This window comes from Erpetoichthys calabaricus, chromosome 1, assembly GCF_900747795.2.
Source record: "Erpetoichthys calabaricus chromosome 1, fErpCal1.3, whole genome shotgun sequence".
Taxonomy (NCBI): domain Eukaryota; kingdom Metazoa; phylum Chordata; class Cladistia; order Polypteriformes; family Polypteridae; genus Erpetoichthys; species Erpetoichthys calabaricus.
In genome coordinates, this window is record NC_041394.2 from 117,740,185 (window position 1) to 117,884,363 (window position 144,179).

Below are 144,179 nucleotides of genomic sequence, written 5' to 3' on the forward strand. Positions count from 1 at the left end.
TGGAAACGGCACTTGCCATTTCTGGGCATGGAAACCACTCGGTAAGTGACAGTTCTTTGATCGATGGTGATCACCTCGATAGACATGTTATTGGGGTTACGGTTGGAACGATAAAGGAAATGGGTACCTGAACTAAGTCTAAAATACCTACACAATAACTATAATCGTAATAAACGAACAATAAAACAGCGGAGAAGCCGTGGATTAAATAAAAAGGCTGCAGTTATCAGCAGGGACACGTGAATACCGTGGCGAAGCAAGGAAGGGAATGAAGAGACCGGAGCGACGGACAGCCTTATATAGGCAGGCAGCCAACTACGTGGGAGGCGTGGGGATGGGGGACCCAACACCGCCTCACACGGCAACCGAGCTGCAGGCTATGGACATACTGTATATATGTACGTAAGTAGGATTCAGTTAGCGTTGGGAACCCGCGTACCAAATTTCTTGAAGATGGGCCCATAAGTAACAAAGACCGTTGGAGAGTTCAATATGGCAGCCGACAGTGGCATCATACCACAGAAATAAGTACGTACATCGGTTTCGGTTAGCGCAGGGAAGCCGCCTACCAAATTTCATGAAGATGGGGCCTTAAATAAGAAAGTTTAACATGGCGGACGTTGTTGACTGTTATGACCGTTACGCATAGAATTTCGAAATGAAACCTGCTTAACGTTTGTAAGTAAGCTGTAAGAAATGAGCCTGCCAAATTTCAGCCTTCTACCTACACGGGAAGTTGGAGAATTAGTGATGAGTGAGTCAGTGAGGGCTTTGCCTTTTATTAGTATAGTTTGTATGTGTCTATGAATTTATTTTACAATCATTATGGTTTTAAAATAAACAACACATTGCCATGAAATAAAGCTGTTTCAATATTTGAATCAGAAACATCTCAGTTGCCAAACATGGTGGCTCACTGCTGCCTTACAGGTCCAGGAATCTGTCACATCTGCATATTATGCTGCAGAGAGAGAGAGAGAGAGAGAAGGGGAGGGGAGGGGAGGGGAGGGGAGGGGTGGGATGAGAAAGTGACCAAAAGACACTGTTAGCATAGAGAGTAGCTTCATTCAGAAATGGCAAGCACAGAAACTGTTTACTTAAGGAAAAAAGTGAATCTCCTAGGAGCTGTGTGCCTTATTGTAGGCACGGTGGTGGGAAGTGGGATTTTCATTGCTCCAAAAGGTGTCTTGAAAAACTCAGGCAATGTGGGCCTGTCTCTTGTCGTCTGGTTTGCCACAGGAGTTTTCTCCACATTTGGTAAGTAAAGTAACTTTCTGGTATAGAAGGCTGGGTTAAATTTCAGGTAGATGCCACATTAAGTAGGGTTGAAATTATTATTATATTTTTAGCACGTTTTGTTTGTTTATAAAAAGGATATTATACTAATTATTCACCTTTATCACACTGACATTTCAAGTCCAGATTTTGTCATCTTTCTGGAATCAGACAAATTTATTAGTCTTTATGGAAACATATAAAACCTAACATTCTCAGACCCATTTAATCCAATTCATGGTTGTGGGGAGCTTGTGTATATACCAGGAGCATCAAGAAACCACCCTGAAATGGCAGTAATCCACTTCAGGGCTTAGTAACACATCTGTATAGGCTCCACCTATACAAGTCTGCATGTCTTCAGGATGTTTGAGGAAAACTGGTCTACCTAGTTCGCTTCCCGGGTCCTCCCTGCATAGAGTTTGCATGTTCTCCCCATGTCTGGATGGGTTTCCTCCAGGTGCTCCGGTTTCCTCCCACAGTCCAAAGACAGGCAGGTTAGGTGGATTGGCGATTCTAATTTGTCCCTAGTGTGTGCTTGGTGTGTGGGTGAGTGTGTGTGTGTGTGTGTGTCCTGCGGTGGGTTGGCGCCCTGCCCGGGCTTGGTTCTTGCCTTGCACCCTGTGTTGGCTGGGATTGGCTCCAGCAGACCCCCATGACCCTGTGTTTGGATTCAACGGGTTGGAGAATGGATGGATGGATAGGTCTATCTAGAGGGAAAACATTGTTGAAAAACAGCAGATCTTTTAAACTCCTCCATACCAACAGCAACCTGGCAAGTAATTTGAAACCAAGGAGCATTACTTTATAAATTAAAAGAAGTAAGTTAGTTCTGTAATCCTGGACTGAATTAAACAAATTTGATAAACCTGAACCATTAGCCACTTTCACTTGTATAACCTGGAACATTAACAAACTCTCTAATTTTGGCTTATTCCTAAACCACTTGTTGCAAAATTAGAATCTCCAGGCGACTGTTGCTGAAATATGGCTGGGGCACCAGTCCAATTTGTATTGCTCCAACATGGAAATTAGGATAGCCAGGAGGGCTTTTAAGTATAAAACAAAAACTCAACAATCAAATGTCTTCTCATGTATAATAAATAGCACAGAAAAATGAACAGGGAAAGCAATCAATGAATAAATAAATTAAATGAATAAACAAATGAAATGTTACTGGCAAGCAACATAGCTATTTAGAAATTGTCTTAGTATTTACAGCCATAAAAATAACAATAGTAACATTTGACCATAATGACCTTAAAAACATATAAAATAAAAAGTACAATATAGTATGTGTGACATCACCACACCATTATATACAAAAGCAGTAATGGTGATATATTAATTTTTACACATTAACTCCACAAAGCAATACAGCAGCATATAGAATTATATTCATGACCAATGTCATAGTACACAACTGTTGGTAACAGGCAGGACAGTCTTAACCTATGGGCACAATGCGCACTGGCCGAGGTACCCAGGGGTATAGGAGCCCATGATGTTTCTGATGCCTATGTATGTTTCTGTTTTGTTGTCAAAACAGGGGCTCCAGCGCACTACTTTGCAAGGGGGCCTATGATGCTGTTAAGATGGCCCTGATAATGTGTGCACACTGTGACTGATGTTAACTTGCTGTGATTTTCTTAAAATTCCATACTTAAAAACAACAACTGAAAATTGTAGGAAAAGTCATGTAGTGTGACACCAGCATGAGACTCTTCTCTTGAAAATTACTTCTGTGTTCTGAGATGGTTAGTTTTTAATTTTAAACTTTGTAAAACCAATTCCTGTGTCTGGTCCTTCATGCTTGTCTCTTGAGTGTAAATCATCAATAATCATTTCTTTAGTTTGTAAAAATTATTTTATGATTTGTTGTAGATCATGCAAAAGAAACCTTTCTGAAAATTAAATAGTTTAAAATGCTATAGCTGTTGCTGTGAACTTATAATTTAAGAAGACAAACAGAATTGGCTGTTATTAATTTATCCAAATTGCTTACACAGTTCTAAATCACATAGGTACATTTTTCTGTTAAATGCTGTCAAAAATGTAATAACATTATACTATAAATAATGTGCTTTAACATATGATGCAAAGAAAAATTACCTATAAGAGGAAACAATTCAGTTAGTCAAGATCACAACTTATAGCTAATGTGTTCCAAAACCTTATTCAAATATTTTAACAGGGTTGAGTCCCTACCTGATGCCTTATGTTGGTGGTCCTTGCTTCAAACTCATGATTCATTAGTTTATTTGAGATTTTTGAATATTGTTCACTTTTATTTATATTTATGTCTCTTATTGCCTTCTAGGAGCACTCTGCTATGCTGAGTTAGGTACAAGCATTAAGAAGTCTGGCGGCCATTACATTTATCTATTAGAAACCTTGGGACCCTTGCCAGCATTTCTTCGGCTCTGGGCAGAATTTATCATGATCCGGTAAGTTTCTATGTTTGCCTGTGGCTTTACACAGTCCTGTGAGTAATTCATACAAAGAGAATACTGTATTCCATCTTACTGATTATGCTTTGGGAAATTCCAATTTCTAGATGAACTGATGGACTGACATCACTGTCAAAGTCAAATTCACAGATCTGTTTCAGTATGACAATATCTATATAGACATGCACTTGTAGCCACCACAGTACCATAAAGGGGGTGACTGAATAACAGCTGTTGATTACACTTACTAAATACAGAGTAATTTAATTACAGGAGTACACGATCATTATGCTGAGGCAACACAGAAGTTTTTCAAAGCTGAAAAAAGGAAACTTCTTGAATGACCAAAACCAGTCACCTGATTTAAATCCAATTGAGCATGTCTTCCATAGAAGAGAAGAGAAGGGAAAACTTAAGGGGACAAGCCCCTGAAACAAGCAGGAGCTGATGATGGCTGCATTAGAGGCTTGGTAAAGAACCACAAGAGAAGATACTCGACACCTGGTGATGTTTGAGAATCACAGTCATTCAAGCAGTCATTGTGCGCAAGGGATTTGCAACAACGTACTAAATATGACTGCATTAACAAACCTGCCATTGCTATGTCCCAAACATTATGGTGCCCTGAAAAGGAGGGACCATGTAGGAAAAGTGTTGTCATTTCTACACTGTGAGACTGAAACATATGCAAATACCCTTAAATGAAAGTGTACAATATGCAATTTAATCATGTATGAATGGTTTGATTTATAATTTTAAACTGTAGAGCAGTGGTGAAAATCAAGAAAAAAGGTGTCTTTGTCCCAAACATTATGGAGGGCACTGTGTGTTATCCCATGGCCATACAGGTAGTGTTTAAATTGTACCACATATCTTGTGTGAAGGGTTGGGACAAATGTGGCAGTGAGAATAGTGTAACTGTGCCATATAGCCCAGAGAAAAAAAGCAATCTCTATGATTCTAAAGCAACTTATTTCTGTGATGTTTCCGGTTGGCTCCACACTGCCAGTTGATTTTAGGAACCTCTACCTCGTGCTGGCTCTCCCTTGTATTCCTCCGAGACCAAGGCACCTCAACCACACACTGCAGAAACTGATGAAGCAATTGAGACAGACCACACCCTCATGTGCAGGTGCTTCTCGCCCCAATTATCACACCAACCTCTCACAGCTGTGCAAGCACGCACACCCACAGAGATCGAGTCGGCTGATCAATTATCTATTTAAAATTTGGCAACCTTTTCCTGAGTGATGTTTATTCCATGCACGTAGAGATTATATTACTTCACATTAAAAATGCACACATTTCTCATGACATAGAAAAAATAGGTAATGTGTAAGACACATCGCAGGATGGAGAACAAATTAAATGAGATGATGGTGTCCGCTTAGGTAAAAGTGTCTCATTCTGAAGTGAAATTTGGAAAAACATGGAATTTTGTATGCATTTTTTCTTTGAGCATCAGAAAATTAAGGCTGTTGGTATTTTGCTAGCGTAGTGTGACTGAATTTAACAAATTATTTTTCACTTGCTTTAAACAAACCTCTTTTGGTGACCAGTTTCGTTATTTTTATAAACAACTTCAGCATTTTTTAAAAGGAATTCCTTTCATCTGAGTATATACTGAGATATCCCACAAAGGCAAAACACAGGACTTTCATTTGTGCCACGACTTTTGCTCCAGGATAAGAATCTTACCTCATTCAAAACACAACTGAAAAAACAAATACCAGCTAGGCCACTGTAACAGCTACAAGATGTTTGAGCTTCTCCACCTTTCTTTAAAATTGTTTTCCATATACTGAGAAAGTATACAACATCTGAAAGCAACATTAGTGGCTAAAACCAACCAAGAACATCAAGCAAAACTTTCAAGCCTATATAAAAATACAAAATAGCAGATCTGAAGTGTAATGCTTTACAGAGATAACTATACAGGCTCTTCTTCATTGGAGTTGTACTAAATGAAATTCTATTGCTCAGTGTTCAGTCAGTATTGTTATATCGCTGGCTTACTGTCTATCTTTCAGCAAATGGAGGATGTTACATTATTTTTAATATTTCAACAACTTTTGAGTGAGCCTAATAATAATCTGAATTTTAAAAACAAATTACTCTGTGGCCCTGTGCCAGCTATGTTATTAAACATGGAAGCATTTTTAATACACAAGATGCTCTTGACCTAGTTTGCTGTTTAGTTTAACTCTCATATATGATGCATTTTGCCAGTTTTTTTGACCATGAGTTTGCTTGTTCCTAAAAAAGATCTTCTTAGTCTTCCTCTGAAAATATTTGTAGGCTTCTCACTTTGTGCTTAACAAAAGCTAGGATCATGATTGATTCTGAGATGAAATGCGTGTTTTTAGACATAAAAGCATCACTGAAGTAATTGAAAATTAACATAGAACAAATGAGTAAACTGCCTGATACTGTACTTTCTGCCAGCTAGTCATGGAGTTTAACTCTCTATACAGCAAAAGGTAGAAAATTTGACTACAGCTAGGGCATGAAATTTTAATGAACCTTATATTTGTCCATTTAAACGTTTCTCTGGACCATCATCTATATTGAGAGGTTTATCAAATATTAATATTTGACCAATAACCAAGAAGATACAGCACTGTGCATTCAGTTGATTTCACTACTGGTTTGTATGCTTAAGTCTTGTTGTAGCTCTATATGTTAATAACCATCCCAGGATATTTGTTTTACATGACATTCTTAAGGAATTTCCTAAGTGTTTGATTGTCCAACTAACAGAATTTCTGCTAAAAGCCAGATAATACAATTTAACCAAGGAAATATTTCTATTTATCATAACATTCAAGACACTAGCTGTAGATTCGGGGTGGGAAAACTTTACAGTGGCATCTTTATTTCATATCAGTTTAAATAAGGAACTTAAGAATGAATTAGCAAGCTTCATTTGAGAGTGATCATTAGATTTAGTAATTAATTTAACCTTAAAATTGAGGTGTAGGTTTGAAGACTGCAACCTTGAATGCAGATCCATTATGGTACTGACTGTAAAGACAGCCTCCGCCTTTAAATGCTCTGTTGATCCTATGGAGCTGGGTAAAACTTTCTAGAACAAGCAGAGTCAAATTTATAAAACAAACTTTTCCTGTTCTGTGTTTTAATTATATATATATATTGCCAGTTATAACAGGTCATTTCATTTTGATGCATTAGTTGACTCTGATTCTGCAGAGAATTTTATGAGTTCATCTTAGCAGAATATTTGCACCTCCAGGAGATTCCTCTAAAAATGTAATTAAATCAATTATGTGCAGACAATAGTGCTATTCGGAAATAGTTAGTGACAGTTTCTATACCTCTGTTTACACTTTAGTTCCGGTGTCTATATTTGGAAGAAATTTCCTTTAAAAGTTTAAATTCACCTTCTGTCAAATCCATGTTAGGCTACCCTCAACTCCTCTTCTAATTTTGCTTTAGTTTCTTTGGGATCTTCATGTTTCCAGAATTGTCATTTTTTTATTTCTTCTCTTGTATGTTACTATAAACTCAAAGTTTTACCTACAAAATATTGTTTTTTCATTGATATTGTAATAATCAAACCCTGTTTGATTCCAAATTCTCCTTCTTAATGAATTAGGCATTTCTACCAACTGCAGGGTCGCCTGCCCAATAGTATTCATAGGATGCATTACATGCTTTTTCCAGGTCACATTTCACTTTACAACTCTTGGATGCCAATGTTCATCCAGTGCATTTACAAGGCCTATTGCCCTTTCATCTTTACTGTCAAGACAGTGTGCATCATCACTGCCAGTGCTTCCTTTCTCCTCTCTCTTAGAGACTTCCACCTCTTGTTTACTAGACTACTCAACACTATGGAGGTCACACACCAAACATACACCCATAAAAAACACCATAAAGCAATCAATGAGAAATCAGAAAAATATAAAAATAAACATTAATATAATAAAGTACAAAAATCTTCTTCCACATTATAGTTTCTCCTTAATGTTAAAGAATGAAATATCATTCACATGGAACGCATGCATAAAACAGAATAAGTGGCAAGATATACATGCCCAGATCCCTTTTCTGTACCCTATACTACTGTTGGGACTAGGCACTCTGAAATTAGTAATAATTAACTGATCATTTTGTGTGTTGACAGCAAGACATGTTGTGGGTGGTCTGTTAACTTACCAATCCTTGTTGGCAAACATCCTCAGTCTTCATAGCGGCAGTTATCTTTCTGGAAAACAGTCCAAGTAAAAGCCATGAAAAAACATGAATCAACAACAAAAAAATCAATTAACTTTGATTAACTTACACTACAGGTGGAGGAGTAAACATACAAATATGTCAAGTAAGGCTTAAACGAATTGAAAGAAAATTAAACAAATTAAGCTTTTTAATATATCACTAGTAAAGCATTGAGGACACACTAACACAGGAAACAGGGCAAGTTTCTCCTCTGTTGCAGGCTTTTCAGCTGGTTCAGGTTGCTTGGTTCACTGAAATGTTTCAAAGTCTGGATGCCTCAATGATTTCCAGTAAGATGGTCAATGACTGAACAACAGCAGCAGCAGCAGCAGGCTCTCCTATCTTCTTATTCAAATAGTATTTACAGAACGAACCCGATAAATTATACAATTTGACATACTCCCCTTCCAAATATTTGTGATAGTTGGTACATTTATACATAAATATATAAGGGATTTTAGACTGAACCAAAACAGATATCTAGCTACACATTTGAGATCATAATATAGAAAAGTGCCCCAGATCTGCATGCTCATGAAAATAATGCTCCTCATAGCGTACTTTTGAATCTTTGTGTTTATACACAGCTACACCCACTTGTACTCTTTTTAGAATAAAAACACTTCTTCCCTTTATGTTAGTCATGTTAATATTGTACTCATTTTGAAAGCTTGGCTTTCGGTGTTGCTTTTTTAATAGTAGGGTATAACAATTTGCATTAGTTTCACATTAGGCATCTTGTTGAAATGCAGCAGTGAATAATTTGAAAATCTTATGGCTGCTTTTTAATGGCTTAATGGCTTTACGCATTGCCCATATGGAGCCAAATATTTTGAAAATAAACAGGGCAAATTATTAAATCTTATGTATTTATTTTTCTGAGGGTATATACCGAGTAACTTGGCAGAAATGTCAGAACATTGTTGGCGTTGTCACTGGAAGAGCAACCAGAAAAACACACTCAATAACTGTATGGGAAACAACATTTTTAATATAGTGCCTTGCTCTGGTAAAAATAAAAAGTGCCCAAGTGATGACCAAAAAATCATAGTCCAATGGCAGTGTGGCCCAGAAGAAACTATTCAGTGTGCTCTAGTTCTCAAGTTCAGTCCTGGAAGCCCCCTATGGCTGCAGGTTTTTGTTCCAACCAGTTTTGCAATTAGAAAGTCATTTTGTACCCCTAATTGTTCAATTTGCTGTCCTTTTTATTTCATCTTTTATTTTGCGCTCGTGTTAGGTTTGCTTTTATAAGAACATAAGAAATTTGACAAATGAGAAGAGACCATTCAGTCTTTCAAGCTTGTTTGTTTAGCTAATGGCTAAGCTGTCCCAATATCTCATCCATATACTTCTTAAACGTTTTCAAGGTTTCAGCTTAAAATACATAGCTCAGCAGTTTGTTCCAGATTCCCACAACTCTTTACGTAAAGAAGTGCTTTCTGGCACCAATCTTAAATGTGCTTCCCCTTAATTTCCACTGGTGTCCTCAAGTAAAAAGATTTACTGTTAAGTTGAAAGAATTCTACTGGATCTTCTTTATCAATGCCTTTGAGAATTTTGAAAACCTGGATTAGGTCCTCATGTAGTCTCCTCTGCTTGAGACTAAACAGGTTTACTTCTCTGGGTCTGTCAGAGAGCAAAATGTTCTTAAATCCTGGGATGCACCTGGTTTGCACTCTTTGTTGTATCTGAGTACTGACAATTAATGACAAGCATAGCAGACTCCAGTGTAAGTGACACTGACTGCAAAAGGGCAGCTATTTTAGTGTTACCCACTTGTGTGCTTCTTAGTACATAATGACATGAATAGCTAGAAATTTGAAAAGTACGAAATTCTAAAGAGCAAAAGAGAATTCTTATACATCTATTTTCACACTTGATTCAGTACAAGCTAAGAATAACCAGTTTATAATTTCTAGATTGATACAAAAAACAGAAATAAACTGGAAGTACCAGTTTGTTTAATTGATGTTGGAGTCTAATGAGATGAAGCAATTAGTAGGGATTAAAACCTGCAGCCACTGGTGGCCTTCAGAACTGAATGTGAATACCACTGCTCTAGAGTCTGGACAAACCAGAACTTGACAGCAACTGGGCAGAAAGCCAGCACTGGTACCCCACAGCAATAGTTCTTTATAAACTCTAGAGTGTGTAGTGTGTTAAAATCCCAGGAGGCCAGCTCTTTCTGAGATGTTGGAACTGCCCCAAATAGCTTCATACCACGATCAAAATCACTTAGATTACACATTTTTCTTTTTTGAGGAAAGACAACGTATCTTGACCATGGCAGCATGCTGTACATAATGAGTTGCAGAAATATTTTGTAGGAGCAGGCTATTTGCATGAACAAACAGGTGTCACCAATAATGTGACCAGTGAGTGTTGTGAAAGGTAAAAACTCATTTATTTTAAAGTATTATATTTTGGTTTAATTATTAAAAGTATTTGAAAAAGAATGTGTATTTCATTTTAGCTTTTTTTTTTTCAGTTTTCATTATTTCAGTTTTCATTATTGCAGGTTTGGTCCCTGCATTGTGCCCACTGATGTCAAAATAGTCGTCAGGCCCACAATCCTGAACTGGATTAACTGGGCTTGTTAAGAGATTAACTGACATTATTGATTTTACAAGACATTGAACTATTAGTGATATAAAATATGCTCATGGATCTACAAATGTTGATGATAGTTTCATACAGTGTCTTGGTACAGTTTTTTTTTTTGTGTGTGGAAAGATCAGTTTGAGGGGCTGTCCTAATCACAAATGGAACCTTCAGGTTACTGAGTCTTTTATATGTTAATTATATATAAATGTACCTTTTGATGTTGCTGAAGAACAAATGTAATTTATTTCCTCACATCTAGTCATATAGTAAAATGCAATGTCGTAAGTATATTTGAAATTTACTTCTAACATTAGTATTAAATAAAATTATTTTCATCATTTCATAAACGAAAGAACTGGTCATTTTTGGATTTCATACATTTTTTGTTTAAGTTGGAACTAAATAATGATGTTAGCCACTAGTGACAACAATACTTCTTCTTTAACTACAAATGCACTTCATAGTTGTACAGTGTGCATAGAACCTTGGTGAACTTTTAAATTGTTAACCACATACTATTGTTTTGATGTTAAAATGCTGTGGCAAGCGGCTGGGGGTGGTACCCAGTCGGGATGCCTGGGAGGACCAGAGGAGGGCTTGCACTTCCTCCAGACCACAAGGGGGCGACCACCCTGGTTGCTTTGGGGACCACGGGAACTGAGCTTGGAAGCTCAACCCTATAGGGGCCCGTGGTCACTGCCAGGGGGTGCCCCAATGCCTGGAGAGCCCTGGTCCTCAGCACTTCTGCCACACCCAGAAGTGCTGGGGGGAAGACGACCAGGGACACCTGGAGTGCTTCTGGGTGCGCAGCCGGTACTTCTGCCACACTGGGGAGTGCCGGTGGAAGATTATTGGGAGGCACCTGGATCACATCCAGGTGATTATAAAAGGGGCCGCCTCCCTCCATTCGATGGCTGGAGTCGGGAGGAAGAAGGACAAAGTCTTGGTGGAGAGGAATGGAGGTGGACCTGACAGGGCATTGAGGAAGAAGACCTGGACTTTGGGGTGAAGTGGGTTGTGCATGTTCACTTTATTGTAAATATTATCTGTAAATAAACGTGTTGTGGTGCTTTAACGATGTCTGCCTGTTTCCCACAATGCTATTTCAAAGTACTTATGCATTTTTGAGAATAGTTACATATCATCTCAAACAAACTGAAGAGAAAAGGAATTAAGAGAATATGTAGAAGAGAAGCAACAATGCCTCCTTCCTTAACATTTAATAATTTACTGTTTTGTGAACAATCTAGACCTGCTGTCTCATCTGTGGTGGCTTTGGCATTTGGCCAGTACATTGCTGAACCTTTCTTCAGCCCCTGTCCAGCACCAGAAGTACTTGTTAAAATGCTCAGCATAATGGGATTCTGTAAGTAGCCATTTGACTTACTAATCTCTTTTCATGCCATCTTTAATTCAAATGTGAATTACATACAGTAGCTTTGAAAGTTGTCCAACATACGTCACAAACATTCAGAAATGGCATCATAGTTTACTGTTTGAGCAAAACCATCATCTTTGTATAATTCACTATAAGTAAAACTAGAATCTATTTCTGTGTGTTTTTGAAGAACTGTCACTACTAATATAACAATACATTGCCTTTTTCTTCACAAGAATGAACACAGTTTATGTTCTGACAGTCTGTAGTCAGATCACCCTCCAGCCCGCTGTTGCAAGGCCTGCACTTTGTCACTAGCTACTGTTCACTGCAGATTATTGAACTCAGTGATGACCAGGCAACTAATGGTGGACAAGTTATATCTTGAGATTAAAAAGGGCTTGATTAACTGGTAAACAGGCATCAATATTTCTTTAAAGACAAAATATTTATTTATACATTTTGGTTATTTTCAGGATTCCAGGCCACAGCCTAGGTTAGTCCATTCATAAATCTTGTCTTAGTTATGAAAGAATCTGAAAACATACTGAACAAGAGAAAAGAGGCGAGGAACTAGTTGTGTCCAGATTTATTAACTGATTGGAAGTCATAAACAAGATGATCATCTGTAACTGAAATATTAAAACACTATTAAATGCACATTGACTGACTATAACTGCCTTCTGAGTCTGACATATTTTAGTCAGTGGAAGCCATTTACAGTTGAGCATTTGGGCAGAACACACCTTCATTTCCGAGAAGTACAGAAGGACACATTAGGCTTCCAGTACAGAACTGGAACGTTTGTAGCCTTCCCGTGTTAAGAGAATTTAATGACTGCATTTGTGACAAGGGCATAAGATATACGGTAGCGCATTAGCTAGGCTATTTATGTTGTCTGGCTTTTTTAGGTCATCTTCATCAGATCTGTTAGTAAGCATTCAGTTCACGGAATCACTGTTTTAAGTTACAATAAAAATCTGTTGATATGATTTTTTTCATTATGTTTCTTTACCCCCCATTTCTCTTTCATTTTTTATATATTTATTAAACTAGCTTTCTTTTCCTTCTCTTATGCCAAGCCTTTGTCGTTGCTGTAAACTGCTGGAGTGTGAACTGGACCTCACGATTACAAATACTGCTGACAACCATCAAGATGGGGGCCTTGGTTTTAATTATTGTGCCAGGAGTGATCAAGCTTTCTTCAGGTAACAGAAATGTTTTGTTTGTTGTTTTTAGCTAACATCATCAATAGTAGTTGTACAACAAGTATGCATTGATCGTTCATGCCAAGACGATGTGCTAACACCAGAAGCTCATTTGAACTTGTGGCGTGCAGAAGCTTTGAACAAGAGTTCCACTTGCTGTTAATGCTGCTATGTACTAAGAAAGAGAGAATGAGAATAGCTAGGGGTATTGTGTAGGTTTTTATTGAGAGTTATCGCACCTTGCTCTATCGAGGCAGACTGATCCTGGTCAGAGACCTTTTTGCTTTGCACTTGTGTATTACCTGAATGCTTAACAGCACTATAAAATGCTAATTATAAATAATGACAATCTTTTAAGCACAAGGTAGAGAAGAGTAAAGGGTATAGCATGTGAACAGCAAAAAAAATAAAACTATGCTCCTAGAACTGGCCTAACCTTTGTGACAGGCGGTTGGCGTCCTTACCCAGCCGGGACGCCCCTGCACAATATATTCAGGGGGAGCAGCCATGGACATTGCAATACCTTCCCCTGGATGCTAGATGGGCGCTTCCCTGGGGTGGAGCAGTGCCTCGGGTTCCTGCAGGGCATCCTGGGAATTGGAGTTGGGTGCAGCCCTGTTGGGTCCCTCAGGCACCGCCAGGGGGCGCTGTGTTTGGGACGCCGGAGCCCGTATGGGCAACATGTTCATCACACCTGGAAGTGCAGCTGGGAGTCAGGGATCAAGCACCTGGAGCACTTCTGGGTGAACAATAAAAGGAGCCAGCAACCACCACTTAGTGGCCAGAGTCGGGTGGGAGGAGGACAAAGCTTGGTGAGGAGTGGTGGAGGACGAAGAAGAGAGTGTGCTGTTTATATTAAGTGCTTGTGGGACTGTGTTGTGACTGGGGGGTTCACGGGGAAGACATGCACTCCAGCTGAAGAAAAATAAAAGTTTATTTAATTTTACACGTGCCTCTTGTGTCCAGTCTGTGGCGGGTCGGGCGCTATATAGCACTATTCTTACACCTTATATATGTTCTTGTTCAAATATATCAGATTTAATGGATTTCCAGTTTTGTGCACCTTACAAACCCTGAGAAATAAACTTATTTATCAGTTGTAATATACAGTACATAATTTCTTACACACATTTATGAACCCAATTAGATAGATAGATAGATAGATAGATAGATAGATAGATAGATAGATAGATAGATAGATAGATAGATAGATAGATAGATAGATAGATAGATAGATAGATAGATAGATAGATCTTTATTGTCATTGTCACTTTTACAAAAGAACAACGAAATTGAAGGTGCAGTCGACTCGGTGTGAGGCATAAGAGTTAAAAAGACAAGAAGAGAGAAAATAATAACAAACCGAATAGTAATAAAAGTACTTTACAAAATATACAAATTGCACTGGTTAAATGTACAAATTGCACTGGTTGACTTAAGGTCTATATTGCACATCGGGAGAATGATATGGAGCAGTTTTATTCTGAGTTCAGGGCCATGATTGCTTTTGGATAAAAACTGTTTTTAAGGCAGTATATCTTGGTTTTCATTGCTCTGTATCTCTTGCCTGATGGGAAAAGCTGGAAGACGCAATGACCGGGATGTGATGAATCCTGTGAAATGTGTATTGCTTTTTTGCAGCATCGGGATGTGTAGATTTGTTCCAGAGTGGGGAGGGTGCAACCAATTGTTCTCTCCGCTGTCCTGACGACCCTGTGGAGCGCTTTCCTTCCTGAGGAAGTGCAGCTGCCGTACCACACACACAGTCCGTACGTAAGCACACTCTCGATGGAACAGTGATAAATGGCAAGGAGCAGATTTTTGGGGAGATGGTTCTTTCTGAGGATTCTCAGAAAATACAGTCTTTGCTGCGCCTTCTTCAGCAGCTTCTTGGTGCTGGCACTCCAGGGCAGGTCATCCTCCAGCTACTGTAAATGCGCAGAAACCTGAACACCGGGACCCTCTCCACACAGGCCCCACCAATGATGAGTGGCTGGATGTCAGTTTTGCTTTTCTAAGGTTTTTACCTCCAGACAATAAACTGGCTTGTACTGTGGTATAGTGGCTTAGGGACAGGATTTTGAGACACAAAGGTTGATGTCTCTGACTGACTTCCTTTGTGTCACTTCAGTCTTAAGAATTATACAAACAGACATTTCCTGACCTTGTAATTGGTGTGGGATATAGAGAGAAAGGTTAGGAGCACGCGCTGATACAGCACATTGCCGCACCCACCACATGACAAACCAACTGAGGTTCCCAGATTAGGACCTGTGTGCAGCCATGCAACAGGTGACACCTCAGCACCACACTAGTTCAGATGGAGTGTGAGATTTTTTATGGTGGCTGGAGTTCCAATTCTGCCACCAACCCCCAAGTTTTTCCCTGCATTTTGGAGGGCCTACATGCAGGGCTGGATGCAGATTAACGTCATACCCAGAATGGAGCAATTGCAGGTTAAGGGCCTTGCTCAGGGTCCCAACAGAGCAAAGTCCCTTTTGGCATTCACAGCATTGCCAGTACAGATCCCTAGCCTCAGAGCCAGCACTCCGCCCATATGGGATATAGGTATCAATTAAATATGCAATAATAATACATTCCAAAAAGGAGCAACCATTTATCAGTTTTTCTCCAGTTGACTCTAATAGTATGTTCAAATGGTAATCCTTTTAAGATTTAAAGAGGATATTTAAAATATCCCGTAAGTCCTTTATCGAAGTGTTCAAATAGGTAATGTCACAAATTTGTACTGAATGATTTCTATCCATCCATTATCCAACCAGCTATATCCTAACTACAGGGTCACGGGGTCTGCTGGAGCCAATCCCAGCCAACACAGGGTGCAAGGCAGGAAACAAACCCCGGGCAGGGTGCCAGCCCACCTCAGACAGAATGATTAAATTTCAGAAAAGCTTAAGAAATTGTATTTTGTGCACAGCAACCTCAGGAGGTTTTCAGTGCACAACACAGTCCACATGTGCAGATTGCTGAAGAGGAATGGCTTGCTATTGTTGCTGATGTAAAGCAAGAAGCATAATAGGTTGTTAATGTTAAAGTATTATTCACAGTCATGTAATAATTATGATTTTATATACAATATTAGTAAATTTTAAGGTGTTTTAAGTATTATATTAGCAATCCATGTAAAAGGCTTGCTATCAACTACATAATATCTCTGAGGTCCATGATACTATCTCCTTTGCTGACTAGGAGAAACCTTTATGTTCTTTTGTGTCACTGACTGGTTTACTCTGATGCCCTGTTACTGACTTACCCAAGAACAATTGAAAATTTGCAGAGTGCTGCCAGAAGAATCCTTAAATGTAAAAGAATGGACCAGCACTTAAATATGCATAGTTTAGTATTGAATTTACAATTCTTTTATCAATTTGTAAACATCAGCATGGTCTTGCTTCACTTTATCTCAGCGATATGATTATTGGATGTGTTCCAACCAGATCACTCAAGGCATCCAACATCAATTTCCTGGTTATTTACTGGATACTTCCCTGAAGAGTGAGGACATAGCCTTTCACAAATTTGCTGAAAACCAGAAAACTAGCAATACACTTAGCTCATTTAAAACAAAGTTAAAGCTTATATATACTCAACAAAGAGGCCCCTTAAATTTACTTCTTAATCCTTCACACATTAGGTGTACCACTTGAAGCCATTCATGAGCTTGCAGACAATGGTGTGGTTTGGCTAGCTGCAGAAATGATGGTTGATGTTCTATTCAAGTCTATCTGCCCTTGACAAGAAAAGTATAGTAAGCGGTTCAATTTCCAAAATGGTTTCTGCTTGATTTTGGGAGATCTTTTGCTGGCATAAGCTGTTTATTGAATGTTGGCAGGTGGCTCTCTTCGTATCAACCACACAAGAATGAATCTCTGGAGGTAAATTATGTTTTAGAGAGGAAATTCAGTGACAGTGTAAAACTTGATTTTGTGGTTTTCAGGAACCATGCTGGCTTGATTTTATAGAGATACTCACACTTGTTCACATTTTGTATCACAGAGGGTGTAATCTTTGGAAACTTACTATTTTAGCATTGTAGAATACACCTTTCAAGCAAGGTGCAGAACTGAGGTCCTCCTAGTACAAATGTATTGCTTAATTAAAACCAAATTTGTTCCCTGGCTCTTTAGTGTCAATTTCTCTGCCTTTCTTTTGCCTCACCACATTCAAAATTCACAGCAGATTATTCTGCTTTACAGAGATGTGTGCTTTAGTTAATCATATGGCTGCAGCAGCTCAGCCTCCACTTGCAAAAGGTGATTTACTGCATATATGCAACAACCTTCTAGTAAACAACTAGAATGTTTCCTCATATTTGTATTTTTATCTTTGCAGGGCAAACTGAAAATTTCCACAAAGCCTTTGACACCAGTTCCCTGACACTGGACAAGTTACCTTTGGCTGTTTATGCAGGACTCTATGCCTACGCAGGATGGTTAGTCCCCTTCTGTTTCTGTCTCTTGCTTATTTCTATTTAGCAAATCTGGAATGTGTAGGTTGCAGGTTTAATATAAGAATCTTTAGGATCTCTTGTGAAAAGAAAAATCCTTCCCAAATGATTTTTTCTTCATTCAGTATAAAGTTATCAGCAGGGTTTCATGTAATTCAGGTATATTTTTTACTTTTGCATCAAAGGAAAGCAATTCTTGATAATAAAGAGAGCAATGAATGCCATCATTCCGCTAATGGCACCTTTTCACTCACTTTCCACTGCTCACACCATCACTAGATTTACAATGTAAAATATAATTGAACATGAGTAAAGACATGTGAGTGGAAAGAACATTTTGAAAAAATTAAGGAATATAGGCACTAGGAAATGTTGATAAGTTAACTGGTAATACCAACTGAATAAAGTTTAGAAGTGTGAAATTATGTGAAATTAGGGCTGCAAAATGAAAATTTGAATGGATAATAAGTTAATCGTGGATAAGAACATTGTCTGTGAAATAGAATGGCAGACATCACTGATGAGACAAAAACAACAACAACCTCAAATAAAAGTCGGAAGCGGGTAAGGAAAAAGAATTGAAAATACCGGAGTCCCTTCCTTACCACCAGTTAAGGGAGACATGCCAGAAAACTATCAGAAGTGTCAAGGTGACAAGAGTTTCAACACAACACAATGAGAATTCAGTTAGAATGAATTATGAGGTCAATAATAAGAAGACATTTAATGAAGAAGAAGTATAAGTTACAAAGTCTTAGAGGTATAAATGATACAGTGGTGTTCAAAAAAGAATATACAGTGGAACCTCGGTTTGCGAACATAATTCGTTCCGAAAACGTGCTCGCAATGCAAAGCACTCATATATCAAAGTGAATTTCCCCATTAGAAATAATGGAAACTCAGATGATTCATTCCACAACCCAAAACTATTCATATAAAAATGATTAATACAAAATATAAAGTAAAAATACATAAAACAAATTAACCTGCACTTTACCTTTGAAAAGAATCATGGCAGGTGTGAGTTTCTAAACTCTTGTGGGATTCCACCCAACGGGACAACACGCGGAAGAGCATCCCAAAGCAATCGCAGTTTCCCAGCACTGTAGTAGTTCGCCGTAAAAGCGAATCCAAAAAGATCGCGGACATGCTATAAGCGCCTACCGTCAATGGGTGATACAAGGAACAAGGAGCCATATAAATGCACAGGGCACAGTACTACTTGGCCACGACCCTGCCTGACTGCTGCATCTGTGTATAGGAAAGTGGCAGATCCCGCTACAATAAATAACCGCACTGTTGCTGTTTCAAGCTGAATAAAGCTGGTGGTGCAAGACGGGGACACGCACGTCACAGCACACACACACACACACACACACACACACACACACACACACAGTCACAATGCTGTAGTAAACAGTATAAGCTCGTACGGATGTTGACTATATGAGTGAAGCACGCCGACTCAGACGGAGAATAAGAGACGATTGCCCACAATCCCGCAGTGAGAGAGAGAGAGAGAGAGAGAGAGAGAGAGAAGAACCATCAGCTCAGTTGTGATTACATGACGCTCAGCAGACAAAGCATATACATACTACTTGTATTGCAAGACATCGCTCATTTATCAAGTCAAAATTTATTAAAAATTTTAGCTCGTCTTGCAAAACACTTGTAAACCAAGTTACTCGCAAACCGAGGTTCCACTGTATCATGTTACCAGATACCTAGCAGCATATTCAGTCCAAGAAATATAACCTTTGTTGTTTTCTTGTGATTGGAGTGACCTACTGAATGAATTGTTCTAATTATATGTTTTCCTATGTTCTTATTATAAGTGACGAATGTAGCCAAGCAGTATGTAAATGATCCAAGAATCAACATGTACAGTATCTTGCTCTCTTTAATCAACATTGACTGCAATGGCGCACGTACGGAAACAATCCACCAGGGGTGACATTGGAAACGGTGTGTTGACGGTAATGAGAAAATCTTAACAAGGACATTTTCAAAGTTCAAGACTCATGTTATTCCTTTGCACCCTTGCTCTACAATCATTCATGTATACATGTATAGGGTTATGCAGTAAATTTCATAAGGGTGCAGGGTTGTGGTTGACATGCCCCACTGTGTCTGGTCACGCTTGCACCTTAGTTCTGAATTTAATCTTGTACCTTACTATTGTAATGTAATACATTTTTCAAAATTAACAGAATTCTGCATTATTTCAACAGGTTTTATTTGAATTTTGTTACTGAAGAAGTCATCAATCCCAAAAGGTACTGAGACATTACCACATATATACAAACCTGATCTAAGGGGGAGATTGTAGTGAGAATATAAGCAGTAGAATATTGTTAACAAGTCGAGGTCCAAGGTAAAATAAATCATTTTGTCAAACAGGAGCAAGCACCTTAAAATTCATGGTAACTTAATTAGTAATAAATAGCAATGCAAAATGTGATTGAATTAGTCCTAACATGCATGCTCCTATTAAATCATGTGCTAGTCACACAATCACCCAATTTGCTTGGGAAGACTCACTGTTTTAGTTGGAACTGCATAACTGTTTTATGCAACATCTTTTATTGTGAACAACTGTTTACAGTTACTCAGAATTGTGAGTATAATTGTAATTTAGAGAAGTGAAGCTTTATGAATTCAAGGTGAACTCCTTTGTTGCATTGGTATGAGTGCCTGTATAACGTCATGTTGTTGCTGCTATTTTGTTTGAATAGACTCATGAACAACAGAGTAGCCAGCCCTTCAGGTATAAGCATATTAACTATGTAATTCTAATGTAACCAAATTCAGAATCAACTTTTTTAATACTGTGGTGTTAATGTTAAAAACTGGAGTTCCAAGTAAGCAAATTCAAGTTCACAACTACAAGGTAAGTACAGTTGCATTTTCTGGCATGTTGCAGTTTACTTTCTGAATCAGTCAGTCATTCTCCAACCCACTATATCCTAAGTACAGTGTCACTGGGGTCTGCTGGAGCCAATCCCAGCCAGCACAGGGCACAAGGCAGGAACAAACCCCGGGCAGGACGCCAGCCCACCGCAGGGCACACACACACTCACACACCAAGCACACATTAGAGACAATTTAGGATGGCCAATGCACCTAACCTGCATGTCTTTGGACTGTGGGAGGAAAATGGGAGCACCCGGAGAAAACCCACGCAGACACAAGGAGAACATGCAAACTCCACACAGGGAGGACCCGGGAAGCGAACCCAGGTCTCCTTACTGCAAGGCCTTTCTCAATCAACATTTTCAAAATTTTTCCCACACTGCATTTTCAGAACGGCCCTTTGCTGATGAGAATGTCACTGCCCTCTTGATAAAGCTAGGGCTACATTTGGATTCACAGTTTACGTGTATTTTGGCTCTGTTAATAATTCATAAATCCCTTATAGCTGGGACACAGCAGAAAAGGTGAGCTTGGTAAGTTGACACCTTACCAACAAGAGCTCCAAAAAAGGATTTTTTTTTCAGAGTGAGTAAAACAATAAAAAGGAAAAAATTGAAAAGTCCAAAGGATTACCTTAGACCAGGGGTGGGCAAACCTTTTGGCTCAGGGGCCACATTGACTTTTAAAATTTGACAGATGGGCCGGGCCAGCACTAGATGCATACATATCAAACATAAACATAAAAAAGGTATTACAGTGTTAATATTTACATTCACTTTTAGTGGGAACAGTGTTGTTGATCACCCTTTTTTGCCAGTGCATCGAAGTCTGGTGTTAGTTTTGTTGTGGCAATTCTCAGAACAGATCTGAGGTGTTCATCGCTCAGCTGGGATCTGTGGGGTGCTTTGTTGGTGTTCATCACACTAAAAGTCTGTTCACACACATACGTAGAGCCAAACAACACCAGCATCCTCTGTGCCATCTTCTGGATGTTTGGAAATTTGGCTGCGCTTAATGAAGCATAAAACTCATCCAGTTTAAGAGAGTTGAACTTCTCCTTTAAGACAGTGTCACATTGGAGATCAATCAGTTCCAACTGCAACTCCTGTGGCGCCGTTTCAGGGTCCTGTGTGAAGGGACATGAAACCAGCTGAAGTGACTTGTAAATTTTTCCAAAATCAGAGAACCGACAGCAGAATTCTCCATGCAGTTTCGTCCAGTGATTTCCTGTATTTTTTCACAAGTCGAGGGGCCTCTTTCAGCGTAGCCAGTGTGGGGAAATGAGCGAATGAGTTGTTTGACATTTGCTTTGAGAATAAAGCTAGCTTGGTTTTGAAGGCTCTGACGTTTGTGTACATTTCATGCACAAACTGGTCTTTCCCTTGTAGCTTCATGTTCAGATCATTCATGTGTGTCAGTATGTCCACAGCAAAAGCTAAATCACAAAGCCAATCTGTGTCACTCAGCTCAGGAAAATTGTCAGCTTTCTCAAGTAGCTCCAAAAATGAGATAATCTCCTGTTTGAGCTCCCGCACTCGTCGACACACTTTCCCCAAAATTAACCAGCGGACATTGGAGTGGTAAAGCAAGTCCTGGTGATCAGCTTCAATTTCTTCAAGAAACTTAATAAACTGACGATGCTGAAGTCCCCTCACTCGAATAAAGTTAACAAGTTTTACAACTGGCTTCACTACGTAGTCAAGCTGCAATATGGATTTACACAGTGCTTCCTGGTGGATTAGGCAGTGTAAGAAAATGACCTCCTGCTCAGGATTGTCCTCCTTCACCCTCTCCTGGAGTCTTTTGAGCAACCCAACGTTTTTTCCAGTCAGATTTGGCAATCCATCTGTGGTAATGTTGGCGAGTGTACTCCAAGGTAGCTTGTGCCTATTTATGACCCCCGACACGCTGTCATACAAGTCCTCTCCCCGCGTTTTCCTCTTTAGGGATTCCATGGCCAAAAACTCCTCCGTTATCTCAAAATTGTCATTAATCCCTCTGATAAAAATTTAAAGCTGAGCATTGTCCTTTATGTCATTACTTTCGTCCAGTGCCAAGGAATATAATATAAATGACTCAGCTTTTTTGTTTAACTTGCTAGCTAAGTCTTCTTCAATTAGCTCACCACGGTGAGTCACTGTCCTGCGTGATAAGCTAATTTTTTCAAATTTGTTCTTGCTCTCAGGACACAAGATACCTGCTGTCTCTACCATGCACTCTTTGAGAAACTCCCCTTCGGAGAAAGGCTTGCTGGTCTTTGCTAATTTGAATGCCAGCACATAACTTGCCTTCGTGCTTGATTCTTGGATGGCAGTTTGTCAGATAAAGGTGTTTTGCTGAGCCTGCAAACTAGCTGCTAGTAGCTGTCCGTTCTTGCGTTGACTGGTTGTTAGCATAATTAGCATGCTTGGTGGAAAAGTGACGGCTGATGTTGTATTCCTTCAAAACCGCAACGATTTCTTGGCAAATAAGACATACAGCCTTTGGCCGGACTTCAGTGAAAAAGTATTTAGTTGTCCATTCCTGATTAAACACTTGGCACTCACTGTCGACTTTTCTTTTCTTTGGCCCACTCATTGTTGCAGATGGGTTCAGAGCAGTAGCAGAGTAATAACAGAGAGTAACCAGGGCTCTGCAAAATCAAGTCAATGTATCACTGCGCCTAAAGCGCCACCTGGTGGAACACCAGGCATTACAGGACAAGGTCAAATGAATGCAGTCATAATTATGAAATGATTTGATTTGGGCAATTTTGTACCAATCTTTGGCGGGTCGGATTAAAAAGACCAACGGACCGGACGTGGCCCGCGGGCCGCAGTTTGCCCACCCCTGCCTTAGACACTACAAAAATCAAACTAAAAGAATTTCCAATCTAACAATCATTTAGCCCTTAATAAGCAGATAGGGAAAAAAATGCAGAAATTAACTGCATTTAAAAAAGAAAAAGGTATTATTCCTTAGCACACTAAAATCAAGAATAAACTATGAAAGGCTTAATGACTGTAACTCTGTTACTTTTTAGAGCAACAAACACCAATTCCCTTCTTCATCTCTCGGTCCCCAAAAATGAGGTTAGAGCAGACTCTTATACCCCACAAACTAACACTTGACCAATAAAATCTAGACAAATATTCCACTTCACTTCACAAGGTGACTTATTTCTTTCTCAAATATACAGGGTGAGTTAAACTTATGTTAACATTTGAATGGCAGAAACAATTTATTCACAAAACATAACATGATTTACAGGACTGTCTCAACCTGTTCACCATCATGTTCAACACATGTACCATATGTGGCACATAAATTGTCCACAAAAATTGTATGTAAGCATATACGCGTACATACCAGTAGCATTAGTGTTAACACAATTTTGACTCATCCTGTATAATGATAATAATACATAAGACAATCAAATCTTAAAATAATTGATGCCTAATACTTCATTCCACTCTATATTGCAAAATCAAGTGTGAGCTAAAGGCTCCCCTCCCAATTTCACGGTGACTTTTCCTAAGTCATTTTTCATTGGCATTGAGCATGGATTGTAATGAGTATCTTCCTCTGCTGCAATTATTTAAAGGATGACCCTTGCCCACAAACATACTCAATGACTGTGAAAAAATAATGAACTGAGTAAACCACGCTCAGCTGATCGAGGGGTGAATGTAATCTTAATCATTATAGTAATAGAATTGTACATACAGTATCATTTAGCATGGGTAAAGGAAAATGTTTTCTTAGTTAACACAGCATGAAACTAAACGTAGGCCTGCATATATACTCTGCTATCCACACTTAAGCTAAATCTGAAGTTAACAATAAATAAGTAAATTAATCCAGCTTTACAAAATGTGGTGTGTTTCGCCACACCACTTCTTATTTTGTTCCTTTCTATTTTCCATCAGCAATTTTAACCTCTTTAAATTCTTCTCAGTATATAAAAACCCTGATTAATTAAATGTAATGTTATTAATGTTCATTCCACTTATAACACCAGTGTGTGTGCTTTGCACTAATTGAAGACAGAACACATTACAGTGCCCACAGATCATAATTGCTCCTTTCTTGTGCCTCATCGCTACCAAGACAGATCTGTGTACTGGAGTATGAAATTGCTTTGATGCATGGAAAAATTATCTTTATCATTAACTTAAGACCTGAAAAAAGGCACAGGTTCAATATTTAAGGTTTCCATGCAGTTAAGTCGTTGAGTTTGCTTGTTATTGTTGGTTTTCTCTCATTTGTCTCAATAATTTTCACAGTCATTTTTTATAAATGATAAATAATAAGCATTTCTTGATTTTCTTTCTTTTAGAAACATCCCTCTTTCGATTATATTGTCCATGGTAACAGTGACGATTGCTTATCTGCTGATGAACATTTCATACTACACAGTGATGACTTCTCAAGATGTTTTGGAATCAAATGCTGTGGCAGTGGTTTGTGAATTTAATTTTTAATATACAGTTAGGTCCATAAATATTTGGACAGAGACAACTTTTTTCTAATTTTGGTTCTGTACATTACCACAATGAATTTTAAATGAAACAACTGATACAGTTGAAGTGCAGACTTTCAGCTTTAATTCAGTGGGGTGAACAAAACGATTGCATAAAAATGTGAGGCAACTAAAGCATTTTTTTAACACAATCCCTTCATTTCAGGGGCTCAAAAGTAATTGGACAAATTAAATAACTGGAAATAAAATGTTCATTTCTAATACTTGGTTGAAAACCCTTTGCTGGCAATGACAGCCTGAAGTCTTGAACTCATGGACATCACCAGATGCTGGGTTTCCTCCTTTTTAATGCTCTGCCAGGTCTTTACTGCAGCGGCTTTCAGTTGCTGTTTGTTTGTGGGCCTTTCTGTCCAAAGTTTAGTCTTCAACAAGTGAAATGCATGCTCAATTGGGTTAAGATCAGGTGACTGACTTCGCCATTCAAGAATTTTCCACTTCATTGCTTTAATAAACTCCTGGGTTGCTTTGGCTGTATGTTTGGGTCATTGTCCATCTGTATCCTGAAACGCCGCCCAATCAATTTGACTGCAATTAGCAGGATTTGAGCAGACAGTATGTCTCTGAACACCTCAGAATTCATTCTGCTGCTTCTGTCCTGTGTCACATCGTCAATAAACACTAGTGTCCCAGTGCCACTGGCAGCCATGCACGCCCAAACCACCATGTTTTACAGATGATGTGGTATGCTTTAGATAATGAGCTGTTCCACGCCTTCTCCATACTTTTTTCTTGCCATCATTCTGGTAGAGGTTGATCTTGGTTTCATCTGACAAAGAATGTTTTTCCAGAACTGTGCTGGCTTTTTTAGATGTTCTTTAGCAAAGTCCAATCTAGCCTTTCTATTCTTGAGGCTTATGAGTGGCTTGCACCTTGCAGTGCACCCTCTGTATTTACTTTCATGCAGTCTTCTCTTTATGGTAGACTTGGATATCGATACGCCTACCCCCTGGAGAGTGTTGTTCACTTGGTTGGCTGTTGTGAAGGGGTTTCTCTTCACCATGGAAATGATTCTGCGATCATCTACCACTGTTGTCTTCTGTGGATGTCCAGGTCTTTTTGCGTTGCTGATTTCACCAGTGCTTGCTTTCTTTCTCAGGATGTACCAAACTGTAGAAGCCACTCGTAATAGTTGCAGCAATTTTCGAATGGGGTTTTTTCTGTTTTCGCAGCTTAAGGATGGCTTCTTTCACCTGCATGGAGAACTCCTTTGACCGTATGTTGTCTGTTTACAGCAAAATCTTTCACATGCAAGCACCACAACCTCAAATCAACTCCATGCCTTTTATCTGCTTAATTGATAATGACATAACGACGGACTTGCCCCCACCTGCCCATGAAATAGCCTTTGAGTCAATTGTCCAATTACTTTTGAGCCCCTGAAATTAAGGGATTGTGTTAAAAAAATGCTTTAGTTGCCTCACATTTTTATGCAATCGTTTTGTTCACCCCACTGAATTAAAACTGAAAGTCTGCACTTCCACTGCATCTGAGTTGTTTCACTTAAAATTCATTGTGGTAATGTACAGAACCAAAATTAGAAAAAGTTGTCTCTGTCCAAATATTTATGGACCTAACTGTATATGAATGGGTAGATAATTTTGAATATGTTTAAAAGATTTGAATGGTGGCACAGTGATTAACACCTCTGCATCACACTAGGAGACATGATTTGAATCCTAGTATGTAATATGCGGTTTTTTTCTTCTTGTGTCTGTTTAGGTATTTTTTGTGGCTCTATCACATTCCAGATTAACTGATCAGTCTAAATCAGCATAGCGTGACTGACAGTTCATATGTGTATGAGGGTGCTCTGTGAAGCACTAGTACCTGTCAGTTCTGCTGGAATGAGCTCTGTGTTTTTCCATAACTCTGAATTTTAATGAGGCAGGCTCAGTAAATGAATGGAGGAATACAGTTATAGAATATCTTTACCAAATGACTACAGGAAATTTCCCAAAGATAAAAATTGGAATGAAAATAATTCACATGAATTGATGTTATTTTTTTAAATAAATTCCTTATACTCAATTATCACTAGCTGTAGCGAAGTCTTTTCCTGATAAAGAAGCCCAATATTTTACACTTTGTTACTGACACTGTTGAGCTTGCATTGCTCCACTAACGTGTTAATTTCCACACTACTCTGATGTACCTTTGTTACAAGAACTTTATGAATTTTCTGAAGTAAAAATGTGAAAAGCAGATGGTAGCCACATGTTCAGGCCAAATGTTGCTTACTAAACTTTTGGTCTGTTATCTGCCTGCAGTTCATCACTCAGGCCTAATTATTTTCAGATTCCGATGCCAACAGTGAAAAAGTCTGATGACCTCATGCCTGCTTTCCAAAAGTTTGATTGTTTAATGCTAACTCATCTACTGTAGATATCTTTATCCTGTTTGAAAGATCTTCATGCTGGATGTTTATGCTCAAATGTCCTACACTAAAAAAAAACAAATGTACCATAATTAGCACTAAGCATATATCAGATTTGATCCTTAGACATAAAAACAATGGAGAAAACTTGCAAAAAGAAATATACAACTTGTTAAAACTTTGCTGACTTTGTTTTAAGATGTCATCAGGACCTTTAATGAAAAGATTACTCCAACCAGACTAGGCACAGATGTTTGACCAAAATATATTTTTGTGAATTACGAGGGATGTTCAAAAGTTTCCGCACTTTTATTTTAACTCTATTTATTAAGAATTTCAAAAACAAATTACATCACTTTTCTACATAGTCACCTTCGTTTGCGATGCAGTTTTCCCAGCGTCATACCAACTTTTTAATGACCAATTACTACTCCTCCCACCTTCAACAATTCCAATGAAAATATGAAAGTGCTGAAACTTTTTGAACGTCCCTCGTAATTACATTGCTTTAAGAAGATCATGGGTGCTTTCCAGAATCATTGGGTTAAACTTTCTTTCTAGATTTGTTTTTGTCAAATATTATGGAGTAGAATTTGGGAAGAATTGATGTGGGTCATTAAATAAATGTTGCATAAGCAGACCAATACGTGGGAATGAGTTTTCTCTATCAGAAATGTATAAACAGTTTACCATGGGTAATAAATTAAAGTTTCCTATTGTGAAAAGACTGAACGTTTGCTACTTAATGTTAAATTGTTTCGATAATAGAGAATGTGCTATGTTAGAGCAAATATTTTACGATTTACTTCTCAAAAGGATCAGCTAAAATCTTTAAAATCTTCCAATACTCTAAGAAAGTGAAACAATAATAATAATTAAGTTTAATATAAATTAAAACTTTCCAAAACAGATAATCTAATAAATTAAAGTATTTATTAGATTAGAGCCTAAAACCTTGACAAAATGTATGATCCTACCTTGTTTTATAGCAGTATAATGACAGCCATATTAACTTTTGAATTTAGGATGACCAGATGAGGTTGCCTCTTTGATCATGCCAAAATAGGGTTACTGATAAAAGCTTTTAAAAGAAGACAATTAACTCTGATGGAGTCCCCATCCAAACCTGGAGTCTTTCATGCAGACATGGAATTCAAGGTCTCTTTGAGCTCAGCTAATGTGATAGGGCTAGCCAACTGTGCTGTCTTTGTCTTTTATGTAAACCGCATGTTTTGTGTCATCTTTCTGACTGGGTGTCATCTTTTAACTTTTGTTTAAAAGGAGATGGAATGACTGAGGGAGTGCAGACAAATGTCAAATCATATGCAATAAGTCAAAACCCAAATTAAAGTGTTTATCACAAATCTAACACACTAGGCATCTGCCTTGGCAAGTATTATATAAACCTAAAATTCAGGACAGTGGTTAAAATAGGAATCAGTTCATCACTTTTAGAAGTATATCTAACTTGTGCCTCTCTCTTTCAGTTTTACTCTTTCAGACCAGATTCTTGCTATGGTACTCTGTATCTAGGACATGGTGTGATCATTTCTTGACTATTTTAGAGCTTTTCATTGGTTTTATTCTTTCCTTTTTGTTTTGACTTAAGTAGTGTTGTTACATTTAATTATGTTTATTTACTGTAGTTTTGAGCATACACTTTATTAGTTTTTTTATATAGCAAAAGGATGGACTATGCATTACTGGTAATAGAGCTGGTGGGTGTCACTAGATGGATAGATACTTTACTAATCCCAAGGGGAAATTCACATTCAGTACATATTAATTGTACAATCAATTTCATCACAATCAGTCACTATCAGTATTTCAGTACTATTACTATTCCATTTTTGCAAATAGGTTGTTTTCCTCTTAATTCTTAACAGTATCTCCTAAGATATTTAATCATTTTCTCAGTTTTTGACTAATTGATTTCTTTATTTTAAATAATAATTTTAATACAAGGATAAGTGTCCTGTGGAATCTCTTTGTCTGTCCAGTTGTTATGTCTCTGTCAATCCAACAGATGGCATATCACAAACATTTGCTTTATTATATAAACATTCCAACAGATGCCGCCATAGCAAACATTAACACTGCTTTTGCGAACCCCAAATACCAAATAGCATACAACAGAATCATTGTTACCTACAATTATTTTGGGATACCCCATCTTTTGGAATGCCAAATGAAATGCATTTTATTACATGCTGCATTCAATAGATAGATAGATAGATAGATAGATAATGTTTACCCCCCCCCCTCAACCCCAATCGGGTGACTGCAAATATTAGTACACTGGACCTCTATGCTGATAATTTAGATTTCAACCTGTCGCATATTGTGTAGCACAGCTATTACGGTACTATACAATAGTTATATACCTATTGTAACTTAAACATATATATATTTACTGAAACAAATAATTGCAGTGAAAATATTCATATTTTTCTGCTCATTCCTTTACCAGATTGGTAATTAAACTGTGATTTAGAATTTAGGTCTTATTAAAAAAAAAAAAAGTGGACAATCTGACTTGTTTCAGTAGTGAAGGCATAAGGAAGATATGTAATTACTTTTAACAGTGACCATGTTAGAACCCACACAGTCCTATTTAAAAAAAAAAGCTATTGCAATATGTAAAAGGAAGAACTTATTCCTGGATGTTTTCGTCTTGACCTGGAGAGTAGAAATAGAATAAAAAGGTCCTTTATATATGGAAAAAAGATTGACTTAGGAGCTGAGAAATCATTAACTAAGATGGCACCATGATCAAAAAAATAAATTACATTAGAAAAAATTCCAAAGCAATATTTATTACCCCAGCTAAATAGCAGTGAAGAGATGGCCATCTACAGTATTTATACCTTGTTTAATGCTTTCCATTATATTGCAGGAATATAAATTTAAATAGATGTTAAAATCTGCCGGTGGGTTGGCACCCTGCCTGGGATAGGTTCCCTGCCCTTGTGCCCTGTGTTGGCTGGGATTGGCTCCAGCAGACCCCCGTGACCCTATGTTCGGATTCAGCAGGTTGGAAATGGATGGATGGATGGATAGATGTTAAAATTTTCCTCTTCACCTTTAATTCCTAGATATCTGAATTCTTCTGAGACGATCAGCAAAAAAATGGTTTATTTAGCTCACTGGGAAGCATATGCTCTTGTTTAAACTAATTTTAACAAAGAGATACTGTGAAATTTCATCCAATATATTCAGTACAAGGAGCAATGAAGAACCTAGGCCCTTGGTGAAGAGCTTACCTTGTCATTTTTAGGTTTGTAGGGGTCATCGTTGTCATAGTGTTACAGAGTACAGTGAAAAATTTTTACTTGTATGTGCTGATCAACATGCAATACAACCACACTCTCCCAGCGTCATGAGTACTGAATTATAACTAACTTACTGTACATCGACACTTCTGTCTTCCTCACCAGAAAAATCACAGAACATATTTGTCACTTAATAGAATATGAAAATATGTCTATTATTGTCATTGGTTAATTTATTAATTAAAGGGAAATGATGGTGCAATACTTATTAAAAGTGTTCTAATTTAAAATAGTCAATATTTGTAGTACTTATATGAAGACAGACTCCTTGGGCTAAAATATAGTCATTTCCAACCAATTACGTGCATTAGGTATACAGTATATCCAAATTTGTATGTTGCAGAGAAGAATTACAGTATCTCAACTGCACAGATTAACTTGACAGAACAATATTAAGAGGTCTTAGCTATGCCTTATGGAAAATACCCATGATATTTGGAAAATCAACTGCATGGTAGTTTGAATCCTGTTTGGTCACACACCTAAACATTGTGTAATCTGTTGTTTTTGAAGGTTTAGGTCATACAACAAAAAAAAATGAAGTCAGTAAAGTTTTAAAAAGGTTTCATTGCCTTTTTCCAGGTTCTGCATTATGCTGCCTGGATCAAAACCCATAGCATGTCAGTTACCTTCCTCACAGAGTTACAGCATAGGTTGCTTTTAGACCCACATCTGAGCATCCATAGTCTACTAAGAAGAAAATCTCAGAAGCTGGCAAGAAGACATATAAAGTTACAGCTAAGTGTCCTGGAAGGTAAGCAGGGATGTGAATGTTTGAACCTAGCAACTGTGTATTGGGATAGATGGAAAGACAGAAGAATTGAACATATTAACAACAAGGGAATTGCAGGCAGTTACAACATGGAGGATGCAACATAGCTTGTTAGGGGAAACAGGAAAGAAAGAAATCATCAGATTGTCAAGATGGAAAGACTGTAATGGTGCTAAAGTCCGTAGTATATAATTATAAATCATGGACGCATGGGTGTTTGCTTAGAGGAGTGGCACCAGAGATAACTTCCTCAAGAATTTTCCACATTGCTGGTAATTAATGATAGTTCAGTCATGTTTGACATTTGCTCTTCTGAAAATTCAGACAATAATTTTCTCTTAATCCCATCACTTTATTTCATGATTAACTACCTGGCCCATAATGTTTTTCAGATTAACACCCACTAATTTTTTTACAGATGAGCTAATTTCATTAATGGTCTCCTCCTTTTACTCTGTATCACTCACTTTTTCAAGAAGTGTCTTATCATAATTAGTAATTACACTTACACTTTTCAAATTCTTATAGCATACCTGATATTGTATGTAATAATGTTATATGAGTTATACAGTGAGTATATATATTCTTTTTCAGACTTTTGCTGACAGGGCACTCCAAGGTTTCTCCTCTATCATTCCCATCCTTGTCGCTATGTCCTGTTTGGGAGCTCTGATGGGAGGCTACTTTGCTGGTCCCAGGTAAAACAAATTCTAGTTTTCAAAGTATATTTTTTTGCTAGATGATGGAGTAATAAAATGAGTGGGCACGTTTCAGGAAACAAATTAGTAATTCACATTTATGCTTATTGCTTATTTAAGCAATAACATAGAAACCTATCTGCTTGTTAAAACAGTGGTAGCTGCTTGAAGGGGTATTTGCAAAATAAAGCTGTGAAATGTTACATTTAAGGGGTTCTTTGACTTTTAGTCAAAGGCGTATGATTTCTAGTTCCCTCAATATGATTAAATAGGTTATATAAATGTCAAATGGATTTTATACAGCAGTGTTATGTAGAGTTCTTTAAAATTACCCTCAGAGGCAACAAAACTGCCCTTTACAAATGAAATTATGGAAAAGCAAAATTTTAGACAGCTACAAATTAAAGTGAAAGAGCAGAAGAATAGCTTCCTGTTAGTGTGTGTGCTTGAGTGGACCCTGCAATGGAGCTATCACAATTTCATCCTAGGCTGAAGTATGTTTTCTTTTTATCTGAATTTTTACCTACTTATGCTTTTGTTTTCTCTACATATATTTGTTTAGGTTCTATGTTATTTATTTCTTTTTGTTGTGTACTTTGTGCACTATATATTGAATCGAGGGGGGCAGAGCCACCTGACACTGCAGCTGAGGACTGCATCCGGCACTTTTTAAGGACCTGCTATCTCTTGGCTTACTAGCTTTCTACTAAGTGCCTGTTTTTGGACTCTTTACTTTGGAGTTTGGAGTTTGTGTCTATTTTTTAGGCACCTCTCAGTATTTTGACTCTTCTGTTAATAAAAAATGTAAATATAAAATAATATTGGGCCAGAGGCTTCATTTGTTTCTGCCTTCCTTTCTAACTTTGTTTTTTTTATATTAAAGCCTTTTGGCTCTTCTTGTTAAGTCTATGTAGGTAGCTAGCCTATTTCTTGAGTTAGGGGGAAAGTCTCATTTTGTGGTAAGGCCTCACTGAAACTTGCAGCTTCAATACTTTACCATTTTAGCCTAGATAGCCTGGGTCTTGAATTGGGGGAACCAAGTAGAAGTTTAATGGTAAGAGAACCCTATATCTGTGGTTGCATCTGATGTGGCCAGGACTGGTGTAGTCTCCTGTGATTGTGAATTACAAAAAGCAGATCTGAGAATAGTTTGACATCATTTAAAAAGTTCCTGGAGATATTTGGGCAACTTAACTATGAGGTATTGACACAGGCTTGAGTAACTCAGTGGTTGCCTCTTGTTTATCAAACTTCTTATGTTCTGAACAATATGAACTGCTTCTGATAAGAGTAGTCTATGCTAAAATAAATGCTTACATCAATGATGTTTCTGTTCTTTTGGTAAATACTGTATTTGATTCCAAGGTTTGCAGGAACTGTAGTTAAAATTATATGTCCTACAGTATTTTAATTTATACATATAAGCTGTAAGAATGTCGGCATATTTTGATCTTGGTGTCTGTTCCGAGTTAAAGGAAGGAGTTCTGGAAAATAAATGGGGTGAAACCATTCACAAATGTATATGGCAGAAGGAAACAGTGAATATACTGTTCATAATTTGAGGAAGGTGTGGCTTTTACAAACAATATAATTTAAATAATAGAACAAATCATACATTCATTAAAATATCTACGTGTTAGTATTATATATTTGTAGAAGATGATAGCCCTTAATGCTTTAATGCATTCTAACCACCCCACGATTATAATTTGAGGTGTGATTATTTATTATTCAAAACTTCACAAGCTCATAATGGTTTCTTCTGAGCCATGTGGGTCTTTTTTGTTTCAAAAATCTTTCAAACATTTTTATTTCCACTCTTCACTCATTTGAATTTGCAGGATGCTGTTTTCTGGCTCCAGGGAAGAACAGTGGCCCGTTCTCTTCGCCATGATTCACATTCGAAGCACACTCCTCTGCCCGGCACTGCTTCTAATGGTAACTCTAACAAAGTTATGATAATTTTTCCAGCAGACTTACATATAAGGATGATTTCATTTGTAGTTTCTGTTTGTGCATTGTCTTATGTTATATGATGATGTTGTGATGTAGTATTAATGATCTCAATCACTTCCACACAGTACCCCATGGTGGTCTTCATGATTTTGGCTGGTGAACTCTTTGGACTTGTAAATTTTTACAGCTTTTCTCGATGGTTGTTTATTGGCCTGACTACTATGGGCCTCATGGTTCATCGATATCGAAATCCCAATCTTCCACGTCCTTTTAAGGTACTTTCTTTTATTATTCACTCCGTATTATTTCCTCTCTCATCAAATATTTAACAAACAGAGAACATGTCAAGTCGGATACTCTTTTTTATCTTGGGTCCAGTTCTTTCAGTAATCAGGTCAATGCACTGACTAAACACTTGTGATGGTATGATTAGTAGTTAATGGGGGAAGAGATGTATTTTAACATTTTAAAAAATAAATTACACATGTTATTGAATGAATAGTTATTAATTTGCATTTTTTCATTTATTTTCCAAAAGACTGAATATTACAAATCCTCAATGTTAAGATAAAGTTTTTAAATATAACCTTGGAAGCATTTCTTTATTGTGGAGTAAAAATGTGTTGCATACAAAAATGTTCAGTTTTTAACAAGAAGAAAAGCTCTGTGCAGTGAAAGACTTAGAAGCACATCTTGCCACTCTGGTGGAAGGGGGATGTTACTTTAACAACACCCACCCTTCGTGCAAAGGATATGACAACAAAAGATATTTAACTTGACTGGTAAATATTTACACTTTTAGTAATATTTATAATCATCTGAAGGGGGCCAAAGTAATGAAACAGTCCTGACTCATTTGGCTGGCAAAGTCATCCTGTACCAGCTCAAAGAAGTGAGAGGATCTTTACCAGTGTTTCCCGCAAATAGAAAGTTTAATGGCAGGCCCGCCACTCCAAAAATGTCCACCACGGCAGCTAGTGCTACAACTGCCCTGGTCGCAAGGCAGATTAGTTGAGAAGAGTAACCTTAGATGTATGACTGTGCAGTTTTCATTTTCAAACAGAATCCTGCTGAAACTTTATTTCATTGTTTCATCTAACTTTCCTCTAATGACAACCATTCATCAGGATGTATTTTTTGTAAATTGTGCATGTTCAAGTAGGAGGACAAAAGACACTGTTACTTATTACTACAGCATTTTATTATCATTCAGCATGCTGCTGTGATGCCCTGGGTGCCCGCAGTCTTTTGGCATCTCCTGTCTCCCAGGATATTAATAGTTTTGAACCAAGATGGACTAGTACAATGAGGACCACAACAAATCATGGTTACAAAAAAGTGCTCAGTGCATTTTATGCCAAGAAAGTAAAAATGAAAAGTTCAGTTTTGCAGTTCCAATAAATATCTTTCAATAAATAGATCTTAAAAAACAGTGACATTGAGAATAAATAAATTTAAGAAATGTAAAATCTCTGGCAGCTATTATTCCTTCTTCACTAGCAAACTTCCTGTCCCATCTATGCCTGTTCAACAATAGGTCAACAGTTTCAAGACGCCAAGAGTACTGGTATTTTCAGCGCCCTTGTCCTCTGACAGTTTCTCGGAGCCTGTTGTACTCACTGCTGCCTCTGTCAGTGTCAACAATGACCCTGGAACCCTTGATCTCCCCCTGTTCTTGATGGCACTCCTCACTTGCTTTGACATGAAGACTTTCATCCAACTGGCACGCTCACACTTTGGTTTTCCTGCTGGCTTTTGAAAACGTTCAGTGCATTTACATCCACACACATAATCTAGTTAAGATGAATAACCTGGTTAACGCAGAAACCTTTACACAGGCAAGTAATCTTCTGGAGTTCTAAGTGAAACCTAAAATAAGCATGATGCCTGTAATTTTGTAATTTATAAATATGTTTAGTCAAGTTGATGGCTTAGTTATAAGTTTCTTTTGCCAGAATGCACGCAGCAAACTCTTTTCAGCTTGGCTGTGCAATTGAGCCCTGCAAAGGACCTGGTACACATGCTTCTTGCCTTATACCCAGTGCTGCTGGAATAGTAATAACGCAGGTATTTTGACTTCAGTAAAATCGACACTGAGTTTGGTTACTCATTACTTTAAAAAGTAATATACATAACGCATGTTACTTTTCACTTGTTACCCTACTACTCTCAAGTTTGTGTTGCGGAGTTTAGCTCTGTATATTCAGCTCATCAAAACAAATTTAGCAATTTCTGAAATACTGAGACAGATTATTTCATATAAGACAATGAATAATGCAATCGCCTGAACATTTTGCCTCTGGAAATGCATTTTTTAGACACTTCACAGACTACAAAATCCTTAATGGTAACACCAACTAAGGATTTATACGACCACATAATTGGATTATTCACGGTCAAATCTACTTCTATTATTCAAGATTCTCTAAGGCCAATGACCCAATGTCTCTGTTTGAAGTAAGGGTTTTCAAGGCATTTCTGAATAATTGGGTTATCAAAGCGCATGTAAATGATTTCTTTTCATTTCATTTTCTTTTTCTTGTTCTCTCCCTGAACTCCTTTATGCGGCAGTGTAGGCCCATGACTGCTGACACTGGGAACTGTTAATTCCACCATTAACCACTGCTTGCCAGCTTGCCCTTAAGACCTCACCTCACCTACACTACCAATCCAAGTCGCCACAGTCCTTCTATAAACTGCACCTGCAATTTTGCTACAGCATCGTGATGCACAGTGTCACAGGCACAAATGTTTTGGACTCATTAAAATAACAGTTAAAAAGTAAAACTTGGGGTTTCAAACATTGTCATGTGGATGTGGAATATGGAGCTGCATGTAGCATTATGACTACAATTTTAATGTGCTTTGTACCAGATAAAATTAAGGTAGTCATGCAATATGCCTCAGTAATTTAAGATTTGATTTCTAAGATGGGTAAACATCAGCAAAAAATACTTTTAGTGTGTGATAATTTGAAGTTGCAATTTAGCATTTCCCATGATACAGAAAAATGTGTCAGTGTATACATATTAATTAAATGTATATAATCTGTTTTTTTAATTTGTTCATTTGTATTGGACATACTTAAGTTGTTCTTTCATCTTTATTGATTCAGAAATGTATGTTTTAACTTATTTATCAATGTCCGGGCTGTCTTAACATATGGGCTGTGACAGATGGCCAGGACCATTACCCAGCCAGGAAGCTAGCTGGGTGGAAGGGTTGAGGGATAAAAAATGTTTGGGACATTATGACCCCCGAGATGCTAGAGGGCAGCCTCCCTGGGTTACCACAGAATACGCAGCTTATATCAGGACTTGTAGTTTGGGCCAGGGGGTGCTGCAGGGTCCTTGGAGGAACCTCTTCCACCACATCTGGAAGTGCAGCCAAAAGAAGAGAAAGAGAAACACCTGGAACACTTCTGGGTGCACTATAAAAGGAGCTGCCTCACCACCAATCAGGGAGACAGAATCGGGTGGTGGAGGACAAAGCTTGTGAGGAAGAGTGGAGGCAAAGAATAGAGAGACAGAGAGAGAGAGAGAGAAAGGACTGTGTTTATTTGTATTTGGTGCTTTGTACTGTGCTGTGTAGTGGGAAGCAAAAGAAAAGCACTTCCTCAATGAAGAATAAAAAAACATGCTGTGTTGAACTTGTGTCACAGCCTGTCTGTGTCAGGGTGCTGTATGCCCCCTGGTGGACCACAGGGCACAATTGGCACTGGCCAGGGGCCCCAGGAGCACAGGGGTCCATGATATTACTGTTGCCTGTGTATGTTTCTGTTTTGCTATGAAAACAGGGGGCCCAGTGCACTACTGTGCATGGCGGCCTATGATGCTGTTAAGACGGCCCTCATGAATGTCATTATTTTTTTATTATTAATGTTATTAAAAAACAATTAGGAAAGTTCAGTCTTTGTGTTTAAGAAAATGGTCATATGATGAAAACAATGAAGATTTTCAAGAGAAAAAAGACTTCTGTGGGAAACACTGATCTTTATTTTCTGGCTTGATGCAAGCTGCACATACAACCGACAGCAGTTGTCCTTGGGTTAACTCCAGACTGCTGCCAGTAGGTCCCGTAAGTCAATTATAGTTTCGTTAACTAACATTAAGAAAGATGCTTATAAGAAATGTGTATGGAAGACAAGTTGTTTTGGAAAGCAGTTCCTAATTGAGTATTGGTTCAGTCACATGGCCTATCAGACATAACTTTATTGATGTCAGAGCATATTCGAGTACAGCCAAGGGTGCAAAATGTCTTTTCAGCTGATCAGTCCTGACTAAGCAGTTCAATCTTTCAAAGAGACATTTTGTAGTAGTAGGGTGATGTACCGTGTTAACCATAGTGGATGCAATAAGAAGTCAAGCAAAATGACACCTTTTATTGGCTAACTATACAGATAACAATATACAAGCTTTTGAGGCAGTTCAAGCCCCTTCTTCAGGCAACTTTGCTACAGGAAAAATTAGAACATTCTCTACAGAGAAATTACTTTTGTATCCTTATGTATAAACACACACAAAAGACATATACTGAAGCAACAATGTCAGTCTTGGTTTGAATTTTTAACACTCATTATAGATTGTTGTAGCTACTAGTAAGCAAGGCAGGATCAAGCATGGGTCAGACACGTGCCAAAAGAAATCTCTCAGTCCAAAAAGGTTCCTTTTAAAAAGGTTTAGTGAAATATTGATCAGTCTTGAGGACTCAAACAGCATTTCTGTAATATATAAAACATTTTAAAGTCCCCTCCCTTTCAATGATCCCATAGTACAGTAGGAAAAGGATCTCTCATTCAACATCTCCGAAAAGGAATGAAAGGTAGCAATGCACAGAATTCACTCGAACTATGCGCAAAGCATATAATTATTCAACTTAAATTATATATTGAGCACATCTCTCTAATTTAATATAATCTAAAATGTTTCCCAGGCAAGATCCAACCTGCGAACGCTGCAATCAAGTTCCAGCCTCACTGGGTCATATGTTTTGTACTTGCACCAAATTATCATCATCAAGATTTTTAAATGCCTTTCAGACAGCTTTGGTGTCACAATCCCTTCTAATCCACTAACAGCTGTGTCTGGTGACTCCCAGATGGGCTTAAAGTGGAGAAAGACAAACAAACTGTGATCGCCTTTACTACACTATTAGCACATAGTCTTATCTTGGTGAGGAAAATTGGGCAGGCTTTGTTTAAAAAAGTTTCTAATTTGAAGATAGTGAAAGAAATGTGTTGCTGGAAAGTTAAATTTGGAGTGTAATTGTTTGTAGGATGCAAAGACATTGTCTATGTACAGATCTCTAAGTGATTTAATCCCTAATGTTTAACTCACCTCTTTTAAGTCAGTGGATAACTGATGTTATATACTATCTAAAATTGGGAAAAAATCAAATTTTCAGGATCTGTGCAGAACTTTTTTCAAAACCTGGCAGGATCTGATACATTTTAGAATAAGCATTTAAATTGAGGAAGTGGATTCTCTACCCTCATTTTCTATTCTATCTATTTTTATTTATTTACATATTTTTACTATTATTAAAGTGCTACTCTGCTGACGTTGCTCTCTTTCTCATGGGTGGGGGTCGATTTGTTTCAAACCAGTTTTGTTAAACCTAAGTTGCATGTATGGAATGTTTTTTTGATTTTAATAAAATGAAATATAAAAAGGAAAAAAAAATGTAAAAAAATAAAAAGGTTTAGTGAAAATTCAAGCAAACAGTCCACAAAAGAAGAGAGAAAAGTCGTGACACACGTAGAATAAAAGGCAAAAAAAAAAGGAAAAATGTTTCTTCTTGTTAAACTTCAATTGTTTCTATACTTAAGGATGAATTATTTCACTATGCTTTATTTCACATTCAGTATGTTCTAAACGTACGGCTCTGCACATACAACTGAGTACGTTAAGGCACGGTTTGATGTTTTACCTACGGAAAGGCAGGTCACTAACTGAGACTAATCTGTGGTCAGAGGGACAAGAAACAGTTAGAATATACCAATTCAATTCAGTTTGTGGGGGTTATAAGAACCTCCCATAGATTATGCACTAACATATAGGCAAACACTTAATATAACTTAGATAACTAGCAAATGGCTCTTACAATGGTAATTAAACATTCACAAAAATGAATCCTGTAGGAGTGTTAAAATTAAGAGGTCAACTTGCCAATTTATGGTGTCCTGTGTCTCATGGCCTCACCAGGTTTCATGATGCTATTTAATGACTGCTTAGGCATATTCATTAAACATATAAATATCAATCCAGTAGCTTTTTGAATTTGCTTATTTAAAATAATTAAATAATAAGTAAAAGTCAAGAGCTAAACCTATAGAGACTACAGAGTGTAGGTCCATAAATGAATTAATAAATTATTTTTAATTGTGAGGCAGTACAGTGGCACAGTGGTAGTGCTGCTGCCTTGCAATAAGGAGACCTGGATTTGCTTCCCAGGTGCTCCCTGCGTGGAGTTTGCATGTTCTCCCCGTGTCTGTGTGGGTTTCCTCCGAGTACTCCGGTTTCCTCCCACAGTCCAAAGACATGCATATTAGGTGCATTGGTGATCCGAAATTGTCCCTAGTGTGTGCTTGGTGTGTGTGTATGTGCGTGCCCTGCGGTGGGCTGGCACCCTGCCCGAGGTTTGTTTCCTGCATTGCGCCCTGTGTTGGCTGGGATTGGCTCCAGCAGACCCCCGTGACCCTGTAGTTAGGATATAGCGGGTTGGGTAATGGATGGATGGATGGATTTTAATTGTGTAAATCTGAATTTGGGCACCTCTGTCTGCTGTACAGAATGTCATACTATCACAGAAGCTGAGACTGTAGCTTCTTTCTTCTCTCTGGGTTATTGAATTTGAGTGCTTTCAGAAACTTGTTTTTTACCAGTTAGCACTATGGATGGGCAAGGAAACAGATTTCTAAGTTTATCAAAGATTTTATAATTTTGAAACTCAATTCGGTCTTGTAATCAAGTAGGATTTCAATTTTTATACAGTGGTAGAATGGACTTAACATTCCCAAATCTGCTTAATCGAATTCAGACATCATCAGGCTGGAAAGCAGGAACAAACTGTATAAAGAATGCCAGCCCAGTGCAGGACATACACAGCAACACTCACACAGGGCTAGTGTGGAATGAGCTATTAACCTCTTATGGAATCTTATGAGACATTTGAGACATTTGCTACAGTTTAAATGTTAGTTATTGTTCCTTTTTTATTTATAGGTCAATGGGGTCATTATTGTCATGTGTTCAAAGCACAGTAACCTGCATGGGCTTATCAATATGCAGTATGTAGCCACTTTCCAGCACCATGATTAGTGAGTACAATTACTTCACTTTGAAACTTTGGTTTTACTTTGGACCTTAGATATCATTAAAATGCAAATACACATCCATCCATTCATTAACTAAAGCTACATGAACAAATTACTTGACTGCAGAAAGACAGAGCCTAGCCCAGTGTGAAATAATCAGCCTTGACACACACAAAAAGGTTTGGGGCAGCCACCCATATATTTGAGATATAGCTGCAAAAAGAGAAAATAGGTTGCACAGTTGTGTACAGATTGAGTCCAAAACAGAACTGATTAACAGAGGAAAGATTGCAATTGTTTTAAGGTTGGTCAGGGGAAGTGAGGTCACCGGACCCGGAATTGGAAGTGATGTTGTCAGACCCAGGCAGAATTTTAAGTGTTTGATCTGCAGGAATAACAGAGAAAGGATTATTGTACTCTGCCTCCCCCCTAGCCTGGCGTGGAATTCCCTTCTTTTGAGCCCTTTAGCTGTCTCCCATGCGTACGTGTGTGACACCAGAAACATCAAATGAAAGGCATTTATTAACACTAGATGAAAAATCAGTTCATCGCTGCTTTCAGATATCCACCTTCAACTCCATTTACACTGACATCATGGTACCCAGCTGTGTAAACAGTCTCCTAGATATTGGGAAATTAATAAATATTAATATTTACTGACAGCAGTCAGTCTTATAGTTATTTGCATAGTAATGTGTCCACTTTTGCTGTTTAATTCTAAAGCTGCTGCCAATTTTTTTGATGAGTATGAAATATCTAAGCTTAAAATTCACCAAGTTTGCAACATTAACTACACTCCAAAGGTCATTTACATTAATGCAAATAGAGCCTCAGACTGACGTGCGTAGTAATTCATTGCCAAATCAGCCTTCAGGGAGCATAAAAATAATTAACATCCTTGTGTTGATTTGTTATTTTATATGGTTTTATATTTACATCAGGGGGGCGGTGCAGTGATAGCACTGCTGCCTCGCAGTTAGGAGACGTGGGTTCGCTTCCCGGGTCCTCCCTGCGTGGAGTTTGCATGTTCTCCCCGTGTCTGCGTGGGTTTCCTCCGGGCACTCCGGTTTCCTCCCACAGTCCAAAGACATGCAGGTTAGGTGGATTAGCGATTCTAAATTGGCCCTAGTGTGTGCTTGGTGTGTGGGTGTGTGTCCTGCGGTGGGTTGGCACCCTGCCCGGGATTGGTTCCTGCCTTGTGCCCTGTGTTGGCTGGGATTGGCTCCAGCAGACCCCCGTGACCCTGTGTTCGGATTCAGCGGGTTGGAAAATGGATGGATGGATGGATTTACATCCAGTCACACATCTGTGCTGCAATTCTCCTAGAAGGAAAACAAAAAACAAAGAAAGCCTGCCTCCACCCAAATCATTTTTTCATTTTCTTTATAATAATTATTAAAATTATTGTTAATGGCTATTACTAAATATCTGTTAAACATACAAAAAGTAACTGAAACCAATTTTCAAACAGGGCTGATTGAAACAATTAGGTTATTCAAAACTAAAGCAACAACATCAAAAAAACTTTGTAGCAATAGAAGAAAATGCATAACTAGAGAATTTACTCTAACTTAAAATAAACAGCTGGCTTAACTAATAAATATAAAAATGGCAAAATCTTGGAATAAATCCAGGGAAAAACAAGATTTAAAAATGGGAGAAAGAAATACAGTCCCAAACTAACAAAAAAGTCTAAAAGGGAACTTCACAACAAGGAAACATCCATATTTTTATGTTAGGTTTTGGGTTTAGTAACAGTAGTACAAAAAGAGGGTAGGATCAGTGCAAGGTGTCATTATCTAATGTTATATATCCTCATATGGCCTGAACTTTTGTCAGCAGACCACAATAAAAAGGCAAGGCTATAAAGCTGGCTACAGGATGCTCTTCCATTGTGTTTCCATTGATTTGGCAGAAGGAATCCTCAGTTTTCACTTTGATTTCTATAGGCATCTTTATATCTAATTTAACTCTAATGTAATGTTTCTTTTTTAACATGAAAGCTTGATGTACATAATGACCATTTGTAATAATGTAATTAAAAGCAGAAAAAAACAGCGTGCAATATTTTCCTGTTTTAATGCTGTATTAGTGTTATTTATTTTTTTATTTATTATAAGATATAAGAACACAGACACTGCTGCCTAGTGGGGGAAGCATGTTACTGCACTTCGCAATTGTGTTTGTTCTGATAGAATTTTAAACTGGATGCTAATGCCACAGAGTAGAGTTTGTGTCCATGAAAGGAGCAGGGGTGATAAGGGTGCCAAATGATCAAGACCCATCACTGTGCCTAACAAATTAGCTGCAGATTTGAGAGCAACAATGTCAATGTGGGTAGAGTAATTGTTTCCTACTCACTTGCTTTCTTGACCATCTTCAAATCAATACACATCCCGAAGTCGCCAGATCTCCTTACTCTTGAATCATAGGACAAAAGATAAAACTTCTGAATTACTCCTAAATTTACCCTTATTTCCAGCTCCTTTTTGATTTTCAGCAACTAAAAAAATGGGTAATAAATATGCATTTGCTTTACTGCCAAATCGTTTTAAAAGGCAAAACATCAGTTTTATATGTATTATAAAAACAGCCCTATATTCTGTATAGTATAGAGAGTGTTGATGCCACATGGGCTGGACAGACATCCCAGCCAGAAGAGGGAATGGGTTCTTACCCGGACGGGAGGCTCCCAACAAACATATAGGCATCCCGGCTGGAAAAGAAGAAGGGATCAGACCCGGAGGGAAGAACCAAAAGGGATGGACGGAGACCCCATTGGAAAAGAAAGACGTCGCTGGAGGTTTTTTATTCCCCCAGCACAATAGATGGCAGCAGCCTCAGATGTCTGTGCACAGTAGGAAACCAGCAGGGCATGCTGGGAGATGTAGTCTGGCAAAACAGCCCTGCTGGGATCACTGGGTGCCATGAGAGGGCGCTGCAGGGAGACAAGCTCCCTATTTTAATTGACTTCCATGTGACCCGGAAGTGCCATGTGACCTGGAAGTGCCATGTGACCCGGAAGTGCAATCACCCTGGCACCAGAAGTACTCCCGAGTCTGTAATAAAAGGGACTGCACTCCATTATCCAGGCAAGTCAAAGGTGGCAGGTAGTGGAGCAATGCTTGAGTGGAGGAGGACAGTGCTGTAGGGAGAAGGAAAGTATTGTGGGGAGGAAGACCTGTGTTTGCGATTGTGCTTGTGTAAATTTTAGAGGTATTTATAATAAAACCTTCCATTATTTTCACCCGGGATTGTGAAGGTGTGTTCGTGTTGGGGTTTGGGGCTTGCTGACGCCCAAATTATATCACAAAAGATATACAATTTATGTGATTTCTTTTTCCAGTGTTTCTATTTTGACCTTAACAGCAGTTTATTATTATGCTTATAACAGCGGCTCCATCAATCGTCTTAAATTGCAGGATTTGTTCATATAATTTTTCCATGAATTAACACTCTCCTCCACCATTTAAAAATAAAATTATCAAACATTCAGATGTAATTAATGTGCACAGTGTGGACTTTAATTTAGGGGTATTTGCATACACTTCAGTAACACCAGGTAGAAATCACAACACATTTTCTACCTGGTTCCCCCGATTTCAGGGTACCATAATGTTGGAATATAGCAATGGTCGGTATATTAAAGCAGTCATATTTAGTACAAATTTAGTTCTACAAAACAAGCAGGACCTGGAGATGGCTGCATTAGAGGCTTGGCAGAGCACCACCAGAGAACACACTCTGCACTCGGTGTTATCTATGAATCTGCAGACTTCAAACAGTCATTGCATGTGAGGAACTAAATTAGTACATAAATATGATTATTTTAATATATCGACCATTGCTATATTCCAAACATTATGGTGCCCTGAAGTGTATGCAAATACCTTTAACTGAAAGTCTGCAATGTGCACTTTAATCATGTATAAGATGTTTGATTTGTCATTTTAAATGGTAGAGCAAAGGGGGAAATCAAAAGGTGACTAAAGAGGTCAACATAATGAAGTACTTATCAGTCTGGGGGCCTGCTTGGGAAGAAGTGTTACAGAAGAATTTGACTTGTCACAGCAGCTTTGTTCATTTTTACCTTGAAGCGAAATGAGAACTGTTAAGTTTACTTCTACTTCAGTGTTTCTTTTTGTTACACTTTCCTATAGTGTACCTTCACTGGCACATCTAATATCATTAGGTTTAATATTTGTATGAATTACAGGACAACCATTACACTTCAACCAATCATCTTTAAGGTTAGCTTCTGGCATCACAAAATAAGTAACTGTATGCACAAACAAATAATCACAGGATTTAATAATGTGTTTACCTTAGTAATTTAAATTATAACAAATATTTCTTTATACATGCTTTGATAAATTATGAAGGAAAGTTTTTTTTTCATTATGGGGTTTTGCATGCCTTTTTTAGTAGTGCCTGTTTTGTGATATCATGGACCAAGTTGACCTCAGAACGTAAATAAATATCCTGAAATGACAATTCTGGGAACAACACTTATCTAACACTATCAGATCCACCCACAGTCATGTATTGTGCCGACTTCTTGAGGTATTTACATGAGCGTGTAATGATGGGGGTTCTTGCTCCATACTCCCTCTTCCTTTTTGGAAGCTCTTGAACCCAACACCGTCAGTAATGTAACCGGCTGAGCTGGACAATGAGGACACCAACAAAGCAAGGGTGAAAGGTGCAAAAGTGCTTTTATTACAAACAACAAAACCAGTGTCCAAATCATGCAATCAAAGAGTCGTTAAATAAATAATCCATTAAAAAAACAGTGAAAATGTGGAGGTGAAAATCCAATAAATAAATCCTTTAAAACTGATGTTAAAACAATAATATGGGCTGGAAACTGTCCTCTTTTAAAACCCGGTGCCTTCTTTAGCTGGTGGCTCCCCAGCTTCGCCCATCCAGGCTCTGCAACAAAGGAGTTGCCCTACATACAGCTGACCTTCTCCACATCTGGTTGCCTTTTGTCCTCTGGCTCTGTATGGCAACTTTCCTGGACTGAGACTTGGGTTCCACCACGGCCAGGGCGCTCACGCTGGGGTTCCGATCCCAAATCTCTGACTCCTGCTGCCTTCCTGGACTTACGTGGCAAGCCGTCCTCGATCGTGGTCACTCCTGCTCCTCTGTAAAACTCAGTAGAAGTGACCCATTCCATCTGCCCCCGGGTGCCGGCCAAACACCCTGCAAGGGCTTACTTCTCTCAGCTGCCTGTCCTTCTACAGTGAGCCTGCTCTCGCTCTTTCGCTCACACAAGCTCCATAGCTTCCTGCCTTTTCTCATTTTTAACCCCCGTCCTCTGTTTTCTCTCATTTTTTTTGATCTTTCTTCTCTTTTATAATGGGGACGTGGCACACGTGCGACGATTAGCAGCTCCCGGCATCAATTACGGATACGGATGATTCCTCATCTATGCACTTAAGCGAGGAAATGCCCACAGCGCGTCTCATCCGTGAACCGCTCCGGCCACACTACAACACCTCCTCCATAAGCCACAAGTGCTGTGGTTATTTATATAAAAACTGGCTTTTCTTCTAAGCCGTGGACCCGCTATACCACAGAGTGATGTTTGTTTAGAGCCATAGGTGAAAATTAGGATGACGTTTACATAGAACTTTGCTTTTTTTCATGTGAGGATAAAGTTATAGTGTAAATTTTGGAAGGCAGCACTGTGATTGCATCTCAGCTCCAAAGACTAGGGTTAAAATTCCTTCAAATTGACGCTCTGTGTTGACTTTGCATGTTCTTTTTGTATCCACGTTGTTTTTCCTTGGCTACTCTGCTTTCTTCGCATATCTCAAACATGTGGATGTCTTTCTATCTCGTGACCCTACAATGGCCTTTTGTTTATATAAATATGTTCAGCTCCTCTTTCCAGGACTGATTCTTGCTTTGCATCCAATGCCACCTCGATAGGTTATATCTTTGTAAAAGCATTGTATTACACTGGGCTATGCAGAGTCAGCACTTGCACCAATCCGGCATGAGTTGTCAGTCCATTATATTGCACACTCAAAAACATGCTAATTCATATTAGGCCAATTTTAAAGTTACTAGTTGGGTTGGCACCCTGCCCGGGATTGGTTCCTGCCTTGTGCCCTTTGTTGGCTGGGATTGGCTGCAGCAGACCCCCGTGACCCTGTGTTCGGATTCAGCGGGTTGGAAAATGGATGGATGGATAGTTCATCTGACATGTATGTCTTTTTCCTGTGAGAGGAAAGATGGGGCACATAGAAGAAAAATAATACTAACTGGGGAAAAATGTACAAACTGCACACAGGGAGTGTCTGGGTGGGGAATGAAACCGGGATCTCTGTATCTTTAATTCAGCAACACTAGCCACTATATCACCTGCATTTACTTCCATGGATAAGTTATTCAGGTATTCTCAAACAGGTTCTTTGTGGTTCTGCAAACTTAACTATTGAAGTTGAAGAATTATTCATTAATAGTTCAGCTGAAATTTAAATGAATTAGGGCAGTGTTTCTGGATGCTGCTGATATTTTCTCTCTCTCTCTCTTCTTGCACAGGTATATCTATTCGTCCCTGCTGTATTCACAGTTGTATGCTTTTTCATTGTGGGGATGTCCCTCTACTCTGATCCAGTCAACACAGGCATCAGTTTTGCCTTCACCCTGACTGGTATCCCAGTTTATTTCCTTGTGGTTCAGAAGCAGAGACTGCCTTTATGCATCAATAGAGCTTTTCGTAAGTGGAAACGGCTTTTTGTATTTCAAAATTCAGACCATCTCCTATTCCATCCATAAATATCAAAGTCCTTAGCAAAAATGTGCAGCAGTCTTGTCTCAAATGATGCTACAGCCTAATATGAGGTTATGAATAAAGACTACTGTATTGTAGGCAGTACAGCGGTACAGAGTTAGAATTGTTGCCACACTATTTTGAGCACATTGGTTGAATTCATCTCCCGGTCACTGAGTACGTGGCATTTGCATGTTCTCCATATGTTCAAATGAGTTGTCTTCTAGTACTTTTGTTTCTTTCCACATACCAAAATCATAAATCATTATGTGATATACTAGGGTTTCTTGGAATTTCTAAACTGACCCCATGTGAGAATGGAGTAAACTGGCATTCCATCCACTGTTGGTCCCTAATCCTCCCAGGAGATACATTTCTAATAGCCCTGAAATGCAAAAATCAGATTCTGACAATGAAATAGGGTTAGAGTTACAGAGTGTACACCCATTGGTGCGTTCAGATGATTGAACCACTCTCTGTAGAGCTTTGCAGTCCTATTGTGTGCTGATCCCAAACTAGGCAGTAATACTTCCTTTCAGGATACTTTCAATGGTGGATGTGTACAAGTACTTAAGTAATTGGAAGGGCAGTCTGAAATCCCTGAGATGAATTGTGCAATTATAGTATAACTAGACATTAAGCCCGTTACAATAACGGGCGCTAGAACAGTAGTGCATAAACATTAGTATGTGGCTGTAATATGCGTCACTGTATTGTGTGCCTTTAATTTTCTCTCGCAGTAATACGTCTCTCCAGCAAGTACTGTGCAGTTCCCCAGCAAGTATTTTAATATGTGCTGGCTTGCCGCTGATTTTTGTATGTGTGGCGTCTCCCCAGCAACAGATTTTATGTGCGCGAAAATAAATCTTCTTTTAAAAGTCATCCTATTGTAATATCATGAAAATTCGTATATTTAGGAAAACCCCTTCAACAATTGATACTTTACGCTTTACCGGGCCAAGTTTGTTAATCGCAAATCTGACATCCTCAGAGTGAACACTTGCACAACAATAAACACTGCTGGTCTCTGCGTCTCAGTAGCCGATTGGATTTTTCGTGCGTTATCTTTTAGGTCTTACCTCATTTACCGAAATCCAATTGGATCAGCTGCACAATATTTTATAGGTCCCGCCCTCTCTGTCTTGTGTGACGCGTCAGGTGGCCTTTGAAGCATCGCACCGTGCCCCGTGCATGCGCACTTCACCAGAAGACACACACACACGGACACATGGACGCACACAGGGGTTTTATTAAAGAGGATAACTGAATAATAGGCACTTAATGTGGGTTACTCAGTTTTGTGTGCTGAAAGCTGTATATTAGCAATCTTTCTAGACTTACATATTAGTATTTATTTTTAAAAGCCTTGTTTTTTTCAGTCATCTCTTTAAGTAGTTTTTAATTTGTACCTGAAGATTAGCTCATTTCAATATAGAAATCAGAGAAGTTGTGGTGAATGGCTTTTCACTAGGTAAGTAACGTGACATGTTGGTTTTACTTTTTTGCAGACATCCTTACTAAGAAGCTACAGATTCTCTTGGAAGTGATGCCACAGGAGGTGCAGACCTACTAAATCTTAAGCTGATCAAAACTTTACCTTCAAAACTGAAATGGGCTTTAAATAATAATGTTGGTGTACCATACATTCTGCAAGATTTTATTTTAAATTGTAAAACATATTTTTAAGTATTAAAGACAATCACTGTGAAGTAAAAAATACAAAGAAAATATATCTGACTAAGCAGTGAAGACCACACACCTTAAGGAGTGACATTCTATTTTTGTGAAGCATTCACTAAAAACCAATAAATTTAATTTTCTTAAAGTGTCATTTAACATGATCTGTTATATTCGTTTTTTTCAATAGTTTGTTTTGAATATACAGTACATTAATCTTGTTTTCACTATTATATTTTTTAACATTTTTTTAATAACTAGAACATGCAGCATGACAGAACAGAATGTCTGGTCCATTTCCAATTTACATTCAATAGGATTGGTGCTCAGCCCCCGGAAATATGGAAGAGTACTTCCACAGCCTTCTATAAATTCCCAAGGGGCAAATAAATAAAAAAAATGCTACTCTGTTCTAGACTCATCAATCAGATTGAAAATTTTGAAGTCTCTATTGCAACCAGTGTGCAAAATACCCCATGGTAATCGGGGGTCCCATTTGTGCTCCAGTGCTAGCTGAACTGTTTGTATGTTATTGTGGAATGTTCAATAAACTATAGAGCTTTCTGTCAATTGGATGTATGTATCTTACATAGAAGAATCACATCATACATGGATAATGGTCAGCATCAGGCAGACCAGCCACTTTTCAATTATGTGTGGTATTTGAGAAGCCTATATCTTAACCTACTGTAACTGTGCTGATGCTGTTTGATTTTTTTTTTGTACAGGTTGGGATGAATGAAACAGCATTAGTTAAAATGGCTATTTCAAAATGAGAATAAAAGTAATTATGACCCATGAACCAATTTCTGCATTACTCCATCCCTCCATCCTCCCATTCCATAGGTGAGCCACAATGCCAAAAGAATTCTGAGAATGCAATTCAGCTCCATATACATATTGTCAAACACGGTAGCTGTGTGAGTGTCTCACTGGGACCAGTTTAAATGAGAAGCAGGGGACTGGGGAGAAGGTTACACTGCCTATAATAAGTACTTCCATTCCCATTCCCAGGAGAGATGAGGTCCCGCCCATAGACACCTGACCTCACTTCAGGCCCTCTCTGACTCCACCCCTTCCAGTCCCTTAAGGACTTCTTTATATGGACAAGAGCAGTGCTGAGGGATCCAGGTCTGATAGAGCAGCCTTTACCCCTTTCTTTCCTGAGACTTACGTAAGTGTCTTTGCATAATACTGCACAATGGGGAAATCCTGAAGGACTGGAAAATGGTAAATATTTTCCCATTATATAACAAAGGTGATCAGGCTGATCCAAGCAACTATAGGCCAGTAAGCTTAAATTAATGGAAGGAATTATTAATTATTACACCCAAAGCTGTACATTTTCTTGTCTCATTCTTACAATATGATTACAAACATTTTCTATTGTAACTTTAAACAATAGTTAAGTGAGATCCAAAATAACAGACAGTCACCTCTATAGTGTATAAATCTCCATTTCAACATCAACCCCTAACCTCACTTAATAGCTTACCTTAATACTAGAAGTATCAAAAATAAAACAAGTGGGTTGAAGCTGTATGTAGTGGAGCACAATTATGATATTATAGCAATAACAGAAACCTGGCTAAATAAAAAATATGGGGATGAGTATAACATAGAGGAATACATATTTTTTAGGAAGGATAGACAGAACAGAAAGGAAAGTGGGGTTGCTATTTATGTCAAACAGAACTTAAATGCATGTCCTCTTCAATTGGACGATGAGCCCCATCTTAGTGAGGACATCTGGCTTTGTCTGGCAAGCTTTACGGAAAGTGGCCTTATTTTAGGAGACTCCACAATGCAGACAGTAATTTCAATTCACATCTTTTTAGTAATGTTAAAAAGGTAAGTTTACAGGAGGATATTATAGTCATGGTTGGGCTTTAACTACCCAAATATTAACTGGGATAACCTTTCAAATAGCGGAGCACAAGAGTTTTTAGAAGTAATCGGTGACCTTTTTTTAACACAGTATAATAAAGCACCAACACAGGGTGAAGCTAGTCTGGATTTAGTATATTGTAATAATCAGGATAGAACTGAGGGTGTACAGGTGATTAAACTACTAGGGTCAAGTGACTGTAATATATAATACAGTTCTCTGTGTTTTGGAAGACTGTGGATGCAAAGACTAAAACTGTTAAATTTAATTTTGGTAGGGCAAAGTTTGAGTAGATGCGGCATAGACTAAGGAGGATATACTCGGATACGCTTTTAAGTGTGGAGACAGTCAAGGAGCAGTGGAATAGGTTTAAAAATGTTTCAAATATAATGCAGGGCAGGTACACACCTACTTTTGGAATTAGTAGAATATTTTAAAAAACTCTGCAATGGGTTAATATAGAGTTGAAATAGAAGCTGCAAAGAAAAAAACAGCTGTATAAAACTAATAACTCCAATGTGAATCATAAGTTGTATGAAAACATGAGAGCAACCATTAAGAGGGATATTAGGGAGGCTAAAAGGCAGTTAATGAAGAATACAGAAAATAAGGTGAAAGATATCCCAAAGAGATTAATTCAGTATTTTAATAGTAAACAGTCAAGGAGGAGTTGAAGTGAATCAGGAATAGGGGAATTAAAAAAATACAGTCAGTGAAATAGCAGATGCTCTAACTGTACATTTTTCTGAGGTCTTCATGTGTGAGGTAGTGGATAACCTCCCAGAGGTAAAAGGGATTGGTGGTACTGAGTGATTTAGAAATTGTACAGGGATAAGTACTGCTCAGATTAAATAGTCTGAAATCAAACAAATTTTCAGAACCAGATAATATTTATCCTTGAATTCTTAAAGAGGTTAGTGAGTATATATATCCACCCTTCACACATATTTTTAGGAAGTCACTGAGCACAGGCGAGATTCTGAAGGATTGGAAAATGGCAAATATTATCTCATTATATAACAAGTGTGATCAGGCAGATACAAGCAACTATAGGCCAGTAAGCTTAACGTGTATGACAGGTAAATTAATGGAAGGAATTATTAAAGATAAGATTGAACAATACATGGCAAAAACAGTTTTACTGAACAGTCAACAGGGGTTCAGAAGGTGGAGGTCGTGTTTTACTAACATGCTGTAATTCTATAAGGAGGCAACAAAAGAATATGATTAAAATGGAGCATATGATATTATTTATCTTGACTTTCAGAAAGCATTTGATTAGACGACATAAGAGAGGTTAGACAACAAACTAAAAAAGTGGGAGTTCCGGGTGTAATGTGTAGATGGGTGAAAAACTGGCTCCGACACAGGAAGCAGAGCAGATTTGGGGCAGGTGAAATTTAATGTAAGTAAATGTAAATTAAAAAATATATTTTGATACATAATGGGAGGTTTCATTGCCTTGTCTTGCACTGGCACCTGTTGCTTCATGGGGGTCTCCAGTTATCCAAACCCCTTGATTGTTGATTGTGTGTCACTTCCTCATGGCGCTTCATGCTTCATGGGATTACCCCAACCCCCCTGGATTGTCAATCGAGTGTCTAAGCTTCACTGGAGACACATTTACAGGATTACTGAAATTTAAAGATAAATTGCTCAATTTATATTTAATTTTAATGTACTGAGTTAAAAGTTTATTTTTGCATTCAATTTGTTCACCTTAATCTTCAAATGTCATATTGCTTTTGTAGGGGGTGCGAACATTAATCAAACATTTTCTGGGTGTGAGGGGCACAGAAAAAGTTGGGGACCACTGCTCCAGAGAATAATCACATGATCTTAATTGTCATTATACTAGATTGTTCAAGATTCTTGTTGCTTCTGTCAGTTTTGCCCCTGAAACTTTATTATCTGTGGCATGTGTTGAATATGTGTGTTATTTGTTTCTATTCCTCCTGTAAGATTTGTTGTTTCTCATTCAAGTTTGTGTTTGTCAATCACCATTTTCAAATCAGTCAACAGATTCTCAATGTGCCTCAAATTTCTTTATATTAGACAACAAAACATTGCAGTCTTAATAAATGAAAACATTAAAACCTGAAACTAAAGTATCACAGGGAAAAGGCTAAACTTTATTTCACCACTAGGTGGCACATTTGAATGAAGAATATCAGCTCTTGTTGATAAAGATGCCCAGAAGCTCATTAAAAAATACATTTTATCAAGTGTTTTGGGATATTCCAACACATTTTTAAAGAATGCCAATGAAATGCCATGGAAAAAAAACACAAGATTAAGCCAATGACACTACAAGTGGATTTTGCTTTGTGAACTGCATGAATGCTGTTGGCAAGTAATCTAATATTCCTATTCCATATTTTTTTATGAATATACCAAATGTTAACTGCAGTTTCCAAAGTTATTAAAGTTATTTTAGAAAGTTAAAAAAATTTTACTGTACAAACTTCAAGAGGATATAATTTCATATAATGCCATAGGCTCAAAGCAGCTCATATTAAGATTTTTCATTTTGAAGTTGGGATTTTATTTAGGAAGGATACAATTGAAAGAAGACAGTCTTCTCTTAGCTGAACAAAAAAGTTATCAGCTTCACTCTATCTAGATATTTGTAATTCTATTGCATAAGTTAGTATAGTAAATATTATTATATAATTATTATATAAAACTTAAAAAGTAGCACGGAAGTGTAATTGATATACACTAAACCAGAACAACTTTTAGAAATGAACTGCATGTGGGTGTTGGTTTCGTCCGTTACAGGAGATGGACGTCTGAAGTGGAGCTCTGTTAGCAGTGGCTTTATTTTCCCATGTATTTCTTATTATTTAGAGGTATCCTGTATTTACCTGACCCAAGGAACTTCCACTACAATATATAATATATAAACATGAGTAACAAGAAACTTAAAGCTACATCAAAGCCTGGACAGACGTCAAGTCCAAGCCCGAGCACAAGGTACGGCCTCTCGGAGTCTGACCTGGAACAGGCAGACCAATGCGCAGACTTCCCAGGAACCCCCTCCACTACATCGTCTCCAGTCGAGAGCGAAAATGGGAGCAAGGGTGCAAGTGATGCAGGTCATGATGGATTGTCGATTTCAGAGGATCATTCAAAACTAGAAAAGGCCCTGCAGTACTAGAGGAACACATTGAAGAAAATAGATCCAAACTGAAAAAACTTGCCGGTCAGCTGGATGACATTGCCGATCAGCTGGAAGACGTTAAGCAGGCATTCACGGCTCGAATTGAAACAGCAGAACAATTGGCATCTAACGCCGATGAAAAAGCTACAGCTGTGAATTCCGAATGCAAAAAACTCAGAGACAGACTTGCAGCCCTGGAGGATGGGTGCAGAAGGAATAATATTAGAATCGAAGGTCTACCTGAGAAACGAGAAAGTACAAACTCAGTGAAATTTGCAATAGAATTACTCTCTAAAATAATTGGAGATGACTTTAAACCAGATACCGAGATAGCAGCAGCTATGCAGTTCAAATACCTTTAAACCTAGGTCTTTTATTGTTCACTTTGAGCGACTACGATGTAAGCTTGATGTTATAGCACTTCTCAGACAGCAAGAGATTATATTTGAAAATAATCTCATTCATATTTTCCCCGACTTCTCACCTTTAATAGCTGCAAAACGGGCAGCCTTCTTCAACATTAAACAGCTGTTACAAAAAGCTGATATCAAATACAGCCTCTTGTATCCCGCCAAACTGAAAGTGGAAGTTCATGGCCAATTTTATGTATTTTCAAGCAAGGAGGAAGCTGAAAAGGAATTAAAGAAGCTGTTCCCGACACTCTTTTGAAAGAAAATAATGAGCCATATCCTGTCATGGCATGGCAAGGAATTATCACCTGGGGCCTCATGCATAATGCCGTGCGTAGAATTCGCAATATAACATGACATAAGCACAAAAGCCGAAATGTGCTTACGCACAGAAAAATCCAGATGCAGGAATCTGTGCGTTCGCCAACTTCCGCGTTCTTCCGCTACATAAATCCCGCTCAGTGTGGAAATAAACGCATGTGCACAGTCTTGCTGTCCCACCCCAACTCCTCCCAGAATTACGCCTCTTTGAATATGCAAATCAATATAAATAGCCCTTAAGCCCAGCGTTCTGTGAAAAGGCAATGGCAAAAGTACGAGGAAAAATAGAAGAATTTCAGCGAATACCAAATGGAGGCAAAGAAAAACGTACTATTTGTTGGTTTAAACAGTTATATAAGCAACAAAAGGAAGTTGATCGAGTGACATAGCGTGTCGGAGAAACTCAAAAGCTCAAGTTAACAAAGTCGCACAGTGCCCAAAATAAAAAAGTTGTCACATATCAAAGTCGGCGTGAAAAGGCGACTCGTAGCCTGAGTGTCATATGAAAGCTTATTAGGGTACAGTGAAAAAAAAGGCACACAGTGTGAAAAAAGCACGAAATGTCAACTTTAATCTCAAAATTTCCACTTTAATCACGTAGTTTATTTTGTCATTAAAGTAGAACATCATAAACTTCATCTTAAAATCATTTAATTTACTAGTTTCTCAAATCCCATCGTAACTAAAGTAGCGCGTTAAATGCTTTGTTGTGTATTTGATCTTATATGTGCTCTATGTGCCTGAATCACTACATGCTCTTCAGCGACAGGACACAGAATCCATTACGTTTGTAATATTACAGCTCTCTGAGTAATTAAAATACTGAGAAGTATATGTGATATAATTTTCATGATGATATGAGTTAAAGCATGTTATTAAACATGGGAACACGGTGGCGCAGTGATTGTTCATGTCTTACAGCAAGATGCTTGCTGCGCCATGCGCGACTTTCAATGAAATGCTTTATTACAGAAGTACTGTCTTTTTCAAACGTACTAACCCCCAATTCCTGTCCTTACTTTTCTTTCTCCAAATACCCAATCGCCACACAATCAGCTCTGTAATAGACGTTAAGTCATCTGTAAGCTTAGAAAGCTGATTCTTCAAAACTTTTAAGGAACATCGAAATATCTTCGTAATGTTTAATTATTCTATCCATCTATCCTTCCAGTGTCGTGCCAGCCACAGCATGAAAACAGAGCGAGGCAGGAACAAACCGTGAACGAAGCTCAAGCTCTCTAGCGCTGCAGCACCGTGTAGTTAAAGTTAAAGTTTTATCTGTATAATATAATCAACATATTTTGCTGCATTTCATCTTAAAAATGATATCGTCATCATATGTAAATATGCGCTTTATAAAGTGGATCAGGATGTGCAATATTGTAACTGTATCATAAGTACAATTACCTCACGGTAACTTGCAAGTACAAACAGTTCTACAAGGAGCACTTGAGCCGCCGTCGTGGATGTGGATCTAAGAAAGGTTAACCACACAGGAACAGTAGCACTGCTTTGATGCTGGGTGCCGTCAGTCTGCAAAACCTAACGGAGAACTTGAGTACGACAGGGTATGAGGTACCGTGGAAAAGTGCATGGCTTTGCGCCAAGTGTAGGTTTTATACATCGCGATTTGAACGTGGAAACGTTCTTATGCAACATTTCTGTGCGTACGCACCGTTTATACACGAGGCCCCTGCTGTCTGATCCACTTTTAAAGATGTGGGTATTATAATCATACATCCTTATCTTTACTTGGACACTATATGTTTGTTTTTTAAGTAAGCTTTATGTTTTAATTACAGTTATAGATGTGAGTGTGTGGAAGTAATTAGAGTAGGGTTTGTTTTTTTGTTTTTTTTTATTATTTCTTTTACTACCCTAAAGGGGACTGTTTAACATCATACCCTTGGTTTACTGTTATTTCTATTATTGCATTAGGATTCACTATGCTTATCCTAGACCACTTTTTAACACCAATCCCAGGGTTCATCATTTAATTATTTTAAAATTGCTGAAGATTATAGTTTAAGTCTTAAAGACTGTTAATGATTATATTTTTGGAAGATAGTATTTAGAATTTAGCTGCAATAGATATCTCTACTTTTTAATTCTCAAACGCCGCTGTGGGGGGTGGGGGGTGGGGCTTGCTTTGTTTTGGACATGCTCTGTCTCTCTGTATGTCAGAGGACTGGGACATTGTGAAGTGGGGTCTAGCCTCATGTAGGGAGGAAAAATGGAGGTTGGGGGATAAGTGGGGGAGAGAAGGAGAGCAGGCTATATCTAATCTATCCTTTTAATCCTTATAATTATAACTATCAATACAACAATAGGCTATATGGCAATAACTCGTGGGGAAATTGGAAATTAAGAGTAAAACTGCCTCACTACCAGTTAAGACTATAAAATGACATTAAAAATTCAGAATCAATGTCTCCACATTGGGACAGTTAATTTTGTAAGCTGGAATGTTAAAGGCCTGAATCACGAATTAAAGAGAAAGAAAGTATGCTCTCATCTAACAAGCTTAAACGCTAAAATAGTATTTTTACAGGAGACCCACTTACTAAGCAAGGATCAATTCCGGCTACAAAAAGACGGACTGGCCAAATGTTCCATTCTAGCTTTACAAAGAAAACTAGAGGTGTGGGAATTCTCATATATAGAACAGTCCCATTTGTAGCATCAGATGTAGAATTGGATCCTGAAGGGAGATATGTGATGGTCATGGGCAACTTATTTAACTGTAAAATGATTTTGATAAATGTTTATGCACCCAATGTCGATGATAAGGAATTCATGCAAAATCTAAACCCACTCTTAGATAGGACTCCTGCCACAGGGGGATGACATCTAACACTGCAAAGACAATTACACAATTTGTAACCGACCACAACTTATCAGACCCCTGGAGGTTTCTAAACCCAAACTCAAGAACATATTCGTTCTACTCACCAGTGCATCACAGCTACTCAAGAATCGATTATTTCTTTATAGATAATAATTTCTTGCCTATGATTAAATCTTGTAAATACGACACAATTGTTATCTCCGACCATGCACCTCTAGTTTTGGAGCTAAAATCATTATGCCCCCCCCCTCCCCCCCACTCACCTCGCAAATGGCACCTTAACTTATATTAGCAGACAAGAACTGTACAGAATTTATATCCAAACAAATTAGCTTCTTAACACACTCTCAGAGGTCTCTGCAGGAACACTCTGGGAAACTCTAAAGGCCTTCTTAAGAGGACAGATTATTTCATATCTTTCCCACAGAAATAAATTACAAACCAAGAAAGTGTCAGACATAAGAAGCGAAATTACTAGAATAGATGAACAACAAGCCAGGTGTCCAAGTGAGGCTCTTCATAGGAAAAGGCAGGCTGTGCATACAGAACTCAACATCTTGACAACTAAAGAAACTGAACAACTTATTTATAAATCAAGACATCATTACTATGAACACGGACAGAAAGCTAATAAGCTTTTAGCTCAACAAATCCACAAGCAAGAAGTTCGCAATGCAATCCCAGTAATCACTAACACTAATGGAGATGAAATCATTGAACATAAAAATATAATGCACACATTTAGAGACTACTATAAAACCTTATATTCTACTGAGTTTAAAGAAGACAACACACAATCTAATGCATTTCTGGATACATTACAGATACCACAAATAGATACTTTTAGTGCTGAGGAACTGGATAAACCTTTGATCCTATCAGAATTACAAGATGCTATAAAGTCACTTCAAGGAGGGAAATCAGCAGGCCCTGATTGCTATCCTATAGAATTTTATAAGAAATTCTCCACTCAGCTAGCTCCCCTCTTATTGGCAACATTTACAGAAGCTAGAGACAATCAAATTCTACCTCAAACTGTTTGTCAAGCATTAATCACCGTCTTTCCTAAACAAAACAAGGACTTGTTACAATGTGCATCATACGGACCAGTTTCACTTCTGAATAATGATGTCAAGATACTCTCAAAAATTATAGCTAGAAGGATGGAGAAAGTGCTTCGTTTCAGGAAGCAGCTGCACAAAAGATAGCAACGTGAAGGTAATCTTTCAGCATTTTTAGATGAGCATCCGTATTGTCTAGGTGTGCGAACAGCCCCCCTGCTCACACCCCCTACGTCAGGATCAGAGAAAGCGCAAGAGAGAGAAAGAGAAAAGTAAGTTGGGTAGCTTCTCAGCCATCTGCCAATAGCGTCCCTTGTATTAAATCAACTGGGCAAACCAACTGAGGAAGCATGTACCAGAAATTAAAAGACCCATTGTCCTCAGAAATCCGCGAACCAGCAAAAAATCTGCGATATATATTTAAATATGCTTACATATAAAATCCGCGATAGAGTGAAGCCGCGAAAGGCGAAGCGCGATATAGCGAGGGATCACTGTAATATCAGATTGGACACCCTACCTTTCACCATAGCAGATCAGTTTAAATACCTAGGGGTAAATATCACAAGTAAACATAAAGCTCTTTATCAACAAAATTTCACCGTCTGTATGGAAAAAATTAAGCAAGACTTGCATCGATGGTCAAACCTTCATCTCACTCTAGCCAGAAGAATTAATGTTGTTAAGATGAATATCCTTCCTAAGCTTCTTTTTTTATTTCAAAATATCACAATATATATCAATAAATCATTTTTTAAGCAATTAGATTCAACCATAACCTCATTTATTTGGAACTCAAAACATTCACGTATCCGAAGAGCAACCCTACAGAGACCTCAGGCAGAAGGTGGCATGGCTCTACCTAATTTTCAGTTTTTTACTGGGCAGCAAACATACGAGGCACAAAAACCTGGACACAAATAAATGAACATACACAGGCCCGGGGGGTATTTTCCGTACGTCGCTTAAATCATCCGAGATCAGGTGCCTCATCTTGGATGAGTTAATGCCAGTGAAACTCATCCGGGATAAGTCGGTTTTTCAAACGCAGCCGTGTAGTAGATTAGTCTAGCTGGATCTAATCATCCGAGATGAATGTGTGCGCCCGCGCTGATTGAAAAGCCCATATATATTCTATCTAGAAAACATTGATAGGCTGTAACAAAATGACGAAAGAACGGACGCATTTTTTCTTCACACAAGCGGAGCAAGACCTTTTATTCGAAGGACATGAAGGATTTCAAGATTTAATATGCACAAGGGGTAACACTGCAAAAGCAGCCCAAACCAGAAAAGATGGCTGGCAAAAAGTGGCCGACAAATTAAACGCGTGTGCATTGTACTTACTGAAAACAGTGTTTCATTTCCTATGTGTCAGATTAATTATTATTTAATATGTCATAATTCCAGAACAAGGAGATCAGGAGGACACGGGAGCAGGTTAAAGTGAAGTACAAGAATATACTTCAAACTGGTAAATATTGGTATATAACTATTTAAAGAATTGTTGACATGAAGAATCATATATAATGTGAAGAACATTAATTTTAAAGCTAATAAGAAGGCAGAGAAGCAAAAAACAGGTGGAGGTCCACGCGGTCCAGACCTAACCCCTGCAGAAGAGTTGGCTCTCCAGCAAAATGCCCATCGCCCTGTTTCTGAGGGCATTCCAGGGGGAAGCTCCTCTTCAGAACCAGTGGCAGGATGCAGTGGTCACTTCATTTCAGATAAAGGATGGTCATTGCATATATTTGACCTCAATGTGTGCCTAAGGTATGTTCCATATAGCCCTCTTTTTTTTTGGGTCAGTTGCAGTGACTGTCATATCCCTTGAACCTGTGTCTGACCAACGAGATATTGACGAAGGTCAAATATTTGATGAAGACACTGTGTCTGATTATTAATCAGGAGGAGAGGTACATTTTCCAACTAATGTTTTATCAGACTCCACTGTGATCAGTCCCATGTGCCCCAATCACATTTGGAAACCCTGGGTAATGAGAATGTTAGGCCGATTGTGAGATTCTTTATGGAACTGTGGGTGTTTTTGCCTGTGTATTACCTACAGTACTTAAAATGGCATGAAACGCCTCTTTTATTGTCTGCACATGCAGGTGTCCAGGAAACCCGAAGGAAATATTTCAGAGCCAAACAGACTTTACGAATTGCCTGGCAAACTGCACTTTTAGATAGATTTTCCGCATCACCTACAGTATATAAAAAAAGTGCCGCTTGCAAAAAACCTCAAAGCAATGCATACTGTCTGTGTGGTTGTGAGAGCCCGACTTCGCCAAGTTTGACTTCGAATATAAGGTCCTAATAAATTTTTGAGGTACAATATTAACCCTCAGCTAAAGCGGTATCTTTCGAAAAGAATCTCATCCGGGAGCAATAAAGGATCTTGCCGATCACGCAAACCCCTCTCTATATGAAATTCTCTTCTAATAATTTGCGTACCGATATCAATTGGTCGCTCATTCATGAACAGCGAAGTCATGACTAAATGAATTCCACGCACGGATACTGATTAAGTGTGTGAGCTAATCCTTGTTTACATAGAACAAACCTACTCCGAGCAGGTTTGAGGATTAGGATGTGTTGCTATGACAACACTTCCAGCAAGAGTTTTGAAAAACCGACAGATCCAGGATCAGGCCAAATCGTCAACAATTACATCCAGCTAAACGAGTAATCCACGTACGAAAAATGCCCCCCTGGTCCGCAATAGAAGTAAAATCTTGCAGCACTTCTTTATATTCCCTGCTCTGCGCTCCAATAAATGCAAGTTATCGCAAATATACTAATAACCCAACTGTGCTTCACTCACTCAGAACATGGAACCAATTTAGAAAGCAATTTAAGATGGAAAATCTTCTATCTGTGGCACCCCTGCAAGAGAACCACCTCTTTCAACCCCTCGCAAACATATCCTGTTTTTAATATCTGGAAAAGATTTGGGATTAAATTGCTCAGAGATCTTTATATAGACAATATCTTTGCATCCTTTGAACAATTTACATTCCAAATTTAACCTTCCAGCTACACATTTCTTTCACTATCTTCAAATTAGAAACCTTGTCAAACAGAACCTGCCTGATTTTCCTTATCTCGTACCCTCCACCATGCTGGAAAAAATACTGTCTCAACTTCGAGGACTTAGACACCATTTCCTTTCAAAGATCCAAGAGGACAATGGGAAAATGATCTCTTAATTAATATATCAGAAAAGGAATGGAAGGTAGCAATGCAGAGAATTCACTTGAGCTCCGTATGCGCAAAGCATAGAATTATTCAATCAAAATTATATATCGAGCTCATCTGTCTCGCTTAAAACTGTCCAAAATGTTCCCAGGGCAAGATCCAACCTGCGAACGCTGCAACCAAGCTCCTGCCTCACTGGGACACATGTTTTGGGCATGCACCAAATTAACAACATTTTGGACCAAAATTTTTAAGTGCCTTTCAGACAGCCTTGGTGTCACAATCCCTCCTAACCCACTAACAGCTGTGTTTGGTGTTCTTCCAGATGGATTTGAAATGGAGAAGGACAAGCAAACTGTGATTGCATTCACTACACTTTTGGCACGCAGACTGATCTTGTTAAATTGGAAGAATCCTAACTCTCCTCTGATAAGTCAGTGGGAAACCGATGTTTTATATTATTTGAAATTGGAAAAAATCAAATTCTCAGTTAGGGGATCTGTACAGAATTTTTTCAAATCCTGGCAGGATCTAATCAATAATATTTTAGAATAAGAAGAGATAATTATTTCCGCATTTCTTTTCCTTCTCCATTTATCTTTTTTTGCCCTATTAAACTCAATAATTTAGGCATATTTCCAAGCCTTAAGTTTTACTCCTTTGGCCATGCTCTCCTTCTCAGGGGTGGGGTTTGATTTGTTTTCAATCCTATTTTTTGTAAAAACTGATCTAGATGTACCGTATGATTACAATAAAATTAATAAAAAAAAAAAAAAAAAAAAAAGAAATGAATTGCATGTGGCTCTTCAATATTCAATATATTGAAAGACTGTATAAAGATTAGCTGTGAGGTTACAAAAAGAAGACAGCAAATGGAGGCCCCCCTTGTAAATGTATCCATCTGAAGACGGACAACAGTCAATTAAATGGCACACTTCAATGTTTTATGGCACACTTTTCTAAAGAGCAGTCTGGAGATCTGTGGGGAAGTTTGTCAGAAATTCAAGCCCCAAATAAATTAATTCTATGATCAAGGATGATGCCAACCAGAGAATTCCTTCAGAAGCTTTGCCTTGCTACAGAATGCACTCTTTGTATCTCTGCTGATTTAGTGTATTTACTCTTGGCCAAGTATCAAGGTAAAAATTAAGGCAGGGAGCAGGCATTTTGCCTCACTTCACAGTAAATTTATTCTGGATCCTGCCTCTTGTTTACCTGTGTTATTCCAGGCTTTTATATCCTTTATATCACCAGTTCAGAAAGAAGCATGCAGTTTAAAATGCTGCTTATTGAACATTCGCTCTCTCGGCAGTAAAGCTGTTTGGTAAGATTATATCATATTAAGTACAAAATCTGATTTGTGTCTTCTCACTGAAGCCTGGCTTATTAAATGTGACACTGTTCCCCTAGCTGAGGCGTCACCAGATGGATACTCGTTCCTTCATAAGTCTAGAGATTCTGGTCGAGGAGGAGGACTTGGAATAATTCATTGTAACAAAATGCAAATCACGTCTAAAAATGTAGGTGACTTTACATCCTTTCAGGCATTCACTTTAAATATTAAAACAGATTCCAACACAATTATAGTGCTAGTCTACAGACCTCCAGGGCCATATTCATTGTTCATGACTGAATTTAGCAACCTTTAATCTGATTTGGCTATAAATTATGATCACGTAGTATTGATGGGGGATTTTAATGTACACATTGATGTGGAAACTGACACTTTTAGCAAATGTTTTACTTATTTGTTAAACTCAGTAGGATTTTGTCATATTGTCAAAGGTCCAACTCATAATCATAACCACACATTAAATTTAATTATAACTTACAAAGTTGAAATTCAAAATTTAAATAACACTCCATTAAATGAAGTTATTTCCGATCACTACTTAATTACATTTGATTTAGTCCTGACCTTGCCAACACACTCACAGATTAAAACAAAGACAGTGTGACATCTAGATTGTAATTCTGCTTCAAAATTTGTAGATACTTTGAGTAAGTTGAGTGTAATTGTGGAAAACCATTTAGATCAGTTAACATCAAATGTAACCGTGGAAAATAATTTGGATGAGCTAACATCACATTATAATGTGACCTTGAGAGATGCTCTGGACACAGTGGCTCTCCTTAAAACAAAAGTAATCAAATCACATAGAAGCTCTCCCTGGTTTAATGAAAACACTCGAGCTCTTAAATCAGAGTGTCAAACACTGGAACGCAGATGGAGAACAAAAAAGCTACATGTCTTTCAAATTGCATGGACAGAAAGTGTTAATAAATATAAAAAGCCCTCTTTAAAGCTCGGTCAGAATATTATTCTACAATAATAGATAACAATAATAAAAATTCTCGGGTACTGTTTAGAACAGTGGCTAAATTAACAAATGGAAATTCAGATGTACAGTGCAAAATACCAACAGATATTAGCAGTACAGACTTTATGAACTTCTTCAATGAGAAAATTAAAAATATAAGATCCCAGATCTCAGCATCACAGTACAAACCGCATACCAGCTTAGCAGACCCTGTCTCACATTGCATTCAGCACTTTAGTAATTTTAATCCTGTAACTGAGCAGGAATTCTTAACTTTAATTTCTAAAATGAAGCCCACTACTTGTTCCCTAGATCCAGTGCCAACAAAACTAGTAAAAAGTGCAATGGATGTTCTTGCAGTGCCTATCCTAAACATTATCAGTAGTTCATTATGGCATGGCACAGTACCTGAAACACTAAAAGTGTCAGTAATTAAACCATTACTTAAAAAGTCAGACCTAGACCCACACATACTTAATAATTATAGGCCTATTTCAAATTTACCCTTTCTCTCTAAAATACTAGAAAAAGTAGTCGCCAATCAGTTTCAGTCACACCTTACACATTACAATTTATTTGAGAAATTCCAGTCTGGTTTCCGCACTGGTCATAGTACAGAAACGGCACTAACACAGGTTGTAAACGACATTCTGATATCCTCTGATGAAGGAAACTCCACTGTAATTATGTTGTTGGACTTAAGTGCAGCATTTGACACCATCGACCATTCTATTTTACTGCACAGGCTAGAAAATGATGTTGGGCTTACAGGCACTGTGCTTGCTTGGTTTAGTTCTTATTTATCAAATCGATTCCAATATGTACAGAAATGTGCTGACAGTACTCCATCATTATACACAGAAGTTCAATATGGTGTCCCGCAGGGCTTAGTACTGGGACCTTTATTGTTTTCACTTTACATGCTTCCACTGGGATCTCTCATTAGGAAACATAATGTTAATTTTCACTCGTATGCATTTGACACCCAGTTATACCTTACATTTAGATCAAATGAAGTTTCTCCAATGTTGTCTTTAATTAGTTGTGATAGTAAATTTTTTTTTTTTATATTTTTATTTTATTAATTTTCATTGTAATCATTCCATACAAACAGATCCATTTATAACCCAACAAATTTGAAAACAAATCAAACCCCATCCCTGAGAAGGAGAGCTTAGCTAAAGGAAAATTTCTTTAAGCTTTTTAATAAGGCAACATTAGACAAAAGAAGGGGAGAAGTAAATATCTATATAAATAAGAGATGGAGAAGGGAGTTAAATACAATAATAGTTAATTCTCTTATTCTAAAATAATATTGATTAAATCCTGCCAAGTTTTGAAAAAGTTTTGTACAGATCCTCTAACTGAAAATTTGATTTTTTCCAATTTCAAATAATATAAAACATCAGTTTCCCACTGACTTATAAGAGGAGAATTAGGATTCTTCCAATTTAACAAAATAAGTCTGCGTGCCAAGAGTGTAGTGAATGCAATCACCGTTTGTTTGTCCTTCTCCAATTCAAGTCCATCTGGAAGGACACCAAACACAGCTGTTAGTGGGTTAGGAGGGATTGTGATACTAAGGCTGTCTGAGAGGCACTTAAAAATCTTTGTCCAAAATGATGTTAGTTTGGTGCAGGCCCAGAACATGTGACCCAGTGAGGCAGGAGCTTGGTTGCAGCGCTCGCAGGTCGGATCCTGGCCTGGAAACATTTTGGACAGTTTTAAGCGCTTAGTACTGGGACCTTTATTGTTTTCACTTTACATGCTTCCACTGGGATCTCTCATTAGGAAACATAATGTTCATTTTCACTCGTATGCATTTGACACCCAGTTATACCTTACATTTAGATCAAATGAAGTTTCTCCAATGTTGTCTTTAATTAGTTGTGATAGTAAATTAAAGGAGTGAATGAATGAGAACTACTTGTCTTTAAACACAGATAAAACAGAGATGTTATTTGTTGGAGGGAATGACGCTGATCACAGCAATATTTTGCCATCATTTAACTCAGTTGGAATCCCCATTAATTTCACTGAATCAGCCCGCAATCTAGGAGTCATCTTTGACTCTAGCGTGTCATTTAAAGCGCATATTACAAAGTTGTCCAAATCATGTTTCTTCCATCTTAAAAATATGTTAGGAAATTAAGGCGCTTTCTAAATAAACAGGATTCTGAGATATTAATTCATGCATTTATTTCTAGTAGGATTAACTACTGCAATGCGGTGTTCACTGGATGTTCAAACTGTTCTTTATACAGCCTCCAGTTAATCCAAAATGCTGCTTCAAGAATTATTACAAGAAATTACGAACACATAACTCCAGTTCTTAAATCCTTACACTGGCTCCCGGTTAAGTTTAGGGCAGATTTCAAAATCCTCCTTTTAACATATAAAGTATTAAATGGCCAAGGTCCGGTTTACTTGTTTGAACTTATCATGACTTACAAACCAGAGCGCACATTAAGATCTCAAGACGCCGGCCTGCTTATGATTCCAAGGATTAATAAAATAACAGTGGGAGGTCGAGCTTTTAGTTACAGGGCCCTTAAACTGTGGAATGGTCTGCCTGCTACTATAAAAGATGCCCCTTCGGTCTCAGCTTTTACATCCCGGCTGAAGACTCACTACTTCAGTTTAGCATATCCTGACTAGAGCTGCTGATTAACTGTACAGACTGCATCTCTATTGTTAGTCATTAGCACTAAAACATAAGTAACATGATAGTTATAATTGGATACTAACCCTCACCTATTCTGTTTCTCTTCTCGGTACTCAAATGTGACACTTGGTGCCACGGCCCACCTGCCAAGTTGTATTGCCTGCCTAAGGTAAAGTCATCCCTGATAGAGGATCGTAGGAATCGTGGGAAAGTGGGGTCCTTTCATCGGATTGGCTGGTCCAGCGCTGTTTCAGCCTTGGAATGGCCAAATGGGAGAGGCAGCTTGATGGATGAGGTCTCCAGGACTCTAAACAAATCCAAGTCATATTATGTGATATCATCTAATGTTAAATTCTGCTCCGTACTTCTAAAATTTTTATTTTTATACTGTATTGAGGATTTGTTCTGTTCTGTGTATTGTATTGTATTGACCCCCTTCTTTTTGACACCCACTACACGCCCAACCTACCTGGAAAGGGGTATCTCTTTGAACTGCCTTTCCCAAGGTTTCTTCCATTTTTTCCCTACAAGGGTTTTTTGGGAGTTTTTTCTTTTCTTTTTAGAGAGTCAAGGCTGGGGGGCTGTCAAGAGGCAGGGCCTGTTAATGCCCATTGCAGCACTTCTTGTGTGATTTTGGGCTATACAAAAATAAATTCTATTGTATTGTATTGTATTTTAGGATACATTCCAACTTCATATTTCCCATTCCCCATGTTTGATTCTAATTTTTTTTTCTGGAACAATGCATAAGCAGACAGATTTTTTTTTTACTTTCTCGTACATATAGTATAGAGAAGTCTAGTATACATATAGTGTACAAATCTTGAAAAAATTCAACCTTGAGATTTTGATGAATCTTGACGTTTTAGACCCCGAGTCCGAAATACCTTTTTTGAAATGATGTCAATCTGTGTGTAAACGCGATAACTTGAAAATGCTTTGACCTAGGTCAACGAGATTTTGTACACCTGGATTATATCAAAAATAAGGAATCCTATCAACTTTTGGGCCACATTTGGCAACTGGAAGTGGTACTTTAACTAAATAATTTCACAAATTTTTAAGTAATCTATATTTATAATTACAGATAGATGACTCACATTTTTATAGATATTTATAATGATAAAAAGCAAACATATGAAATTTGAGAAAAACTACTCAATGGAAAGTTGTATTTTATTTAAACAGCCATTCAAATTATTTTTATCATGGAAATATAAATGTGTACACGATATTAAAAACTGTATTCAATATAATTCATATTCTTTCAATAACTATTATTAATTTATTTATATTTATACATCATCAGCTTAACAATAATGTGTAAACATTGAAAATGTCATGTAAATATAAAGATGTAATGGGAACAATAAGCTGCTACGTCCCTGCTGTGTTCCAGGTAATATTTCATTTTATGATTTTTTTTTATTTCCACCATCATTATCATAATTAAATGCAACTAAGTACAGTTTTATCTATAGCAATGTATTGCAACAAATATTATATAATACTAATATGTTTTCTACATTTTTAGGTGACTATAACTCTTTTTACTTTGCATGTAATCTAGGTAACGTATATGTAATCTTGAAAAAAATTCTAACACCATTTTTGACCTCCCTAAGTGCAAAAATATCAGTCAGTCAAGTCATTATCCAACCCGCTATATCCTAACACAGGGTCACGGGGTCTGCTGGAGCCAATCCCAGCCAACACAGGGCGCAAAGCAGGAGACAAACCCCTGGGCAGGGTGTGCACACACACACACACACCAAGCACACACTAGGGACAATGTAGGATCGCCAATGCACCTAACCTGCATGTCTTTGGACTGTGGAAGGAAACCCACACAGACACCGGGAGAACATGCAAACTCCACGCAGGGATGACCCAGGAAGCGAACCCTGGTCTCTTAACTGCGAGGCAGCAGGGCTACCACTGCACCATCGTGCTGCCCACAAAAATCTCATTTAATTATAAATAGAGATAAATGATTGTGTATCAATATTAACAATTAATTATGATGAGCAACAAAGAGATATGATATCTGAGAAATATTGAGCAACTGGAATTGGTTCTGATGACCGTTTCCTCTATCTCAGTATATGAGAAAGTTGAGGGGAGCACACTCCCAATTTTTTTCCTTCACTTTAATAGACTTCTTTAGCCAAGATAACTTATTACGTGAGAATACTTTACAATTGCTTGCATTTTATTTGTTTACAATTAAATACAAACCGCTTAAATAACTTGAGTCACATAAGCATAAAGAAGCAGGAATTCTGGCAGTTTCTTACAAGTTACAGCAATAGAAGAACATCTGTCTCCCTGATGCCATCCAGAACTGGTATTAGAGTTGAACTTCCTTTATTATAGAGAACCAAAATTCTCTGATTACACTGTAACTGTATTATACTTCTAGAAAAGTCAGCATGGATTTCTTAATATGCACTTTCAAAGGAAACTATAAACCCAAACACAGAACTCTGATCCTGGCAGAGTACGTGGCTACAGGTTTTCATTCTAATCATACTCTTATGTAGAGACCAGCATTTCTTGCTAATTAATTTCTTTTGTTTTAATTTCGATTGACTTGTTTTTTAAGACTCAGACCCCCCTAATTATCCCTTTTATCTTTAAATAGTAGTAAAACAAAAATGAGATGCAAAATTTGGTAACACATAACCAGTTAAGCTGTGTCCATCATGCAATATCTGAAAATAAAGAAAAGTGAAGGTCTCAGTAATGTTGATCTGCTCAGATCTACAAAACAATTTGCTCTTGGAAAAAAGAAAATTAACAGTTTTGGAAATGCCTGCTGTGGCAGAACGAGACCACAGACAAGCCATGGAATTAAAAAGCAGTTTTAATTAAAAACAACAATTGACTTCTAATGAAGAATTCAGAATTCCAAAAAATGTCTGCAGTGTGATTCTTCGGCTTAGTTGGTTATCTGTTGGCTCACTTCACACCTCATATTTTGGTAGCCATTTAAGGAAAAAGAAATTCAGAGGACTAAGTCTTAAAAAACAAGGCAATTAAAATGAAGGGTAAAGAAGTTAACAAGCAGTAAAATCTGGTACCCCTGTCTTAGAGGACAACACCCAGGTATAAAAAGATGTGTCAGAGCCACATGACTCTTCACCTAAGCACCTCCTGCCAGTCCTCCCCAAAGTGCATCTTGAAGAGGCAACAAGCTGATGACTGGGAGATCTGGTCAACCCTCCATGTGCCTACAGAGATTTTACCTTTGTTTAAGCAGGGATGATCTACCATCAACAGCAAATTAACCATATGCACATTTTGGTGTACATCAGTACCTGGGGGGGCACCATTAGCAAAATCCCTAAACAGTAAACACTGAGCTGACACTCATCGCGATGGCTGCATGCATTTTCTCATGTGGTAGGATCACACAAAAATAAAGTTCAGTTCCGTCTTTCTGTACTCCTTGCAGTGGCACCAGTTAAGAAAAGGAAATGGCCAGGCATCAGCTTAGTGCAGAGGTTCTCAACCTGGGAAGTACAAACAGTCTTCTGTTTCATCCTAATTTCTCTCATGCGGCCCACACAATCTCCTGGATGTTACTAAAACACAATCTGAAATCATTTTTATCACTAACTCCTTCTTACATTTACGTTTAGCTGATGTATCACACTGCAATATATGTAAAGGCTCGCAATTCTCTCATAAGATGTTTCTGTCAAGTCAGTTTATTAGAACATTTAAAGATGCCTTAAGAGTACTTCACATTGAATAACCATTTTAGATATTATTGGTACAAATTCACATACAATCACAAATCTTTATGCAGCAGTCTTTGCAACTGTCTGCAAGTTGCAGTCCAGTCTACTTTTTTGTTTTCTTGTCTGACAGTGGATGTCTCCATCCAGGCCAGACTCAGTTCCTCATTTTTCACTATACAAGATCATCTCCTCCACTAATTACTAGTTGAACAAACACACAGCGTTGCAGGCTGGCTTCTCTTTGATCAGTGCTCTCCTTCATTGGTGTTTTCTATGATATTTTCTATATTATCAAAAGATATTAAATAGATATTTATGTCATTACTACATAAATATTATTTGTGTAAGCCTAAACATTTAGTGTTCTTTTCAAGGAAATTTTATCCATGGGCACTAGTAAATTAGCCGTTATTCTTCATAGCTGCCTCATTGGTACATCATGCCATGCACCACATTGAAGCAATAATCTCCCTCGAGAAATCACGATCATTTTGAAGCAATATGACGCAGGAGGTTGCCCATCAACACCCGAACACTCCTCACTTCACATCACATTATTCTTTTCTGAACATCACATATTTTGCTTAAAGCTTACAGTTCCTTTTGTGCAGTGGGAACACAACACATGAAAGCAGGTCAGGAACCACATGTGGCCCAGGACTTACATCGTACAGGAACTCATTGGTTCCTGAAAATGAAGTTCCTGTGGTTTCAAAACACATTAACTGACCTTATTAGGGCTGCAGAAGGCTAATGTGCACAGTGGTATGAGGAACCAACAGAGGACACTGTGATTTGCTACAACAAGCTTTACAAATTTCCATAGCAGCTATGTGAGTCTTCATCAGGAAGGGGATTTGGGGCAAGTGCTTAATAATTCAAGGAAGACAGCCAGTCTAGAATAAGGAGACAAGAAGACAGAGAAAAATGGCAGTGCTTTGACAATGGTTCAGTGGGCTAGCGGAAAAGAAAATCAGTCTAGAAGGTATGGATCTATACCCGTAAAGGCAGACCCCAGAAAGTACATGGTTTATTGTTGAGTTGTTCATTTTATTATTTTATGGTCGTATCTGTTCATCTCTGCCTGTGTGCTTTACTTTTCTGAAGGAAACATTCTGGATAGGTTTGACTTCCTTGGTGTCATTCTGGGTTTGGTGGGTCCCTATCAAAGTGCTTCTCTTTTTATACTAGGATTTGAAAATCTGATGCCGTTGCACAGTTTAGAATACGTTTTACTCAATAGTCTATTAATATCTATCCGTTCATTTTTTTTGTCTGAACCCTCAGTGCCACCCAAGCTGATGGCTTCTCCTAGTAGCATTGACAGCAAGGAAGGGTGGAATGTGGGTCCACACTGGGCCTATTTACAGTCACTATTTAAAAGGGAAACAGGGTGTTGATGGACAGACAATTAACAACACACCTTTAAGACATTGGAAGAAGCCCAAAGAAAACCCTTCGGGAAATCACATAAACTCCACACAGCCCTGGCCCATGGTGTCTATGAAGATGCAACACTAAGCAAATGGCAACTGTACCTCCCTGTGTCATTAATGTGTAGTATAAAATATAAAGGCAAAACTAATGCTTTGTGTACCTGAAAACCCAAGTTTTAAACAATTCGTTTCTTTGGAAATTGACAAATTAAAATGTGAATTTTTTAATGCTAAATCATTCTTGCATTTTTTACAGCCTTGACCTTTTTGGTCCTGCTCCAAATCTTTTTATTTTTCATTGAAGAATGGACAATGGACTGGAAAATTTTTGCAACTTTGGATCAAAGGTTTGTTTATTAAGGGGCACACGATAGAATTCTCCAAACTCCATTGTTAGGTGATTATGAAAATAATGCGCAGATGTCTAACAACAATCAACCAAACCTGAAATGAACTTAAGAAGACTGTATCCATCATGTCCTTGGGAACTTTCCAATACAAATAAACATTAATATGTGAAACATTAAAGTGTTTTCAAATAAAATAAGTGGTACCAGTATTTATTTTGGAGACAGGTATTCATGATGTGCTTGTTGTCTTCTACTGTTATATTTATATATTTACATTGTAATGTTCCACTTACCAGGCACTTGTATATTTCAAAGAATTCAATAATGTATGTAAACATGTGTAAATGACAAATTCTTAATATTCCTCACTTACATTGTTGATAATGGCTGCACTCTTTAAGTACCTAAATAATAAATTCATGGGAAATAACTTTTTAGCCTCATGCCAGAATTTAAGGTCATTTTTGGGTAAATGGTATGTCTGGTCATTACAGTCTTTCAGTATTAACTAAGGCAATATCCAAAGAGCACATAAGAAAGTTACAAGTGTGTTTTTTAGTTTAAATGATATAAAATAAGCTGGAATACGATGTTCAATGCCTTTTACAGGTTACGGATGGTTTATAAATGCTACTAACTAAAGTGATGCACCACTTTTCTGGTTATTATGTACATTAATATATACATTAGTGATAAAGGAGTAAATATGTCATTTGATACAGATTTTCTCCTATATGCAGAAGAAGGCTGAATCTCTGTATTTACTGTATAAAGCTCAGTCTCAGGTTGTTTGTTTGTTCTCTAAGCACAGCTGTGTTTTTCAACCAGAGATTTGGAATTTGGCACACAGGCACTTGTCACCATAAGGCAGGTTTTTGACATAGAACTTTTAACTTTGCTCCAGGGGTGGCTTGGTGGTCAGAATGAGTAGCAAGAAATAATACAGTTTGATCTTTTGGCAAAAAGACAACAGCACTGTACTGGAGAACCAAAATCACTGTTTTGGGAGTCAATTTACTTAGAAGGCCACAGCAGACTAGGGATGTCACAAGAACAGATACTTTGGGAGCACTGCACTACCAAAAACATAACTGTACTGTCTTTTCTACAGTTTTGGTTGTACAAAATGAAAGTCATGCATGACAGCATGTAGACAACTTACTGCAGAAGGAACAATAATGCATAATAAAAACTGAATAAAAATGCGATATAAATAAAGCTCACAGTGGGGATGCTTCAGCATCACATCAACACACATCAAAAAGAAAAAATAGCAAAGGTCATATCTGGAAATGCTTTGTGTTCAAAGCAGGAAAATTTCAGCGCACCACTGTAGAAATAATGCTCATTATTATTTTTAAAAAAGTCAAAAATCACACTCTTTAATATGTTTTTGTTATTTCTACTTTTATCCCATTAGAGATTTGTCTACATCAGTGATGAAATGAGCTACTTGATTTGTTAATGCCAAAATGAAATTCATTTAGTGCTTTGAAGCACAATCCATTGTGATTACGTCAGTTAACAGGATGGGCAAAAGGCATACTTTATTGCTAATACAGATACAGTATGTAAATACTACATTTGTGTCACTAATGTTCATTAGTATAGCCCCTATAATTTGAGAAACCCAGTGAAAGTAAACATGTCATATATTTGAAAGGTACATTGGCAAAAGTAATTCAGTTTACGAGTTACCTTACAGGTCCAGCTAATATTCTTATTCTGATTACGCAATAACAAATCCTTAAAAATCATATAAGATACTTTGAAAACAGCATAACAAATGGTGTTTTACATGAGTAGCAACTGATTAATGTAAAACTGACAAGTTTGATTTCACACAAAAGAATAAAGTTTGGACAAATGTAAAAAATAGGAGGAACAGAAAATTAAAATTCTAGGATTTTGTTTCATTTAAAAATTAAATGACTCCTCATTATTACTCACACAGTATATCTTTTAACAAATTTCTCACTGCAATATTTAAAGAACATGATACAGCAAATGAGAAACAAAAGAGAAAACTAACATTTACAAAGACTTAATGATGTTATATAGTTTACACTAATGCCATCTAAATACTTATTATTGTATATTTAAATTTGTGTCCTAAAAGAAACTATTAAATTAATGCAGTAGAATGTGAGGAAACCTTGTCCTTTCTTAACTATGTCTGAGGTATTGTTGTTTCAAAGGATCAACATGGCAGTATAATAGTTGTGTGCATTTTTTATTTCAACATATTTCCATAACAAAATAAAGACACACTTAAGGTCATAAAATCATTACAATTCTTTTTTTTAATTATTGAATTTATTAAAAACAAGTAACATTCCATACAAACAAATCAAAATGATCAAACCTAAATTCAATTCAACCCCCATCCAAGAGAAAGAGAAGGCCAACAGTGAGAGTAGAGTAAAAGAGTAAAAAGAAGGGAAGAGAATCCTTTTCCAAATTTATAAAAGCTTCTAAAATGTTATTGATTAGATCCTGCCTGGTTTTAAAAAGTGAGAATTAGATTTTTTTCAGTTTCAAATAGTATATAACATCAGTTACCCACTGACTTAAAAGAGGTGGGATAGGATTCTTCCAGTTGAGCAAGATAAGTCTACGTGCCAATAGTGAAGTAAAGGCAATCACAGTTTGTTTGTCCTTCTCCAATTTAAGTCCATCTCAGAGTCCACCAAACACAGCTGTTAGTGGATTAGGAGGGATTGTGACACCAAGGCTGTCTGATAGGCATTTAAAGATTTTTGTCCAGAATGGTGTTAATTTGGTGCACACCCAAATAAGGCTGGAGCTGAATTGCAACGTTCGCAAGTTGGATCTTGCCCTGGAAACATTTTGGACAATTTCAAATGAGATAGATGTGCTCAATAAAAGATTTTAAGCTGAATAATTGAATGTTTTGGTGCATATGGAGCTAGAATGAATTCTGTGCATGACTGACTTCCATTTCTTTTCTGAAATGTTGAGTAAGAGACCCTTTTCCCACTGTACTCTGGGATCTATGAAAGGAAGGGACTTTAAAATGATTTTATATATTACAGAAATGCTATCTGAGTTCTCTAGACCGATCAGTATTTCTCCAGGAATAAAAATAGGTGGAAGGTGAGGAAAATTGGCCAAATTTCGTTTAGCAAAGTTTTTATTTTGAAATACTGGTACATTTGTGTTGATGGGAAGCTACATTTGGAGTATAATTGTTCGTAGGATGCAAAGACATTATTTATGTACAAATCTGTAAGTGACTTAATCCCATATGTTTTCCAAACATTAAAAACTATTTAAGTTTGAGAGGGTGGAAAAATGTGGTTATCATGTAGAGGTACCACAGATAAAATATTCTCTACCTTGAAGTGCTTCCTATATTGGTTCCATATTCTGAGTGAATGAAGGATAATTGGGATGTTAGTATATTGACAAAACCTTGTATTTACTGGTGTGCAAAGTAAGGAATATAAAGAAATACTGCAGGATTTAATTTCTATTGCGGACAAAGCTAGTGTGTGTCAATATTTGTGTCAATGTCCAGGTTTTATAGCTTGTATATAGCTTGTATATTTGCCACTCAGTAATAAAATTGAAAATTAGGTACGGCCATACCTCCTTCTCATTTAGGTTGTTGCAGGGTTGCCCTTTGGATGTGTGAATATATTGAATTCCAAATAAATGAAGTTATGATTGAATCTAATTTCTTAAAAAATGATTTGTTAACGTATTTGTTAATGTATATGGGGATGTTTTGAAATAGAAACAGAAGCTTAGGGAGGATATTCATCTTGATATTGTTAATTAATTCTTCCTGCTAAAGTAAGATGGAAGGTAGACCATCTATGTACGTCTTGTTAAGTTTTTCCAAGCAGACAACAAAATTTTTTTGAAAAAGAGCTTTATATTTACTTGTGATGTTTACCCCTAGGAATTTAAACAGATATGCAATTATAAAAGGGAAGGTGTCCAATCTAATGTTGTTTGCTATGGAATTCACTGGAAGTCCAGATATCTTTTGAAATTCTGCTAATGCACTTAGGGCTGCAGGCACAGACTTTTGTGGGTCTGATATATACAGTACCATATCATCTGCATATAGTGATATTTTCTGTTCAAGTCCTTCTCTGAAAATCCCCTTTATGTCTGATGCATTTTGAAAGTGAACAGCCAATGGCTAAATGGCGATTGCAAATAGCAGTGGTAACAAGGGGCATTCTTGTCTAGAACTGCGCTCTAGTTTGAAGTTGTCTGAAATAATGTTGTTAATGCAAACTGAAGCTTCTGTACTGGTATACAGTAGTTTGACCCATACACATACAGTATGTTCCGGCCAAACCCAAATGTGATGAATAATTAGTCCCATTCAACCATATCAAATGCTTTTTCTGCATCTAAAGATAATACAATCTTTATGGGTAAATATATTACATAAATAGGCATAGAAGATTTGAAGCTAAATGTCTACTTTTAATAAATCCGGTTTTGTCTTATGATTTTACTGAAGGGAACACTTTCTTAATCCAGGAGAGTACCTTAACATCATTATTCAGAAGTGAGATTGGTCTGTATGATGCACATTGTAATAAGTCCTTATTTTTCTTAGGAAAAATGGTAATTAATGCTTGGAGAAAAGTTTGTGGTAGAATTCTATAAGTGTTGCTAATAAAAGGAGAGCTATCAGGACCGGGTGCTTTCCCGCTCTGAAGTGAGTTTATAGTGTCTAGTAATTCTGATAGTGTGAGAGGTTTATCCAATTCCTCTGTACTGAGAGTATCTAACTGTGGTATCTGTAATGTTTCAAAAACACATTAGATTGTTTCTTGTCTTCTAAGTACAATATAAGGACTTACAGTAGTCTCTAAATGTCTGCATTATACAGTATTGTTATAGTCAATGATTTTGTCTCCATCTGTGTTAGTAATTACTGGTATTCATTACGAACTTCTTACTTGTTGATTTGTTGAGCTAAGATCTTATTAGCCTTCTCTCCATGTTTATAGTAATGATGTTGCAATTTAAAAATTAGTTCCATTTCTTTTGTTGTCAAGAGGTTGAGTTCTGATTGCAAAGCCTGTCTTTTTCTATAAAATGCCTCATTTGGAAACCTGGCGAGTTCTTGATGTATTCTGGTAATTTCACTAATTGACTCTGATGCTTTCTTGGTTACAATTTGTTTTTGTAGGAAAGATATGAAATAATCTGTCCTCTTAAAAATGCCTTCAGAGTTTCCCAGAATATTTCTGCAGAGACCTCTGCATATGTATTTGTCTTTGCTTGGAAATAAATTCTGTACAGTTCTCATCAGCTAATAACAGGTATGTGGAGCATAATGATTTGAGCTCCATGATCAGAGGGGCGTGGTCAGAGATAACAGCATCATACTTGCAAGATTTGATCGTGGGCAAAAAATTGTTATCTATAAAGAAATAATCAATTCTTGAGTAACAATAATGTACTGGTGAGAAGGTACATACTCTTGAGTTTGGATTTAGAAATCTCCATGAGTCTAATTCATTTTGATCAATTGCAAACTGTGTAAGTGTTTTTGCAGAGTTAGATGGATTTAAAAAACAGTTGAAGTCTCCGTCTATTATAATTTTATGAGTGTTCACATTAGCAATGGATGCAAATCTGTTTTGGATGAAGTCTCTATCATCCACATTGGGTGCGTAGATATTTATCAAAATTATTTTACAATTAAATAAATTACCCATAACGATTAAATATTACATTTCAGAATCAGATATTACATCTGATACTACAAATTAAATTGTTCTATGTATTAAGAGTCCCACACCTCTAGGTTTCTTTGTCTAGCTGAAGTGGAATATTTGTCCAGTCCAAGCTCTTTGCAACCAAACCTGATCATTGCTTAAGAAGTGAGTCTCCTGTAAAAAATACTATCTTGGCATTTAGACCTGTTAGGTGAGAGAATATTTTCTTTCTCTTTAATTCATGATTGAGACATTTGACATTCCAGCTCACAAAGTTCACTGTTTGGTCATAGAGACATTGCTTCTGTGCTTTTGTTGACATTTTGTAGTCTTAAATTAAGGTAGTACATTATTACATAAGATAAGTTTAACCTTAATTTCCAATTTTGCCAGGAGTTATTGCTATGAAATCTGTTGTTGTGTTTGCACTTATAATTGTGGGGGTAAAATGGATAGATCAGAAATAGCTTGTTCTCTGAGTTTTTTGTAATTTTAAACTCTACATTCATGTCCCCTCTTATTTTTCTTTTGCTTAAACTGAAAAGGTTCATCTCTTTTAATCTTTCCTCATCCCCTGTTTACTTGGAATAAGCGTAGTTGCTCTTCTCTGGACATTTTCTATTAGTGCTAAGTTATTTGAAGCCTGGAGACCAAAGCTGCAAATGGTACTCCAGATGAGGTCTTGCCAGTGTATTTTAAAGCTTGAGCATAGCCTCCTTGGACTTGTACTCTACACATCAAGATATATAACCTTACATTCCGTGAGCCTTCTTAATGGTTTCTGAACAATGTACGGTAGTTGATAGTGACGAGCCCTTCTCATAAGGTGTACTTTCACTTTCAGACCTCCCACTGTGATAATACACTTACTGTAAATTATTTTTATAAAACACAAGGGGAATATATCAAAATAAATAAAGCACCTATTTCCTCCACTTTATGAAAATAATCTGTTCCAAAAAAAACCCTTGTGTAAGGTTAATTGTTGCAATGCAAACTCATGACTACCGTAAATGGCAATGGAAAACATTTTCAAGCGTTCCCAGGACCCAAAACATGTTCCTAATTTTTACTCAGATGACACTGAAATACTAAAATCATGGCATAATTAGTTTAATAATAATAGTAGTAATCAAAGCAAGCCCTAATAAGACTCTTTCCCTTCCTTTAAATACTGTATGGTATGCACTGTCAGTTCAAGTTTTAAATTCAAAGACAGTGTTCTCAGTATTTCTTTCTTTTCTAATTATTTTTTTGGAGCTGGAATAATCAAGATAATTTCCAGAAGGCACATGAGAAAAATACAAGGATTACTTGGAATGAGAATGACGATAATCCAGCCCTTGTTTGAAATTCATCCCTTTCTTGGTATTCAGAACTGTGAATATTAAAAGAGCCCAGCAATATCTGCCTATTAACATAAATATAGAACTATGGCCAGAGGATAATGGAGGGGAGGAAAACAAAAACTCCAATTAGCAGCATCCCTAGAAAAAATACATGTCTGAAGAATCCTTTGTCGGTTATAACAGACAAAGTCAAAAGCAGAATCAGAGACCTTGGCCAACTGTCTGACCATCCCCACCAGAGTAGTCTACAGAACAAGTCTCTGCTGGGCTGTCTAATCTGACAATACAATCTTTATATGCACTGACCAGAATTATTGTATTACATACATTTTTGTTCAAGTGACTAACAAACAGAGATGCAATATTAGCAGCTGTAGTTGGGGTATACCAGACTAAAGTAGCTCAACCTCACAATGTTATTTTATTAATTCTTAGGGTGTGTAATAGTCTGTCATTTTGAGGTCTTAATGTATACTCTGTTTTGTGAGTAATGATAAGTATGTATGCTGTCTACAGTACATGTTTTATAATACCTTGCACAGTATTTATAATCTATTAATTCTGTTTTGGATATGTTGTCACATGCCCTCAGTTTAATTGTCTTAATGTATCTTATGCAGAATACATTGTATCAAATTTAAACCATTCATTTCGGTGCGATCATGCTAAGCAGAGAACATTATCTCAGCCACCATAACATACTTTGCTGAAGATCATGCAGTATCCAGCCTCTACCTGCTGCAGTCCATCACCCTGGCCCTGGCTCTGTCAATGGCCTCAGACATTCTGCCGATGAAAGACTTTCCAAAGCTATTGTTGTCTATTGATCTATCCCTGATATCCTTGCCCTTCAAAGAAGCATTACCGATACAAATATAATGGTAGTTGCAAGTTTAAGTTTATAAATTGTAAAATAAACAGATTTTCATTTTACATTGAAGATACAACCAAACAGATGGGGTAATCATTTTATAACACTAAAATGTATCAGGATTAATTCTACTGTAACATGTTTGGAATGTATAGGCAAATCACAGAGTCTGCACATATTATGGTATTACGTGTATTTTATTGTTTCTGAATTGCTATGTGTTTTATTTTTAAATATTTTCGGTTTATAATAAAGCACGGTTGCTTTAAATGTAGTTATGCTCCATGCTCTTTGGGGGTGGAGCCCCAAGAGGCGGGGCCACTCTGATGTAGCCATTGCTGAGCCCACCCTTAGATTATTCAGGTCAAAACCAAAGCAGAGCTCAGTCATAGTGCATTGATGTCTGTTGAGTTATAGTACTGTGTTCCATGTTTTATCTGTTTATTTATTTATTTATTTGTTTATGTATTCTGCTTTGTTTTATGGATTGTTGTTTGGATTTGTGTATTGGGAATTGGATTGCCTGTTAGGCAACTCCTCTCTTGGAGCATTTTTGATTCACTTTTCAATTTTTGAATAAATATTTTTGAATTCTTTCCAAGCCAAAGGTTATGTTATGGTTCCATTTCCCTTTGGAGACATCAAATATATTTTAAAAATGTTAGAGGCCATTTTGATCTTTAAAGCTGCTTTCTCCATTACTGGCCCTAGGTAGGCCACAGACTCAGGCAGTACTCGGAGAGCTGACTGGATTGGGATGTGGTTTGTTTGGACAGAGCAGTGAAGATCCTGGTCGTCTTTGCTGCTTATTTGAAGGAATCCATTCTTTTTCAATACAGTCTGGACTATAAATCATGACAGCATGTCATAAAGGGAAGGATGCATCAGTGTAGGGATCTTTTGGAGTGCTGAGGAAGTGAATTCGTTTCATACAGTGAAGGAACTTGTGCAATATATCACTCAGTTTAAGGCTGTTGCTTCTTCTGCCATTTAAAGTAAGCATTCTATAATGAAACAGTTAAAAATTACTTGACCAAGGCCATTCATAATCTGATACATAATTCAGCATGAAATGAAATGGCAAGAGCATAAAATCTGCAGCATATGCTTATATTAGCCAAAAAGTACAAAAGATTTTAGCAGTTATTGAGATTTTTCATAACACTTTTATCTTAGCAAAATACTGGCTGACAAATTCAATTAAGAGGAAGCAGGCTACACACTCTGGAAGCCACAAGTGAAAACCTAAATGTAAATGATTATGTTTTTTACACACACACCCCTTCTAGAACATGCTGTGGTGGCTCTGGCACATCCTTGCCCTGGGGGCGCTGCTACAACATGCTGAGACGTTGCTGGTGGTCCCGCACGGATGTTGTTTACCTGATAACTTATCTCCCATCTCTGACACATCACTGGCACAGACTCCCACCGGTTTTGCTTTCTTTGTTCCTCTTAAACATAAACACACTTAAGAGGTTCCCCAGAGGCCCTTCACTCCAACATAATCAGACAAAATATCACTTTGTAGCATGTGGGTACAAGTCATCCTAGGCTTTCAGAAAAGGGAAGAATTCAATTAATCAGAGGAGTGCTTCGATTGTTTTTATGCCCATTATTTTCATTCCTGTAAAACCAGCCATCATCTGTGTTGAATAATCTTGACTATCTTGAGAAGTATCTGTGAGACATTCATATTCACGTGTATGCTACAACACCCTTTCCATTGGGCTTTTGGAACTTTTTTTTTTTTACACTCATTTCCTCTGGGGTACAATATTTTATTTATGCTTTACTTGTTGCTGCAGCAGGAGGCCTTTAAAAAGGCATTTGAAAGTAAACAATTAAAGCTTCAAACCGACTTGAACGCCCCTCGAACAGTAAGATGTGTTAGCTTCTTTTAACCATGAAACATGAATGTTTTATTAAAGGTCTGCAAATTACTGTCATGCTTTTGAGTTTAATCCTCAAAATATGATTATCATAATAATGATAAAGGCACTTTTATATTTAGAACTGTGCATATTTCACTTTTTAAATATATTTCACAAAACATAGAATTGAATCAAAGCCAGACAGGTGAGGAAGATGCTGGACTGCAAGCCACAAGGATGATGTTTCATTCTGCACTTTATCTGCCAATACTCTGATTCTAATAAAACAGAAACAAAAGTCACTTAGCCGTCCTTCATCCATCAGCTTCCTGAATCTGCTTAGTTCAGTTAATAAATAAATAAATATGTTTAGTCCGAATGAATAATTAAAAAGGTTTTGAATGCAATAAAACAATTGTTTCTAGTTTTGGACTATATGAAACAAACAGACAGTGATCAGGCCATTACATTGTGTGCTGTTTTCACGTTCTCCTCAAGCTCATGAAGGTTTTTATGTGCATACTGATATCCATCCATCCATCCATTTTCCAACCTGCTGAATCCGAACACAGGGTCACGGGGGTCTGCTGGAGCCAATCCCAGCCAACACAGGGCACAAGGCAGGAACCAATCCCTGGCAGGGTGCCAACCCACCGCAGGCATACTGATATTTGATCCTATATTCTGAAGTTGAGAAAGTTGAGTCTAATGGTGGTTCTAAACTAATTCTTCAAGAACGAGTGCACCTTGTGATGTACTGGCGCCCTGTCCAAGATTGGTTCTTGACTTGACCTGACTCTTCTGGCATAGGCTGTGACCCTTGTAACTCTGGTATATGTGGGCTCAGTAAATGAATGAATAAATAAAAAAGAATGAAAGCTGGATGGATAAATAATCATATACCTTAGTGCAGGGGTAGGCAACGTCGGTCCTGGAGTGCCACAGTATGTGCAGGTTTTTGTTCCAACCCAGTTCCTTAACGAGAACTCAATTATTGCTGATGAAGCACATATTGCTTAAGTGACATTTTAATGCTTCATTTTAGTGGTCTCGCTTGTTAAGGTTCTCCAACCTTAATTGCTTATTTCAATCTTAAACTGCTGCATTCCGTGTTTTAATTGCCCCTTATTAGCAATAAGATGTAAAAGACAAAGCAGCCAGCAGTTCTCCAGCTAGCTTTTTTCCAATTACATCTGTGTGTGTTCATCATGCACGGTTTGATTTAATAAAACACTTAATAGAAAAATGTGACAGACTGAAAATGATCTGTTTTAGGCTTCAGATCATTTGGATGATATCCTTGGAAAGGAAAAAAATCTACGATATAAAAGCCTTACATTGCACAGACTAACAAGCCATAAAATTAAATAAGGTCTGAGATTGGCAATGATTGGTTTCTAATTAAGCAATTGGGTTGAATGAAAACCTGTAGCCACTGCGGCTCACCAGGACCGACATTGCCTACCCCTGTTTTTCATCTTATTGCTAATAAGGAGCAATTAAAACACTGAATGCAGCAGTTTAAGATTGAAAAAAGCAATTAAGGTTGGAGAACCTTAACAAGCGAGACCACTAAAATGAAGCATTAAAATGTCACTTAAGCAATATGTGCTTCATCAGCAATAATTGAGTCCTCATTAAGGAACTGGGTTGGAACAAAAACCTGCACATACTGTGGCACTCCAGGACCGACGTTGCCTACCCCTGCCTTAGTGAATGCAATTATTTTGGATCAAGAGTTTTACAGTGCCTTCAAAAAGCATTTCAGTTTTAAATCATTTACATTCATTTTCCCTCATCAAACAACACTCGATACCCAAGGAATGACAATACAAAAACAGTAATTTTTGAAAATGTATTATCCATCCATCCATCCATTTTCCGACCAGCTGAATCCGAACACAGGGTCACGGGGGTCTGCTGGAGCCAATCCCAGCCAACACAGGGCACAAGGCAGGGAACCAATCCTGGGCAGGGTGCCAACCCACCGCAGGACACACACAAACACACCCACACACCAAGCACACACTAGGGCCAATTTAGAATCATCAATCCACCTAACCTGCATGTCTTTGGACTGTGGGAGGAAACCAGAGCGCCCGGAGGAAACCCACGTAGACACGGGGAGAACATTAAATATATAAAAAATAAATATAACATTGACACAAGTCTTCAGACCCTTTGGTATAACACTTGAAATTTGGCTGAAGTGCATCCCATTCTATTTATCATTTTTGAAATGCGTCCACACCTTGTTTGCTGTCCACTTGTGGTTAATTCAATTCATTGGACATGATTAGGAAAGGCACACATCTGTCTTTAGGAGGTCCTTCAGTTGATACTGTGCATCAGACCAAAAACCAAGCCATGACGTTGAAGGAATTGCCTGGAGAGCTTAGAGACAGAATTGTGTTGAGGCTTAGATATGGGGAAAGCTACAAAAACATTCTGCATATTCTGAAGATTCCCAAGAGTACAGTGGCCTTCATAATTCTTAAATGGAGTTTGGAACAACCATGACTCTTTCTAGTGCAGTCTGGCTGGCCAAATTGAGTAATCTGTGGAGAAGGACCTTGGTAAGAGAGGAGACCAAGAACCCAATGGTCACTGTGGTTCAGCTCCAGAGAACCTGTGAGATTGGAGATGGGAGGAGATGGGAGAAACTTCCAGAAGGACAATCGCCACTGCAACACTCCACTAATCTGGGCTTTGTGGCAGAGTGCCCAAGTGACACATGGAAGCCAGCTTTGAGTTTGCAAAAAAGTACCTAAAGGACTGTCAGACTATGAGTAACAAGATTCTCTGGTCTAGCAAAACCATAATTGAACCATCTGGCCTCCATACTAAGCGTCATGCTTGGTGGAAAACCATTCCAACAGAAAAGCATGGTGTTCACAGTATCATGCTGTAGGGTTGTTTTTAAGCAGCAGGAAATGAGAGACTTGTTTGGGTTGATGGAAATCTGAATGAACAATGTACAGAGCTATCCTTAATGAAAACCTGCTCCAGGGTGCTCTGGACCTCAGACAAAGCTGAAGGTTCACATTTCAACTTGAAAATTACCCTAAGCAGAAAGCAAAAACACCATTGCAGTGTCTTAAGGACAACTCTAGGGATGTCTTAAGTTGCCCAACCAGAGCCCAGACTTGAACACAAAGAGAATCTCAGGAGAGACCTGAATATAGCTGTCCACCCACAGTCTCCTGCCAGAGCTTGAGAGGATCTACAGAGGGGAATGGCAGAAAATTAAGGAGCACAAAGCTTGTCCTGTCATAATCAAGAAGACTCCAAGATGTAATCGCTAGCCAAAAGTGCTTGAACAAAGTGCTGAGCAAAGGGTCTGAATACTTGTGTCAATGTGATATTTTAGTTTTTTAATTTTAACATATTAGCAAAATTTTCTAAAATCCTGCTTTTGCGCTGTCATTCTGGGTTATTAAGTGTTGACAGATGAAGAAAAAAATTAGCTTAAATAATTCTACCAAAAGATTGCAACATAATAAAATGTGTAATAAGTGAAGATGTCTGAATACAGAATATAGAAAGTAAATACAGTATTGTTTTTAAGCAGCTCATTACAGAAATTAAACTATTAGCAATACAGTAGATCCCTGCAAAGTCGCGGTTCAGAGTTTGTGGCCTCAGTCGTTCTCTGATTTTTCCTTAGAACCTAACTAATAATTGTTAGCGGAAAACGCAAATATCCTGTGCAATTTTTTTATGGCCTTCTAAGGCTTCTGACAATGAACCTAAGCACCAGAAGAAGTTTAAGACACTCCAGGAGAAGGTTGAACTACTGGACAGCTTGCACAGCTAATTCATCATCATCATCTTCAATCAATAACATTCATTATTGGTGAGTACCGCTACATTTTACTGTATTTTTATTTAATTTAAATTAAATTATTACATTTTTACCCTACTTATACCAAAGAAAACGACAGCGCATACCAAAGAAAATGCTCTCACATGAATTACAGTACATATAGGGGTAACGGTATTTTACATTCTAGCACTGTGGGAGACATAGCAGTACAGTACTGTACAGTATATGGATTTACCTTTACATTCTTTTTTTTAGGGTAATGTATTAAGCTGAGTTTGAAATGAAATTAAAGTGTTTTGGGGGAATATTTAGGGTTTAAACTATAAAAATAGACATGTATAGGCAATTTTCTGACCACATCCAAAATTTGCGGTTTTTCACAATTCGCGAGTGCTCTAGGAATGTAACCCCCACAAATTTCGGGGGTTGTCTACTCTATTAGATATGGTACATAAAGATGAAATGAAATTAGTAGATTGGTAACATAGCCATTGTCTTTATAGATGTCACATTTTCTGACAATGTTCACTGGAGTTTTCTCCAGATCGGAGTACATTAGAGGGTCAGCTCAGGTTGGATGGTTGGGAGACAAAGTCAGAGAAGCGAGATTGTGTTGGTTTAGAGATGTGCAGAGGAGAGATGCTGGGTATATTGGGAAAAAGATGCTAAGAATAAAATGAAACAATGCGGGTCCTGCTCCATGCTCCCACTTCTCTTCAGGGAGCGTATTGAACCCAACACCGTCAGCAATGTAACCGGATGAGCTGGTCAATGAGGACACCAAACAAAGCAAGGGGAAGGTGCAAAGTGCAAAAGTGCTTTTATTAAAAATGAACAATACCAAACAAACAGTGTTCAAATAAACAGTGCATTGTTCCAACAATCAGTCAATAAATAATCCAAAAAACAGGCGCAAAAAGTGTAGGTTAAAATTAAAAAAAAAAAATCCTTTAAAACTAGGTTACAACAAAGTCAGGAAGCTGTCCTTTCAAAAAAAATCTGGTGCCTTCACCTTCTAACTGGCGGCCTCCCTGCTCATCCTAGCTGACCTTCTAACCTGGTCAGGTAGCCTTCCATCCCCTGGCTATGTACAACTCCCGCCAGACCGAGACTTGGATTCCCCCAACGGCCAGGACATTCATGCTGGGGAGTTGTCCTCACTACTTGTCACTCCAGCTCCTCTGGACTGCTCAGCTGAAGCGACTGCTTCCAACTTCCCCTCTATTGAGTGTCTGCAACACACTCCTCCTCAAGGGCTCTTCTCTCAGTTGCCTGCTTTCTAGCCAGACTGCTCTCACTCGCGCGCTCGTTCGTTCCCGTACTGGCTCTCAAAAGATTCTTCTTTGTCTTCCTCCTCTAACCTCCACTCTCTCTCTTTCATTTTTTTTTTCCACCTTTTCTCTGTGCCGGCCCATACTTATATGGCTCCATGGGCGCAAGGTCTTAATCACACACCACAGGAAGCCAATGAAGCAATTGAGAATGATCGCACCCTCACGTGCAGGTGCAACTCGTCCCAGTTACCTCATTAACTCCCCGCGGCCGTGAGATCATGCCCACAGAGACTGACACGATTATTTAGAATTTTTATAACTGGCCATTCTTTTGAAGCTGCGGACCCATTATACCACATAGAGCTGCCAGGAAAGAGGAAAAGAGGAAGGCCTAAGAGAAGGTTTATGGATGTGGTGAGAGAGGACATGCAGGTGATGGGTGTAACAGAACAAGATGCAGAGGACAGAAATATATGGAAGAAGATGATCTGCAACCCCAAACGAAAGCAGCCCAAAAAAGAAGTAGTTCACTGGAGTTTTGTCATACTGGTTATACTAACTGACGACTTCACATTGGCCGTGTGCAGTTGACTATGGATATGTAAGTGGCACCCTGTCCAGACTTTATTTCCTGTACTTCCATTGATGGTAGGCTCTGTATCCCTGTTACCCATGGAATGAATAAGTGGGTTTGATAAAGACTGGTTTGAAAATGATAGGCTAGGTACTGTATGTGCTTCATGGTGTACTGGAATCTCTTCTGAGGACTGGTGATTTCTTTAAAAACCTTGTGCATCTTAGATTGTAAAAATTACTTCATGAGCCTGTAGTGGTGGGTGCCAGTTCATAAAATTGATGGGTGATAACATATGCATTTCCTGCAGTAGACAGAAACCTTATCCAGGTTGTGAGCGTGGCTGTAAAAAAATATAAAAATTTAAAAACATGGTGGATATATGTAAATATTGTTTTGATTCTAGGTTAAATTACCACTTAAAAAGAAGATGGTTGAATTCATTTAAATCAGGGGCTATCAACATGGGGTGCCTGCACCCCCAGGGAGTGTGAGATGGAATTTCAGGGTGTGCAACAAAGAGGAAGGCAAAATTAAATGAAGTATACCACCCAACTTTATCTTAGTGCAATTGGTGTTTTGAAGTGTGCTGTCATTTGTATGTCATTTATTAGTTAGTGCCCCTGTTCTATGATATGAAAAGAATCAGGCATTGTACAAGCAATTGTTATCTGTGAATGAACCACAGAAATGGACGTTCCCATGGGTTTCTTTCTGTGAATGGAGCATTGATAAAGGCAAATTACTTTCTTAAAAAATGGAATTTGGAGCTTGCAATGATCCATAGAGATGGGAAAGTTCTAGTATTGATTTTTGTGTAAGTCCTCATCGTGAAACATCACTGTTTTCGAGGTCTGATTGACATTTTTGTCGGGTCATGGGAGACTGATTTGGATTCAATACCTGCTGCTTACACTCAGCCCATCTCTCCTGTCTGGCGGTCTAGCAGTAATGCAGTAATTTTAACTGTGTGGCACATCTGTTTTTGAATTGCAGTGCAGGTGTTACTGGGGGACAAAGCTCATCAACTGTGTTTTATTGCTCAGCAGTGCGCTGGCACCTGTTACTTCACATAGGCCTGATATTCCCCATATCCCTTGATTGTTGATCGTGTGTCATTTCCTCACAGAGCTTGATACTATGCGACATACCCTGATCCCTGGATTTAAAATCAAGTTAAGGGTAACTGGGGACACATTTACAAGATTACTGAGATTTATAAAGGAAAATTGCTCAAATTATGTTTAAAATTTATGTACTGAGTTAAAACCTTATTGTTTGACTTCAGTTTGTTCACCTGCAGCACTATATGTGGTTCACTTTGTGGTGCAAAAATTTGAAATTTGACTTCTTCATCTTTAAATGTGCTAGTACTTTTATAAGGGGTGCAAACATAAATCATACATTTTCTAGGGGCATAGTAAAGGTTGGGAGCCACTGTTTTATTATTGATTATTACACATGTATTAACAGATGCCTACAGTATGATTTTAACTGTACCATATAGACAGGCAGAATGTGTAAAATCCTACTCGTTCATATTGCACATCTGGCATATGTAACATAGAGCCATGCCCCTACCACATGCAGATGCTTTCACTGAAACACAAAGCAAGTACAACAGAAACGTTTCATAATATATCTATCAACAGTCATGTTTTCTATCTGTTATCACATCACTAGTCACTCCTTATCAGTCTTTGTTCCTTCCGTACTTCAACATGCTTCTTCAAATCATTCAAATATTGCTTGGTGAGCTCCACTTCGCTCTAATGAATCCTGACTGGATATAGCTTACAAATTATTTAAATAAGCTCCTATTCTAAAGAGAAAAGTTTATTGTTCTAATTGTAAGAAAATTAATTAATAAAAGAAACTGATTGGCACAATCACAAATAATAATAATAATTACACTGCTGTACATATTCTCACAATGAAAGACACAAACTAAAATCAAGATTGATGTGTCGCTTTACAGCATAAAGACTAAAATATTTCAAATGACACTCAAGAAAACAAACATAATGAAGTTATTTTTGAATAACATTTATTTTACATATTTTAATTGTACATACATCTTTGTAGTTTCAAACGGCTACTATGAAAGTTAGAATGATTTTGAAAGTTTTTAAGTAATCACTGATTTTTAAATGTTTCCTCCGGGTGCTCCAGTTTTCTCCCACAGTCCAAAGACATGCAGGTTAGGAGCATTGGCGATCGTAAATTGTCCTTAGTGTGTGTTTGGTGTATGTGTGTGTGTGTGCCCTGCAGTGGGCTGGTGCCCTGCCCGGGGTTTTTTTCCTGCCTTGCGCCCTGTTTTGGCTGGGATTAGCTACAGCAGACCCCCCATGACCCTGAAGTTAGGATATAGCAGGTTGGATAATGGATGGATGGATGGATTTTTATATGGTTAAGTTATCCTAAGATTTTTAACACAGCTTTTTTTACTACCGAGATTTTTGTATATTTTGCATTATTGTTTTGAATTATTATTTTTCATATTTTTATGTAATTTCTATTATGTTTGTCTATGATTTAGTAATTGGTGTCCTGAAACTTTCTCCCAGCTGGATTATGATCACCTATCTCATCTTAAGTAGAGTTTGAGCATTATTCCCAACCACAAAAGACCCAAGAAATGGGAAGGAATGGATCTGTGACCCATTTGTGAATAAGCCAGGTGAATCAGCTTTGTCTGTGCTTGAAGAGGATCAACTGCTTGAGGTTGCAAACGATGGTGGCCTTAAAAGTATGTTTGAGACAAATTCAAACCTCCATACATTTTGGATTAAAGTCAAGGCGGAATATCCTGAGGTTATCACAAAAGCACTGAAAAGTCTGCTTTCATTTCCAACATTCTGTCTTTGTGAGGCAGTGTTTTCTGCAGTGACAGCAACCAAAACGAGATTACGGAGTAGACTGAACATAAGCAACACATTTCGTGTGTCACTGTCTTCCATCGTCCCCAAATGGGATCATCTGGTTGCAGGAACACAAGCTCAGGGCTCCTTCTGCATTATGGTAAGTTGTATAATTTCTATTACAATATTATAACTTAATAATAAAAGAAATGTAATGTAAATTGTGTATAAAACTGCCCTACGAACTCGCCTTGAATCCTCAACCCCCCAACCGGTCCCTGGAAAAATTTGCTTCTAGTAAAGCGGTCCTTGCTGTCAAAAAAGTGGGGACCACTGCTCTAATGCACTCATTTCTAATCCTGTCCATCCTCGTCACACCCAATGCAAATCTCAGCATCTTTAACTCTGCCACCTCCAGTACTGTCTCCTGTTTTCTGGTCAGTGCCACCGTCTCCAACCCATATAACAGCTGGTCTCACTAGTGTCCTGTAGTCGTTCCCTTTCACTCTTGCTGTTATCCGTCTGTCACAAATTACTCCTGATACTCTTCTCCACCCATTCCACCCTGCCTGCACTCTCTTTTTCACCTCTCTTCCACAATCCCCATTACTCTGTACTGTTGATCCCAAGTATTTAAACTCATCCACCTTCGCCAACTATACTCCTTGCATCCTTACCATTCCACTGACCTCCCTCTCATTTACACACATGTATTCTGTCTTGTTCCTACTGACCTTCATTTCTCTCTTCTCTAGAGCATATCTCCACCTCTCCAGGGTCTTCTCAAACTGCTCCCTACTATCACTACAGATCACAATGTCATCAGCAAACATCATAGTCCACGGGGACTCCTGTCTAATCTCGTCTGTCAACCTGTCCATCACCATTGCAAATAAGAAAGGGCTCAGAGCCGATCCCTGATGTAATCCCACCTCCACCTTGAATGCATCCGTCACTCCTACCGCAGACCTCACCACAGTCACACTTCTTTCGTACATATCCTGTATAACTCTTACATACTTCTCTGCCACTCCTGACATCCTCATACAATACCACAGCTCCTCTTGAGGCACCCTGTCATATGCTTTCTCCAGGTCCACAAAGACGCAATACAACTCCTTCTGGCCTTCTCTATACTTCTCCATCAACACCCTCAGAGCAAACATCTCATCTGTGGTGCTCTTTCTTGGCATGAAACCATACTGCTGCTCACTAATCATCACGTCACTTCTTAACCTACCTTCCACTATTCTCTTCCATAACTTCATGCTGTTACTCATCAATTTTATCCCCTTGTAGTTACTACAGTCCTGCACATCTCCCTTATTCTTAGATATTGGCACCAGTACACTTCTTCTCCACTCCGCAGACATCCTCTCACTTTCCAAGATTCCATTAAACAATCTGGTTAAAAACTCCACTGCTATCTCTCCTTAACACCTCCATGCTTCCACTGGTATGTCATCTAGACCAATGGCTTTTCCATTCTTCATCCTGTTCATAGCTGTCCTTACTTCCTCCTTGCTAATCCGTTGCACTTCCTGATTCACTATCTCCACATCATCCAACCTCTTCTCTGTCTTGTTCTCTTCATTCATAAGCCTCACAAAGTACTCTTTCCATCTGCTCAACACACTCTCCTCACTTGTGAGTATGTTTCCATCTTTATCCTTTATTACCCTAACCTGCTTCACATCTTTCCCAGCTCGGTCCCTCTGTCTAGCTAATCGGTACAGGTCCTTTTCTCCCTCCTTAGTGTCCAGCTTCTCATACAACTCATCATACGCTTTTTCTTTAGCCTTCGCCACCTCTCTCTTCACCTTGCACCTTATCTCCTTGTACTCATGTATACTTTCTGCATCTCTCTGACTATCCCACTTCTTCTTTGTCATCCTCTTCCTCTGTATACTCCCCTGTACTTCCCCATTCCACCACCAGGTTTCCCTTTCCTCCTTCCTCTGTCCAGATGTCACGCCAAGCACCCTTTGTCTGGTAATTCTTCACTACCACCCAGTGCCTGTCTCACCTCCTCCCTAAATTCAACCTTGCACTCATCCTTTTTCAACTTCCACCATTTGATCCTTGGCTCTGCCCTCACTCTCTTCCTCTTTTTGATCTCCAACTTCATCCTACAGACCACCATCCTATGCTGCTTAACTACACTTTCCCCTGCCACTACTTTGCAGTCTTCAATCTCCTTCAGATTGACTCTTCTGCATAGGATGTAAGACCTGTGTGTATCTTACTCCACTCTTGTTGTCACCCTATCTTCCTCCCTCTTCTTAAAATACGTATTCACCAGAGCCATGTCCATCCTTTGGGCAAAATCCACTATCCTCTGACAATCTTCATTCTTCTCCTTGACACCATACCTACCCATCACCTCCTCGTCTCCTCTGTTCCCCTCACCAACATGTTCACTGAAATCCGCTCCAATCACCACTTTCTGTCCCTTGGGTACACTGTTCATCACTTCATCCAACTCACTCCAAAAGTCTTCTTTCTCATCCATTCCACACCCAGCTTGCAGGGCATATACACTAACAACATTCATTATCACACCTCCAATTTCCAGCTTCATAATCATTACTCTGCCTGACACTCTTTTCACCTCCAGAACACTCTTGGCATACTTTTCCTTCAGAATAACCCCTACTCCATTTCTCCTCCTATCTACACCATGATAGAACAATTTGAATCCACCTCCGATCCACCTGGCCTTACTCCCCTTCCATTTTAGTCTCTTGCACGCACAATATATCAACCTTCCTTCTCTCCATCATATCAGCTAACTCTCTCCCCTTACCAGTCATACTACCAACATTCAAAGTTCCTACCCTCAGTTCCACTCTCTTTACCTTCCTCCTCTCCTCCTGCCTCCGGACACGTCTCCTCCCTCTTTTTCTCCTTCTTCTTCGGCCAACAGTAGCCCTATTTCTGCAGCACCCTGTTGACTAACAGTACTGGTGGCGGTCGTTGTTAACCTGGGGCTCGACCGATCCGGTATGGAAATTTGTATTGTTGTCCGCATATTGATTTGGCAAAATCTTACACTGGATGCCCTTCCTCACATAACCCTCCCCATTTATCTGGGCTTGGGACCGGCATGAAGAAACACACTGTTTTGTGCATCCCCTGTGGCTGGATTATTCTCTTTATAGTAGAATTAATGAAATTATTTTAAATTGCTTGAATTGTTTTTTTTTTTATATATGATAGTAATGGTAAAATGATCTTCATAGGGTACAGTTGTTGTTTGAAATGTTTTGAATGATTTTCTACTAATTTTGTTTATGTGTTAATGTGAACGTTCAATGGCCTTTACATGTATTTTGTTAATAGGAGGAATTGCAGATATTTAACAGTCATTTTTTATGTTCTCTGCTTTAACATGTCAGGTATTTTTTTTTTTTAAATTTGTATACTGGCGGCTGCATGAATATGCATGTTGTTGTAATTTAGCATCGCATCCAGTATTTGTTGTGTTACTGTGAGAGGAGGAGGAATTGCAGAGCTTGAACAGTCATTTTTTCATATTCTCTGCTTTAACATTTCAGTTTAGCCTGTTAATAAAAAACATCAGAAAAATAAAGGAATCCATTGTGGTTGCATTACTCCTTTGAGGGTTAACCGGATTCAACGCAAGGACACAGCAGTACAGCACATGCAGTGGAAACCGGTTACACTAACTACTGTACCATACTATTTGTTTACTGAATTCAAAAATGTGAACTCCGCAGATGCTGAAGATATTTTAAATAATGGCAGGATGAAGTTGTCTGTTGATGCAGTTTCTGGTCATCAAAAGGTGGCAAAAGACTCATTTCTAATGTAACAATGCATAACGTATGGTTCAAATAAACAAAAAACAAGATGCAAAATGATGAAGTGGAAGTATAATAAAAACAATAATTAAAAAAATCATAAAGTGCAGATTAATTCAAAATCACTTAAAAATGTCAGAATTACAATAAACATAATTCAAATCTACAATGATAGCAACTGTTTACTGTGTCTTTTCACTTTCTTGGTGCATTTGCATATCATGTGAGAAGCACTAATTGAGATGTCTGTCTGTCTGTCTGAAACAACTTGTCGCCCTGTGGACCTATTTTGTTGAAATTTGTCAGATTTATTCTTCGAAGAAATTTGACAAGACATTTCAATATTCTTTAAGATATCTCAAATAGATTATGCTGTACTAATTTTTGACATTTCAAGATTTCACTTTGAAAAGCATAGGCGACTCTGCAAGTTCGTCCATCTTAAAATGGAAAAACATTCTGTGCGACTTCAACTATGAATTACTGTGCTATTTCAATTTTACCCTGACAGCAGTTTGAACAACTTGTACATTTTCATCTTTTTCAACTCCAATAGCCACTAGTGATGGCAAACAGATCTCCAATACAAATTAATAAAACACCAGCAGACTGCAAGCACTGGGTAGGAACGCTCTGTCTTGAGCTGTTGCTTTGAGTGTGGGCAGGCAATCCTCTATCTTCAAATCCAGCAAGGTGTGCACATAAACCTCAGCATCAGCAGATTGTTTCTGCTTTATTAAGTCTTCCCAGCTGCTTGAATGCAAACAGAAGAGAACTAGTGCATCATCATCCCATTCCTCCTAATTAAGTCATAACAAGTAAGTTAAATGATCTCCCTAACTGTAAATGTATAAAGTGTAAGCAAGATAAACAAAGGGTTAGATATGAATGAAGTACCCTGTGGCATGTAAGCTGTTATGTAGAGTAAATAAACACTTAACTCGGTATGAACCTTACACTAAACCTATCGCACAACTCCATTATTTACAGGTTATAATGATTCACTATTTCACTGAAACTACAATTTACCATCAGAGTGCCACAGTCACCTGATGTTCCATAATGGTCACTTGCTGTTTTAAAGTTTCCCTTTCACTTCTGCTGTTCCCTCACATTTGTCATAACTGAATAGCCATGTAAGTGTGATTTCATGAATATTAATAGTGCCAGACATGCTCCAGCAAAAAGGGAATTAATATTTTTTGTCAGGCTATGTTAATCAACAATTATAAATAGTCACAGTGTATGAAAATGATGTGTTTGTATGTGTGAGAGAGACAGAGACGGAGAGAGTGGTCCTTATGATAGGCTAGCATCCTGTCCAGGCCTATGTCCAGCCTTTCACCCAATCCTTGTGGGAGAGCCTCTGGCTTCTGCAACCTTGAAATAGACTGAGAAGGTTCTTGAACTCACCTGAACTTAGTCCAAAAAAACTCAGTTTTCTGAAAAGCGCACAAAGCAATTGTTTCACACATAAATCAACATTAAAAACTCTGTTGTGCCTGCTGTCTGCGCCTGTTTGCAGTTTGTGGCAGCAGCGGCTGCACAGGGGGGCAGCCCAACGGCCAGCAGGAATGCACGGTGCGCTGGCTGCCTGGCAGTCTTTGTGAGACAGAGGCGCAGGTGTGGCAGTTGCAGTGAGATGCAACATGGTTTGTACCTCTTGTCATCATAAGTGTCTGTCCTCCCAGGTGAACATTGCCATAGGTGCATCAGCTACACGAACGTGTTCAGCACCACAATCAGCTGGGGACCGATCAGCTGAGGCCGGTACCTCACTGTCGTTTTTGATCTACATCTCCAGATCACTTACATCAAAATCAGAGTCCGACAAATTAGAATCCAATTCAGCGATAATACGAAAAAAGTCATCCACGGATTATTTTGCTTTAAGCATTCACTTTGGTATCTCTCCACATGCCATTTTCGAAGCTGTTTGCTCTTCACTACTCATGCATGCACAGGGAATCGAGGTTAAATCAACACAGCCATCTTTCCTTCTAGCAAAAGCGTATCGAAAAGCGCTGTAACAAGAAGATCACTGATCTCTATCGATCGCCAGCAAGACAGAGGCTTTCAGAATAATAATAATAATAACAAAAACCACGTTAATGCGTGATAAAATAATTGTAGGTGTTAATTAATTAATGCGTTAATGCAATAATAAGGCGTTAAATTGCCCAGCCCTAGTTATTACATTACTATTCATTTTAACTTGGATTTTTCAATTTTGTCATCATTATTTAGGAGATGCCATCATATCTCCATATGTTTTTTTGTTGTTATTTTTTAGGTGGAGGGGGTTGTCTAGTCAGCACCATTCTGTGTATATCTGGTTGCCATGATTCTTCATGGTTGTTGAGCATATGATGCAAATGCCCAAGTGACCCATGATATTATAGAGGTCATAATGTATAAGATGACCACCTACAGTATGTTAAGCAAACATCTGAACTTTAAGAATCCTTATTGTGAAGACCTGAGAAAAATGTGTGCACAAGTCTGCTGTTTTCTGTTGACTCACAACTTTGTTTTGCGATTTGGTCTAGATGAGGATAATACAATAACCATGTAACAGACCCCATCTTCAGTTCTAACTATTCGTTTGCTAAATCCCCAAAACAATGAATCTTGTTGTTCATATATATGTGGTTGACGTTACGGGTAGCCTTTTGAATAAAAGCGACCAATTTGGAGAGGCTTTGCTTAACAAAAGTAGAAAGTCTTTTCTTAGAAAAACAATTTCAAAATAAATTAGTTAATGTGTTTTCTTTAGGAAGGTAAAAGAAACATCTTTAGTTTGAAATAGAATAAACAAAACTAAAAATCGAGCATATCTGGATTTGTTATGTTTGTTTCAAAACAATTTCTTCTTCTGTTTTGTTTTGTTTGTTTTATTTTCTTAGAGCATGTGCTCTTCTTTTTCTCTGAATGGCAGCTGTAGTGCTGGAGGGCACTGGTGTTTTGAACTAAGCCCCTCCAGTTTTTCTGCTACTGCCCTTGTGTCGGCATTAATAACAGCAGTCCAGACCTTTTGAGTACACTGAGGGATTTTCCAGTGGCCCTTTTTTTTATTACTGTAAAATTGCTTGCCAGTTTGGTAATGGCAGTTTTAGGTTCTGTGATTTTAAGCTATCCTACTCATCTACTGCAATTTTGTTTCGTTTTTTTGTTTTGTTTTTTTTTTTTTGCTTGGATGCTCATTTTGCAAGATGATGTCCCATTTAGGTTTTAATCTGAACAATGGAGCTTAATATTGTTGTCTGACTCTTGTGTGTGTATTCCTCTGAACACCACAAACTAGCAGCTGCTTCCTATCTGTTTGTCTGCATGGCAGCCCATTCACATCTAAGTGCGATCTGTCTTCCGTGTTTCTAAATCTTTCTTGATCATTTGTAATCACCAGCTATTTGTGAAAGCTTAAAGGTCTGTCTGATCAGAATTAAAAAGTTCTTTCTAATAAAATAATGATTGAAGTGCTGCTTTGTTTTTGGGCATGATATTCTCTGTTATTTTACCTACTGTACACCACTCAAAACCAAACCTGGGCCATCCTGGGCGCAACAAGGAAACAATTAGAATTGCTCTTTCTTTGTTAGTTGACCCAACAGAAAGCAGAGAACTTCGTCCATCCAATAAAGTAAAAGAAGAATAAGGCTCTCGAGATTTGGGTTTATGTTTAGATTTTCTCCATGAAGTAGCTGTACAGCATAGCAGAAAAGAAAAAGCACCCATTAATTCTCTCCAGACATTGAATTTCAATGAATTCATAAAGATCTGCTGCTTAGCATGGAGACCTGCCTGTATTACAACTGAAAGGTCAATTTCCCTGATTAATATACCACCCTGAAATATGCACTGAAAGTCACAAAAGAGAAAAGTAGAAAGAAAGAAGATTTTGATATCTTAGAATGAAGGGCTTAAAGGGTCTTAAGTATGGTTTCAAGTTACTTAGGTAACTGAAGTCACACTCATGAAATCTGTAACACTTTAGCTCAGGTACTGGGAAAATGAATCTATTTACTCATTTACTCTTATGTAACAAGACATTAACTAAGGCTTCTTTGGGTCTTCATAACACTTACAAAGCATCACTGCAATGTGACCTACTAACAAAACTTCACTTTAGAGTGGTCTGAGGTGGCTTAACTGAGAAACATTTCTCTTGATATTACATATTTAGCATAAGACCTGTGAATCTTTCATATTAACAAGCCATTTTACCATCAACAATTTCAGACCCCTGATTTCAGCAACACTTTGCAAACTAAATGTTACATTGACAAACCCTGTCTCGCCTTGCACTCACCCCTTAAGTAATTTTAGCTTGATAGCATTAAAGAAAGTCTTATCATTCATTTCTATAATGAAACATACTACCCGTTCCTTAGACCCAATCCCAACAAAACTAGTGAAAATCTCAATGGCTGTTCTGGCAGCACCTATTTTTAGCATTGTCAGTAGCTTATTATTGAATAGTGCAATTATTGATGTACTTAAAGTTAAATTCAGAGATAGACCCATATATGCTTAACAATTAAAGACTGATTTCAAATTTACCTTTTTTCCTAAAATTTACTTTAATTTAATTTCAATTTACTGCACCAGTCACAGTACAGAAACAGTGCTAACCTGTGTCGCATGTGACATTCTGATATCCTCCGATGAAGGTAATTTCACAGTTGTTAGATTTAAGTGCAGTATTTGAGATCAATGATATTGGGCTCTCAGGCACTCTCCTTGCCTAGTTTAGTTTATATTTATAAAATCATTTACAGTACGTGCAGAAATATGTTGACAGTACAACGTCATTATAGTCAGGATTTAAATGGGGTGTTTCTTACAGCTTACTCTGACTTTACCGTTCTCACTTAACATGCATTCACAACATTAATTTTCAATGATTTGCAATAGACAAGCAATTTTACCTTTCTTTTAGACCAAATGATGCTTCTGAGATGGTGTGCATTAAGGGTGTACTGTACATTAAGGGTGACGGTGAATTAAAAGAGTGGATGGATGAGAACTACTTCTCTCTAAATACAGAGAAAAATGTTCATTATTTGAGGGAATGATGCAGAGTACAACTATATTCTATCACTTTTTAACTCTGTTGGAATCCAATGAAATTTTATTTGTCAAATTATTCATACAGTACAATATGTGGTGAAATGCTTAGTTGCTCAACTCCAATGACAGCCTTTAAGAAGAATATGAAAGGGCAATAATAATACATGACTTTATAAATATTAAAAATCATTAATAAAATAAAATCAATATTAGTTTTACTGAATCAGCAGACAACATAGGAATTTCTTTGGCAATAGCATGTCTTTTATAGCACATATTACAAAATTACCAAAAATATGTTCTTCCATTTTAAAAATGTTGAAAATTTAACACTTTTTTAAAAAATATGAAGGATACTTAAAAATTTATTTGTACATTTATTTCTAGTAGGATTGATCATTACAATGTTATCCATCCATCCATTATCCAACCTGCTATATCCTAACTACAGGGTGTGGAAGTTTATCCTGTGAAAAAACAAGTCTTCAAGCAAGATAAAGGTTTGGGGACTGTCCCCATATATTGTCTTAAAGACAATGTGAAAATAAACGGATCAAAAGTCTTTTTCAAGTACAGTTGAACAATTTTACTCAAGAAAACATGGCAGTTTTATACACAAAGGATTATGGGAACAGGAAGTGGTTGGCATGAAGTGACGTTGGAGACAGGAACCGGAACCAATGTCATCACAGTGTGACTGAAGTGAAGTGATTTGAGAGGGCCGGAAGTGACGTCATCGATGCTCACGGGAAGTGATGTCGTTGCGGCCTTTTTGATACCCGGAAGTGGAGGCAATTATTTTCCTTCTGGTTTTCTGTCGAGAGAAGAGATTCAGGTAAGTACCACGTGATTACCCTTTATCTCGCGATAGTTCACTCACCTTTAGGCTCTTTGACTACCTCCTAATCGCACGTGTGTGACAAGGATCACGGGGGTCTGCTGGAGTCAACCCCAGCCAACACAGGGCGCAAGGCAGGAAACAAACCCCGGGCAGGGCGCCAGCCAACTGCAGTATTATAATGTTATTCTGTTCAAACTGCTCTTTTATTAAAACTCTGCTCCAAGAATCTTTACAATAACTATGTAATTATGACTATATAACCCCTGTGCTGAACTCTTTTCAATGTCTTCAAGTTAAGCTTAGGGGTGATTTCAGAATCCTTCTTCTTACATATAAGGCCTTAAATGGTCAAGGCTCTGTCTACTTATCTGAACATACTATAATTTACATACCAGAATGCACATTAAGATGCCTGCTTAATAAATAAGTGGGAGGTCAAGCTTAAAGTTACAGGGCACCAAAGCTGTGGAATGATCTGTCTGCTCATATACAGTAAGAGATGCCCCTTTGGTCTCAGCTTTTAAATCCAAGCCGAAGCCTCACTTCTTTAGTGTAGTACACCAGGATTATAGCTGCTGATTAGCTCTGCATATTGAATCTCATTATGAACCCTTACTAACCCTTCTCTATTCTGTTTCTCTTCTTGGGAGCCTGCTGTGGCACTTAGTGCCACTACTCTACTGCCAAACAGTTTTCCTGCCCATGAAAAAGACAGCTGAGGTAATGGGAGCCCTGAAGTCAACAGACAGAAAGATTCTATCATCAGAGTAGGCTGCCCAAAATTGACTTTATTGTAGAATACCCAAGCTAGTAAGATGTTGTGCGACACAGCAAACTGTTGAATGCAAGTCACGACAGGTTGTTTTTATATATTACATTTCTAAGCACTCATCTCCCATACTGTAAGTGGTTTTGATCTCTATTTAAAAAAAAAGCCATAAAAGTTCCAGAGAAGTTAATAGACTGTGATATCCATATTTGGGGGTATATGGTGTAGGAGACAGCTGGCAGCTGAACCCGGCTGGGACGTCCCTGAAATGGAAGGATGGGGGAAGGCAGCTTTTCCAGGACACTGCCTCCCCCAAGACATTAGATGGCAGCTTCCCTGGACTGTGGTGGTGCCCTGGATTCCCGCAGGGCACTATGCAACATGGAGTTCGGCAACACAGCCCTGCTGGGTACTGCTGTGGGAAGATGGTGGAAGACGAAGTTCTCACCTAGTCTGGAAGTACTAGGGAATTACGAAGACTGAAACCCTGAAGCACTTCTGGGCTGATCAAAGAACTTGAAATCTCCATCTGACCCGGAAGTGCTGGCAAGTCACGTAAACGGAAGAGGAGAAGAATTTTTGGGTCAAGGACTTTATAAGGGACTGCTGAAGACCCAGCAGGCGAGCCAGAGTCGGGTGGAGGTGGAAGAAGCTTGCTGAGAGGTGTGGTGGAGAAAGAGAAAGAGGGAATTATGCTTATTTATTTGTGGCTGTGGTGCTTGGAGCACTGTACAAGAAGAAAGAAGAATAAAAAATAACTTCTTGGTGCATTTAAACTGTGTTCCTGTGTCTGTTGGGGTTAAATGGTGACAACAGTGACACCTTGCGTCCAAATCCTACAATGGAAACATTAGGAGAAAACTGAAGATTGATGTTAGTTGCATCAAAAATGATTAGGAAGTGTGTCTAAAATTGTAAAGGTTGTTAGTACGATAGATGAGAACTGTGACTCTTAAATAAGTAACTCAAGAAGAACATAGTTAACTGTAAATTTCCTACAAATATTACACAGTTACCAAGAAGTGTAGTAGATTGTCATATTTTCTGGACCTTGAAATCTCGACTTTACAATACTTAGCTCATGCAACAAAGAAAGAAAACGAGAGTTGGGGTCCCAAAGGAATCTCCATTTAATGACGGTATGCAAGAAAAAAAAATTAAGATGAGCTCATGATTGGCTCATGATAGCCTCTGTGTTTCACCACCTTGTTCCAAAAAAAAAAAGTGTCTCTGAACTCCAGATCACTCCAGAGTTGGTCTGTCCTCTGGTTGTTGACTTCTAGAGGAACCTGCAGTTTTGCATCATCTGGACTATATGGGATGGGACTCCAGCCGGCTAGTAAATGATACAACTTGTCCTTCAAGGTTTTCTCTTCCTTCAGTCTAAGGGGACAGACTTGCCCTGAACACCTTTCCCATATTTGCCCAGCAGAAGTCCATAGAACACTCCCTATGCCTACATGTCCAAAACTTATCAATTGCTGTTTACCTATGTGGTGCTTAAAAGCCGATTGTCAGAAAGTTATTTTTAACTACTTGTCAATACGTTAAGCTGCAACATGTTAGGCTATACAAGCAAGCAGTGCATAGAACACACAAAGATAATTTAACTTTACCAATCATGTCAATGGAAAGATTCTGCAAATGATACCCAGATGGCACCCAAGCCCATGTGTGAATTTGAAACACATTCAGTGGCACATTACCATCCTTCTCAATGCATATTTTAATAACTTAAATATCCCTAACTGATAATTTGCCTTACTATTAAAAACAGACACTTGTTTGAAATCATTGTAAAGTTCCCAAGAAGACAGTCTAATTCATATTTCCTACCAGTTGTACTTGCTAACTTACAAAGCTGACACTAAAAAAATTCTTTGGGTTTTATAAATGATAAAAACACATGCCATATTCTTTTACCTTAGTCTGGTGACTAAACCAGTTATTATTTTCTTTCAACAATCACTTTAAGTATACAGTAAGTCTGTTATTGCTTATACTTTAGGATGTGGCCAAGATACAGTATTTGTGCTTCATAAACAAGAGCAGTGTGACAAGGAAGATGTCAGCACCTGCATGTCAGAAATGATCGACTTTTCCTAACATGCTGTTGATGACTACACTGTTAAGTGCAAATCTAAAAATACAGTATATCTGACTTACATGCAGGGTAGAATGAATGTGGAAGGTACTAACCTCTGAAAGCAATTCAGTTTAAAGATAGGAAATGGTTAACTGATAGTTGCAGAATTGTTGAGACTTACCATGACACTCTTTCACTACTATATAAGAGTGTTTTCATTTATTTTTCTAAGTTTGTTAACTTTTTTTTGTCATTTACTTCTATGCCAGTTCTAGGCCTTTTGCCTTTTTTACATTATTTTTCTTGTAATTGTGCCATTAAGAAGACTAGATCACATATGCTTTTTAGTTATACTAGGTAGCTTAGTCTGCCAAATGCTTCATACAGTACAGTTGCAGACAGTAAGTAGTCACCCTATTTTTCCTTATTGGTACATTTGAAATTAGATTGCTGCTTTGTGTAATTGTAGTTGACGTTACATGCTCAGTGCTTTGTGTAGCTTAATGTGCAAAAAATTGTAACTAAATAGACAGAATGATTGTTATCTTGTGAAATTCACCCTTACATTTATTGTTTTTTTGCGTACAACTTGGAGGGCTTTTCCGTACCCCTGGGGGTGCGCATACCACACTTTAGGGAACCACTGATCAAAAGTGATAGGATAACTTTGAGATTTCTAACTCTACCAGTTCTTTACAGCTTTACTGTAGTTGCTGAAATGCATAGACATCTTGGAGTCACAGTTCCTCTTCAAAGTTGTTTGTTTTTTGGCTATGAGGGAAAGAGGATGACATGTTTATTCTGATTCTTAGCACAACCTTTTTTCAACATTCCCTTAAAATCGTTTTCCATAAACCCAGTCAAATGATCACCCCATCGACAAGTAGGTCAGATAATTTGATAAATTTTTCAAAGTAATTAGGCTTTCTAGATTGAATGTGGACTACACATATATTTTTCTCTCTTCTTTGTGTAGATTGTGCTATGAAAATTCCCAATCAGAAATAACACACATAAAACATTGGATTCTAAGACTTGTCTCTTTTACTTTCAAAATAAAATTGGTACTGCGGTGGGTTGGCACCCTGCCTGGGATTGGTTCCTGCCTTGTGCCCTGTGTTGGCTGGGATTGGCTCCAGCAGACCCCCATGACCCTGTGTTCGGATTCAGCAGGTTGGAAAATGGATGGATGGATGGATAAAATTGGTAAAAAATAATTAATGAAAGAAAAAAGAACAGAGAAGAATCAGATGTAACACTGGTCTTTCATTGTTAGTAGCCTTAGCTTTGTGCCTTTGCGATTCTGTATGCTTTGTTAATTTTTATAAGGATTAATAATAAATGTTTGGGTTTTACTTATGTTTTGAACTTTAGAGAATCAGAATTTATTATCTAGATTTTAAAAACTTTTTTACCATTCAATTTTGATTTTGTTTAGTGGGCGACAGCATTTTGGTTGTCCATTGTTAGAATGCAGGTTCACGTAGTCAGGGGTATGCCTCCAGAAGTCATGAAGTTATCATAGCATAAATACCTGGATTGTGGTATTTTTTTGTGGTATTAGTGTTTTTCTGCCAGGGGAAGTTAGCATGTCTTTTTGACTGTTGATTTTCCACTCCCTTTTGGTGTGGTGACAGATGATTTGAACTCCTGGTTTTCATAACTAATGTTTACATCTCCATGTCCTAACTCACCTCCTGGTCTGTACCTTCTTGTATTGATATAGTACAATACTATTAATTTATATTACAATTAGAAGCTTTTGGTTCCCTTTTAAAATATAAATTATATAGATATGAGTATACTATAGACAACTTTATATTGATAAAATATGTACATATTACATGGTGTGTTTGTGTTTCACATGGTTTTTTATTTTAATGTTGAACATCAAATTTCCACCTTACTTTTAACTATTTGTAAATGTTGTCACACACATGCACATGGGGGACAGTTTACAGGCTCAAATAGTGTTAACCGTCATCCAGAGCGGGGGTTGGCCTGATCCTCTCTCCTCTTGTTCCTCTGCAGTTCAGCCAAAGACCCTGCCTCTCAATGACATCACCTTCGGTCCACCCACTGTCGACACCACTTCCGTCAAACCCTGATGGCATCATTGACATTGATTGACATCAGGCAAAATCTTGCATGGAGCTCCAGACCGAGGGTGATTGATTGTCATTTTATATTTCTTCCATTCCCGAATAATCGCACTAACAGTTGTCACCTTCTCACCAAGCTTCTTGCTGATGGTCATGTAGCTCATTCCAGCCTTGTGTAGGTCTACAATCTTGTCTATGACATCCTTTGACAGCTCTTTGGTCTTGCCGATGGTGGTGTAGAGGTTGGAATGGAAGAAATTGATTCTGTGGACAGGTGTGCTTTACACACATAACAAATTGAGATCAGGAGTATCTGTAATTGATTGATTGATTGATTGTAGGAGAGCAAATACTTATATCTCTCAATGGCATGCAAATCAATTTATAACTTTTATGTAATGTGCTTTTGGTTGATATTCTGTCTCTCATCCCAAGAGCTCGAAACGCACTCAATCAGTCCATCAAGTGCTCCTGGTAGAACTTTTGTACTTTTAAATACAAGTTATTGTTGTTGTTGTTATTTTGCCATTTTACAGGAGAATACGTTTATGGAGGATTTGCATATGTATGTGAATTTCCCCCTTGGGATTAATAAAGTATCTATCTATCTATCTATCTATCTATCTATCTATCTATCTATCTATCTATCTATCTATATCGAATCTCATTACTATACAATAACAATAAAGGAATTCAATTCAGTTCAACAGAAGAAAGCGTGTATTTACAGATGATGATGACTGCCTTCTAAGTCGATTTAGATTTCCAGGCGCCATCTTCTTGGAGCTCTTGATATCATTTTTAAGATGAAATGCAGTAAAGTACATATATTACATTATCCAGATACATTTTAAACTTCATTTAAATAATGTATACTGTTATTAATTAAATGTCTGGACACAGTGGACAGCGCTAGCGATGAACTGGTGCCCCGTTCAGGGATTGTTCCTGCCTCACGCTGTATGCTTGCTGGGACTGGCGCAACCCTGGATGGACAGATGGATGGAATATTAAACATGTACTGCGAAGATATTAATATTCCTTCAACGTTCTGAAGAATCAGCATTCTGACTTTTATTAAAGAGCTGATTGTGTGGCGATTGGTTACTTGGAGAAAGAAAAGGAAAGACAGGAATTGGGCATTTGAAAGAGACAGTAAGGCTGCAATAAATTATTTCATCGAGGGTCGCACACAGCGCAGCAAGCATCTTGCAGAAGGCAGGAACAATCTCTGGACAGGGCGCCAGCTCATCCCTACCCCTGCACCACTGTGGCCCTATGTTTAATACATGCTTTAATTCATTTCATCATGAAAATGATATCAAGCATACATCTGAGTATTTAAATTGTTCAGAGAGCTGTAATATCATGAATGTAATGTATTCTGTGTCCTGTCAGTGTAAGATTAAGCCCGTTTAATAACAAGCAAGGAGTGATTCACACATATTGAGTACATAGAAGAACACATAAAATACAAAGCATTTAATGTTCTACGTTAGTTACAATGGGATTTCAGAAACTAGTAAATTAAAAGATTTTAAGATGAAGTTTATGATGTTCTACTAAGTGGAAATTTTGGGATTAAAGTTGAAATTTCGAGATTCTTTTTCCAATGTGTCCCTATTTTTTTTTCTTTTCTCTGCACCCTAATAAGCTTCCATATGACACTCAGATGGTGGGCTACGACTCGCCTTTTCATGGCGACTTTGATATCTGACAACTTCTTTTTTATTTCAGGAAAGTGTGACTTTCTGATCTTGAACTTTCGATCAGCTTCCTTTTTTTGGCTATACAACTACTTAAACCAACAAATAGTACGTTTTTCATCACTTCCACTTGACATTTCCTGAAATTCTTTTTTTTCCCCGTGCTTTTACCATTGTCTTTTCACAGAACGCAGTACTTAAGGGAATATTTATATTGATTTGCATATTCAAGGAGGCGTAATTCTAGGAGGAGTCTGGGAGGGGCAGCAGGCACATGCACAAGCGTTACTTTTCATGCTGACTGGGATTTATGTAGCAGAAGAATGTGGAAGTTGGCTTATGCACAGTTTTGTGCATCTGAATTTTTTTGTGCGTACGCACATTTTGACTTTTGTCACGTACGCCATGTTTTAGTGTGAACTTTATGCATGGCCTTATGCATGAAGCCCCTGGAGACCTGCCCTACTAGCTGCCCTCTCCCTACTAGGCATTCTATAGTAGAGTCTGTTCTGGTCTGTCTAATCTGATAGTAGAATCTTTTGATGATTTCAAGGCTTCAATCATCTTAGACAACTTATCCATGGACAGCAGAACACCTGTCAAAGATGCCAAAAAATATCAGAACCTGCACAATTTCAAGAACGCTAACAGAAATCTATCCTTAAATAAAATACTAGCACAAAGTTTTTTTTTTGTTTGTTTTTTATCCCAAAACAAGGGTTCTGAGATTTTCAGGCCATGCTACATACACTAAAGACAATGACCTAACATATCATACCAGTATCATTTGAAACCGCAGCCAGAAGAAATGTAGCAGTGGTTATGAAACAACCACACAAACTGGCATCTACAAAGGAGCAAAACCTAATGACTAAACCTAAAATGGACATTAGGATTACAAGGAACAACAACAATACAGATGTTCTCAAAAAAAACATTAAAAAAAAAAAACACCTAACAAACTCTTTACCTATTGGACAAAGTGTACAACTTCATTTTATAGAAATACCTCTCTTCAGCAAGACGGATTTCTGGTTAGGATACAGCAAATATACATACAATAGCTTCAACTATCAACATACATGCACTGCTGTATCAGCAAAAAAGGGGTAAAAAATGAAGTTCATCTGACAATGCAACAACGATCAGTCTTGCCACTAGCCGAACCCAGGCTTGGCAAAAAAGGAATACTGGTGTTCCAATACAACACAGTCAATGCCCAGACCTGATTCCTGAAGAAATTCTGTGGATGTACCTGAAACCCCCCTCCAGTTTAGCTAAATTTGAACTCCTCTGCAGAGGAGAGAAATTAAAATTTCAAAATCCAAGTGTATGTTTGATAGAGACAGACATACTGTAATCAAAGCAGTAGGTGTTTTCATAATATTTTAGTTAAATGATGCGTCTGAAGCGGTGCTACTGGGGAATGAAACTTCAACTCCCAGCAGTTCCTGATTGCAGCAGGCTCTGATTAGTCGTCTGCTGAGGGTGCAGGGGCTGCTGGGAACAAGGAGGTGGCACAAGATTTAAAAGGAGGCCAGTTCTACAGAGAAGAAGAAGAAGTCTTTTGTGTTTCATGTCTGGAGTTGCCTGTTTGCCTGTTCGTATGAACTGCTTGGTGTCTTCCTGCTGCATGAGGACTGTCTGAGGATTTGTTGTCATCCTGCGAAGAAAGGAGCGCTCCTGATCCCATTCACACGTCATCATCTCATCAGGAAATACCTGTATGACTGACCTTTACATTCATATACAGCTTGCTGATCTCTGGACTATCTACCTCCATCATTTCATGTCATCATTTGCCATTTTTCATGGACTTCATTGTGTGTGGTTTTTGTTTGTGGTTCATTATTGCTTAATTTGTGTTTATTGTATAATCACTGGATGGGAACTGGGGTGGGATCGTTGTAGTTTGCCTATAATTTGATTATTATTGTTTAATACAGTCTTCAGTTTTTGTTCATTACTAGTTGCTTTTTTGTGTCTGTGAGGGAGTGTGTGTGAGTTGAGTCAAGGCTGGGCATGTTCCTGGGATCCCCACCGAAAAAATAAATAAATCATCGTCATATCAACGGTGTGTATACAACTGTGCCATTAAAAATCTCACTGTGTATTCTTCTTACTTATTTGTAGATTTTTCACATCAGTAGTGTTGCTGGAGGATGATGAAGTGGGGAGTTTGTCACACTGGTGTCAAGACAACATTCTACTCCTGAATGTGGGCAAGACAAAGGAGATGATTGTGGGAGAAAACAGCAGAGGTACTATCATCCCCTCAGTATTAACAGCACTCTGGTGGAGAGGGTGGACAGTTTCAGATACCTTGGTGTCCACATCACAGAGGACTGAACCTGGTCCAAACAAACCTCGTTTACTTTAACCTTGTTAAAGTAGACATAACAACGTTTTTACCACCTCAGATGTCTCAGGGATTTCAGGCTGCCCTCCCAATTACAATTCTCCACTGAAAGTATTCTGATTAGAAATATTGGCATCTTGTAAAACAGTATGAGCTACATTGTTTGTATGAAAATGTGTTATATAAATAAATGTTCTTGTTATTGCTTCCTGGTTTGTGAACAGCACACAGCAGGATTGCAAGGCTCTACACAGTTGATAACTAAACATTGTCAGACCAGGGCAAAGAAAATTGGCAGAGATACCAGCCATCCCATTCTGTGCTGTAGTCAGGTAAACACTAGTGCTACCTGAAGTCCAGTTCAGAGAGACTGAGGAGGAACTTCTTTCCACTGTTCATTTTTATCTTGAATAAGGAACGTGTCTATAAATATTGTACATGATGCCCTACTGTTAACTCATTTACATTAAGGTAATTTCATTATTATGTTATTAATGTAATTACTACATATTATTTATCACATGCTTAACAATTTGTTAAAGATTTTTAATATTTTTAAGTCATGTATTATTATTATTGTCCTTTTATATTCTTCTTAAAGGCACAGTCATTGGAGCTGAGCAACTATGCATTTCATAACATATTGTACCATATGTATAATTTGTATGTGACAAATAAAATTTAATTTTAAATGATTTAAAGTAGTTAAGTATAAAAAGGCAAAACCAGTACAATGACAAAATGGGTCAATTAATCTTCATTACATTACATTACAGCACATTAAGAAAAATGGTAACTTTGAAAGCATCTAAGGAATTGTCCTTGAACCTCTGGCATTACCATTCTTGCAAAACATTTACATTTAATTGTTTGCGTAAAAAACACACAGAAGATAACAATAATATAAGATTCACTGTTGGCACAGCAAAGAGGATCAAAGAAATACTTTTGCAAAACGCATCTTTAAAGTTTTTGAGGCTGATGTTAACATTGCCATAATTTAATTTTGTCTTCAAAATGTTGCAAGGTTGTGCACTTTTGCTCTGTTCTTGGTAGGTCTTTCTGCTTATATTAATGTTACCACAAAGGTAAAAGATTAGTATCATACATATCTTTAGAAAATTTCTAAAGAGTACCATTCCAGGATGGATGCAGCTAAGGAATTTCAGTTTACATTTAGATAAGTATCTGCAAAAACATTCCCTTCAAAATGACTTTTATGTAATTTGTGCCTCTGTACTTACACGTTACTTGAACCATCAAGACCAAAATGCCTGCCAAAGCTTAATCATCATTTGCCAGGTCAAAGCTGTCAAGATTTTCCACGAGTTTGTATGTTTTGTTTACTTTAACTTTTTATTTGTTTTATTTACTACATCCTTTAGTGTTAACGTAGTGCTGGTTTCAATGGGGATTTTTTTACTGTGGTGTTGCTGCTAAACATCACGCTGCCAATGGTAAGATAAGAATGGACCTGGGGAGGAATGAAAAATTGTGGACAAAAATAAGCAGGGGTCTTTGTCAGAAAACCAAAAATTTACCAAGATACCAAAAGCTCTGAATGTTTACCAAAAGTCATAAGTCAAAGTTAATATGCAAGATCCAGACTCTATAATAATGATTTGTAATAACTAAATGCTTCACAAGATTTCATTTTCAATCCAGAAATAAAACTTGCTTGAAAAGAATGGAGATATTTGCAAGAGTGTGTTCAAGCACCTTGTATTATTCAGAATGACCATGTATAAGGACTTGCATTCACAGCACACAAGATGGGCCTTTCTGTCATAAGTCAAAATTTGCATGGCACAAAATAGACAAAAGAATTACTTGTTTTTAGTGAAATACTTCAAATTAGTATGTTAAGGAATATTGTGAGCCTGTACAAAAAGCAATGCAGCAAAATCAATCAATTTGTTCAGAAAAGTCAAATAACTGATCCAGTTGTTTTCAAAACATTGTCATACATTTCAATAAAAGTTACTATCATTCTACCACCATTTATGGGCTTTATTGTCATCCTTGTTATGATAAATCAATTTGCTAAAGCTGCTCATTTTACTCCTAGGCATGCATATATGTCTAAGGTTTGCCTTCCAGATTCACCAAAGATAAGCACTACCACTCTTAAGGTTTAAGGTTTCTGGCGCAGTGGTAGCGCTGCTGCCTCGCAGTTAGGAGACCCGAGTTCGCTTCCCGGGTCCTCCCTGCATGGAGTTTGCATGTTCTCCCCGTGTCTGCGTGGGTTTCCTCCGGGCGTTCCGGTTTCCTCCCACAGTCCAAAGACATGCAGGTTAGGTGGATTGGCGATTCTAAATTGGCCCTAGTGTGTGCTTGGTGTGTGGGTGTGTTTGTGTGTGTCCTGCGGTGGGTTGGCACCCTGCCCGGGATTGGTTCCCTGCCTTGTGCCCTGTGTTGGCTGGGATTGGCTCCAGCAGACCCCCGTGACCCTGTGTTCGGATTCAGCGGGTTGGAAAATGGATGGATGGATGGAAGAATTTTTAGAAATTCTTGAACAGAAGCTGTTCGTTCTTTGCAGTGCAAACTTACTACATTAAAGTTACACAAGAAAACATGAACTTTGCCATCTCAGTTGCATCTAATAACAGACAGAATAAAATAAAACAGACAAATAGAAACAAGAAAGGTTAAGGTAAGGCAGTCAGATAATACATATTTACACCAAAAAAAAAAAGGTTACAGGATATCTTTCAAAACCTTAATCATTATCTCCGATATTTCTTATTGAAAAGTCGTATGGCACTAGGAAGAAAGGAGTTTCTGGAGCGATTTGTGTGGGTTTTCAAAGCGACTATCCTTCCTGATTTACTGAACTTTAGTTCTACATGTAATGGATGTCTGTCATCAGTTGAGATGATTTCCAGTTTCTTTAACATTGTCCTCTGACACACACTAGTCAAATCATCTACATCAGCCCCAATAACTTTAGCTGCATACTTTGTAATCTGCTGGAGCTTTTTTGAGTTTTGGTTTGTCAGACTATTAAACCAGGCAATGAAACTGAAAGTGATCACGGACTGGATCACACTGCGATAAAAGGACAACATGAGGTCCTTGTCTACTTTAAATAGTTTGAGTTTATGGAGGAGAGGGCATATGGGGGCATGGTAACATTTCCCTTTTCTCCAACAGCCCTGAGAAACTGCCCATGGAGAGAAACCGCCTCCGCCTCCTGCGTACTCTGTGCTATAAAAATGTGACATAGCATGACGCGTCTCACTCAGGAGAGAGCAGACTTCTGATGACTGGAGCATCTACCTGAAATTGAAGCACCTGAGAAAAGGTCTCTTGTTTAATTTGTAGTTCACCTACTTTTTTTTCATTTTGCTTTACTGAATGCGCCTTTAAGTGTACATATTAAAAGGGGTGACCCGTTTGGTGGCTCAAAACTTCCCAGTGAACTCCCTGGGCCAATAATCTTTACGAAAATCACTCTTCTGCCTCTTAACTTGTCCACATTTTCATTTATGATACGTTTCCTTTATATGGGTTTCCAGAATAAAATGTGTAAAATTGTGGACCAGTTTATTTCTTGTTTTGAAATAGGTTTTTTTTCAACTAGGAATTAAGCTAAATGTATCAGTAGGATATTATTTAGAATCTAATGAATAACACTGATCTGCACCAATATCCTGCCACAAGAAAAAGCCATTATACTTTATAGATTTTGGTGTGCTGAAATTTGAACTTTTCTTTCTCAAACCGTTTATGCAAAATATTGGATTCAATGAAAAACACCATTTTGAAAAAAATAGTTGATTTTTCAAAAATAAGATTTGTTTGTATTGTGGCATAAGTATTTTTCATGCTCAGAATATTATTTGAAGTATATTTTGAGCTGCAAAAAGGTAGTCTTTCTCGTTCTTAATGTTAGTTGAGGTGGAAGCAACACAAATCAAGTATTTTTTCTATTTTCTTATTTCTTCAAAACAGCCTAGAATTTATATGGGTGAGGGTTATGATGTTTTAACAGACCCGAAACACCCGTTGACCCCAGGATACATCACTGATGATGCATCTCAGTGCTTCAGTTCGCCAGTGACACTCAGGAATAGACTGGGCTGACAAGCAAGAATAGATCGGTGACGACTGGAAAGACAGCTGGCAGGTTTGGAAGACGGCACTGTTCAGGTTGAGTTCGCACCCCCATCTGGGTCTTCTGTGAGGAAGATACCCATTAAAGCTACGGGCAAACCTATAAGGAAATACCCCGGGGGGATCTCAAGTTGGGGTAGGATGAGATCCCCAACAGGATGGATTCAAAAGTAACGGAACAGGCTAATGAACAAGCAATAATGATGAACACCATAAGATGCACCTGTGTCAAGCTCTGTAAGAACAAGCATGGCCTAAAAATCCACATGGCCAGGAAGTTTTGCGGACAGAGGGAACATGAAGAGCAGTCCACAAGCAGCAGCCCTGGTGAGATGCAGGAGGAGCCCGGCCAGGAATCACCCCACAAAGCCCAGAACCTCCGGAGCTTTCATCCTCCTACAGTCAGCACAGCACAGAAAGATTAGATGGCCCTCAGCAAATAAAAAAACAGAGCGGTGTCAGTTTGATGAGGATCATCAGCATCATCAGCTATACTACAGAGCAGTTTGTCTAAGATGAAAAGGGGAAACCTGGAGTCTCCTATGTCAAGAACTGTAGAGCCAACCAGATTCGACAGTTAAACCGGAAGCTCTGCGCACTTAAAAGGCAATACAAGAGAGCAAGGGTGGATCAGAAGGAACCTCTTATTGAACTGAGGGACATCATGAGAAAGAAGCTCATGACTCTATGGCAGAGCAGAGGGGCACAGGAAAAGGAGAAAAGAGAGAGCTAGGGAACAACTAGCCTTCCTTTCAAACCGCTTCAGCTTTGTCAAAAGGCTATTAGGGGACAAGCGCAGCAGCCACCTGGTAAGTTCACAAAAGGAGGCCGACCAGTTCCTCAAAAACACCCCAAGTGATCCACAAAGAGATCAGGCGATTGGTTTCCAGTATGCTCTCATTGAGCCGCCTGCCCCCAAGGTTGAATTTTACCTCCGAGAACCCAGCCTAAAGGAGGTCCAGGAAGTACTCAAAAGAGCACGATCAGCCTCAGCTCCAGGACCAAGCTTTGTGCCATATATCATTTATAAGAGATGTCCAAGACACCTCAGCCACCTGTGGAAGATCTTTAGAGTGATCTGGCGAAGAGGGAGAGTCACCAATCAGTGGAGGTATGTAGAAGGAGTATGGATTTCTAAGGAGGAAAATTCAAAGAACATTGGGCAGTTCCATATCATCTCACTGCTCAGTGCCGAAGGCAAAATCTTCTTTAGTATTTTGTCTTGATGCTTGACAGAGTTTATCCTCCGAACGATTATATCAATACGTTAGTGCAGAAAGGCAGGACTCCTGGGGTACCAGGCTGCTTGGAACATACAGGTGTCGTCACTCAGCTCATCAGTGAAGCCTGGGAGGCAAAGGGAGATCTGGCTGTTTTGTGGTTGGATCTGACTAATGCCTTCGAGTCCATACTGCACAGCTTAGTGGACGTCACCCTGCAGAGACACCATGTTCCCAATTACATCAGAAGCCTTATTCTGGATTACTATAACGACTTCAGAATCATATGTCTGGGTCTGAAACATCAAAATGGCTTCGGCTATAAAAAGGAATTATAACAGGGTGTACCATTTCTGTTACCCTTTTCGCCATGGCCATGAATATGGTTGCTAAATCAGCAAAGGTTGTATGCTGAGGCCCAAAGACATAATCTGGCATGAGACAACCCTCAATCAAGGCCTTCATGGATGATCTTACGATTACCACATCCTCAGTGCCAGGAACCAAGTGGATTCTTCAAGGTCTAGAAAAGCTCATAGCATGGGCAAGGATGAGCTTAAAACCCAGCAAATCTAGGTCATTGGTACTGACGAAAGGGTGTGTAGTGGACAAGTTCCGCTTTTCACTAGCCGGGAACATCATTCCATTCATTACTGAGCTGCCAGTGAAGAGTTTGGGGAAGGTCTTTGATGTCAGTCTCAAGGAGCCAATTCTATCAATAAGACCACCAAAGACCTCAAAGAGTGGCTTACAAAGGCAGACAAGTCAGGTCTACCAGGGAGATTCAGGGCCTGGATTTACCAGCGTGCCATCCTGCCCAGGATCCTGTGGCCGCTGCTGGTCTACTAGGTCCCAATGACAACAGTAGAGTCAATGGAAAGGAGGATCAGCAGCTACCTTCACATGTGGCTCGGCCTTCCACGCAGCCTCAGCAGCACGCCTCTATATGGAAGGAGTAACATCTTGCAACTCCCTTTAAGCGGTTTAAAAGAAGAGTTCATGATGTCGAAGACAAGGGAGGCACTCCTGTACAGGGACTTGAGGGATCCAAAGGTGGGAATTGAGGTCAGGACGGACAGGAAATGGAAAGCAAGTGAGGTGCTGGAGGTGGCTGAGGCAGAGGGAGATTGTAGGGAACGTGGCTAGAGGTCGCGCTGGTCTTGGTTACTTTCCCGCGACCTAACTTCGCAAAGCTACGGGTAAAAAGAGGCATCTTCTTCTCCAGGAGGAGGTACGAGCAGGCATGGAGAAAGAAAGAATAAGCAGGATAGTGGGTCAAAGACAGCAGGGAGCATAGACAAAGTGGGAATCGGTATAGCAGCGAAGGGTCACCTATAGGGATGGGAATTGATAAGATTTTCACGATTCCGATTCCATTTTCGATTCTGTTTAACAATTCGAGTCTTTATCGATTCTCCTATCGATTCTTATTTTTAAAAAAGGAGAACACACAGGTCGATTAACTTAGAACTTTGTTTTATATCTTATCTTTGAACAAGATAGAAATTTAGGAGTAGCATGACCTTACAAACCCAACAGTGAGATCTTAAGAGATCCACAGCCTACGGCTCCTCGATGGGGTGCCATGGGGTCCCCAGAAAAAAATGTGTAAATGTAAAATAATAATAAAATAAATATTCTTCTGTAGCAATAACAAAGTATAACATAAATTATTCTGTGGCAATTACACAAGAATGTCCAGTTACATTTACACTCTCCTTTTTAAAAGCATATATGAGCTGAGCACTCTAAAATAAAACTACATCAGCCAGCAACAAATACAATCAACTCAAGTCCAATGGAACTGTGCACAGTGCAATTCTGCAACCATCAACTATTTTGACAGCTACATCCATGTTGGCCGCATTATCAACAGTGGCTGCCACAACCTTGTCTTTGATACCATACTCCTCCAAGATCTCATCAGTCTCCTCTGCTACAGATGTCCCTGTCTGTGCTTGGTACACTGGTTTGGTTTTGAGGACTTTTTCTTGAGCCTGGCCATTCCTGACATAATGCAGCATTACTGTGAGGTAATGATCTTGCCTAAAACTTGCCCATCCATCTGCAGTGACGGCTGCCTTCAACACATGTTTTAGCTCAGAAATGGAAACGGATGAAACATCTGGTAAGAGGAGAACACGCAAATTTGACATTCCCTGACTTAGCATACAATTAAACACATTCACTTACCGAAAATCGGGGGCATCTACTGTGGCAAATGGGTGCAAGCCTTTTACCACAAACTTAGTCACTGCTCGGTGACATTCGTCTATCCTGGCCTGTGTCATTTTACTTTTCCCCGCCTCTGTGAAAGGAGAAGCTACTGGTAGACTGCAGCGAGAACTGCCAGCATCTGAGACAGCCAGACTCTGTCTGTCTCTCTCGTCATGGTCATCTAAATGCAATGCACAATAATAGCAGGTTTTGCAATAAGGCAAATCGCGCTAACATAATATGCAATGCTAGTTGATTAGTTACCTGCCGTATTAACGGGAGAGGACCTGCAAACGTTACCGCTGCTGCTGGGTTGAGATTCACTAGTCCGGAGTGGATCAAAAACACAACATTCATTTAAGGTTATCGCGTGTTTTGTGTGCAAACGCTTTTGCATATTCGTAGTGTTTCCTCCCTTTGATTAAATATCTACTTTGCAAGTATTGCAAGTTGCCCTGTTGTCATCCTTTCTCGTAAAGTATAACCAAACTTTTGAGCATTTGTGCCGCTTAGGCGCCATGTTTCCGGCTGGGTAAATGACGCTACGCAACGCGGTGACGTCATTCGAGGCGACTGGAATCGATAGGGGAATCGTTTGCAAAAATGGCAAGCAATTCCAAGGAATTGAAACAGTGGGAACCGGTTCTCAACAAGAACCGGTTTTCGATGCCCATCCCTAGTCACCTAGGATAACATCCTACAAACAGATTACTACAGAGTCCAGTTTCTGGCCTACCAAGCCCGGCAAATCTCCACGTCTGGGGCAAGACTGAAACACAATTTTGTGCTCTGGAAGAGGACCTCTTGAGCACATCCTCAGCCGCTGTCCGAAGGCACTTGCAGACAGCTGCTGCCAATGGAGGCATGACCAAGTGCTCAAGGCAGTTGCTGAGACAGTAGCCTCGGCTATGGCAACCAGCAAGCAATGCCGCCCAAAGAAGATACATTTTTTTAAGGCTAGAGGCAAATACACCCAAGATTGATGGGCCTCCTTGCCTCAGCAGCTGATTGGCAGCTGAAAGTTGATTTGGGTAAGCAGCTGAATTTACCAGAGTGTGTCGCCCTCAACAACACTGAGTCAGGTTTAGCTAAGAAGAGGGCTGTCAAATCAATCTGTGATGCTGCAGAGAGAGCCACAAAGTGGCTCTGGCTAAAGAGGGAGGCTCAGTGGTCAATTGCTGCTGGGATGCAAGCTGGGGTCTGATCACCCTCGACTGGGTCATCTGGGTGAGGGTGTATGATGTTTTAACCAACCCAAAACACCCGTTGACCCCAGGATACATCACTGATGATGCATCCCAGTACTTCTGTGGAAGTGTTTTTGAATGAAGGTTAGAAAGACATCTTTTTATTGTCCAGAAGAGAGAAGGTTTTGCTTAAATGGTTTTTACAGAAATTTGCAAGGCAGGATTGATCCATCCATGATCTTGAACAGATAATAGGCAAGCAAATAGTAAAAGATAACATAAGATCTCTCTCTGATGAACATGGAAAGAGGTTCCACTAGGACATCTCTCAAATGGAGAGATGTTAAAGTGGAAAGAGTCTATGTTAGCAGAAGTCTGCTGGTCATTCCACCGTGAAACACCTTTCGAGGATTAGAAGAGGAAAAAAAGTACCAAATGACTAGATTTTGTAAGTGACAGTTATATTTATAACAATTATGTACAGTTTTATTTTTTCAAGTTTAATTAATTAATTTTAAAAATATATCACATATATTATATTGTATATATATTAGTGTTTTTTATTTTATACCTTCATCTCTCAAAAAACAGTCCTGATAGAGCAATTCCATTGCCAGATTTAGATTCAGCACCCTTAAATCTATAAAGAACACCTAAACTTTTTCCCACAAGCAATTTTACAAGAATAGGATTGAAAACAAACCCCTACCCCTGAAAAAGAGAGCATGGGCAGCAGAGTAAAACTTAAACCTAGTAAAAATAAGCACTGTAAATAGATAAATTAATAAGTGAATATATATAAATGGAGAAGAAAAAGAAAATGGGGAGAGAATCTGCTTCCTCGGTGCTTTAAAAGCTTATTCTAGAATGTTATTGATTAGATCCTGAAAGGTTTTGAAAAATTTCTGCACAGATCCTCTAAGCGAGAATTTTATTTTTTCTAATTTCAAATAATATATAACATCAGTTACCCACTGATTGAAAATGGGAGAGTTAGGATTCTTCCAGTTGAGCAAGATAAGTCTGTGTGCCAATACTGTAGTAAAGGCAATCACAGTTTGTTTGTCCTTCTCCACTTTAAGCCCATCTGGAAGTACACCAAACACAGCTGTTAGTGGATTAAGAGGGATTGTGACACCAAGGCTGTCTGAAAGGCATTAAAAAATTTTGGTCCAGAAGTAAACATAAAGCTCTTTATCAACAAAATTTCGCCGTCTGTATGTAAAAAAATTAAGCAAGACTTGCAAAGATGGCCTTCACCTCACTTTAGCTGGAAAAATTAACATTATTAAGATGAATATCCGGGCGGCACGGTGGTGTAGTGGGTAGCACTGCTGCCTCGCAGTTAGGAGACCTGGGTTCGCTTCCCGGGTCCTCCCTGCGTGGAGTTTGCATGTTCTCCCCGTGTCTGCGTGGGTTTCCTCCGGGTGCTCCGGTTTCTTCCCACAGTTCAAAGACATGCATGTTAGGTGCATTGGTGATTCTAAATTGTCCAAGTGTGTGATTGGTATGTGTGTGTGTGTGTGTGCCCTGCCCGACATTTGTTTCCTGCCTTGCACCCTGTATTGGCTGGGATTGGCCCGGGTCTCCTAACTGCGAGGCAGCTACCACTGCGCCACCGTGCCGCCCGGATATTCATCTTAATAATGTTAATTCTTCCAGCTAAAGTGAGGTGAAGGGTTGACCATCTTTGCAAGTCTTGCTTAATTTTTTTACACACAGATGGCGAAATTTTGTTGATAAAGAGCTTTATGTTTACTTGTGATGTTTACCTCTAGATATTTAAACTAATCTGCAATGATAAAAGGGAAGGTGTCCAATCTAATATTGTGTGCTTGAGAATTCACTGGAAAGAGCACACTTTTATTCAAATTGATTCTGAGACCAGAAATCTTTTGAAATTCTGTTAGTGCTGTTAGAACTGCAGACACAGTATTTTGTGGGTCTGATATATGCAGTACCATATCATCTGCATATAGAGAAATTTTATGTTCAAGTCCTTCTCTGATAATCCCCTTTATCTCATAAGCATTCGACAGTGAACTGCCAGTATCTCAATGGCGACTGCAAAAAGTAGTGGTAACAAGGGGCATCCTTGTCTGGTACCACTTTCTAGTTTAAAGTAGTCTGAATTAATGTTGTTAATACAAACTGAAGCTTCTGGATTGGTATACAATAGTTTGATCCATGCACAAATGTTCAGGCCAAACCCAAATTTCTCCAATGTAGTGAAAAGGTAGTTACATTCAATTATATCAAATGCTTTTTCTGCATCCAAGGATAATAAAATCTCTGGGATATTTGACTTTGCAGATGAATATATTACGTTAAACAGGCGTCGAAGATTGGACGCTAAGTGTTGGCCTTTAATAAATCCAGTTTGATCTTGTGATATTACTGAAGGCAGCACTTTCTCCATCCTTCTAGTATCTTAACATCATTATTCAGAAGTGAAATTGGTCTGTATGACGCATATTGTAATACTTCCTTATTTTGTTTAGGAAAGATGGTGATTAATGCTTGGTGAAAAGTTTGAGGTAGAATTTTATTGTCTCTAGCTTCTGTGAATGTTGCTAATAGGAGGGAAACTAGCTGACTGGAGAACTTCTTATAAAATTCGGCAGGGTCGCCATCGGGGCCTACTGCTTTCCCACTCTGAAGTGACTTTATAGCATCTAACAATTCTGATAGTGCCAGCGGTTTATCCAATTCCTCTGCACTAAGAGTATCTATTTGTGGTATCTCTAATGCATCCTGAAATGCATTAGATTGTGTCTTGTCTTCTTTAAACTTAGAATATGAGGATTTATAGTAGTCTCTAAATGTGTGCATTATATTTTTATGGTCAATTATTTTGTCTCCGTTTATGTTGGTGATTGCTGGGATTTCATTGTGAACTTCTTGCTTGTGGATTTGTTGAGCTAAAAGCTTATTAGCTTTCTCTCCATGTTAATAGTAATGATGTCTTGTTTTAAAAATGAGTTTCTTTAATTGTCAAGAGGTTGAGTTCAGAGCCTGCCTTTCCTATGAAGAGCCTCACTTGGACACCTGGCATATTCTTGATCTATTCTAGTAATTTCGCTGGTTAGCTTTGATATCTGCTTGGTTTTCATTTTATTTCTGTGGAAAAGATATGAGATAACCTGTCCTCTTAAGAAGGCCTTCAGGGTTTCCCAGAGTATTCCTGCAGACACCTCTGAGAAAGTATTTGTCTTTAGAAAAAAACTGATTTGTTTTGATATAAATTCTGTACAGTTCTTGTCTGCTAACAGAAGTGGGTTAAGACACCATATGCGAGATGAGTATGTGGGGCATAATGATTTTATCTCCAAGATCAGAGGGGCATGGTCGGAAATAACAATAGCGTCATACTTGCAGGATTTAATCGTAGGCAAGAAATGGTTATCTACGAAGAAATAATTCTTGAGTAGTAACGGTGCACTGGTGAGTAGTAGGAATATGTTCTTGAGTTTGGGTTTAGAAATCTCCAGGGGTCTGATAAGTTTTGGTCAGTTACAAACTGTGTAATTGTCTTTGCAGTGTTAGATGTCATTGACCCTGTGACAGGAGACCTATCTAGGTCTGGATTTAAAACACAATTAAAATCCCCAGCCATTATAATTTTATGAGTGTTCACATTGGGAATGGATGCAAATACATTTTGGATGAATTCCCTATCATCCACATTGGGTGCATAAACATTTATCAAAATCACTTTACAATTAAATAAATTACCCATGACAATCATGTATCTCCCTTCAGGATCAGGTACAGCATCTGATACTATAAATGAGACTGTTCTATGTATGAGAATTCCCACACCTCTATTTTTTTTTTGTAAAGCTGGAATGGAACATTTGGCCATTCCAGTCTTTTGCAGCCGGAACTGATCCTGTGGGTATCCTGTAAAAATACTATTTTAGCGTTTAGAATTGTTAGGTGAGAGAATACTTTCTTTCTTTTTAATTCGTGATTCAGGCCTTTAACATTCCAGCTCACAAAGTTAACTGTCCCGTCTTGGAGACATTGACTCTGAATTTTTGATATCATTTTGTAGTCTTAACCGAAAGTGAGACAGCTTGGACCTTAATTTCCAATTTTCCCAGAGGTTATTGCCATGCAGATTATAGTTATGTTGGTAATTATAATTATAGGGATTAAAAGGATAGATTAGAGATAACTTGCTCTCTTTCTCTCCCCCCCTGCTTTGCCTCTCCACGTGAGGCTGGACCCCACTTCACAAAGTCCCAGTCCTCTGACATATCTAGAGACAGAGCACGTCCAAAATAAAAACAAGCCCCCCAGCAGTGGTGTATGAGAATTAAAATTGAGATATCTATTGCCAATATAGTCTAAATACTATAAGCATAAATAAAAAAAAACTATCTTCAACAGTCTTGAAATGTTAAGATAGTAAACCCAGGGAATGGTGTTAAATAGTGGCCGTGGATAAGCATAGTAAACCCTATTACAATAATAACAACAGCAATAAACCAAGGGTATGATGTTTAACAGTCTTGTAATGTTTGCCTTGAATATCCACTTTCAGTTTGGCAGAATACAAGAGGCTGTATCTGATATCGGCTTTTTGTAAGTTCTGTTTAATATTATAAAAAGCGGCACGCTTAGCAGCTGTTGAGAGTGAGAGATCAGGGAAAATACTAATGAGGTTATTTTCAAATATAATCTCTTGTTTCTGTCTGAGAAGTGACATTACATTTAATTTAGATTGTAACTTCTCGAAGCGCACAATAAAAGTCCTAGGTTTAGAGTTGTTCGATCCCCGTATGCGATAAGCTGCAGCTATCTTAGTGTTTGATTTAAAGTCCTCTCCAATTATTTTGGGGAATAGTGCAGCTACGAATTTCACTGGGTTTGGACTTTCGTGATTCTCAGGTAAACCTTTAATTCTAATATTATTCCTTCTGCATCCATCTTCCAGAGCAGCAATTCTGTCTCCGAGTTTTTTGCATTCGGAATTTGCAGCTGTTGCTTTTCCATCAGCAGTGGATGCTAAATTTTCGGCTGTTTCAAATCGAGTCGTGAATATCTGCTTAACGTCTTCCAGCTGATCGGCAAGTGCTCTCAGTTTAGACACATTTTCCTGAATGTGCTCCTCAATTTTTTCCAGCATACGTTTAAAGGCCACCTCAAAGCGATTATATACGCATTTCTCTGAGTTTTTATTGTCCTGCCACAGCTCCTGCAGCTCCCACCGCAGCTTATCGCCATACCTTGAACTTGAACTTGGACTTGCCTGTCCAGGCTTGGATGTAGCTTTAGGCTTCTTTTCCGTTTCTTTCTGAGCCCCTTTTTTGCCGGTCATGTTTATATTTGCTTGCATATACTGTAATAGAACCCTTGGGTTGGGTAAATACAGGATACCTTGGGATAATAAGAAATAATAGAAAAAATAACACCGCTGCTAACAGAGCTCCGCTTCAGATGTCCATCTCCCGCAACGGACAAGACCAAATCCCAGCTTACCTCTTTTAAAGTTTGACCCATAAGCTTAAAATATGCCCCACTAAAGTTAAGCTGAAGAGTTTCAGTTTTTGCATATGCTCTCTGCCAAGCGACTATGAAATATTTTACACTATATTCACTAGATCCTAATGGTTTGATCACTACTACCCCCTGAATTCCATACTGATTATTACAAAGTACTAAAACCAGACAGGCTTCCCCTGTCTTTGATGTTTTACATTATCCTGTGTTGAAAAAAACAATCAGTAAGCCTACACCAAGATTTCAGCATCACATTATAGTGTCTAAACTGGATCATTTTGGGTTTTTTTTTGGTAATTGGTACACTATATTAATCCCCAAGAGGAAATTTTCTTTTTACATGACCTTTGGAGTTAGAGCACAGGGTTAGCCATTGTAAAGCGCCTCTGGAGCAATTTTCAGGTTAAGAGCCAAAAGGAGTAGAATCCTTTCTGGCAGCAACAGGATTTGAACCAGCAACCTTCCAGATACCAGAGCAGATCCTTAGCCTTAAAGACACCACACCACTCCATCAACCTTCCTGGACTGACATATGGCATAGGCAAAACTTCAGAGGAGAAAACCTTGCCCATTCTTCAACTCAGGCTTAGCACCTAATTGTTTAAATTTGGATTGCATATGTCATTTTTTCCAACATTGATAATGACAATTGGATCCACGCTGCGCTGATCAGGAGCCTATCCAACGTTCTGGCGATATATTTAACTGTGCGCTTGCATGGCAACACACTATATGACACTCTGTCTCTGGAGAAAACCGAGATTTGAATTCCCTTAATGACTGAGTCACCCATTGTCACTACTTCTCTCTTATTATGGACTGGATTTCCCATCGAGGCCAGCCATGCTTGCCTTGCACCTCATTATCAGAATTATCATAGTGACAGTCCAGCCCCGCAATGTCCAGAAAACTGTTGAACACTTTCAATTCTGGGGTTTACTACTATGATCTGGAGTCTCTTGCTGTGCCACCTTGGGGGTGCACACTATCTTCATAAAGGACACCTGGAGAAGATATGCCAGTTCTCCACTATTTAACTACACCTACTTAAGTTCAGCGACCTTAAGCTTGAGTTGTTCGATTAGCAGATGTAGGCCTTTTGGAGGCAAACCTTTTCCAAGTCCAGCTCTAATAAATCCAGCATTGAATTGGACTGGCATTGCATTGACCTCATTATTAAACTGTAGATTAATGAACTACTCAACTACCTTTTTATTGAAATTTTAAATATTTATATTAAGTGATAAAATATGAGTTTAATTGAACTACTATAGCTATTTAACAACTGTTGACTAATGAAGGTTCTATAATGCTCTTACCCCTTTCCTGCTCTGTGTCATTGTTTCAGTTTCAAAGAAGTTTTACATCCTGACCAGAATACTTTGTTAGCACTGGAAGTGCTCCTGGATCCAGCTTGAAAAGAATCTCCTCTACTTTAGCTAAGTCAAGACTGGATTTGTAAAAAACTCACCTGGAGAGGAGTGGAGGAGGAAAAGGAAGGAGTCACTGTATTATGCTGGTAGTGTGAAGAAGAAACCTGTGCAAGGTATTTTGAAAGGAGTTGTGTTTAGGGTTTAGGGTGCAGGATTCTCCTACTACTGCTAATGCTTCACGGAGTAAGCATAATGTACTGCTTTATCTAATAACACTTTTTACATCTGAATTCCTTCTTACTAAGAAAACACAGTTACTTTTTTACTACAGTGGTTAATTATTTACTGTCCTGTTGACTTCTGCTGGATCTTGAATTGCTTTCTGCCTGTGCTTTGCAATGTTCCACATCCTGCATATGCTCCAAAGTTTGAACAAAAATTACTTTTCAGCCACCCTCAACAATTCAGCTACCACCGTTCCTGTGCAGATGAAAAAGACAGTAACTCTTAGGAAGAAAGATTACTGATACCTATGAATCTCCTAAGGATTTTAAAGGTATTTCCAAACAGTCTGTAGGCAATCCCTTAACTGTCTAAAAAGATCCTCTGCAAATGGAGAAATTTGTAAAACACTGATAATCTATCTAGACCAACCAGGTTGGATCACCAAATTTAGCTCAGTCATTTAGAAATGACTGACACATGCCAGAGGAAATTAATTGGGGACCCATTGGTGACGTCACATTTTGGTACCAGTCCCGAAGACATCACTTCCGGTTCCTGCCCTGATGATGTCACTTCCTTTCCTGGGCTTTAAAGCCGCCATAGTCTCACTCTCTAGTCAGTTCTATTTTCTGGACTCAAACCTGCATACAACTGCTCAAAACAATCCTTTTGCAGCCAGGGCACAATATATGAGTGGCTGCCGCAAACCTTTCTGATGTATTCATGTATTCTTGTGACAATAGATTGAATTAATCTTTTCTAAGCAAAGCCAAAAATAACAAAATTGGATGGAAGACCTTGTCTTCTTGGGCATTAAATAAGGTTCCTTAGAACAGTTAACAAAATTTATGCAGGTTGGACATGGGCATTTTCTTCAGTGAAGCATTTACAGGCATCACAACAGACATTTTCATTGGTGTTATTCGGCATTTCTTAATGTTTTTCATACAGCCTCCACAGTCTTTTACCTGTTCTGCAGTCTAAGGAAGGGTCTGAGCAAATGGTTCCATTAAATATTTTTTTTAAACTGATAGCCAGCAAAATAAGCAATTGTCAAAGTATGTGCCTTGTGATCCAACTCTCAGGGCACATGCACAACAACAAGAACATTTATTTATATAGCACATTTTCATGCAAACAATGTAGCTCAAAGTGCTCTACAAGACCGTTCTGCTTGTGTGCTCAGTAGTTTTTTATACAACTATTAGCAGCCAGACATCTAAAATGTTTTCTGATCTTTGCGCCTAAAATACCCTATTTGGTTATCCTTCGTAGCTAAAGGGCAAGTACAGCATTTGAAGTGTTTTTTGAACTCATTTCAGTCATTTGTTTTCTCATAAAACGCAAAAGTGTAAAATCCTTCTCAGACTGTAATGTTTCTGAATTTTGGCAACAAATGCCAAAAAAACATTTTACCCTGAATGACAGTTAATGTCTATGGCACCCATATGCAAATATTTATAGATAAAGCACTACAGATTGTAGAAGGTGGATTACTCCAGATCTGTCAAGATTGCCTAGAAAGCCAAGAGCAGCTGCTTGTATGTATGCAGCTGCAGGAAACAATCAAGTAGGAATGACAAGATGTTAAGTGATTTGTTGTGGGGTAAACCAAATGTCTGTTTGAGTACTACATTTGTTCAATATCCACTTGAATGTGTGGGATGTGCAAATACCAAACACCTTTTCCAAGAACATCCAAACTACACAGTAGAATGAGTCACAATTTGTAATAACTGGAAGGCATTTATCATGTCCTCCCCAATTGTCTTTGTCAATATGACAAATACTGACTAGCTACTTCTACTTATGAAAAACATGACTTCAGCAGATAAGCAGTGCCAGAACACCTTCCAGAATGACCTGTTTGTTATTTTTAGTGGGCAAACTCAGCAAAATGAACGTTTCATTCATTTTCACACCTTTTCATTTGGAGCATGAAGACAGTTGGTTTTCTAACAAATCGATTCCTTTAAGAAACCTAGTGAATCCCGTAACTTATCCTTGCAGCACTGGGTACAAGGCAGATACAAACCCTCATTGTGGTGTAACCCACCTCAGAACATTTCCATATACACCTTCACTGGACCAGTTTTTGGGTTGCCATGTAGCCTATAAGCATGTTTTGGGATGTGGGAGAAAAATATGAATCAGAAGAAAAATTGAAGCAGGTGAGGACAGAACTAACAATAGATGGGGTGAAATATAAGCCTGCTTCTTTTAATTAGGGTTTTTTTTCATGGTTCAAGAGCAAAAAATTGATTGATTAATGTCAATATCTACAGTCAATGACCACAGTGTCACAGTGCTATGATCTGACCTTGCCAGGACCTTTCTTGAGTTAAACCTACTGTATTTTATTAGATCTATCTTGATTATTTTTCAACATTTGTTTCTTTTGCATATTCATATTTCTTTTTGTTTTGTTTTATTATGGTTATTATGTTAATAATGCCTTTAATGTGTTTAGTTATACTTGGTATCCAGGGTTTTTTAATTGCAGTGTGTCACTATATTTACCTCAGTTGTGTCTTACTTATGACTCAACATTAGAAGTAATACTACTCATATTTTTTAAAAATAAATGAAAACTCTCAAGAGAAAGAACAATAGCAATTAGTTTGGTTAAGAATTTCAGGTGGCTCACATAATACTTTTAATTATAATCTGTGATTTGTCCTTTTACTAAAGTTTGTTTGATCAATGGCTATCACTTGTCTCGAGGCTATTGTTTCTGTTTAGCATTTTCTATATTCTGCACCCAGAAAAAAAATTCACTGTTTTTGATGAAAAGATTTTCTTACTGGTTACTAGTGATGAGTGAAGTGGTTTATGAGAAACTCAATTCCCAGCAAAATGTAATGTTTTAATTGACAAAAGTCTGTGAAACAAATTGCATTTCACTTTCACCAAACTTGACACAAGAAGATAAGTGTATATTTTTGTCTGGAAGCATTTATATGCAATCATTTTGCATGTGTTTTTCTGTCATTTGGTATTAAAATAAAAATCTCTAGTGAAAAAAAATCACAGGGCTGAGTTTCTGTCATGCATGGACATTTTACATCAGAGACAGAAAAGGAACTTGAAGCTGCATCTCGCATCAAAGGTGCATGCCATCTAGCTCATTTTAAACAATCAAGAAACCAGAAAGGGCGATTGCTAGGTAATACCAGCCCAGTAAGCGGCTCTACATGTAGTTAGTTTTCCTGCAGAGAAAACACAACAATCTGTACAATGATGTAATTTGGTGGAAAATATGCAGCATGTCACATTTTTAAAAAAACACACTGCACTCCTCCACAGTAATTTGAATGGGAGACATAAACAGAATTGATGTTATTGGTGTGCAAGCAATTGCATCCTTTCCATAGCTGTGGAAAAGAAACACATGTAAATACGGAAGTGTGAATGAGCTTTTAGTGAACAATATCGTTTATTTTTCACCCTAAAAACTTTTAAAACTCCCAAAAAAACCATGAGTTTTATGTTTCATAATTGCAAAATTAAATGCAACGCAAATTTTAGTGTCAGTTTCACTCAGCTGTCTGTTAATTCAAATTCTGCTGTTTTGCTCTTCACTTTAAGCTCTGAGCACTACTTATTGCTCCTCCTCCTTATAGCTCAAGATACAGTATATCTCACCTGTACCAGTAAGCCAGTAATTACATAAGAGATGAGGCCAGTGACATAAAAAAAGAGGGAAATGCCTTCTACAGGGGTTTGAGCATTGCATCGTGTAGCCACTATTATCTCTTTTGAGGTTAACGTTGAGCTTTGCTTTGTTTTTGTATTTGAGAGATTTACATTAGTTCACATTCATTGCTACTTCTGAAATTTATTTTTTAGTATTAATTGTGGCCTTATAGGTTTGCTTTTATTAGATCTAACCATCTAGCTGACTGACACACTGAAATGACAGATCAACAATAATTTTTAAATTAACGATAGAAATGTATTAATTGACAATGCTTCTTTTGAAATGTGATTAAAGAATCTCAAAACTTTAGTAGAATAAAGTGAAAAAAAAATCTAAAGTCATTATGTCATCCTTTTTTTTTTTGCCTTTTTTGCCTCTAAATTTGACCAGTGTAGATGTGGACAGACCCTGTAATGGCCTAACACCTTGTCTAGGATGGTTTCTTCCTTGCATTTGATATCATCTGGATAGGATCCAGCCCTGTGATCTTAAATTTGACTAAGCAGAGTTGGGAAATATATTATGAACAGTAAATTAATTTTTGCTGCTTTCTCAAAGTGTTGGATAAAGTTCAGTTTAGGAAACAATGTGACCCTTTTAAACATAAGGTGGCGTCAGTGATCTGAAATGTCCATATAAGCCACATACAGTACGTGCACATACATATAATTTAATAAATTAAATCAATAAAATAAACAAATTAATAAATTCAAAGTATTAAGGAGGCAGAAAGGTTTGAATACTTTCTGATTGGCATTACTGGTCACTTTGGATTTTTTTTCTCTACTTGTAGAGAATATTTGACTTATATATAAACGTCTACACGTGGAAGTGTGTGTGTCTGTCCGGCCCGTAAATGAGAGGATATGCAAGCGAGGCCAGCACATCGGCAAAGCAAAACCTCTGAAGAAAGAATCACTTGCTTAGAGGCTAATACAGAAGTGAGGCAAGCACATCGTCAAAACGGTATCCCTTTTACTTTTCCTCCTGTCGCTAATACACAAGTGAATCGAGCACAGCACACCGGCAAAAGGAAACCTCTGAAGAAATTCAGTTGCTTAGCCACTAATGCACTAACGATGCAAGCACGTCAGCAACACAAAACCTCCTAGGATAGAGATGCCCAAAGTAGTTCCTTCCAATTACTTGACAGGTCTACATTTCAATTTTTTTTTCTGACAATTTAAATACTTTCTAGGACCCCAGACTTTTTACAGCACAGGCTTACACAGCTGGTTTGTTATAATGACTAGATCAATGTATGTTATTTGCTTGAAAGTTGCATCTGCAGTGTTTAATTTTTCATGAATCAATAACCACAAAAATATAAACCAAAACAGTAATAATCTTAATAAATAATACTCCTCCTCCCACTTGAGTAGTATAGGAGACACGGGCACTGATCAACAAGCCAAGTCTAGGCTTTGAATGCATTGCTAAATACTACTTTAATTCCAAGTATAAACCTGTCCCAAATGAGCTTACATTAAAATTTGTATTGAAATATTATCCTTTAGTTGTACTGACATCATTATAAGGGACCAACTCTTTGTCTGAATCAAGCAAAGACCTATGTACTTAAGGACACTCCTGGAGGTCTGCAGACGCTGTAGGCTTTCATTCCATCCAGTTTCATAATTAGAAGCCAGGCCTAATAGACACTGATACTCAGAATTTTGTATATTTTTGGTTTCGGAGACCTTTATCCATCTTCCCTCTCTCTCATTTATTTCAAAGTATTTTATTAACACAGATACTTCATGATGCATTTACACAGGGTCAGATGGGAAGACTTAGCGGGAGAGCTGGTGGTTCCTTTGTAATTTGCACCTCATTATTAATTGATGGAAAACAGGTAACAATTAAAACTTAGTTGCAGAATATTAAAACTGAAATAGGCAATTAAGGGTTCTCAAATGTAACAAGAAAGTTAACAAGTTAGCTAAAACTAAACCATAAAAATTATTGCTTTATTAGTTAACAAATGTGTCCTAATTAAAAAATTGGTAAAAGCGAAACCTGTAGCCACTGCAGACCTCCTGCAGACTATAATTAAGTACCCCTGATTTATGCCTTAAAATCAGTGGAAACCTAATAACACATGCACAAATGGTTTTGTTTTGAATTAGAATAAGAGATTTAAATGATATAATGGTGATGATCTCTTAAATCAAAATAAAATTTTCCCTTAATCCTGAATTTATTAATGTCCAAACTTCAAAAGAATTATTAAGGCAAGCTAGTAAAGTCAGAAAATTTCTGCCAATAGCAGAATAGTTTTTGATATATTAAGTCATTTGTATACATTTTTTAAAATGTTGCTATTCTTTTTCTTGGAATTTTTGTTTTAATGCTGATCTTTCATATTTGGTGGGCGGAGTGGTGGCTGTGAGGCTAGGGATCAGAATTTTGCCAATTCGAATCGTGTAAACGCCAGAAGTGAATCTGCTCTTTTGGGCCCTTGAGCAAGGCCTTTAACCTGCAATTGCTTTGTCCTGGCTGTGACGTTAATCTGCATCCAGCCCTGCAAGCAGGTCCTCCAACTTGCAGAGAAAACTTGGGGGTTGGTGGAAGGATTGGCACTAAAGCCACCATAAGAAAAACCTCACACTGTTCCATTGTGGTGCTGAGGTGTCACCCGCTATACTCAGATCCCAATCCATGTAGTTCATTGTGTGGTGGATGCAGCAATGCTCTATCAGTGCATGCTCCCAACCTCTCTCTCTCTCTTTTGTATTTCAAATCATTTGCACAGTCATTTTGTTTTGTAGTAACAGTGTCCCCTTGTCGGTTTTGTTATGTGTGCCATTCTTTGAAGACATCATCAGTTGGAAACTATTTCAGGAGGCTATGTGACAGACACAGCATCATAGCTTTATTTAAAATAAAGAAAGTAAAAAACAAACAATGTCAGTTTTTGTTTACTGTACTGTAATTAGAAAACAGAAATCTATGTTACTGCTTTAGAATCTTACATATGCTTTAAACCTTGGTTCTTATTTTGACTATTAGGGATTCAATGTTTGGTCAGTTTATTGCTTGTTTCTGTTGTTTGTCAGTCTTTAGCCTGCCCCTGACTATACAACTTTGCTTTTATTGATCATCTATCCATTTATTTAAATATCAGCCACCTAAGCTCCTGCTTTTTGCAGGTTCATAACAATATGTAGAAGATTTGTTTTTCCCCAAAGGCTTGGAGCAATTAACTTTATAATGCCTTAGAACCCCATAATAGAAACACAACACTTGCAAGGTATGTTTTTACTGTTCTAGCACACTACCATCTTTTTACTTTCTCGTATAGGGAAATTATTGTAATCATCCAAAAATTTGATGTCGAGATTTTGATAAATCTCAACTTTTTAGACCTCTCTGAGTCCGATTTACTTTCTCATAGGGAAAGTATTGTAATCATCCAAAAATTTTATTTCAAGATTTTGATGAATCTCAACGTTTTAGACGTCCCTGAGTCTGAAAATACTGTTTTTGGAATTATGTCTGTGTGTCTCTGTGTGTGTGTGTGTATGTAAACATGATAACTTGAGTACACATTCAGTTAGGTCAACCAAATTTTGCATACAAGTATTAGGTACAAAATATCAGATTTCTATCAACTTTTAAGCTATTTCCACCAACCGGTAGTGGTACTTTTTGTTCATGCAGCTGCAGAGTCCGTTTTATTCAACTTTACTTTTATAATAATTTTTCAATATATTATTAATTTGATTTGTTGTTGATGGTTCTTTAATGTACATAATATGATCATTGTCTTGTGGTTTACTCCTCAAATATCCATCCCCATATCTGAGTATACAAGGAAGTCTAGGTGAGACCACTCCCAATTTTTTAATTATATAACTAATACTTTCACTGTCAGATCTCTCTTTTAAAGATCCTTGTCAGATCCTCTGCTTTTAGGAGACCTCAGTTTTTCCCTAATTGTTATGTCAACTACTTCTTCTAGTAATCATTTACTAGCTACATCACGGTGATTAAGCAGATTTTGCTGCAACAGATATTTAACACTCCTAAAATGTATCTTGTGGTGTAAGTTTTCTTAGGTCCAGAATCATGTACTGACAAGCATAAGAAAGCTGTCTGCTTAGGAAACTAAAGGTTGTGAAGGCTGCAAAATGAGAAACAAAATTCTGGTAAAAAATGGGCAGAGGTCAAAACAAAAGGTATTGTGAATTTCCATGCAAGAACTTCACTTTGTTTCTTGAGTTTTGCAAACAAGAAAGAATAAAGTTTAAAGGGAGCACAAAAGATGTATTTATTATAGCATTCAGGGTCAAAACCAGGAAGTCAAGCAATATGGCTTCAGGAACAAAATGAAAAGAAGCATTTATTGGTCATAAAAGCAGTAGTATGGATGAAACCCACAGTAATCTAACAAGTCCTAACAAAAGTAAAGATTTTCTTTAGCAAATTAAAAAAGCACACACTGATTCATCCCTAAGCTACGGTAGAGAATACATTATATCCATCATCTTAAATAAAATGATGCCAGACATCTCAACCAAACCCTACTGATCATGTGGTAATAACAGTGTTGTTTTCATTAACAAAAAAGAAGTATCACTTCCCAAAATGGTAATAACTGTGACCAAACATAGCGGTATAAAATGATGATGAATGGCATTATCATCAAAGCGATAAAAAATAAATGACTGAGAAAGTATACATTCTAACAAAGGAAAAATGATAATAATAAAATACACATGACTAGGCCACAAGTGCAGGCTGCAGCCAAATATCAAAAATACCAAAGCCCAAAATAAAAAAAAAAAAACCTACTGTCTAAAACAAAATACTTACAATTTATCAAGGAATAGTGAACTGAAGCCCACAAACATACAGAATTCCAAGGCTGAATCAAGCAAAAGTCAAAGTCAGTAGAATGCTAGTAAGATACACACAAATGGACACCAGTGATGACATCATTTGTCACGTGCATAGCCACGATGTGTCGCGAGAACATGTGACAACAACACATTGCTGTTATTAACAACCAAACAACGAAACAAAATCCAAAATGGTAGGGGTACTCATCTGAAAATCTTCAACACAAAGGAGATGTGTTGATGTCATAAAAGTAGCACTTAAAAACAGTAACACCTTGACAAACAATATAAATACACAAAAGTTTCTATTGAAATCATATATTCAAAGGCGCGTAAAAATAATGTGCATAAAAACAATAATCATAACATCAGTGCTCATGTTTGCACCTTTTTTGGTAAAGTATTCTCTATAGTTAGTTCTTCTTTTGAAAAACTTTCTTACATGGTGTATTGAGTAGATGGTGATATTTCATTTTCTGCATACGTTGGAATGTATACAGTAAGCATAACCCATTTTCTGATTATATTACTCTTGAGGGAACCTGTTTACATGACCATTTTTTTATACTGCCAACACTATTTCTATACTGTTTCATGCACATTTCAGACAGCATCTGTCTGTGCAGTTATGTTGTCCATACTACAAGAGGGATATGGCAGCAGTAGGAAAATTCCAAAGACTTATTAACTGGAATTGCAGAGTTTAAAGATCTAAAGATCTGTTTATCATGAGGATAAAGAAGTGAGATGTGTTTAAAACTATAAAAGAAATGTGTAAATTACCTATAAATAAAACATAGCCACGGGTTATAAGAGAACACTATGAATACAGTGAACTTTTTCACTTTTAAAAAAGTAAATTGACAATGAGTTTTTTCCCCCAAAATATAAATGGTGTTCCTAATAAAGACTGAGCAGAGTTTATTTATAGTCATTTCTGAACCTGCATATTACATTTGATTAGTTCATATTTGATTGCAGAGAAAATATAAGAAATGCCTCTTTATTTAGTATCACAAATTTTAAATACAATTTAACTAAAAATCATTACAAAAATTACATTTTTGTGTTTTTTTTTCTTTTACCAGAGAAATGAACCTGTCTCTCACTTTTGTGAGGAAAGGGTATCATAGCTGTCTTCATTATTACTCTCAAAATGGAAAGTAACAAAGTACCCCCATGTTTTCTTATATATATCAGGTTTTTCTTCTTCCCTTTTCTTCATCTTGCAATGCTATCTGCTTTCATACCTGCACCATTATGAAAGTTTTACAAAAGAAGAAATATTATTATGGCTATTTAGAAGTTATAGATAAAACCAACAGCTAAATAACTATGTCTAAGGAAAGAACAGAGATTTTCCTCATAGAATCTATAATCAAAGTAAAGTTAGTCACTGTGGCAAAACATTACTTTTGAGTTTCATTCTTTTAAGAAAAGTTCTTTTAAGAAAATTGTGTAAGCAAGGTCAGAAAGTAGAGGAAGAGCAAGACAATCAGTTGTAATAGCTAAGCAAATAGTGATACAAACGTTTAGATACATTTCAGAAAATAATTTACACATACTGCCATAAAATTATGATGCAATATTTAAATCACACTGAAGTCATTTTTGCAAAGAAATAGTATTATTGGTGAACATGAACTGCAAAATAGTAATTCTCTAGAAAATAGATTATACAGCTTTACCATGTAAAGTGGTTCTTTCTAAACTTAATGTGTTTCTCAGAGGCAAATAGCCCACCAGGAAGATAAAACCTCAATCCTTTTGTTTTACAGTATGGTTATATCAAGTTTCTATACAAATACTGTCTAATGAAGCACAGCACACATAAAAATGCAGTACTAAATAGTTGACAAAGGGCCAGGTTTGTCAGAGAGACCAGTTATAAATAATAAAGAAAAATAAATAAATAAATAAAATGTTTCAAATATATGCAAATTTGAAAAAAAAAGAAAACAAAGGATTAATGTCAAGAAAAAATAGTAAAAAAAAAAATAATGAAACAAAGGGAAAGCAAAACAGAAACAGAATATTGTTACACAAATGAAAAACAAAAGGCTGACATAAATCTGACATATTTATTGATGAAATTGTTTTTATTACAATTAAAACAGAAGCTCAGAGCAAACATAAAAAGCATTATGTACAAACATATATATTCAAACCACTTCTACTCATTTGAAAGCAATAAAACAGAATATACTGAGAAGAACAAGGTGATTCCTAAGCCAATTTTGTGATCTTCAAAGGGTTTCAACAACCCATCAGCAAGTCCAATCATATAGTTAACCATTTAGGCATCATATTTTGGGAACCACGCCATTTTTTTCAGGACTTGAGGTTAGCACAACTGAAAAGCTGTATTGTGGAAATCCACTTTTTACTACCTTAGTTGAGATAACTTCCAGAATGACTTGGGAGTTGTAAATATAAGGAGCTACCAGTTAAACCACATGTGGTTTTGGGACCATGACAGAATGGAAATATTTAGTACATAATAATATTATAATACTCCATAGCAAAGGAAATTGACCTAAAATGGCTCTCAAAACAGAATCAGAATCTATACAGCACACCGCCAAGCTAAAGGAAGTACTGCACAAAGGTCAGAATGAGATTTTTCTGCCTTATATATCTATAATAATAATATTTGTAGAATTTAGTATTTTAGTATTACCTTTGTAACTAGACTGAGTACAGGACTTTCCTTTCCAATTCTGCAAGAATTTTGTCATAAATAATTACACAAACTCATTAGAATACACTTTGCAGAATATAGTATGCTATGTCCATTGTCATTCTGTCTGCCTGTTTGCCTTCTAAGTCAAACAAAACCTGGACCTTCCAGACTTCCTCACATTACACTGAGAAGTCAGTCAGATATTTCACTACTAGCAAAATGCACTCTGACAAAATATATGCTGTATATATAATCATTATTGTATACTCACATATATATATGTACTTCTGGTGCTAGAATATATATTGTTTCTCAAAATACAGATTCTGTTGTCCTTATCCTCTTTTGCAGTTGTCCATCTCTGCCTTCCCTTTTGTACTGGTGAGGTCTTTTACCCTCATCTATCATGACATTAATAGACACCTTTGTATGAAAGCTTTAGTTTCCTGGCAATCTGTCACATAGAATAGTCTTCATTCTGAAAAAAATAGACAATATACTAACATGTTTTGTGTTTTGTTCTTACATAGCCCAAAGATCAGTTATTGTTGATTTTCTTTTACTGTTCCTTTTTCATTTTATCAATAATAATTTGATCACAGAAATAAAAAAAAAACAATAGACTGACATGTTTCTTGAGAAAGCTGTTTTATTTTGGCCCTTTTGAACCCACAACTAAAGACAAGCGAACAGAATAACAGGTTTCAGTGGTGCTCATGCAATTAGAAATGTTTCACTAATAACCAATTAACATGTAACCATGACTAATTAAGAATAGGCGAAGGGAGTTTACCATTAAAACACTGAAGGAATTTGTAGCCATTTGTGAATAATTAGTTAAAAACCAGTCATTTTCATCAGTAATACCCATTATACCCACTAGTAATGTCTTGGCTATATTTTTGAATCAATTTAATGGTCTATTGATAGTGTGTGAGGACGGCACGGTGGCGCAGTGGGTAGCGCTGCTGCCTCGCAGTTGGGAGATCTGGGGACCTGGGTTCACTTCCCGGGCCCTCCCTGCGTGGAGTTTGCATGTTCTCCCCGTGTCTGCGTGGGTTTCCTCCGGGCGCTCCGGTTTCCTCCCACAGTCCAAAGACATGCAGGTTAGGTGGATTGGCGATTCTAAATTGTCCCTAGTGTGTGTGCTTGGTGTGTGTGTGTCCTGTGGTGGGTTGGCACCCTGCCCAGGATTGGTTCCCTGCCTTGTACCCTGTGTTGGCTGGGATTGGCTCCAGCAGACCCCTGTGACCCTGTGTTCAGATTCAGCAGGTTGGAAAATGGATGGATGGATGATAGTGTGTGCTTGGTGTGTGGGTGTGTGTGTGTGCCCTGCGGTGGGCTGGTGTCCTGCCCGGGGTTTGTTTCCTGCTTTGTGCCCTGTGTTGGCTGGGATTGGCTTCGACAGACCCCCGTGACCCTGTAGTTAGGATATTGCGGGTTGGATAATGGCTGGATGGATGATAAACAAGGTATCAATTTCTACCAAAAACATGAACATTTCTGCATGGCCCCAAACATATGAATGGTAGTCTATTTACTATGTTGATTGAAAGCACACAACATACAAGGCCATAAGCATTTCATTACTGAAAACATGAATCATCAGGCTACTTTTTTTTTTTTATTTTATTTATTCATTTTATTGTAATCATTCCATACAAATAGAATTGAAGACAAATCAAACCCCACCATTGAGAAGGAGAGAATGGCCAAAGGAGAATTGCTTAGGGCTTTTTAATAGGGCAAAAATAAACAAAAGAAAGGAATATATATATATATATATAATTTCTTCTTATTCTTATTATTGATTAGATCCTGCCAGGTTTTGAAAAAATTCTGTACAGATCCTCTAACTGAGAATTTTGATTTTCTCCAATTTCAAATAATATAAAACATCGGCTTCCCACTGAATTATCAGAGGAGAGTTAGGATTCTTCCAATTTAACAAAATAAGTCTGCGTGCCAAAAGCGTAGTGAATGCAATCACAGTTTGCTTGTCCTTCTCCAATTCAAGTCCGTCTGAAAGAACACCGAACACAGCTGTTAATGGGTTAGGAGGGATTGTGACACCAAGGCCGTCTGAAAGGCACTTTAAAATTTTGGTCCAAAATGATGTTAATTTAGTGCAGGAACAAAACATGTGACCCAGTGAGGCAGGAGCTTGGTTGCAGACTTCACAGGTTGGATCTTGCTCTGGAAACATTTTGGACAGTTTTAAGCAAGACAGATGAGCTCGATATATAATTTTTAGTTGAATAATTCTATGCTTTGCGCATATGGAGCTCGAGTGAATTCTCTGCAATGCTACCTTCCACTCCTTTTCTGATATATTAAGAGATCTTTTTCCCAATGTCATCTTGGATCTTTGAAAGGAAGGGATTCTAATAAAATTTTATATAATGCGGAAATGGTGTCTAATTCCTCGAAATTGAGCAGTATTTTTCCAGCATGGTAGAGGGTATGAGATGAGGAAAATCAGGCAGTTTCTGTTTAACAAAGTTTCTATTTTGAAGATAGTGAAAGAAATGTATAGCTGGGAGGTTGAATTTGGACGTAATTGTTCAAAGGATGCAAAGATATTGTCTATAAAAAGATCTCTGAGCAATTTAATCCCAAATCTTTTCCAGGTATTAAAAACTGGATATGTTTGCGTGGGTTGAAAGAGGTGGTTCTCTTGCAGGGGTGCCACAGATAAAAGATTTTCCATCTTAAATTGCTTTCTAAATTGGTTCCATATTCTGAGTGAGTAAAGCACAATTGGGTTATTAGTATATTTGCGATAACTTGCATTTATTGGAGCGCAGAGCAGGGACTATAAAGAAGTACTATAGGATTTTACTTCTATTGCGGGCCAATCCTGTGTATGTTCATTTATTTGTGTCCAGGTTTTTATGGCTTGTATGTTTGCTGCCCAGTAATAAAACTGAAAATTAGGTAAAGCCATGCCACCTTCTGCCTGAGGTCTTTGTAGGCTCGCTCTTCAGATACGTGAGTGTTTTGAGTTCCAAATAAATGAGGTTATAGTTGAATCTAATTGCTTTAAAATGAATTATTGATATATATTGGAATATTTTGAAATAAAAAAAGAAGTTTAGGAAGGATATTCATCTTAACAATGTTAATTCTTCTGGCTAGAGTGAGATGAAGGGTTGACCATCTATGCAAGTCTTGCTTAATTTTTTCCATACAGACGGCAAAATTTTGTTGATAAAGAGCTTTATGTTTACTTGTGATATTTACCCCTAGGTATTTAAACTGATCTGCTATGGTAAAAGGTAGGGTGTCTAATCTAATATTATATGCTTGTGAATTCACTGGAAAGAGTATACTTTTATTCAGATTAATTCTGAGACCAGATATCTTTTGAAATTCTGTATGTGCTGTTAAAACTGCAGGCACAGTGTTTTCTGGGTCTGATATATATAAAACCGTATCATCTGCATATAGAGAAATTTTCTGTTCCAGTCATTCTCTGATAATCCCCTTTATCTGGTAAGAATTTCGTCAGTGAACCGCCAGTGGTTCAATGGCGATTGCAAACAGCAGTGGTGACAAGGAGCATCCTTGTCTGGTACCATGTTCTAGCTTAAAGTAGTCTGTACAAATGTTGTTAATACAAACTGAAGCTTCTGGATTGGTATACAGTAGTTTGATCCATGCACAAATATTCGGGCCAAACCCAAATTTCTCCAATGCAGTGAAAAGGTAGTTCCATTCAATCATATCAAATGCTTTTTGTGCATCTGATAATAATATCTCTGGGGTGTATGACTTTGCTGGTGAATATATTACATTAAACAGGCATCGGAGATTGGAAGATAAGTGTCGGCCTTTAATAAATCCAGTTTGATCCTGTGGTATTACCGAGGGCAGCACTTTCTCCATCCTTCTAGCTAGAATTTTTGAGAGTATCTTAACATCATTATTCAGGAGTGAAATTGGTCTGTATGATGCACATTGTAACAAGTTCTTATTTTGTTTAGGAAAGACGGTAATTAATGCTTGACGAAAAGTTTGAGGTAGAATTTGATTGTCTCTAGTTTCTGTAAATGTTGCCAATAAGAGGGGAGCTAGCTGAGTGGAGAATCTATACTAATAAAAGGCAAAGCCCTCACTGACTGACTGACTGACTGACTCACTGACTGACTGACTCATCACTAATTCTCCAACTTCCCGTGTAGGTGGAAGGCTGAAATTTGGCAGGCTCATTCCTTACAGCTTACTTACAAAAGTTAGGCAGTTTTCATTTCAAAATTATACGCGTAATGGTCATAACTGGAACCTCTTTTTTGTCCATATACTGTAATGGTAGGCAGCAAGATGGCCGTAGGAGACTGAGTTGCGTGTCGCGTCATCACGCCTCCCACGTAATCACGTGAACTGACTGTGAACTCAGTACGTAGAAAAGAAGGAGGAGCCCCAAAGAGCGCAGAAGAAAACATTCATTACACAATTGACAAGGCAGCGAAACAATAAGAAGCGAGTGAGTGACGCATACAAGCATCTTCATAAGACACGAGGTATAAAAAAGCACGGTGTAAACCGTAAGTCTAAATTAACTTTATAGAAACGCTCCCGCTGCCGTTTGCAATACCATATTCGCGAGATGCAAGTTTAATGAGAAGACACGAGGTATAAAAAAGCACGGTGTAAACCGTAACCTTAACTTTATAGAAACGCTCCCGCTGCCGTTTGCAATGCCATATTCGCGAGATACAAGTTTAATGAGAAGACACGAGGTATAAACGAGAGTTTGCATCACTTTGTAACAGAGTTAAAATTGCTGTAGCGAGAAACTTTTAACTGCCGGGTCTTAGCTAACGTCCCGCTGCTTCTCTTCTTTCGTCGGCATCTTTTCCCGTTAAAACTGATTTTTTTTAAAACTTTGTATGTTTTCTTTAATTTTTCAGTTAAGCTGGCACTTAAGTCTTCAATCTGCCTCAAGAATGATTAGCGAAGGTGGTAGACAATGAAAACGTCAGCCGTACGCATCCGCCACGCACGCACTGGTGCGCGCAGCTGTGAGTTGATTCTACAATAAAATAAAATAAAGATAAAAAGAGTAATAACTTGCAGCACCGCTATTCAATTACACTTGCCTAACGCCTCTCCTAAGGGGAAATACTGTGTGATCTGGGCATCCGTCAAAGCAGCAATCACAAGCCCGATTAGAAAGCGGGAAGCTGTGATTTGTCGTCTCCCTCCCATGTAACAATCACAGCCCGTGTTGCAACGCACTATGTATGTATATGTATATATGTGTATGTGTGTGTATATGTATGTGTGTGTATATATATATATATATATATATATATATATATATATATATATATATATATATATGTGTTCATATGTGTGGGAAAGCTAATAGTAGACGTGACGTAGTATCTGTGTACCAAATTTCAAGTCAATAGGTGAAACAGTTTGCGAGCTACAGCTGATTTAAAATCCTGGACAGACAAACAAATAGCCACGGTAGTGTTTTATAGAAGAACATTTTAATGTTTCATAATTTATATTTATATGCAATGTGCTTCTTATATATTACTTCATATTCTCAAATGATAATAATGTTAATGTTGTTTATATTGATTTCTATGTTATTGTAAGTACTCTTTATTTGTGGAAAAATAAATTTGGCAATTAAACTTATTTTATACATACATTTTATTTTTTTCTCTTGCACTCAGTGAGCGAATCCACTGGGTAATCAGCTATATATATATTTATATATATATATATATATATATATATATATATATGTATGTGTATATATATATGTGTGTATATATATATATATATATATATATATATATATATATATATATACATAGATAGATATATGTGTATGTATGTAGATATACAAATATGTATATATATGTATATATGTTTATATATATGTAGATATACAAATATGTATATGTATATATATGTATATATGTGTATATATATGTAGATATACAAATATGTATATGTATATATATGTATATGTGTCTGCATGTGTGTGTGTGTATATATATATATATATATATATATATATATATATATATATATGTATGTGTATATATATGTTGATATATGTATATATATGTGGATGTGTATATGTATATATTTATGTATATACAGTATGTTTATGTATATATATGTTTACATAACCTCTTTAACACACTACTTCTCCGCTGCGAAGCGCGGGTATTTTGCTAGTTTCTTATAAAATTCTACGGGGTAACCATCAGGACCTGCTGATTTCCCGCTTTGAAGTGACTTTATAGCATCTAGTAATTCTGATAGGGTCAGAGGTTTATCCAGTTCCTCAGAACTTACAGCATCTATTTGTGGTGTCTGTAATGTATCAGGCTACTTTTTAGCACCCTAACCTGTTAAAACTTAGATTTTAAGGCCATAGTGATGCCATTGTCATTTAAAGAAATTGTCATGTAAAGAAGTTATAAATATTTAGTAAAATGAAACAAAAGACTAAACTAACAAAATTAAAAAAGAGGTTATATTTTTATCAAAAGTCTAGAAGAAAATAGTTTATTTGAATTAGCATATGTGAAATTATACATTTTAATACTTTATATTACAATTTACATTTAGTTAGAGTTAAAGTTGGAGTCGGTACATT

The 144,179-nt window shown here is 37.8% G+C and overlaps 1 protein-coding gene and 1 pseudogene across 1 annotated transcript; both read left to right on the forward strand.

The window, feature by feature from the left end:
- The first annotated feature begins 1,041 nt into the window (after positions 1 to 1,041).
- LOC114654883 (cystine/glutamate transporter-like) lies at positions 1,042 to 50,189 on the forward strand. Its single transcript, XM_028805725.2, has 12 exons — positions 1,042 to 1,257; positions 3,596 to 3,722; positions 11,819 to 11,934; positions 13,029 to 13,154; positions 17,508 to 17,607; positions 19,854 to 19,898; positions 24,854 to 24,977; positions 32,130 to 32,233; positions 34,075 to 34,171; positions 34,315 to 34,464; positions 48,057 to 48,234; positions 49,797 to 50,189. Exons 1-12 carry the CDS (start codon positions 1,074 to 1,076, stop codon positions 49,859 to 49,861), a joined length of 1,416 nt encoding a protein of 471 aa, XP_028661558.2. The 5' UTR covers positions 1,042 to 1,073; the 3' UTR covers positions 49,862 to 50,189.
- Positions 50,190 to 114,749: 64,560 nt separating this feature from the next.
- LOC114649102 (uncharacterized) lies at positions 114,750 to 117,129 on the forward strand (annotated as a pseudogene).
- The last annotated feature ends 27,050 nt before the right edge of the window (positions 117,130 to 144,179 follow it).

Excerpts from the sequence above, each read along its gene's own strand:
- LOC114654883 (XM_028805725.2), top strand. The coding sequence starts at position 1,074 with ATGGCAAGCACAGAAACTGTTTACTTAAGGAAAAAAGTGAATCTCCTA. Across the intron at positions 3,723-11,818 it reads GCAGAATTTATCATGATCCG|ACCTGCTGTCTCATCTGTGG; the intron begins GTAAGTTTCTAT and ends TGAACAATCTAG. Across the intron at positions 32,234-34,074 it reads GGCTACTTTGCTGGTCCCAG|GATGCTGTTTTCTGGCTCCA; the intron begins GTAAAACAAATT and ends TTGAATTTGCAG.